The sequence below is a fragment of the Musca domestica genome, unplaced genomic scaffold (assembly GCF_030504385.1).
Source record: "Musca domestica strain aabys unplaced genomic scaffold, Musca_domestica.polishedcontigs.V.1.1 9, whole genome shotgun sequence".
In the NCBI taxonomy this organism is placed as follows: domain Eukaryota; kingdom Metazoa; phylum Arthropoda; class Insecta; order Diptera; family Muscidae; genus Musca; species Musca domestica.
Genome location: NW_026712435.1, coordinates 8,603,312 through 8,747,490, shown reverse-complemented (window position 1 = coordinate 8,747,490; position 144,179 = coordinate 8,603,312). Strand labels below are relative to the sequence as shown.

At 35.9% G+C, this 144,179-nt stretch overlaps 3 protein-coding genes across 8 annotated transcripts; 2 read left to right on the top strand and 1 right to left on the bottom strand.

The window, feature by feature from the left end:
• Positions 1-26,828: 26,828 nt before the first annotated feature.
• LOC101900373 (FMRFamide receptor) lies at positions 26,829-142,543 on the bottom strand. Of its 5 annotated transcripts, none has more exons than XM_005181720.4 (5): positions 140,901-142,543; positions 114,530-114,871; positions 92,129-92,159; positions 31,196-31,281; positions 26,829-31,107 (listed from the first exon to the last, which is right to left on the bottom strand). In XM_005181720.4, exon 5 carries the CDS (start codon positions 29,750-29,752, stop codon positions 28,088-28,090), a length of 1,665 nt encoding a protein of 554 aa, XP_005181777.1. In that variant the 5' UTR covers positions 29,753-31,107; positions 31,196-31,281; positions 92,129-92,159; positions 114,530-114,871; positions 140,901-142,543; the 3' UTR covers positions 26,829-28,087. The 5 variants fall into 5 exon arrangements, with proteins under 5 accessions (XP_005181777.1, XP_005181780.1, XP_058987559.1 ...); XM_005181723.4 differs by having other exon boundaries at positions 114,530-114,868; XM_059131576.1 differs by having other exon boundaries at positions 114,530-114,865.
• On the top strand, positions 76,851-77,596 carry LOC101900199 (pigment-dispersing hormone type 2). Its single transcript, XM_005181719.4, has 2 exons — positions 76,851-77,001; positions 77,077-77,596. The coding sequence occupies exons 1-2, from the start codon at positions 76,891-76,893 to the stop codon at positions 77,314-77,316; spliced, it is 351 nt and encodes a 116-aa protein (XP_005181776.3). The 5' UTR covers positions 76,851-76,890; the 3' UTR covers positions 77,317-77,596.
• pdf (peptide deformylase (mitochondrial)) lies at positions 85,476-86,074 on the top strand. 2 transcript variants are annotated; one of them, NM_001309071.1, is given in 3 exon segments: positions 85,486-85,667; positions 85,731-85,887; positions 85,890-86,074. In NM_001309071.1, coding segments are annotated over 3 exon segments (291 nt in total). In that variant the 5' UTR covers positions 85,486-85,556; the 3' UTR covers positions 85,913-86,074.
• Positions 142,544-144,179: the final 1,636 nt, after the last annotated feature.

The following is a 144,179-nucleotide window of genomic DNA, read 5'->3' as shown; positions in this document are numbered from 1 at the left end:
AAAAGAAAGTCTTATCGGGGAGGCACGTAATGGATGATTCACTTGAGTCAGAACTTAGTGGCCTATAACCTCGAAATCTCGCCATAAGCCTACACACACTTACACGATTTCTTATGGTCAGAGGTGGTGGGAGTGAATCCAATCTACTCCACTTAAGTTGGCCCGGACCAACCATCGGAATGTAAACGTTGTTGCCTCAATTAATGGTGAGTGGCTGCAAGGGGCACGTAAATAACTTCATTTGTAGGGCGCTTGAATTATATAAAAAAGTTATGAGAATTGTAGCTTACACACCATACACTCACTAATACATATGGTGTGGTAACATATGTACATATAAATGAACAGAGAACATGTTCATGATGATAAAATAACCATTTGCTACAATAGGGTGTTTGGAAAATAAGACTTCAAAGAGCACGAAATAAGTTGGTAGAACAGACTTAACAGATATTTGAAACTACGCCATAAACTTAAGTCTTCAATAAAAGATATAAAAGTGGGGGTGTGCAAAACAAAATTAAAGAGAGTTTGGTGTTTCATGAATTCAATTTTTTGCTAAATGATATCCATATATATTACAATAATACAAGATAGATAACAACATTCAATATAAAATTTATAAAGCAGCGTATTTACTTATTTATTCCTCACTTATTTATAGTAAATTCTGGAATTTCTTAAATACTCAATTAGACTCGAAAACGTCTGAAGGGATTGTTCTGAAAGATTCACAAAATATCGATTCAAAAAATTATATATACGATACTGTGGAACTTTCGAACTCTTTCGTAAATTTCATTTATGACGTGGATGGACCGAACATTCGCCCGTTTTTAGAACACATATAGTGAAGAAATCATTCTAGATATGGGCTTAAAACTTGGTAGGGAAGCCTTCAACAATAGTTTACTCAATATAAACATAGCTAGCGGGTGTAAAATCTGCCAACTCAAGTTTTTAAACCAAGTACAAAATTTGAAGCCGGGGATACATTCATATTAATTGGTATAGAAGTCTACGACAAAATATTGTCAAAGTATACCTAGTTCAGTTAGAACAATGAAGCAAAGGATGTAGTCTTGCGGGGTCGACCATGTGATATCCTACAGCACTATAATATGTCGGAAACCCCCTTATGTTTAAATCGTTTTGGGTAGATTTCGTTTTTGAAATAGCAAATGTTACTTTGGGGTTTGAGCGGGAACGTTTGCCTTATATTAACGCCAAATTCGTGAGAATTATCAAAGTTCGTCCAGCCGTTCATGAGTTATAAGTGGTCTAACTAATATCCCCTTCCTTGATGTATGAGATTGTAAATAGTTTGCTATATATCCGATATCTGGGATATCAGAATCGGTGTAACGGTCAGAAGTGACCTCTTCGGGTATTTGTGATTTCGTTGGAATTAAAAATATTCGCGATTAATTGAAATTTTCGTAATTCTTAAAAAATACTAACGGTCTATTTCACCCGCTTAATATTATTCCATGACCATTCCTGGGCAGGCTTCTGCCCAGCCCTAAACTCTAGTCTCATGCTAAATTCCGAGTCCATGCTAAATTCCGAGCAACTTGAACATCAGGACATTTTTTTTAGTTTTTGGCCCATTTCAACCCCTAAATATTTCGCGATCATCTGCAAAAAGAATAGGCTTCTATTCTGACTCTAACCCAACTTCCATGCTAAAAGCATCAGAAAAAATTGCAACAAATTAACCTGGGCAGATGGACGGACATACATAGGTAGATCGACTCAGCTTGGCGTTATAGGATGATCCATATATAGTTTCCTATGTCTTGTACCAATATTTCGAGGCGTTGCATAATTTTTGGCCCAATCAAATATATAATGCCTACAACGCATAGTGCTGTAAGGTAAAACAAGTAAAAAACCTTATGTTGGGTCGGGCCGAACTTTTAATACCCTACGCCATTGGGTAAAGAAAACGTTTTTATATAAAAGTACCTGGATTCAAACGAGTTCCACTCTAAACTACAAATATCAGTAAGATCGTTTGGAAAATGCAGTTCAACTTGTCATATCAAAACGGGACTTATATAGACGACTTAATACTATTTATACTACAAGAATTGTAATCAATTGCATGTCTTAAATGCCAACTTTGAAAAAACGTGAGTACATGTGACTAGGATTATCCAAATACCGAATATCGGTGGGTACCCTTATATGCGCGCTATAGGAAAACGTGGACCTAGATATTCAATGTTTTGTCACCGGAGCGAGCAAAAATTATAATTGATGTTCACCTACCATCGGTTTTAGATATTTTGAATAGCCTGATCCTATTTTTCAGCCACAGGCTTCTTTATGAGTGTTAAAACATATATGATATAGAACATCTATAATAGCCCCATGTGAAAACTCAGCTCACTTCTTGGTATTGTAAAGAGCTTAGCAACATTTTTGCATTCAAAGTAGCTGTAATTTGGAACTTCTATTTCCAACGTTTAGAATAACGTGCTGCGTGGTATTTAGTTTTGCCACCATATAATTAGGGGCAGAATGATTTCAGAATAGTCGAAGATAATTACTCGTTTATACCCATTACCGTAAAAATGGAATTAGTTTTTTTTATACCCTCCACCAAAAAAGGTATGGAGGGTATATTAACTTCGTCATTCCGTTTGTAACTCATCGAAATAATCATTTAAGACCCAACAAAGTATATATATTCTTGATCAGCGTAAAATTCTAAGACGTCCGTCTGTCCGTCCGTCCGTCTGTCCGTCTGTTGTAATCACGCTACAGTCTAAACGAATTAAGATAGGAAGCTAAAATTTTGCACATATCTCTCTTTTGTCTGCAGGCAGGTCAAGTTCGAAGATGGGGTATATCGGTCCACGATATCGTATAGCCCCCATATAACGGAACCTCCGACATTTGGTATTTTGATGATTTTATCCACATTTTTCAACGGAATTATCTGAAAATCCACCCAAGTAATTCCTTCTGAGTACTTTACCCCTGAGAGAGAATTGTCTATACAGGTCCACGATATCGTATAGCCCTCATATAACGGTACCCCCGATATTTGATATTTTGATGATTTAAGCCACATTTTTCAATGGAATTGTCTAAAATTCCACAAAAGGAGTCCCTTGTGGGCATTTTACCCCCTCAAAAAGAATTGTCTATATAGGTCCACGATATCGTATATCCCCCATATAACTGTACCCCCCGATATTCGGTATTTTGATGATTTTACCCACATTTTTCAACGGAATTGTCTGAAAATCCACACACGGATATATACGATATCGTATAGCCCCCATATAACGGAACCTCCGACATTTTGTATTTTGATGATGTTAGCCACATTTTTCAATGGAATTGTCTTAAAATCCACACAAGTAGTTCCCTGAGAGAGAATTGGCCTGATTTTGCAGCCGTTATAAAGGTCACAAATAGAAACCAAAAGACACGAAATCTTGCATGAAGTTGGAATTTGAGACAGCGGGTAGAATGGACCACTATTTTTGAGTGAAACCCAGTAAGTTCGGCCGGGCCGAACTTTGAATACCCTCCACCATTTGGAACGAATTAGAAAATATTCAAAAAAATAAAATCCATTGAAAATTCTGTTAAAATCTTTAAAATACCTAATATCGGAAGGTGCCGATATATGGGGGGATATACGCTATTGTGGACCTATATAGACAAATCTATGTCTGGGGGTAAAGTACTCACCAGGAACTCCTTGTGTGGATTTTCAGATAATTCCATTGGGAAATTTGGCTAAAATCATCAAAACCCCGAATATCGGGGGTACCGTTATATGGGGGATATACGATATTGTGGACCTATATAGACAAATCCTTTCAGGGGTTAAAGTGCTCACAAAAAATTCTTGTGTGGATTTTCAGAGAATACCATTGGAATATATAGCTAAAATCATCAAAATACCTACGATATCGTATATCCCCCATATAACGGTACCCCCCGATATTCGGTATTTTTATGATTTTACCCACATTTTTTTATCGGAAATGTCTGAAAATCCACACAAGGAGTTCCTTGTGGGTACTTTACGCCTCGACAGAGAATTATCTATATAGGTACACAATATCGTATAGCCCTTATATAACGGTACCCCCGATATTCGGTATTTTTATGATGTTAGCCACACTTTTCAATGGAATGGTCACAAGGGATTCTTTGTACACAAGGGGTTCTTTGTGAGCACTTTACCCCCCGACAGAGAATTCTCTATATAGGTTAACGATTACGTATAGCCCCCATATATACCATGCGATATTCGGTATTTTGATGATTTTAGCCACATTTTCCAATCGTATTGTCTGAAAATCCACACAGGGAGTTCTTTGTGAGCACTTTACCCCTGAAACGGAATTGTCTATATAGGTCCACAATATCGTATATCCCCCATATAACAGTACTAACCTATTTTCGGTATTTTGATGATTTTACCCACATTTTTTAACGGAATTGTCTGATAATACACACAAGGAGTTCTTTGTGAGTACTTTACTCCCTGAAAGAGAGTTGTCTGTATAGGTCCACGATATCGTATATCCCCCATATAACGGTACCCTCTGATATTCGGTATTTTGATGATTTCAGCCACATTTTTCAACGGAATTGTCTGAAATTCCACACAAGGCGTTCTTTGTGAGCACTTTACCCCCTGACATAGAGTTCTCTATATAGGTTAACGATATCGTATAGCCCCCATATAACGGTACCCCCGTTATTCGGTATTTTGATGATTTTAGCTATATATTCCAATGGTATTCTCTGAAAATCCACACAAGGATTTTTTGTGAGCACTTTAACCCCTGAAAGGTATTTGTCTATATAGGTCCACAATATCGTATATCCCCCATATAACGGTACCCCCGATATTCGGGGTTTTGATGATTTTAGCCAAATTTCCCAATGGAATTATCTGAAAATCCACACAAGGAGTTCCTGGTGAGTACTTTACCCCCAGACATAGACTTATCTATATAGGTCCACAATAGCGTATATCCCCCCATATATCGGCACCTTCCGATATTAGGTATTTTAAAGATTTTAACAGAATTTTCAATGGATTTTATTTTTTTGAATATTTTCTAATTCGTTCCAAATGGTGGAGGGTATTCAAAGTTCGGCCCGGTCGAACTTACTGCTTTTTTACTTGTTTTCATTTAAATTGTGCGTTGGACATTCCATAAAGTCAATATTTATTCATCACGATATAATTCAATGATGACCAAACAAATCATCTGTCCAGTGCTACTTTCTAAGATACGTAATTGTTTTCATGTTTCTGCCACAATTTCCGACTGAATGAGTCCCTGTTTGACATCCCAAATCTAAGTTTCCAACCAATATTCTCTTGGGGGTTACAAATTCAACAGAATACAAAATCTTCGTTTCTGACCACACATTGGTTGGGAAGTAGATTTGGGGATAAACTAATGTCGGGAGTATACCTTAATAAATTTCTATTTTGTCAATTTTCTGTAAAATGGTTGGAAGATGGTTTCTACCCCCTTAGAAACAAAGATGCCAACTAAGGGCAAAAAAATGAAAACAATTTGTCTGTAAATAAAGTGATCATTTTTTGTAAGGATGGGTTCTTCCCAAATTAACAAGATTTGCCGAAATTAGTATGAAAAATATGGTTGAAATGTAAAATATACTTGAATAAGGGCACAACCCGATTTCCCGACACGGGGTTATGACCCATATTATGATCTGCAAAAACAATTTAAGGTATCTTGAAAGATTATGAAGAATTTGTGGAAGGATAGAACTCCTTTTCTTATTCAATGTCCAATTCGCTCTACTATTTTAGCACCCTTTACATTCGGTATTTTACAGCTTGCAGTACCAATAAATTTAGCATTTTGAGTTCTCCTTGAACGGATTATTGTCTTATGAAAGAAGCAGGTCCAAGTTTTGAACGCCATAACGCTTTGTCAGTCATTTTTGTTTGTTAAAATGAGTTTGCATCGTCCAGCTGAAGCACGATGTTGGTCCTAGAGTAGAAAGCTAGATGCCAATGTTAGACATGAAAGATCGCCATTTAACATCGTATAATAATATTATTCATTCAGAATTCAATATAGTATGTCAAATTGATTTGATTTTTGCCAAGCTACCATTCCGAAATTGAATGAAATGTTTAAATTCGTCAAGCCGTTCTTGAGGTATACGCGTAGTAAGTAACATGACTTTCTTTCATATGGTGAAAATAATTCTTTATTTTGCGTCGTCTACTGAAATGATATTACTCCTATAATTCCACTTACCAATAAATGCATAAAATCTATAAATAACAGTTCTCTCCGTTGTCGATTTGTACTTTCCCAAAAAGACTACAAATCATATTAAAAAAAAAACAAGTAAGCAAAGGCTACAGTCGAGCGGGGCCGACCGTTGAATACCCTACAACACTATAATAAACCATACAGTTTATATAGGCGAGATACTCGAAATAATTCCACAAGATATTGTGACAAATAATAAAAGAAAACCATCAGGTTCCGTTCTCTAATTTTCAAATAATAGCAACTTAAACTAATTTGCTCATATCCAATTTATTGGTAGATGGTCTTCCAAGATCTGGAACCATTATTTCCCAAAGACCTATAATCTCTCAGAAGTGACAAAAGATTAACATTTATTATTGGTTTTTGACTGAAACGCATCTATATGAGATACAGACATTTGACTATATTCTTCAACGAAATCAGCGTTAACGAAATAGTCAGAAGTGCGTCTTTCCTGTATTTGTGAATTCTCCAAAAACTGGAATGGACATTTTCGTATTTTGTCTACAAAAGTTGGCAAACTATTTCGCACATTGAATATTTTTGGATGGCCATCCAAAACTGCTTGGCTTTTGCAATGACCGGTAACCCCCATTCAAATGTGCGTGAGGATCGGGCGATAATTATGACCTGCTGACAATTTTGCAGTTTTGTTGGTCCATTTCAACCGCTAAATATATGGCGATCATCTCCAAAAAGAGTAGGCTTCTCTTCTGACCCTCATTTTATGCCCATGCAAAATTTCGTAAGGATCGGGCCATAAATGCGATCTGATCCTGATATCCTCACTACTTAGTTTTGTTAGCTGTAGAAATATTACCAAATGTTTAATTCAAAATGAAAATATGCCAAAAATATGACAAAAATTGAAAAAATATGAGAAAATTTTACAAAATCAATATTTTCATCTTTAGAGAGATATTTTTATGCGATTTTTTTTAGACGTGTTTTCTTTCCTGCCAAGAGGCCATTCTGAATTAATGAGAACTGTCGAAATCAGTTCAGCCGTTCTCGACATATTAGAGGTTTTTCAAGCATATCTTCTTTGATAAACATATATATCGCACATATTTTGCTATATATCTGATTTCTTGAATGTTAACATCAATGTAAAGATCAGAAGTAACCTTGTCATGGCTTTGTGATTTCGCCGGGATTTAAAATATTCGCGGTTTAATGAAAAATTTTGAATTTTTTCAACACAAAAGATATGGTCTATTTTACCCGCTAAATATTATACGATGACCACCTAAATTGGTAGGCTTCTTCCCTGCCCTAAACTCTAGCTACATGCGGAATTCCGCGTCGATTGGTCTATAATTGCGACCTGTATAGCCACTGCAAAATCCGACATTTTTTCAGTATTTGGTCCATTTCAACCCCTAAACATTTGGCGATCATCTCCAAAAGAAATAGGGTTCTATTCTGACCTTAACCCCACCTTCATGCAAAATTTCGTAAGGATCGGGCCATAATTGCGACCTGTAGCGTGATTACAAATTAACATGGACAGACGGACGGACGGACATACATAGCTAGATCGACTCAGCTCGGCGAGCTAGGAAGATCCATATATACTTTCCTATGTTGGAAATCAATATTTCGAGGTGTTACATAATTTTTGGCTCAATCAAACTTATAATACCCTCAACACATAGTGTTCAAAGACCTAAAATGGTAAAGACTAGACAAAATGCATTTTGAGCAAATGGTTTGCGTCTACAATACATAGAGTAACAGCTCATGGCAGAGACATGTTAATATAAAAACCACTATTACAGAAACGGGTATCAAATAAAAAATTGAAAAATCCAAAATTTTGGTTTCAAAATTCTATTCCATGGACCTTTCCGAAAATTTGCACATTGCTTTGGCGGTTTAAATCAGTTAACATTTGTAATTATGTTGTTATGATATCGTAACAACAGAGGTATTTTCACAGGGTTACCATATCTTGACTCTGTCTTGTCCTATCTTTACACTTCTATGTCTTTGTAGTGTTGTAGGGTATAAAAACTACAAATGTACATTCGAAAATAGTATGTCGAAATGGAAAAAAAACATGCAAAAAAAACATTTCGATTGTACATTTCAAAAGTCAAAATAAAACATTTCAAATTTAACATTTTTACGCGATTTTTTTGGATTTTATCTTTTTCTGCCAAAAGACATACTGAATTTGTCTGAATCTTTAAAATCAGACCAGCGGTTCTTGAGTTATAAGCGTAGTAAGTAACACAACTTTCTTTTATATATATAAAGATGAGGATATATTCAACATATTTGCTAGAGAGTTGGCAACTTAAATCCACTGAGTTTACTAAATCCGGCAAACTGTAAACGTACTCATGATGCATATAAAAGTATTTACGTTCTACATAATCTTTCAGATATATACATAAAAGTTTCTCGATTGTTTAAAATTAACATAGCTTTTCTTGTTATGAATTGTCCAGATGTTAACCAAAAATATTTTTGCTATTATTAACAATTGTGCACATTAGTTTTCATCAAACGGCACTCTTCAGCTAAGAATGTTGTTCTTCATAGTTGAACCTACCCTAATAAATGCACACCACAATGTATGTCAATATTATAGATGGATGTGGAGAGAAGAAAAAAAAAACACATGCATATTCATGTAAAAATATATAATTCAGTACTCTGTATCAGAGATTACAGCTTCCCTCTATTTTTCGAAGAGCAAGTGAAAGCCGGATTGTGTATTTCCTCATTTTTTTCTGTTTGCCTGAGGAATTTTGAAAGATTCGGAATAATAGCACTGTACACTGTTGGAAAAAAGTGTTGATAAAATAAAAATTCTAAACCGGCAGCTACTGGGCATTTCACATCCATGTGTAGCCTATATGACTGAGCGGTATTGGCTAACTGTCCTTTAGTTTTTTAGAGTATTTTAAAACGTTACAATTGTATCGTTTCAGACTTCAATTTAATAATCGACAAAGTGTTTTTCTATGGTGAGTGGTGGAATTCGTTTCCACCATAGTATGGAGGGTATATTAAGATTGTCACTCCGTTTGTAACACCTCGAAATATACATATTAGATACCACAAAGTATATATATTCTTGATCAGCATAATATTTTATGTCGATTAAGCGATATCCGTCCGTCTGTCTGTCCTTTCATACCTTCGTCTGTGCAAATTTCTCTAGCTCCAAATGCATTGAACAAGGTTAATACAATTTTACTTAAATGAGTGTTTGGTCTGCAGGACTTTTGGTATTGAAAATGGGATATATAGGTCCACGTGTAGATATAGCCCCTATATAACTGCAATTCCCTATATTCGGTATTTTGTTGATTTCAGCGACATTATTCACCGAGATTGTTTCAAACTTGGTATTGTAAGTTCGTAATGGGTACTACAGCCTGTTACAGAAAATTGTCTATCTACGTCCTCGTATAGCCCCCATATAGCTGTATCTCCCTATATTCCCTATATTTGATGATTTTATCAACATTATTCATCCGAATTGTTTCAAATTTCATATTAACACTTCGTTACTACAGACTTTGGCAGAAATTTTCCTATACAGGTCCGTGTATTCGTATAGCCCTCATATAACGGTACCTACCTATTTTTTACCTATCTTCTCTATTTTGAAGTTTTTGCGACATTATTCACCGGAATTTTTTCATATTTAAAAATTGTAATGGCTTTTGATAAAAATTACCTATGTAAGTCCACGTCTTCATATAGACCCCAATATAACGGTTAATCCATATATTCGGTATTTTTATGATTTTAAAAGATTTTTTTTTTTAATTTCCAATTCGTTCAATATGGTGGAAGGTATTAAAAGTTCACCCCGGCCAAACCCACTACTTTTTTACTTGTTTGTTATTTCAAAGGGACAATTTGAAAAAAAAGTAGAAAATTCTTGCCTCCAATAATCAAAATTATGATTGCAAATAAAACAATCTCCACAGAGCACAAGTTTAAGTGCCGACTTTGTGCGCTAGTTTATGATCGCTGAACAAAACCATTAAAAATATGGAAACCGTAAGAATTTTGATTAAATATTTACTCTCAACTGTTGGAGGCTGCCTAAGGACCTGCATTAAAATATGATATGTATGACTTATGGTTGTGTGTGCGTGTTCTTTCCCCTGGCTGGAATTCATTCACTTGTAAATCTGTGAACGAAGAGCAGCCGTGTCAAAAAGGCATTTACAGGAATCTTAAATTTAATTCAGCAGAAAGGCAATTTAATGCGGAATAAATCTAAGGCTTTGTCTCACATTGTAATGGATTTGTTCGATATTAAATCGGATTAGACAAGAAAATGGAAGTAACAATTTACGATACTTTTTTATTAATATTCAAATTCTCACATACATAGATATGATAATGAAATACTAACTTGCCATTTCTTAGCGTTAGGTCTGGCTGGCGAGTGGCACGATAACTCTCGAATGAGGTATAACATTTCCATCAAACGTGAAACTATATTAAAAAGGGTTACTCCTGACTATTCATTATACCCTACACCACAAGGTGGTCAGGGTATTATGTCTTTGTGCATTTGTTTGTAACAGGCAAAAGGAAACGAGATAGACCCATAGTTCCTTTTGGTGATCTGCATAGAATCACTTTCTGAGTTGATTTATGCATGTCAGTCCGTCTGTCCGTCCGTCCGTCTGTCCATGTATTCTTGTGAACAAAATGCAAGTCGCATTTATTATCCGATTGAGATGAAATTTTGCAAACAACATTTGTTTGGCCCATGGACGAACCCTATTGAAATTTTAGATAATCGGTAAAAATTTAGATAAAGCTCCCATATATATCTTCGTCCGATTTGCCTTTTATTGTGCACCAAACGTGTAATATCAGCCCGAATAGTATGGAATTTTGCACATACAACCAAATTAGGCCTGAAAATAAGTATGCCAAATTTTATCGAAATCGGTTCAGATATAGCCATAGCTCCCATATATATTGTTCATCCGATTTGTTATTTTTGTCCTCCGCAGCCGTAATATGCACTCTGTAACAACAATATTTGGGGAAACATATCAAATGCAGCTCAGAAATACCCTTGCTAAATTTTATCGAGATCGGTTCAGATTTGGATATAGCTCCCATATATAACTTCGCCCGATTTACCATTTATTGTGCACCAAACGTCTAATATATATATGTCCAAATGGGATGGAATTTGGCACATACGACTGAATTTAGTCTAGAAGGTAGTATGCCAAATTTGGTGATGATCGGTTCAGATATAGCTTTAGCTCCCATATATATTGTTCAACCGATTTATTGTATTTGTTACCCACAGCCGTAATATGCACTCCGTAACAACGATATTCAGGGAAATATATCAAATACAGCTCAGAAATATCTTTGCCAAATTTTATCGAGATCGGTTCAGATTTGGATATAGTTCCCATATATATTTTTATCCGATTTCAAATTAATTTCGCACCAAATGGGCAATACAAGTCCGAATTTAAAAGATACAAATGCTTCGGCATATTTAGTCCTTTGAATTTTAAATTATAATTAAAATCATAGCGTGTATGATTGAATTCTCCCATAAAAACTTTTAATTATTAAGTGGAGCTCAACTTAATTAGCGAAGTGGTGTAGGGTATCATAAAATCGGCCCCGCCCGACTTTAGGACTTTCTTTACTGGTTTTTGGAATATTAAATTATCGCTGTGTAAGGCAAGAAAACATTTTTAATTCCGTTTGTAACTTCGCGAAATAATCTTTTTAGACCCCATAAAGAGTGCATATATTCGAACGGAATAAAATAGTCAAATGTATTTTAGGTTCGTAGAAGTGTTGACATAAAAAATATGCCATACATTTCGACGTTTTTTTGTAGCTCACACATAACGGTACTCCCTGAATAAGAGTTAAGTTTATAATCCAATGCGACTCCAAGATCGAAAAAGGTATCAACTTATAGTCACCGAGTGTGTAAGAAGTATCCAACATATATATATTTTTTTTATTTTGTTTGTGAATCCAATAAGTTTGCATTTTGAATAATTAGTTTCCATAAGATTAATATTGCACCAGTTAGCAAACGATTTCAGATCATTTATAGATATCTCCAAAAATCTAATAAATATATTCACATCGTCGGCATACATCAAAGTATTTGAAGATTTAATAGATGAAGGTAGATCGTTTATAAATAAAGAAAATGTGAGTGCTCTTAGGAGACTTCCTTGTGGGACTCCAGAAGAAACTATAACACTCTTCGATGTGTTATTTTAAAAAACGTAATTTTTGTGTTCTATTTTGTGAGAAAATCCAGTTTGAACTTCCGTTTGGAAATCCAGTGTTCTACAGTTTGAATCGTAATAGTTTACGAATAAATTTATCGAATGCTTTGGTGAAGTCTGAAGTCTGTGTAGATTGCATCGATTGACTTCTGTAGTGAATTGAAGGAGGTTTATTGTAGCTGAATACTTTTTCTGGAATCCGTTTGATATGGAGGTATAACTGATACTGATTTTGGGTATTTTGTGATTTTAACAACATTTTCGATGGAATTGTCTAGAATTCGATATTTGAAATCGGGAATATATAGTAAACCCACAGTCAGAACATATCAGCTAAAAACCAGGCTACTATTTTCTTAAGGCTACACTGTCGGGCGGGGCCGATTATTTTATACCCTACAACTCTGTGTACGGTAACATTTTTGTAAAAGCGATGTACATTGACTAAAATGAACGAATTCCTTAAAATATTGGGATATATTATTGAATCACATAAAAATTCCAACGAAATACTCGCCAACAGCTTCAAACCACACGCGAGTAAATTAAACACAACTTCTTGTCTATCCTAAATGGTAGGCTTCTGCCACTTCCATAACTCCACGCAAAAAGGTTGTGACATTTCGAAATAAGGAAAAATTTAATTTTTGGCCCATTTCAACTTTTACTATTTTGCGACCATCTCCCCAAAACAAAAGGCTTAACTTCCGGAAATATTTCGAGGTGTTACAAACTTTTTGACACACGTATAGTGTTGTGAGGTATTAAAAGCAGTTTGCTATTTAAAGAGTACCACATTTAAAAATATATGTTTATAAATGCCTCGATCTAGTATTCGACCGGTACATATTTTCATGTCGATAGATGCTGTTAAAATTATTAAAATAAAAAAATAAAAGTCCATGCGGATTTATGTAGACAGTTAGCTGTCATAAAAATCATCACAATCACGAATATCAGAAGGTACCGTTATATGGTGTTTATACGAAGGCGTGGACATATCCTGGCCCCGGACCTGTGTAGGAAATTTTCTATCAAAGAAGATGGTGCCTAACGTCAACACCAAAAACCTAAATTGTGTCTAAAATCATCAAAATACCGAATATATGGAGGTATCGATATATGGGGGCCACACGAAGACGGATATTCTCACAGATTATTTTATATATGAGTATTAAATTCTATGAAATAAATAAATCCGAAGGACAAACCCTTCGTGTATGCATGTCATGTTAATGCTTTTCCTTTTTTTTTAATTTTTAAATTTGTGTTTTTTTAACCAACATATATTCGTAAATAAATTAGGAATGCATATAAAATCAAAAGGAGTAGCGAAGCGCACCGGGTTCAGCTAGTATACTATAAGGGTCTAGCTTTTAATCACATATCAACAATGTTAAACCTTTTAATACTTTGTTTACTCTCGAAGTACGGATTTCCATAAAAGCCCCTTTTTTATTTGGCAAGAAAAAAATTAAACAATTGTTCCACTTCTAAGAAGTACCATTCAAGAGTATCAAAAGGAAAACATGCCCTTCAAGGAATATTTTATTATTTAAGAATAAAGAAAATACTGAACTGTAAATTATCTCAAAACCAGTAAAGAAAGACTTAAAGTCGGGCGGGGTCGACTTTATGATACCCTACACCACTTTGCTAATTTAGTAGAGCTCCACGTAACAATTAAACGTTTTTATGGGAGAATTCAATCATTCACGCTACGATTATAATTATAATTTAAATTCAGACTTGTATTGCCCATTTGGTGCACAATTAATTTGAAATCAGATATATATGGGAGCTATATCCAAATCTGAACCGATCTCGATAAAATTTGGCAAAAATATTTCTGAGCTCTATTTGATATATTTCCCTGAATATCGTTGTTACGGAGTGCATATTACGGCTGTGGTTAACAAATATAACAAATCGGACGAACAGTATATATATGGGAGTTATAGCTATATCTCAACCGATCTTCCTTAATTCGGTCCAAATTCCATCTCATTTCGGCAAATATTAGACGTTTGGTACACAATAAAAGGTAAATCGGACGAAGTTATATATGGGAGCTATATCCAAATCTGAACCCATCTCGATAAAATTTAGCAAATGTATTTCTGAGCTGCATTTGATATATTTCCTCGAATATTGTTGTTACAGAGTGTATATTACGGCTGCGGAGGACTAAAATAACAAATCGGATGAACAATATACATTGGAGCTATAGCTATATCTGAACCGATTTCGATCAAATTTGGCATACTTATTTTCGGGCCTAATTTTGTTGTATGTACAAAATTCCATACTATTCGTGTTGATATTACACGTTTGGTGCACAATAAAAGGCAAATCGGACGAAGATATATATGGAAGCTATATCTAAATTTTTACCGATTATCTCCAATTTCAATAGGGCTCGTCCTTGGACCAAACAAATGATATGTGCAAAATTTCATTTGGATCGGGTAAAAAATGCGAACTGTACTTTGTTTACAAAAATACATGGACAGACGGACGGACATGCAGAATGTGATTCTATGCAGATCATCAAAAGGAACTATGGGTCTATCTCGTTTCCTTTTGCCTGTTACAAACAAATGTGGTATAGAGTATAAAAAGGGCACTGAATTTCTGTTCAATTTCTATAAAAGTTGCAGAGTAGAAGTGCCAGTTTCAGCAGTCCCGGTAGCCAGGGCATGTGTACTTTGGAATATAAAAATAACATAAGAGAAGGCCATTGCAAGGGTGATATAACAGAAACAATACTTCTATTAAATATTTTTGAGAGATTGTTTTCCAGCCATTGTGAACCCATATAAGAACTTTTAGTGTACTTGGTTAGAATAGAATACAAGGATTTTTAACAACCAAATTTGAACGGTGCCAGTCTGTTAAGGTAGCAAAAACTAATTAATCAATCTTAAAACAAATACAATCGACCGTGCACCTATGAAAGGCGTATGCTAAATTATGTATAGGTAGGGTACTATGTCAAAAAGTTTGCCAACTTTGAAACAAATTTGTGAGAATCCTAAATGCCAAACTTGGCCAGTTCAGTTAAATAAAATGACAATAATCAATAATCTCACAATACGGAGAATAAAAAAATCGTTTTAAGGGACTGCAACAAATTGTGGACCTAATTTGACTTATATTCTGCATGGAGGGCTTATATCCTAATATTATCATTTATTTGCTACAGATTGCACTTCTTAATATGCATATTTTTGGCTTCCACTCGCCTTTTGTAGTATTTATTTCAACGAGAAGCTGGATTATAAAATCTAATTTATATGGTATCAACGTTTCATTATTATTTAAATATTGATCGACATCTCATGAATTTTTTGGATATTCGTATAAATCGCCATTTTGCATATGCGTTTTACACATGTACTATGTATTTTGTAAGAGAAACATGTTTATACTTCATTTTAATAAGAATTTAAATATATGCTTTATATCCTAATTTTACTTTAATTGTGTCAAAATAAGGGCTAAAATAAAATGTCACGGCGTTGTGATTAGCTGAGGGTTTTCGACATTCATTCCTTTGTGTTTAATATTTTCACGAGTGCCACTTTGGTATTGGTCGAACTAATAAATAGTTGTTTGTAAAATAGCATACTTTTAGGCGAGGAACAAACTAATACAAATTTTGCACGGGACTACTTTTCCGGTAAAATAAATATAAAAAAACATACCCGAATAAAGAGCTACAAATATTAAAAATTTTGAAGGAAATAGATAATATGTGAGTAAATCAGTCCGATATTCCCCAACCCCCGCATATCAATTATATCAAATATTAATATTGATAAAATGGGCCTCCCACAAAATATTAAAAACAAATAAAAAAGTAAGTTTGTCCGAGACGAGAGTTATTACCATCCACCATGAATAATGGAAGCATTTATGAATAGAAGTATCTTGATTCAATATTCGAACGTGTTCCACATTAAAATGCAAATACCAGTGACATCGGTGGGAGAATTCTGTTAAAGTTTACCAAGTACCATGGGACAATTATACGGGCGCTATACCAAAACGTGAGCCTATAAAGACAATCTTCAGTTACGAGAGTTCTTATCAATTGCGAGTCATAAACACCACATTTTATACAATTGTATAGAAATATGCGTCTTCAATCATCAAAATACCGAATATCGGGCGGCATTTTTATATAGAAACAGTGGACCAATATGAACATTGATCCGATATCATTAACAGAAACCATTCACAGATTAAATACGTAATATCCGTTAGAAAATGTTGTTCGCAAATAATGTGGGCTGTATCTTGATTTTAACAGACAGACGGACATCGCTAAATGGGCATTAAGTTTTGTGCAGATCATGAATATTTAGACTTAATAGAGTCTCCGTCGAATAATTCGAGATATTAAAAAAGGGAATAACAAACTTAATATTTAACATTGAAGGTAGCAAACGGATCAGTCGTACGCAGATGTCCCAAAACGGATTTCGTCGTTTTTTTCAGTCAGTTATTGTTTGGTCGTATCAAATGACATATACCCTCTATATCTATAATCCTGATGGTATAAAAAAGACACAGTTTTTATAAAGTTCCATAGATTCGATGATCGATGGCTGAAGATTTATTCTTCGATCCGTCCAACGAAACAGCGTTGCAAATTATTTACAAATTATTTATTTCTTTTTTAATTAAATTTCTTGTGTAACATTAATTTAGCCCACAATATTCTACATTGTTAACAAAAAGGTGACTAGAGAAATTAAGGAATAATATGGATCTTGGGTTTCTTTAACGATTTTTAGTGTGTTACAGCAATCCACTCTTTACAATATCTAAGATAAAACTTCTCTACTTACCATTAACGTTTGTCTATGTATGGGTGAAAAAAAAACTTTTGGCTGCCCTGAAACCGAATGTTTATTATTTTGAAAATGTTGTAATTTTTCTGCATCAGCTAACAGGAATTGCCAGTTTGCATACTATTCGTACAAATGAAATGCAGAAATTACTTTCAAAGAATATATGTACAATAGAAATGCGTGTTGTAACAAAAGCAACTCTTTTAACAATATTTCGCACATAATACATGCCTGAAGTTTTGCAAAATGCAACAAATTCCTGAAACTGTAGAAAATGTTGCATTTCCATTTCACTGCTCATTGAATGAAGTACAAAGAATGTTTCACTCTCATTCTCCACCATTAAAAAGTTGATACTCACACACACAGACACAAACGGCACAATTAACAAAACAAATATGAAAACTTTTCATCTTTTGTAATTGTCTTGTCATTTATTCATATTCGTTTCATAATCTCATCATTGGGTGCTTAAATACATACTTACATAAATAACAATTAGATTTAATCTCTCCAATTATACACAAACACATTTAGTAACTCCACTTAAGTACTTAAATTATTATCACCTACAGAATCTGAACTATTTACACTAATTAATCAACATAGGCGTAGCAGGGCGAATGTCGAAAGCTCAAATGTTAGTTTTTTTGCAATGTAAAGGTAGCCTGTGTTTTAAGAGCTACAGGGTGAGATGAAAAAACTGTAACCAACTTCAGACTGCTGTCATTTCTAAGCCACTCGTCCGACAGCAGTTAAAATTACTCCAGTGACAGCTCATTATATTGTTTACAAGCGTACAAAAGCATTTTGGGGAGCTTTTTTTCCAGAAAAAAGAAAAAAGTTGTTCGTGAGTTAGAGCACTCCAGCATTTAAATGTGAATAAATCTTTTGTGTCTCGTACCATCGCTCGTTACCGTGATACTTGTAGCGTAGCCCGACGTTAAGGAAGTGGACGGAAGAAAACCGCAACATCAGCAGAAATGGTTCGAAAAGTAAATAAGCGACTTGATCGAAACCCGCGTCGCAGTGGACGAAAAATGGCTCGTGGGCTGAACATATCGCAATATTCCATTCGGCAAAAGTATTGAAAAATGAGTGCAAGAACTTACACCGCAACAGAAAGAAAATAGACTCAAAAGAGCTAAAGAGTTGCTTCGCTTGGCCGAAAGTGGTGAACTGCCGAATATTCTGGAGGATGTATTAAAGCCTTGGACACACAAACATTTAGGCGGCAGACCTTGGACATTCCAACAGGACTCGCACTCAGCACCCACCCAAGAATGGATACAAAATGAGGTTCTTCTCCGGATATCAATCCGTCGGACTATTGTGTCTACAGTATTTTAGAAAGCAAGGTTGGCACTAAAAAGTTTCAAAGTGTCGATCACCTCAAGCAAGCGCATCGCCGGGAATGGGCCAAAATACCGCAGAGCAACATTCTGGCAGCGTGTGACGGTTTCATTGGCCGTTTGAAGGTCATAATTCGTGCCAAAGGTGACCAATTCGAACAAATCTAAACTTATTCTAAAATTTGATGCTATTTCCGATATTTTTTGCTTTTATTCGACAAACATTAAAAAAAAATGTGAAATTATAGCGTTTGACTTTCTTGCAGTTTTTTTATCTCACCCTGTATAGTGGAACAATATAGGAACAATATCAAAGTCTGAACCGATTTCAATATAATTTGGCAAACAATTTTCTTAGACAAATTCCATCACACATTCCAAATTTCATTGAAATGTAACGTACACTGCGTGTTTAATGCATCAAATACATGAAATTGGCAGAAAATATATATATGAGCTATATTCGATGTTGTAGTATACTTGAAAATTTTCAAGAAAATCTGTTCAGCGGTTTTCGAGTCCATAAATTACAAACAAACATACACACATTTTTCTCTTTTATAGATATAGAAGATATTTCTTTTATCAGGGTTTAGGCACGTTTTACATTCGCATCAAAAATACATTTTTCTGATTTTGCCTCATAACTTTCGGCCTTGTGGTCGGACGTAAACACCCTGTGCCGCCGTTACTTAATACTTGGTAATGAGAATAATAAGCGTTTTTATTTCATATTTTTTTAAATTAATAACCAATTATTTTCAACATATTGGAAATGCCGAATGAAGTTTGCTCATATTACCTATTACCCAACCTATTAAAATGGCTATTCGTACAGGTTATGCGCGATTCATAAAAAACGTGTGAATTAAGTCAATCAAGCTAGTTCACTAACTTTTCGAATCTAGTTCAGCATTTTAATCGCTTACAACGCAACGCCCTTCTCTGCGTTAGGCGATACTCCAGGAATTATAATCTGTTTTGTTATTGTTCTTATGATAAGAAAAATCACTTTACTTTTTCTTCTACTTTTATTCTTTTGTACTTTATGTTGTTGTGTACCTTTTAATGTGTATATGTATGTGTAAACTCAGTAAATGATACTGATCCGAACAATTGAACTTGATAGTGAACTAAGAACAAGTGTCAGTGAAAAGGGGTGATTGAGGGCTCAATGAAATAAACTTACAATTCTACTCTTCGCGATTGACAAACAAACAAATAAATTTAGAAAAGCAAATATGTCTTTTTTTATTTAAAACAAATACGTTTTTTTAAAGAATAATATGTTTTTCATGACATTTGTTATTAAACAGTCACTCCTCCCTACTACGCCTATGCTTTTCACATAATAAATACATTGAGACTTCTAGAGATTACAACATAACAAATAACTTAAAAAGAACATTAGCAGCACAGTGGAGAATACATGTCTGTGGAATTTTTAAAAATTACTAAAATTTATAATTTTATGTAACAATTTTATTTTCTCTGTTGTAAATGTATTTATTTTTGTGTTAAATAAAATAACTCTAAATTTATGTATGTACATCATAGATGTTGAAATATATATGTAAATAACAACATTTTCAATATTTTTTTATCGGAATACATAAATATTTATATGGACGCACATTTGTTTAAATGTCCACTGTGTTCAACTATTGGGACGATAGTGGCTATGTGACTAAAGAGATATTTAATCTGCAAAGTTATTTATTTATGGTATTCTGTTGAAACAATTCAGCTCAATCGATATAAAAATTGAATATCGAAAGAAACATAACATTCAATAAAAATATAATATTAATCGCAAAATCGACCAGCGTTGCCGGAGCAGGGTCTGTGTTGAGAATGACTTAAATTTTGGGAAATGTTGTACTCTACCTAGGGAAAACTGGCATCAACTATTGACATATTGAACATATTTACGCGATAGACTTTTACTATTATTTATTTATTTATTTATTTATTTATTTATTTATATTTCAATTTTTTATTTATTAATTTATTGTTTTTATTTTTGTTATTTTATAATAACAAATTTATTTGTTAGTGGGGAAAATGACAATGTTTACCAAGAGCTAAGGCAGATAATGCTAAAGTTTCGGAAAGAGCCACCAATCTTGCGAAGCTTCCTGAGTTAATTATCCTTAGTTTTTATTTAACGAGCACCTCCCAATCTTCTATACACAAGTGACGATATCGTAAGGTCAATAACAGAAATCCCAAAGAAAACAAGTAAAAAAGCTGTTTGAATACCCTCCACCATTTGGTACAAATTTAACAATTTCAAAAAAAATAAAATCCGTTAAGAATTTTGTTAAAATCTCAAAAATACCGAATATAGCCGTATATTAGGGTCTATACGACGACGTAGACCTATATAGGCAACTTTTATCACAAGCTATTACAATAATGTAGCTAAAATCATTAAAAAACCCAATATAGGGAGGTACCATGGGGGTTATAAAACGTGGACCTGCACACACAATTTTCTGTCATAGGCTGTAGTATTCATTACGAACTTCAAATACAAAATTTGAAATAATTCCGGTAAGTAATGTCGCTAAAATCATCAAAATAACGAATATCGGGGGTTTCGTTATATGGGGGCTATACGAAGACGTGGACCTGCACAGAAAAATTTCTGTCATAGGCTGTAATATTTATTATGAAATTCAAATACCAAATTTAAAATAGTTCCGGTAAATAATGTCTCTAAAATCATGAGAATATCCAATATCGGGAGGTACAGTTATATGGGGGCTATACTAAGACGTGGACATACATGGCTCATTTTCTGTCTTAAGCCGAAGTATCTATTACGAACTTCAAATACCAAATTTGAAGCAATTCCGGTAAGTAATGTCGCTAAAATCATCAAAATACCGAATATCGGGAGGTACCGTTATATGGGGGCTATACGAAGTCGTGGACCTACATGGCCCATTTCCAATACCAAAAGTCCTGCAGATATAATAGACATTTGAGTAAATTTTTATCAACCCACTTCATTTCATTGGGAAGCTAGAATGATTTCCACAGACAAACAGACGGATAGACGGACAGACGGGCATTGCTAAATCGACATAGAATTTTATGCTTATCAAGAATATATATACTTTGTTGGGTCTAAAATGTATATTTCGAGGTGTTACAAACGGAATGACAAACTTATGACATACTATGGTGGAGGGTATAACAAGTAATAAAGCAGTAAGTTCGACCGGGCTGAACTTTCAATACCCTCCACCATTTAGAACGAATTTTGAAATTTTCGAAAAAGATAACATTCGGCAAAATTGCTGTTAACATCTTAAAAATACCGAATATATAGGCATTGTTTGTCACAAGCCATTACCATATTCAAATTCGAAACTTGAAATAAACGGTGAATAATGTGGCTAAAATCGTCAAAATACCGTACATAGGGAGGTACCGTTATATCGGAGCTATACGAAGACCTGGACCTGGGCCATTTTCTGTCACAGGCTGTAGCTTTCATACCAACTTCAAATACGACATTTCAAACAGTTCCTAAACGTATTAGTGATTTCATAAATGTCATATCACTCATACGATCGCAGTCAACGGGACTAGATAAGAAACTAGTTTGTTCGATCGAACTTAGATTGGCACAACTTCACAACTAAAATAATCAAAATACAGAATATCCGAAGGTTCCATTCTATGGGTGCTATAGTAATACGAGGACCTATACAGACCAGGGTTTCAAATGCTAATTTAGCAATAGTACCAAAAATTAATTTTTAATCACACTACACTCCGCAGTTATGGTCCAATCCTCACGAAATTTAGCATGAAAGTGGGGTTAGGGCAGGAAAAGAAGCCTATTCTTTTTGGAGATGATCGAAAACTATTTAGGGGTTGAAACGGATCAAGAACAGAAAAAATCTTGATTTTGCATGGAGCTTGAAATTTAGCATGGGGCTTGTATGACAATTCTTACCAATTCGGAATTGCATCTTACCAGGAAAGGATAAAATCTAAGAAAATCGCATAAAAATATGCCAATAAAAATTGAATATTTGTTGTTTTATTTTGATACATTTCTTTATTTTTTTTTTTTTTTCATATTTTTTATCGCATGAGATTTTTTCATATTTGGCTCACAATGTTGAAATTATATTTTGTAATATTTACACAATGTGTTGGAGGTTCTATATTCAGGTCGAAATTATCGTCCGATCCTCATGAAATGTTGAATGGGGGTAGGATTAGGGTCAGAAATGAAGCCTAATATTTTTAAAGATTTATATTTAGGGGTTCAAATCGACCAAAAATTAAAATTTCTCAGATAATTTGGCGTCACCCCCAAGGGTTACAATTAAAAACCAATCGACACGGAATTTAGCATGAGTTTATAGTTTGGGATAGGGCTGAATGCTAGCATTTTGAACGACCATTGGGTTATATTTAGCGGGTTAAATTGACCACAACTTTTGTGTGGAATTGTGTAGAATACCTTTTACGAAGACCCAGGGAAAATGCCCCCTTTCAAAAACCAAAGGTAACAGTTGTGCAGGACTGTATGGCATTATTTAAAAAAATCAACATAAATGGGTCTGAATCTAACGAGGTTTTCCAATGTACTATACTGTTGTTTGACATTACATGTTCGACACCGCATTATTATTGTCTTTGCTTCCACGTTTAATTGACAACACACAACCATGAACAATAGTGAGTTAAGTAGCTAATCTTTGATCTAATTAGCTGAGCTTTAATATTTGCTAGCAGTTGCACTGAAATGCTAAGACTAATTTCATTTACTGATGGTTTTTAGACCCTGATACAAACTATTTTCTGCCACCAGGGATAGAACCCATTACAAACCCTTAATACCTAATTTGGGATAATTCCGTAAAAAATCTAATATCAAAATTCCAAATATTGAGAGGTGCTGTTATATGGGGACTATACGAATGGGCACAATAGAAACTATTTCTCTTAATTTCAAAGCTCTATGTCAAATAATGTTAGCTGTATCGTGATTTCAACAGACAAACCGACGGACATCGTTTAAACGACTAAGAGTTACATGCATATCAAGAATATTTGTACTTTGTGGGGTGGGGTCCACCTTTCAAAGGCGGAGGGTATAATCAGTACGGAAATCAGTTGGGCTGGGTCGACTTTTTGATACCCTACCCCACTTTGCGTATATATTACTAGAGCTACATACAATAAGTAAACGCTTTGATAGGGAATTTATGAGAATTAAAACACACCAAATATGGTCATTTTTGAATGCCCATTATTCGTCAAAATCCATCCTATTTGAGCTGATTTTACATTTTTGGAGCACAAATTGTGTGAAGATATGTATGGGAACTACATCCAAATCTGAACCGATCTCTATAAAATTTAGCAAAAGTATTTCTGAATTTGATTATGTGCCAAATTCCATCTTGTTTGTACTAGTATTACATATTTGGTGGACAATAAAAAGCAAATCGCAAAATCAAATATATAGGAATTACATCTGTTTTTTACCGATAATCTCCAACTTCAATAGGGTTCCTTGGACCAAATTGTATTTGATCGGGCAATAAGTGCAACCTGAACTTTGTTGACAAAAATAAGTGGATATACGGACAGAAGGACATGCATAAATCGACTCAGAATGTGATTCTATGCAGATCATCCAAAGGAACTATGGGTCTAACTCGCTTCCTTTTCTGAGTGACAAACAAATGCACAAAGAAATAATACCCTGACCACATGAGTCCACAGGACTTTCGTTGCAGTACCTGCTTGGGTGTTATCGTAGGAATCATCCTAACCACCATATGGTGGACAGAACTCCCCCACCCAGGCGTGTCAGGGAGGACCTGCATGATCTAGAGGGAGAGAGGTCCAGCGATATAAGAGAGAGCCCCTAGATCATGAAGCCTATAAAGCGGGTCTGAATAGCATTCATACTAATACAGTCGCAGAGGTAGTTAATAATTACAGTATGAATGCCATCCTCGGAGTCCACCCCCTCCATTGCAGCTGAATAACGTCGGCTGCCTAGGCAAACCAGGGTAGTTTTGGCTCAACTACGTTCAGGATGGTGCAGCCGTCTCAATAAAAACAAGTAAAAAAGCAGTAAGTTCGGCCGGGCTGAACTTTGAATACCCTCCACCATTTGGAACGAATTAGAAAATTTTCAAAAAAATAAAATCCAATAAAAATTCTTTTAAAATCTTTAAAATATCTATCCGATATATGGGGGGATATACGATATTGTGGACCTATAAAGACAAATCTATGTCTGCGTGTAAAGTACTCACAGATAATTCCATTGGAAAATGTGGCTAAAATCATCAAAATACCGAATATAGGGGAGTACCGTTATATGGGGGATATACGATATTGTGGACCTATATAGACAATTCCGTTTCAGGGGTAAAGAACTCCGTGTGTGGATTTTCAGACAATACGATTGGAAAATGTGGCTAAAATCATCAAAATACCGAACATCGCGGGGTACCGTTATATGGGAGCTATACGTTATCGTTAACCTATTTAGAGAATTCTCTGTCAGGGGGTAAAGTGCTCACAAAGAACCCCTTGTGTACAAAGAACTTCTTGTGTACAAAGAACCCCTTGTGACCATTCCGTTGAAAAATATGGCTAAAAACATCAAAATACCGAATATCGGGGGTACCGTTGTATGAGGGCTATACGATATCGTGGATCTATATAGATAATTCTCTGCCGAGGTATAAAGAACCCACAAGGAACTCCTTGTGTGGATTTTCAGACAATTCCGATGAAAAATGTGGGTCAAATCATAAAATATCGAATATCGGGAGGTACCGTTATATGGGGGATACACGATATCGTGGACCTGTATAGACAATTCTCTCAATATTGGGAGGTACCGTTACATGGGGGCTATACGATATCGTGGACCTGTATGGACATTTCTCTGCCGAGGTATAAAGTACCCACAAGGAACTCCTTGTGTGGATTTTCAGACAATTCCGTTGAAAAATGTGGGTAAAATCATCAAAATACCGAATATCGGTTGTACCGTTATATGGAGGCTATATGATATTGTGGACCTGTATAGATAATTCTCTTCCGAGGTATAAAGTACCCACAAGGAACTCCTTGTGTGGATTTTCAGACAATTCCGGTGAAAAATGTGGGTTAAATCATCAAAATACCGAATATCGGGGGTACCGTTATATGGGGGCTATACGATATTCTGGACCTATGTAGATAATTCTCCACCGAGGTATAAAGTACCCACTTGGAACTCCTTGTGTGGATTTTCAGACAATTCCATTGAAAAATGTGGCAAAAATCATCAAAATACCGAATACCGTGGGGGTACCGTTACATGGGGGCTATACGATATCGTGGACCTGTATGGACATTTCTCTGCCGAGGTATAAAGTACCCACAAGGAACTGCTTGTGTTGATTTTCAGACAATTCCATTGAAAAATGTTGGTAAAATCATCAAAATACCGAATATCGGGGTTACCGTTATATGGGGGCTATACGATATTGTGGACCTATATAGATAGTTCTCTGCCGAGGTATAAAGTACCCACAAGGAACTCCTTGTGTGGATTTTCAGACAATTCCGTTGAAAAATGTGGGTAAAATCATCAAAATACCGAATATCGGGGGTACCGTTATATGGGGGCTATACGATATTGTGGACCTATATAGATAGTTCTCTACCGAGGTATAAAGTACCCACAAGGAACTCCTTGTGTGGATTTTCAGACAATTCCGATGAAAAATGTGGGTAAAATCATCAAAATACCGAATATTGGGGGGTACCGTTATATGGGGGATGTACGATATTGTGGACCTATATAAATAATTCTCTACCGAGATATAAACGGTACCACAAGGAAGTCCTTGTGTGGATTTTCAGACAATTCCGTTGAAAAATTTGGGTAAAATCATCAAAATACCGAATATCGGGGGGTACCGTTATATGGGGGATGTACGATATTGTGGACCTATATAGATAATTCTCTGTCGAGGTATATAGTACCCACAAGGAACTACTTGTATGGATTTTCAGACAATTCCATTGAAAAATGTGGCTAACATAATCAAAATACCGAATATCGGGGGTACCGTTATATGGGGGCTATACGATATCGTGGGCCGATATAGCCCATCTTCGAACTTGACCTGCCTGCAGACAAAAGAGAGATCTGTGCAAAATTTTAGCTTCCTATCTTAATTCGTTTAGACTGTATCGTGATTACAACAGACGGACAGACGGACGGGCAGGGCTAAATCGTCTTAGAATTTTACGCTGATCAAGAATATATATACTTTGTTGGGTCTAAAATGATTATTTCGATGAGTTACAAACGGAATGACGAACTTATTATACCCTCCATACCTTTTTTGGTGGAGGGTATAAACAAACAGAAAATTCGTAACAAAAGTCAGGGAATCCCCAGGCGTAACATCAGATACGACATCCAAGTACCTTAGCGGAAATGAAATTCTATCAGATTCCCAAATAAATAGAAGAGCGAACGGGAAAAAAGTTTTACTTTAAATTATGACAATGTTTCTATCGCTGAAATTTCATTTCGATTCATTATAAAAAAAAATAAATATTGAAAAAAATAGAATAAAAGCCCAAAGTTTCTTCAGCAATCAATTTATTCACTATATAACATCTTATACCCACTTTGGTTGATTTTCAAAAGTTTATTTTACAAACCCTTAGTTTTCAAATTAAATATCTCTTAATTGGCATCTGGTAAGCTACTCGTTTTTTTTTAGCAAACTAAGCAAAAGACAGAGGTATTCAGTCTAGTTTATCTTTCTTTGAATTATTCATTATTCTACAAAATTGAATTATAATTATCTTAACAATAAAATTAAATTATACTTTACTGAACAATTCAAAACACAACATTTCAAAATACTTTACATTATTTACAGCAGAGACAATCAATTATTTCTGTTCAATTTTTTTGCGATTTTTCAACTCCGTAGATCTAAGAAAATTCTTTTGAGTTTGGAACTATATATTTATGTTTTTTGGACTATATCTATGATATTCATTAAAGCTATTCTGTAAATATTCATAACTTTAGACAAAATAAACATGTCGATATCTGCTAGAGCACACATCAAAAGTGTGTGCGTGTGTGTATTTTGTAGCTACTTGTAGGTAGGTAGGTAGGTAGGAAGTGTCGTCTGGCTCCCCGTTCAGATGTAGTGTTTACAGTTCATGTCGTGTAAATCTAGGCACTCGTAGTTGTAAATATCTGCGAGACTGAACATCGTGCATGGAGAAACTCAGAATCCTGACGTCATCTGGGCATTTTTGGTTTCCATCCAATCACAACCTAAGGGCGAATTGTTGTTCGACATAATTATCGGCGAGGTTCGCTGCACTTCGCGGGCCGGATAGTAGACCACGGGTCCGGGTGATGGTGCCCGACCCCGCTTGATTTTCACAACGCCCGGTGAACTGGCACTTTTCATGATGCGACCATTGTTGAGTGTACTGTTGCCCGATGTCGTTACCAGATAGGTGGTGGTGGTACTGCGCTGAGTACCGTGACGAGAGAAGCGCCCCGAAGACCGATGGTTGTAAGTGCCATCACCATTGTTCGATATTGAACTTTCGTAGTGTATAAGATCGGGCTGGTCGCGGCTGAGGCGGCGCTTGAAAAAAATCAGCAGGAAAATCCGCTTGAACTTCTCGCCAAAAATCACGTAGATCAGGAAGTTGCAGCTGCTGTTGATGGTCACAAGCAGATTGCTCGTCTTGGTCAGTGAGTTGTCGATGAAGTTGTAGAAGGCCTCCGATATGTTCACCACCAGGGCAAGGAAATTGAAGGCGAAGAACACTACCACCACACACAGCAACATGGTCGCCAAACCGATCTCCCGTTTCTCGGAGCGTGACAGTCGTTGGCGTTCTCGATTCGCCCGTTTCACCTGCCGATAAATGAGGCAATTCAGGATGGCCAGCGTCAGGAAGGGTATTATGTAATTTACAATCAGGTAACACCAGTTTATATACAGATTGATGTACATCTGGTTGGCTCGCAGGGGCGAGGGCCGAACACAGTACAAAACGTCGGGAATATCATCGTATTTGGTGCTCGCCGTAACCACTTCCCAGAAGCGCGGCAAGTTGTAGAGCGTCGCAAAGAGCACACAGACAATGAAGTAAATCTTCGCTCTGCCATAGGTACACAAGGCGCGCGCCTTCAGCGGGTGGCACACGGCCACGTACCGCTCCAGCGTTACCGTAAACGTCATGTATATGCTGGCCGTCTGCGAAATCATGCCTATGGGAAACACCACCGGCGATATGTACGGGAAGATGTAGTTGTAGTACAGGAAGAAGTTGCCCGTGTAGGGATATATGGACGGTATGCCGAAGAGCAGCATCGACGTTATAATCAAGACGGTATCACAGCAGGCCAGGCCAATGAGCAGATAGTTGATGCTAGAACGCATTTGAGGACGGGACAATATAATCATGGAGATCACGTTGCCGATTATGCCCAGAATACCGACAATATTCAGACAGACTCCACAAACCCAGAACTCCACGAGAGTTTCATGGTCCTCGGGGTTGTAGAGCTTCTGACAGGGATATTGCTGGTGATCTGAGTTGGTATAATTGATGCCGCCATACAGGCTGTGTTGAGTGAAGTTCTCGGCGGCCGTTGCAAATATACTGCTGTTGCCACCGTAGCCCGTATCCGACACGGTGGTGTAGTGATTGAAGTGGTCGCTGCCATGGTTGACGTCACTAACGCTCTCGATAAAGTCATTCGGATCAATGGGCGCCGAATCGAACTCGCCAATGTAATCTGTTTCGGGTTTGGGCGGCGGTAACACTTGTTGCCGTTGCAGCAAAGGTAGCGGCGTTTGCGATAAGTAGGTGTCCGGTGTATGCGCCTGGAACGGATAAACGCTATCCGTTATATTGGGGTCAAACATGGGTTTAAATTTTCAACGTAACAGCCAGGAGATGGAATAGCACAAGATTCTCGTCTGCAATAGAATGCGTGACGTCTCTGGAACATGGGGTGTTTGACAGGGGGCAGGGGACAGGAACTCTTTGCGGATCTCGTTACTTAAATTAGTGTCTTTTTTCCTATCTTAAGTTAGTTGTAGTTGTAAATAATTTCGTTTGCAGTAGAGCTAACTTAAGCTATTCGCTTCCCTCCATAAGTTTCTGTATCACAATATTGTTGCCGTTGTTATTTTTCGTTCATCAGCTTATCTGCGGGTGTCGCGTTATTAATATAAGTTTGCGAGTTTTATTTACAAGCGTTTCTCTTTGGCTCCCTTTCAATGTTGTTTCAAGCTCAGCATGCAAATGTTGTTCATGTCCATGCGATTTAAGTGCAAAACTTCTGATATTAAGCACACTTTCAGTTGCTAAGACCTGGGTTAAAGTTCAACATTTACACGTGTCCAACGAGCTGCAAAATTCCAATTGGATATTTCCTCCGATGGTGGTGTTGGTGCCTCCACAATTACTGTCAGAAGAATTGAAATGGATAAATTTTCCTTATTCCTCTTAAGTCCTTAGCCCGTTATGTGCTGAGTTCTGATGCTTTTGTCTGGATCCCGACAATTGGAGTTTGCTCGACTAGTCTTCAGCTAATGGAAAGAGATAATTCAAATGGTTTACTAGGACGCTTACTGAGCTGTTTATGGCTTAAATATCACAGTCTTGTTGTCTTTCTCCCCTTCCCGACTGCAATGCAATTCAGATAATTTAAAAACTCTATTGTTTGGTTCTAATGAAATTGAGCCGCATGAATATGCAAAGGAGTTGTTGGCATCTCTTGATATCCTCAAATTGGAGACAAGTTGAACTTTAACATCTATTGCAAAAGTTGTGTGCTAAAATGCCAACATATTTTATCCCAATCTGTCATCTGCTCTATAGAGTGTCCTGCTACTAGGATTAACACTGCGTTAGCGATGTATGAGGGTGTGTGCGTGGGTGTTTGGGCAACTGCCAGTGAATTAGAATTTGTCAAAGAGCAAATTCATGTAGGTCTCGGTCGTTATATTTATCTGCAATTGTATTTGTCTCCGTTGCCTTAGTCATTGCCTTGGCACAGTCGTCTCAGTTTTCCGGCAATGTGCAGTCCTTTCTTCGTATCCTTGCAACAAATGCCAACCAACACCAACGCATACAAAACAAAATGCAAACACACGCACAAACACATGTATATTCAGAGTCAGACGTTATGCTTATTTAGAAGTCCTCTTTGCATTCCTTCGTTCAATTGTGTGGCTTGTCTGTTTATTTGCTCTCTGCCGTTCGCATAAAAATCCTGAAAGACATTAAAACAAGTCTCGTTCAGTATGGCCGACCTTCACAGCAATAATTGTAGAGATGATGGTGTCATTCAGGATACCTACTTTGGGGAGAGTGTTAATACAAAAGGGGTGGCGGCAAATTTTCTGGGCGAATTACAATTTCCAATTGTGAACTTTTCTGTTCGAACCTGAAAAGTATAAAAAGAAGAAGAGGAACACAGATTAGAATTTATGCCATACAGTGCTTAAAAACTTAAACAAAGAATTATGGTATCTGCTGTAACACCTACACGTTTTTATTTGTTATGTTAGATAAGTAAACAAAAGGTCATACCTAGGCTGAATAGAAACGAAAATGGTCGTATCAATATTTATGTCTCTGTTGTCCTTTTAACTTTTAAAACCGTATTTTGTTGGAATTTTTCATTGTATAATATACGTTTTTACAGTAGACACATTAGGTTCTATCTTCCACAAGTAGCTTGAACTCTATTCTGATTGTTTCACTTGGAGTCAAAAGACCCATATGTTTGTTTATAATGCTCGGATAAATAGACGGCGCACCATGTCGCGAGTTCATATAAAAGGTGACCAAAATATAAGGAGAGTTGTTGGCTAATTATGTCGAGGACCAAATGCCAGGTTTCCGTATAACGCTCACATAACGGTACCTCCCAACATTTGGTATTTGGACGATTTAAGCCACATTTTCTAACAGATTTTTTTTCATATTTGGTATTTAGAAATGGTAATACATTCTACAGAACATTTTCCACAGCGAACGAAAACAAACGAAACGATTAACGTACCCCTCTCACGAAGACACAAACTTTTAAAAATTTTTCAATCGTTTTGTACTCCAAACAAAACCACAAATATTTCAATGCCAGAAGTACAAAGACAATACGATTGCCTTAATGTACTTCGGCTATAAGTTGCCAAGCTGTATCGTTAGCGAACGAATCGCCGGGAAACGTTTGCTGTGCGAAATGATGACTGGTACATTATGAGTTGTTATTCTTAATATTATTTTTACACTTTTTATACTATCCACCTTGAAAAGGAGGGTATATTAACTTTGTCATTCCGTTTGTAACATCCCTAAATATTCGTCATAGACCCCATATATATTCATGATAAGCATAAAATTCTAAGTCGATTTAACGATGTCCGTCTGTCTGTCCGTCTGTCTGTTGAAATCACGATTCAACCAACATTATTTGACATAGAGCTTCAAAATTTGGCATTACGATTTGTATCGTGTCTAGGATGGTTGGTATTGAAAATGAGATATATCGGTCCGCGTTTTCGTATAGCGCCCATATAACGGTTCCTTCCGACATTCGGTATTTTCATAATTTTTGGCATATATTTGTACGAATATTTCTTAAAATTGTATATTTGTAAAACATAATAGGTTCTAACTTGTGTGGCGGAACAATGTATGTATGTATGTAGCCCCCATATAACGGTACCTCCCGATATTCGGTATTTTGATGATTTTTGCCACATTTTTCAACGGATTTGTGTGAAAATTCGTATTTGTTGGTCATAATGGATCCTAGCTCCGGTGGCAGTACATTGTATGTATATGTCCACGTTTTCGTATAGCCCCCACATAACGTAACCTCCCGATATTGGATATTTTGATGATTTTTGCCACATTTTCCACGGATCAGTCTAAAAATTGGTATTTGTTGGTCATAATGGATTCTAGCTCCAGTGGCGAAACATTGCATATATAGGTCCACGATATGGTATAGCCCCCATATAACGATATTCGGCATTTTGATGGATTTTGCCACATTTCTTCGCGGATTTTTCTAAAAATTGGTATTTGTGGGTCCTAACGGGTTCTAGCTCCTTTGGTGTTCTAGCTCCTTTGTACAGGTCCACGTTTTTGTGTAGCCCCACATAGCTGTATTTTTCGATATTCGGTGTTTTGATGATCTTTGGCACATTTTCCCATGAATATGTCTAAAAATTGGTGTTTGTGGGTTATAATGGGCTCTAATGTTTCATTTTCCCTAAGGTGGAGGGTATTAAAAGTTTGGCCCGGCCGAACTTAATGTTTTTTTTACTTGTTTACATTGATGGTCAAATAAATGAATAAAAAGGAATAATTTTAACTTTAAATTAGTTTGTACATTATTTGTGTTGAGTTAATATACAGGGAAACGTTTGCAATGAGTATTGCACTGTTTTCTTTCAAATGTTGCGTCATTCAGCAGGGTACATCTCAGCTCTGTTTTTGTTTCCACTCATCTACACGAACAGTACAAAATAAGAAACTAGTCCCGTTATCTTAATGTCGGTTTTGTTTCGTTTCGTTCTTGGAGAAAGTACAAAACAAAACGATTGCAAACGTTTCCAATAGTAGATCCACGTTTTGCTATAGTCGTAATATGACGGTACTTCCAGGTATACATTTTCCAACGGCAGTGCTTTAAATTTGATAGTTGTTTGATACAAATCACAGCAGCAAACAATTGACTACATAGGTTCACGCTTTCTTATAGCCCCCGTATAGCGGTACCACACGATTTTCGGTATTCTTATGATTTTTATTTTAACAACTTTTTCTAACGGATTTGTTCAAATTCTTTATTTATATTCTGTGGTGGGATTTAATTATGGTGACAAAATATTGTCTATATAGGTCCACACTTTTCTATATCCCCCATATAACGGTACTTCCCGATTTTGGGGATTTTCACTATTTTTGCCAAATTTTCAATATAAGTGTTTCACATTTGTTACTTGAAACTCACAGTACATACCAGTCCCTATAGCAGGAAATAGTCTCTATGTAGGTTCAAGGTTTTGCCCCCATTAAAATATGTGAAGTTTTTAAAAATTTTTGGGAATTCGCTGGATTTTGATTTTTCGGCAAAGCGTAACTTAACGTATTTTTACTTTTTACATTATCGACCAAATAAAAACAAAATGTTGTTATGACTCACGCGAAAGTCAATGAAACATGCTCACCCATTCATCGGAGTTTGGTTTTGGCTGAAATTTTCATATTGGACACATTGGACGTCCGACAGCTTTTATAATTATTTCAATGACAGCGTACAAAAGCATTTTAGTGAGAATTTTCCAGAAAAAAGTAATTCGTGATGGAATTCAAGCGTGATAGTGTGATTTCTTTCTATTTGGCTGGAAAACCACAAGTGGCTATCGTTAGAGCACTCCAGCATTTAAATGTGAATAAATCTTTTGTGTCTCGTACCATCGCTCGTTACCGTGATACTGGTAGCGCAGCCCGACGTCAAGAAGGTGGACGATAGAAAACAGCAACATCAGCAGAAATGGTTCGAAAAGTAAAGAAGCGACTTGATCGAAACCCGCGTCGCAGTGGCCAAAAAATGGATCGTGAGCTGAACATATCGCAATATTCCATTCGGCTAATATTGAAAAATGAGCTCGGGGTAAAGCCATTGAAATTCCAAATAGTGTTATTAGAATTTTGGGATAAAAAAACTTATTGTGAAAATTTCGTGATTTTGTCCTTAATGAATATACATTTGGGCCTGACATGCGTCGATGCATCTCGAGTTTCGTCGCCCTTTATAAGCTACACCACATAGTGCTAGAGGTATTATGTATTTGTGTATTTGTTTGTAACATGAAGAAGGAAGTGATATAGACACATCTTCTTCATAGAAAAACTTTCTGATTTGATTTTTGCATGTCCATCGCATTTATTAACCGACTGAGCAAGGACGTTATTTAAAATAAAGCTCAATCTATTTACTCCGACCTTAAGAAAGATAATTCTTCTGCCTTCTCGAAAATGTTTTTTTTTTTTTTTGTTTTGTTTTAATTTGATTTGTATGAAAAAGATGACTCAAGTTGAGTCGCTTTTTCCGCCCATTAACGACCCAAGTCGGAGCACTAGTATATTATGAGAAATGTGTAAACTAAAAATAATCTAGCCTCAGCGAATCATGGGTAAAACTGCAAAACATACATACTGATGTAGAGTATCATATAGTCGACATTGCTCAATGTAACGTGAAAGGTATCACGTACATATCATTGATAAGTGCCAGATACATACCGTAATAGGCACAGTCCTATTTTTCATTTCACTAATTTACTTATTGTGGTCAACTAATAAAATTCTCATTCACCTCGTGTCATCTGAGCCTTTAATACTTTGGTATTTGCTACAGGGTCAGGCTATTGAGAGGAGCCTGTAACCATATTTTGGTTGTCGTTTACATCGGGTGTTATTAACGACTCTTGTAAAGGCTTCCCATAGTGGAAGCCATATCAACATATAGCACAGAGACTTCGGATTCCTGTACCACACGGAGTCCTCGGCTTTCCGTTGCACTCAGAGGCCCATAGAAATAGTATTAGTAACCTCATCACGTCGTCATTCCCGATCATCAACCGAATTCCTGAACATCATCGCCTCGTCGTTCCCGATCATCAACCGAATTCCCGAACATCATCGCATCATCGTTCCCGAACATCACCGGATCGTCGACTTTCGACCTTCAACCGAACATCACCGTATTGTTGTTTCCCAATAATCATCCGAATTCTCGAAACTCATCGTATCATTCATTCCCTGAACGCAGAACCCGAACATCGCAGAACCCGTCATTACCGCCTTTCGCCCCCGGTCGATAACCCTTTGCATTTCATTTTAAGTACAATTTACTTATATTTATGTCAATAAACACTCATTTTTGGCCACAGAGGGAAAAAATAATTGTTTTATTCCGTAAAGTTTAGTGGGTCTTTATGGCGACCCTGGACACGACTGAGCGCATCCAAGCTGACGACAAAAACACGTTACGACGACTTTTGTCCATTCTTAATTGTTTGTACATACCCAAAGCTAAATATCTTTCATTCTCAACCGCTATCTCAATAACAATCTCTCTTACCACATGACGCCGCAAGCAAACCTAATTTGATTGGATTTTAATGTAGATGTGATAGTTGAATGAAAATTGCCATCCTGAATGAAAATCGTAAATATCTAGAATTCAGATTACTAATAACCCTGAAACACAATTTTGAATTTTACAAACAAAGAAAAACAAGTTTTGCTCAAATGACGTGTTATATCTCAAAAAAGCTATGATATTTATACGAAACATCAATTCATCATGCTATTCTCATGATGTGAAAAACAAAAGCGACATTTTTCATATCAACAGAATTAAATATACCTCGACGTAACACATGGCGGCGACATTCCTATGAATACTCCTCTCGTAATCAATGACATTACAATGTACAGTAATCTATCATCTTATTCGATTTACCTTGCCGCACAAGACATCATCAATACATGGCAATTTTCTTCAATGCCAAATGTCGACAACCAGCCGGGCTTTACTTCCGACATTCTTCTGGTGACGCATAAAGGGGTAACATCCTTTCGGCACCCATCCCCCATGGCCCCATGGCGGCTAACTCAAGAATCAATAGAGACAAGACAAACACTATGCCTGGCCTGTTAGGTTACAATAATGCCAGCTAGATTGACACATAAGCAAGGCAAGATAATGCCATGGCAATGGTCTTGGGTATCCCAGCATGGATGTGCACGTTTTTCTGTCCGTAGGACGAAACGTGGCACTGCACCGACACAGCTCTGTGGCACCAGGTTGACGACGCATTGTTCCAAATGCCATAATGTGGGTGAGATATGAATGCCATTTACTATTGGCACACTTTTCCATTTCTCATCCGAACGCCCAAACACTCGCACACACACACACACACACTCATAAACATGCTCCCATAACGGGGACAAATGGAATGGAAGAGTAATACGAAATGGAAAGAATTGTACAAAATGGGTTTGTAATTGCACAGTTTGAACTGAATTTTGCAAGGGCTGTGCTGTTATTGTTGTTTGTGTTTGTTGTTTCCTTTGTTTCTCGATGTTCATGTACAGCAGTAGCGTCACACTCCTCGCCTCGCCAGGAAAATAATGAGTATTTTCTGTTGCCACATTAAATCATAGATTGAAATGAACATTCCATTGTTTTCTCTTGTCTATCGCAAATGGCGCCAACATTTTTTTAAGCCGAGTGAAATAACAAAACAAAACAAAAAACGAAAACACTGAATCAACAAAAAGAGAAAAAATAATGTTATATAACGATAAGCCGATTGTGCAATATCAATGATATTATTTTATCTACAATGCGAATTTGTATAAACAACGCTTTTGTGTAAACAATAAAATTGTTATTGGAGTCGCTAACTGGATCCATTGCTACGCGGCGGACAGAATTGGCCATCCAATTAAGAGAATGAAAGCTGTATTTTTGTTGTTCGTGAAAATATATAATCATTAAGCCTGAGTAATTGGTATAGAAACGGAGTTCGATTGGGACCCAAATAATCAGAAAAAAAAAAATAATATTAGAAACGAAAACGGAATAAACAAATTAATATTAGAAACGAATTCACAATTGAAATATGCCTTCTGACAAAGCCGTAGGTCAGAACTAGGTGGGAAGGACAAGAATGATTCTTCCCAACCCATAAGTGAGCAAATATTTAAGAGCAGTATAGAGTATTTATAAAGCAAACTGATAAAGTTTTTAAATTCCCATTAGCACGATTGAGGGCGTAAATATAGGACAAATGCAATAAAATTTTGCCACAAGACGCTCCGGTCAAATTCCAAAATTCGAAAGATATCACATCTATAGGAACTTTGCGGTAAATTATAGAGTTGACATGGTCGGTTTTCTTAGCCTGTAGCCTTTGCTTACTTTTTTGAACTCGGTTCAGAGTTGAATATAGCTCCTATTTATATTACCTTACAATTAAAAATTGAGTTCAAGTGACAAGTTTGCTACATTTGATTAGAAACTAGCTGTATTTACCACATTTACGTTATTCTATATTCGCTTCGTACACTTGTTCATTTTAATAAAATCCATAATCGTAAAGAAAGCATAAGCCATTTATATTAAATTCTGCGTGTCTTTCTGTCTGTCCGCCTGTACGAATTGAGATTGAACGCTAAAATTTTTCACACATGTGTATTGTGCCAATAGGCAGGGACGTACCGTTATATGGGGGCTATCCGAGACGTGGACCGACATGGCCCATTTACGAACTCAATTCGTTATTTTGATGATTTTAGCGACATTATTCGCCAGAATTGTTTCAAATTTCGTACTTAAAGCTCTTAATGGGCACTACAGCCTATGACAAAAAATTACTTATTACTTATGCTGGTCCACGTCTTTGTATAGCCCACATATAAAGTCATCATTTACATGGTATTTTTCGGAATTAGTTGAAAATTTTCATTTCAATTGTTTTTTTCCAAACAGTGAAGGGTATTAAAAGTTCTGTCCGGCCGAACTCAGCTGCTTTCTTTTCCTTTTTTATTTTCGTTGTACATTACGTACATTTAATCGCCTTTTCAAGGCACATTATTCCACTGTCCAAGGTTCAAATTTTGACATCACCATATATATGATGCATGTTTGTAATCAATTCCGCTGTTTTCCTTTTTTTCTAATTACACAGGACATGGCTAAAGACAATTGGCACAGAACACTGGCATCATTTGTGAGTTGGCTTTCATTTGCCAAGCTGGTGGCTGGTGGCTGGTGGCTGGCGGTGGCATCATGTCAAACATTGACATTTTTATGGTGAGGCACCAAAACAACAGACATCAATTGGATCGAATGGAAGCGTTTCCGTTCAAATGGCTAGAATACAACCGATAATTCACCATCATCATTATTGTAATTAAGAACACACGCACCCGCCAGTTTTCACGGACGAGCGACTCTTTTGCCTCCATTCGCATTGACTATGGCAACAACAACAACCACAACATCAACATCGAATATTTAATTATCATAATTGAATTCATCGTTTGTGAGATAGATTTGATGTTGTGGTCTCGATTGCCAGAAAACATGTGAACGCCGCATTTCTGGAGGACAACGCCTACCTACTATCGCTGTTCAATGCATGTAATCGGTGGAAAAATCAACAGTTACGCAGATGTTGTAGTGCTTCGATAAATTTCATTAATTGCCCAATCAATTAATTGGGATAAGTAATAACTATGTTGTGGAAGAAACAAACTCTAATCGCCGGCAATACATTTTGGGTCAATTGTTTTTAGTTTGTAACTCATCGAACAATGATGGAAGATAGAGTGGCTCAGTATATATAACTGTAGAACAATATTTCTTTTTCTACAAGTGCGTTTCGCATATACATGTATTTTATATGTTTGTTCTTTTTTATACCCTCCACCTTGGAAAGAAGGGTATATTAACTTTGTCATTCCGTTTGTAACATGTCTAAATATTCGTCGTGGACCCCATAATGTATATATATTCATAATCAGCATAGATTCTAAGTCGATTTAACCATCTAAGTCGATGTCCGTCTGTCTGTCTTTTGAAATCACGATACAGGCCACATTACTTGACGTAGAGCGCCAAAATTTAGCAGAGCTATTTGTATTTTGTCTAGGATGGCTGGTATTGAAAATGACATATATTGGTCCACGTTTTGGTATAGTCCCCATATAACGGTACCTCCCGATATTCGGTATTTTGATGATTTTTGCAACATTTTCCCGCGAATATGTCTAAAAATTGGTATTTGTGGGTCATAATTGGTTCTAATGTTTCCATTACCCTAAGGTGGAGGGTATTAAAAGTTCGGCCCGGTCGAGCTTAATATTTTTTTTACTTGGTTTTTTTAATATAATGAAAAGAAACCTGTTTAGATTTAGCAACATCTTTCATGCAAATATTTTGGACAACTTGAATTTAAAACTATTTGTCCTATATTTGCAAGTCGTAATGTCGTTTGTCAAACATGTATATGTAAAGAAAGTCTTAAAGTCGGGTGGGGCCGACTTTATGATACCCTACATCAATTTGAAAATTTAGTAGAGCTCCGCATAACAATTAACAGTTTTTATAGGAGAATTCAATCATACACGCTATGATTATAATTGTAATTTAAAGTTCAAAGGACTAAATATGCCGAAGCATTTGTATCTTTTAAATTCGGACTTGTATTGCCCATTTGGTGCAAAATTAATTTGAAATCATATAAAGATATATATGGGAGCTATATCCAAATCGGAACCGATCTCGATAAAATTTGGCAAAGATATTTCTGAGCTGTATTTGATATATTTCCCTGAATATCGTTGTTACGGAGTGCATATTACGGCTGTGGGTAACAAATACAACAATTCGGATGCCTATTTGCAGGCCTAATTTGGTAGTATGTGCAAAGTTCCATATTATTTGGGGTGATTTTGGTGCACAATAAAAAGCAAATCGGACGAAGATGTATATGGGAGCTATATCTAAACTTTGACCGATTATCTCCAATTTCAATAGGGTTCGTCCTTGGGCCAAACAAATGATTTGTGCAAAATTTCATCTGGATAGGGCAATGATTGCGAACTGTACTTTGTTTACAAAAATACACGGACAGACGGACGGACGGACATGCATAAATCGACTCAGAATGTGATTCTATGCAGATCATCAAAAGGAACTATGGGTCTATCTCGTTTCCTTTTGCCTGTTACCAACAAATGCACAAAGACATAATACCCTGACCACCTTGTGGTGTAGGGTATAAAAAATGTAGCAACGCACTTTTCAGCCAGAGAAATCATCCACATCATGAATGCACTTTTTTATTCATTTAATTTTTACAATGCTAATGCATAATATCTGTCAGGACCACTAGTTCAACCATCCTCCGCACTCGTCAAGTTTATGACAATATCAAAACTGAGACCATATGAAGTAGTGGATATGTGATCTGTCCTTTATAAACCATAGACATAACGTATTATGTTATTGTATTCTACGTTAAACTTGTGTCGACTTCTTGAGTTACAGTATGCAAAAAGTTCACATCCGTATAGTTAACCATGGACTAAGTATGTCCAGCGTATATGTAGTGGTGTAAGGGATTGTCTTAACCATAGTACCCGTAGTTTAGCGAAGGTTTGCCCAGCGACTATTTCAATATGGTTTGACCAACTAAGTGAATTGTTAAATACAACGCCAAGGTTTTCCACATTGGTAGTTATATATACGAGTGATTATTTTGCAGGCTAAACATTCATTTTTATACCCTCCACCTCGAAAAGGAGGGTATATTAACTTTGTCATTCAGTTTGTAACATCCCTAAATATACGTCTTAGACCCAATAATGTATATATATTCATAATCACCGTTAAATTCTAAGTCGATTCAACGACGTCGGTCTATTGAAATCACGATACAGCCCACATTATTACACGTAGAGCTTCAGAATTTGGCAAAACAAATTGTATTGTGTCTAGAATGGTTGGTATTGAAAATGAGATATATAGGTCCACGATTTTGTATAGCCCCCATATAACGGAACCTCTCAATACTCTGTATTTTGATGATTTTTTGAACAACCCCCATATAACGGTGCCTCCCGATATTTTTCCACGGATTTGTCTACAAATTCTTATTTGTATGTCATAGTGGGCTCTGGCTCCGGTAGCGCATCATTGGATGTATAGGTCCACATTTTTGTATAGCCCCCATATAAGAGTACTTTCCGATATTCGCTATTTTGATGATTTTTGCCACATTTTTCTATGGATTTGTCTTAAAATTGGTATTTGTAGTTCGCAATGGTCTCTAGCTCTTTATCCAAAAGAGGAGGGTATTAAAAGTTTGGCCCGGCTGAATTTAATGTTTATACCCTACAACACTATGTGTTGGGGGTATTATAAGTTTGATTGGCCCAAAAATTATGTAACACCTCGAAATATTGGTTTCCCACATAGAAAAGTATATATGGATCATCCGTCCGTCTGTCCGTCTGTCCATGTTAATTTTTAATCACTCTACAGGTCGCAATTATGGCCCGATCTTCACGAAATTTGGAATGGAGGTCGGGGTCGGGCCGGAATAGAACCCTATTTCTTTTTGAGATGATCGCCAAATGTTTAGTGGTTGAAATAGACCAAATACTAAAATAATTTCGGATTTTACAGTAGCTATACAGGTCGCAATTTCGGTCGGAATTTCGCATGTAGCTAGAGTTTAGGGCGGGGAAGAAGCCTACCAATTTGGGTGGTCATCGGATAATATTTAGCGGGTAAAATAGACCATATCTTTTTTGTTGAAAAAATTCAAAATTTTTCATTAAACCGCGAAAATTTTAAATCCCGGCGAAATCACAAAGCCATGACAAGGTTACTTCTGACCTTTACATTGATGTTAACATCCATCAAATCGGATATATAGCAAAATATGTGCGATATATATGTCTATAAAAGAGGATATGCTTGAAAAATCACTTATATGTCGAGATCGGCTGAACTGATTTCGACAGTTCTCATTAATTCAGAATGGCCTCTTGGCAGGAAGGAAAAAACGTCTAAAAAATCGCATAAAAATATCTCTCTAAAGATAAAAATATTGATTTTGTAAAATTTTCTCATATTTTTTCAATTTTGTCATATTTTTGGCATATTTTCATTTTGCATTAAACATTTGGTAATTTTTCTACAGCTAACAAAACTAAGTAGTTAGGATATCAGGATATCATATACAGATCGCATTTATGGCCCGATCCTTACGAAATTTTGCATGGGGATAAGATGAGGGTCAGAATAGAAGCCTACTCTTTTTGGAGATGATCGCCATATATTTAGGGGTTGAAATGGACCAAAAAAAACTGCAAAATTGTCGGCAGGTCGTAATTATCGATCTATCGATATCAATCAAAAACCAATAATAAATGTTAATATTTTGCCACTTCTGAGAGATTATAGGTCCTTGGGAAATATTGGTTCCAGATCTAGGAAGACCATTTACGTGCAACATCTACCAATAAATTGGAAATGAGCAAATTAGTTTAAGTTGCTACTATTCGAAAATTAGAGAACGAAACCTGATGGTTTTCTTTTATAATTTGTCACAATATCTTGTGGAATTCTTTCGGGTATCTCGCCTATATAAACTGTATCGTTTATTAAAGTGTTGTAGGGTATTCAACGGTCGGCCCCGCTCGACTGTAGCCTTTGCTTACTTGTTTTTACTTGTTATGTATTATCAATCATTTTGATTTGAGGTGATTGGGGCACAAACCGTTAACATTGGCGCATTTACTTACACAAGATTATTTTTTCAGGTTCAATTTAACTATTCCTCAACTATTTCTTCCTACCATTGACTACCACTGCTTTAAGTTAATATTTAACAAACTTAAACATCTGAGTTGCTTGCAAATGTTCCTCATTGATTTTCTAGACCGAAAAGGCAAGTCAATTATACAACCTATTATAAAATGAGAAATTCTGCGATCCCTAACTATGGAATTGCGTGCCAGTGGATCGATTATATAAATCACTGGAAACTTCCATTACCAACATTATACGTCACACCTTTAATCAAGCGAAGAAATTTACCAAGTTAATGATTCCGCATTCGAAATAAAACCATGGGAATCGTCAGCTATGTATGATACTCCTTCTCTTCTTAAAGTGACCCAAAACACGCGACTAGTGCTTATACCTTGAGAGTGTATGTAAAATACAACACACATAACAGCCAGTCATGTGCATATATTCAACCCTGGACATAATCTCTATATTCATTTTTATGACAATTTAAGAAAGAAATTCCCAATCACAGTTCGATAATTCCTAAAGAATTAATGCCCCAAGGACACAATGGACATTCTTGAGTCCAGATAACGTGAACATTGTTAGCGCTATAAACGAACAGCTTCAGATGGGATTTTCCATTTTCCATACAATGGGAAAATCTAAATGTAACGAGCAAACACACAACTGGAAACATGATTCAGTTGTTCGATTGTATCCCGCTCCCTCCCCCCCTTCACTCCTCTCACCCATTTCAGACACGTGAATGTAGTTTAATGGATGTTGTTTTTGTTCTCGTTCTTATTTTCCATTCAATTTGAGTTTGCATTTAAATCGTCCAATTACACCGACTGAAAGCAATACAGAATTGTTGTTAGGAATAATTTTACACATTTACATAAAGGCAATACACAATAGCGACTAATCGTAATTGTTGGTATTCCTTTCCCCTGCCGCAGATAGGGATTCTGTTAGCCACCCGGAATGACTAACGTGTTCGAATAAATGCATCTGATAAAGCACCTGGAAGAACTACGTATCTCAAACGATCTGTTTTTGTTGAGAGTATTTTCCGGGAAATGAAACAGTTCTTATTTCTAGCGGAGAAAAGGAAAACATGTAACGATGCCAACAGACTTATGGGGGAAAATAATCCATGGAAAATATTTACGTATGTAAAGATGCACGTTTTTTGCGCATAAATCTTCTTCACTTTTCGCAGTACAAGGCCATCTTAAAAGTGTTTATGTGTTTGTGTTAGAGAGAATTTACATAGTTCCCCCTAGTCGTCCTGAAGGTACTGTTAGAATGCGATGCGACAAAATGGAAGAACGTAAAGTACTTTGTTTTTGTAAGCAGCAAAATCAATAAAAATAAAAATAAGCTCAATGCAACACGGTATGGAATACACACACACACACAAGCCTGTATGGTACCCAATATCAGTCTGAGTAATTTTAAACAAATGGCATGTATTAAGAGCTTGGGCGGGAAAACTTACCGATGTAGTCAGGTGGACAATGTGTAAGCCCGGACCCCTCCCAAAGTGACCAATTTTAAGACATTTTCTGGCATATTTAAGATAAAAAGGTAACTAATTGTGTCCGAAAATATTTCTCGCTACGTCGCACAATTTGGCTTCAGTGGACAAAAATCCAAATGATATAAATCGTATACCCTCCATATTGTAACTCAAAACTCCTCGAAGTATTCACATTAAACCCTATAAACTATACATATTCTTGCACAGAGGTCTTTTTGGAGGTCCAATTTTCGACCACATTTTGAAGCATTTGAGGGCATACAAGGTGACATGAAAAAACTGCAACCAATTTCAGACGTCTGTCAATTCTAAGCCACTCGTCCGACAGCTGTTAAAATTATTCCTGTGACAGCTCATTATATTGTTTACAAACGTACAAAAGCATTTTGGTGAGAACAGCGTGATAATGTGATTTCTTTATATTTGGCTGGAAAATCACAAGTGGCTATCGTTAGGGCACTCTAGCATTTAAATGTGAATAAATCCTTTGTGTATCGCACCATCGCTCGTTAGCGTGATAATGGTATCGTAGCCCGACGTCAAGGAAGTGGACGGAAGAAACAGCAACATCAGCAAAAATGGTTCGAAAAGTAAAGAAGCGACTTGATCGAAACCCGCGTCGCAGTGTCTGAAAAATGGCTCGTAAGCTGAACATATTGCATTATTCCATTCGCAAATATTGAAAAATGAGCTCGGGGCAAAGCCATTGAAAGTCCAAAAAGTTCAAGAACTTACACTGCAACAGAAAGGAAATAGACTCAAAAGAGCTAAAGAGTTGCTTCGCTTAGCCGAAAGTGGTGAACTGCCAAATTTGTTTTCTCCGATGAGAAAACATTCCTTGTCCAGCAGTTTGTAAACAAAAAAGTGATCGTGTTTACTTGCCAAAGAGGTCAGTTGAAAAATTTGCACCTTCGGTTGGCCACCAGAACTCAAGCGCCGGCCATGGTGATGGTGTGGGCCGCCATATCAGCCAATGGTCGCTATCCGCTTGTATTAATCGACCGTGGCATCAGAATAAATGCCGAATATTATCGCGAAATTATTCTGGATGGTGAATTAAAGCCTTGGGCACTCAAACATTTTGGCCTCAGACCTTGGACATTGCAACAGGACTCAGCACCATCGCACTCAGCACGCGCCATCCAAGAATGTTTACAAAATAATGTTCCTCGCTTCATTTCCAGCGCAAAATGGCCATCAAAATCTTCGGATACCAATCCGTTGGACTATTGTGTCTGGAGAATATTGGAAAGCAAGGTTTGCACTAAAAAGTACCAAAGTGTCGATCACCTCAAGCAAGCGCTTCGCCGGGAGTGGGCCAAAATACCGCAGAGCAACATTCGGGCAGCGAATGACTGTCCCAAGGCAGCGTGTGACGGTCTCATTCGTGCCAAAGGGGATCAATTCGAACAAATCTCAACTTATTCTGAAATTTGATGTTATTTCCGACATTTTGGTTTTCATCCAATAAAAAATGTAAAAATTATGGCGTTTGACTTTGTTGCATTTTTTTATCACATCCTGTATATTCTTCATTCTCAAGCACATTAAATATATCTAAGAAATACTTTTGCTAAATTTGATCGAGTTCGGTTCAGAATTGGATATAGCCCCCATTTATATCTCTCAAATGCTTAATATAAGTCCGAGTTGAATGGATTTTGGCACATACGAACGAATTTAGCCTGGAAGTGTATCAAAGTTAGTGAAAATCGGTTAATATATAGCTATAGGTCCCATATACATGTTTCATAAGGTTTTGTATTTTACACCCGTAAAACACTCTTCACAACAACCATATTTGGAATCAACTATCAGATACATCATAGAAATACCTCTGCTAAATTTTATAGAGATCGGTTCAGATTTGGCTAGCATATATATGTCTTATCCTAATTTCACGTCTATTGCGCATTCCAAAACGATCATAAGTGGAATGTTTTAATTCTCAAAAATTTCCCATAAAATCGATTGTTTATTATATGAAGCTTTACTATATATGCAAGAGGTGGGTATCATAAAGTCGGCCCTGCCTTACCTTCACCTTTCTTTATTGGTTAACATTACCAATCTAATTTTGAACTTATATATTACTCGAACCTATACTCTGGAATGCATACAAATTATAGGATTTTGGGCCATTGAGTCGCTGTATATGTATTATGTAGTACCACGACAAAATTACCCTCTTCTCTATTATCAAAATATTTGCTCGGTATCAGCACAATATGAATACTTTGTTTTAATTGTAATTGCGATGTTCAGAAATGTTAACTGTATTTGAGTTCATTCTGGCAAAGAACTTTAATCGCAGTCATCTACAGCTCTTGTAGAATTCTCGTGGTTGTTATGCATTGCAAAAAATTTCGATTCAAAAGAATTAGTTTTTATGTCTAACTCTTTTCAAGCATTTCAATGCCAACAGACATTCCTTCGATGTTTCGCCAAACTTGGTGTGGCATTTATTCACTTGGCGCCCAACAGTCGCCATTTTCATTTTTTTGTGTTGCTTGCTCCAAATCTTAGATTTCGTTGGCGTTTTATTGCCACTCTTTTGCTCTTCTTTTCGCGTTCTATTTGGATTTCGCTGTTGCGCTGTATTTTCATTTATAAATAATTAATATTCCCTTCCCTTTATGTAAATCTCGTTGCGAATACATGAATATTTTCTCAATTCCATTTTCATGGTGATTTACGACTCATCCACGCACACATACACTCACACACACATACATACATACATATGTATGCAAGTGTCACGAACATGAAGCCATTTAATGTTACACTCTTATCCTTTTGTATTAATTTTGATGCCTGATAATAATCTGTGTTTCTGATTGGGTACTTAACTGTGTAATCAAGATTTATGTGCGACTTAATAATTCTACTCCGGAATCCGACATTGTCATTTTAACTTCTTTCAAAATAGTACGTATTCATCTATGAATTACCCAGTCACTCTTAATACGTTTTGCGTGTGACAGTCAAACCACACAGCCATACAAAAACAATTAATGCCCAGAACCGAGCACAAGGCGTGAAGGAGCGGCAATGATGAAACGTTGGTATTCTTTAAATTTCCTCGTTTGGTTTTTAAATTCTTCGTTTACACCATCCTTTTGTGTTGTCTTCGTCTTTTGTTCTTATCATGAAATGGCATTTCTCATTTTATACTCTTTAGCTTTCGCTTTAATAACTGACTTTGTCGCCGTCATTGTTCCCCTAGAAGTGGACTATTAAGCTGATAACTCCGCTGGAGGATGCTAATGGCGATTACTAAGTTCGCAACTGAAGACTGTTGTGCTATTATCGCATAGACCGTAGGGAGCACACAACGTTAACTGTCGCCAAGGGGCAGCGTTGCAACAGCCAATTGTTGGTAGCTGCCAACCCACCACCGAGGATTAGAAGAAATTAATTTGGATACAAATGTACGAGGATCAGATACGAGATACCAACAAACCGAGTTGAGATTTCATTGCTGGTGGCATTAAACTCTTTACGGTAGTTGTCCCTACCTACCACCTCGCCTCACCCCGAATTGTATTAACCATGAAGTAATGTTTGTTCTATCTGAGTAGGTATGTATGTGTGGGTGTGTTCATTTTTTCTGGTAAAATGAATTTTGCTCTTGGCTAGCCTTGTGGCAATAAAAATAAGCACTTTAAGGAAAAGACGTCAACAATTACACCAACACAAATGCAATTGATGATGGGGGATAACACAAACAAACTTTGAAAACAGAAAATGCCTCTTTCGACAGGGATTTCCAAAGAAATAGGGGAGTTGTAGTGGAAGAGACGACGAAGACTATAACAAAATAAATAATGCTTTAGAAGAATTTAAATGTTAAATAAATTGCAGATAACTATCCTCTGATTTCTTTAGCAGTATTTCTCTCTCTCTCTCTCTTGTTTGGCAAAACATGTCGCATGCCTTAGTATTAACAATAATAAAAATATGAATCACGTCGTTGCCAACACCATGTCAGGTGTGCTAAATGACGTGCGGAGCCGGCCCATAAATTAACGCGAGACGGCGAGACAGTATTTTAATCAAAATTTGGTTAGCTTAGACGACAAACTAACAGCTCCAACTCATGCTTATGTATGTAGATTTTGTGACAACTAAATTAAATTTCCCTTAGCAGTGGAGAGAAATAACTCCAACTATAGGACAAGTTGCTTCTAGAGAAGTCCAAACAATTGCAAGCACATAAGCTTACGCAGCTAGCAGCAGAAATATAAACCACTATTAGATTGACGTTAGCCCTATTCCTAAGATTTGTCTCTGCTGGCTATCACTGGATTGTTGATTTAAAAATGTGATGTGAATGAGTTATTATTATTTCGAAAAAATTCGGAAAATTGGGTTTTTTTTTAAATACCACCGCTATTCTAATGTTATGAAACCCTATTCTAATGTTATGAAACCCTACGTAAATTGAGTTTGCTTTGTTCTTATTCTAACAATCTTCTCTGTGATCAAATCCATCAACTTAATCGGCAGAATATCTGCTAAAAATGTTTTCACGCTGCATTTTGTTTTCGACATACAATTTATATTTAACTAAATGGATTGATAAACGGAGATTGGCCCAACGAGACCTAGGGTCAAAACACGTTATTTCGATGAGATACATTTTGGCCGTATCAAATGATATATGATGTACAGCCTGTATGGCTCAGGGTATACAAATCACGGCGAATTCTGACTATCATGCTACACTCTCTATACTTGTACGATTTTTTGGAAATCAGGAACATTTCATCGTTTTTTTTTTTACCCGAAAATATAATTGGACATAACATCATGCGGTTTCGAAACTCAGCAAATCTTATATAACACCACACTTTACGTCCAAGAACGTCATAATGAAGCCGTCAACATTCCTTAATGAAAATTGACTGCAAACGAGTTGTTGCAACACAAGACGCACGCCATCATTCAGCCACTATGACTTGAAGAATATATTTCATTATTGAAAGTAGACATTAAATGAATAAAATACCAGGAAAGAAACTCTAAAAGTCAAGCGGGCCGACTTTATTATACCCTACACCACTTTGCATATTTAGTACAGTTTCACATAACAATTAAAAGTTTTTATGGGAGAATTAAATCATACAAGCTACGATTATATTTATATTTTCAAGTTAAAAGAACTAAATATGCCAAAGCATTTGTATCTTTTCAATTCGGGCTTGTATTGCCCATTTGGTGCACAATAAACTTGAAATCGGGTAATCTTATTAAAATCTGAATCGATCTCGATAAAATTTGGCAAATATATTTCGGAGATGTATTTGATATAATACCCCAAATATCGTTGTTACAGAGTAAATATTTCGGCTACGGAGGACAAAAATAACAAATCGAATGAAGAATATATATGGGAGCTATAGCTATATCTGAACCGATCTTCACCAAATTTTACATACTATCTTCTAGACTCAATTGTGTCGTATTACGTTTGGTGCCCAAAAAAAGGCATATGAGACGAATTTATATATGGGAGCTATATACAAATCTGACCCGATCTCGATCGAAAAAATTTAGCAAAGATATTTTTGAACTGTATTTGATATATTTAACCAAATATTGTTGTAACAGAGTGCATATTACGGCTGCGGAGGACAAAAATAACAAATCGAATGAACAATATGTATGGGAGCTATAGCTATATCTGAACCGATTTCGATCAAATTAAGCATACTTATTTTCAAGCCTACTTTGGTCGTATGTGCAAATTCCATAATGTTTGGGCTGATATTGCACTTCTGGTGCACAAAAAAGGTAATCGGTATATATGTGGGAGCTATATCTAAATTTTGGCCATCCTTATACCCTGACCACCATGTGGTGTAAGGTATAATGATATATAGTTCCTCTATATAGAATTGGCTTATTTAGAACTATCGTTTCCGCTGTAATGCAGGAGTTCTTTATTATTTTTATACCCTCCACCATACTATGGAGGGTATATTAGGTTTGTCATTCCGTTTGTTGCAACTCGAAATATATATTTTAGACCGTCTATCCGTCTGTGAAAATCACTCTAGCTTCCGAACGAAATGAAGTAGATTGGTAAAATTTTACTCAAATGCATATTATGTCTCCAGGACTTTCGGTATTGAAAATGGACCATGCAGGTCCACGTTTTGGCATAGTCCCCATATAATGGTACCTCCAGCTATTCGATATTTTGATGATTTTAGCAACATTATTCATCGGAATTGTTTCAAATTTGGTATTTGAAGTTCGTAATGAATACTACAGCCTAAGACAGAAACTTGTCTGTGCAGGTCCATGTCTTAGCTACATTATTGACTGATTTTCGCTTTGAATATTGTAATGCCTTATGACAAAAGTTACCCATGCAGGTCCATGTCGTCGCATAGACCCTAGTATAACAGCTACATTCAGTATCTTTAAGATTTTAACGAAATTTTTAACTGATTTATTGTTTTTGAGAATTGCCAGATACGTTTCAACTGGGGGAGGGTACTCAAAGTTCGTCTGTAGAAATCACTCTAGCTTCGGAGAGAAATGAAGTAAGTTCATTAAATTTTACTCACATGTGTGTTTGTTTTGCAGGACTTTTGGAATTGAAAATGGGATATATAAGTCCACGGTTTGGTATAGCCTTCATACAACTGTACCGACAGATTTAAAGCTTTTTGGCTTCTTTAGTCATAGTTTTAACCCAAATTTGCTGTAAATTGGCAGCATATGTTCCCATTATGTAAGAAATGTCCTTGTATAAACCTGTCAATGTAGGACTAAGTTTTGATACATTCCTCATATAACAGTACCTTCAAATATTTGGTATTTTGATGATTTGTGTCACACTTTCACTGGAAATATTTCAAACTTTCAATTTGAAATTTCTGATGGGAACTACATCCTGTGACAGATGCGCATATAGTTCCTCGTTCTGTTATAGCCCCCAAATAATGGTACTTTCCTATATTCTGTATTTTGATGATTTTAGTGGCTTTATTCACCGGAATTCTTTCAAATTTCGTAATTGAAGTTCCTAATGGGTACTATGAGAGAAAATTGCATAGACCCATATAACGGTACCTCCCTAAATTTTGTATTATGATAACTTTAGCATCATTTTTCACCGGAATTGCTTCAAGTTTCGTATTTGAATACCGTAATGGCCTATGTCGAAAATTACATTTACAGGTCCTCGTCTTTGTAAAGGCCTAATATAACGGCACCTCCCTATATTCGGTATATTTTAGGTTTTTTTTTTAAATTAAAAAAAAATCCAACAGGTGAAGGGTATTCAAAGTTCGACTCTGTCGAACTTACGCCTTTTTTACTTTTTTTCTTTAAATTTCTAGTGTCTTGGGAGTCATAAAATTGGGTTGAAATCGCAGTCGTGGTTTAATAACGTGTGCTTCGGTTTTTTTAAAAGTTTAACAGCATTATCCAAACGATCTTACTGGTATTTGTTGTTTAAAGTGGAACGCATTTGAATTCAGATACTTTTATAAAAAATTGTTTTCTTCACCCAATGGTGGAGGGTATTAAAAGTTCGACCGGTCGAACTTAATGTTTTCTTCCTACTTTTTATTATTGTGGCATGACTTTCACTTTGCGGTAAAATACTTTAACAATGTAAATGGTTGCGAAACTTCTGTATTTCAGATTTGAAATCTGCCTTCAAGTTGAAATAACGAACATCAAAATTTTGTAAAATTAATTAAATTTTTTTTTTTATTAAATTATGTGAGATTATGTTTGAATTATATTTTAACCAAGTTGTGACACTTGTATTACATATACACGTAAGACTGAAAAGTTCTTTGAGCTACAAAATAATATTTCGAAATTTAAAAACATTTTTTAATTGTTTTTATTTATTTTCAATTACTCCTTAAAATATAGCTTTCCATATAGTGTGGATTACAAGAGAATACTATTTCGTTTATGCCGTTTTTCATGGTAAATTCAATTTTTCGTTTCATTTCCTTAAAGACCAAATACTTATCAAGCATTATATGGGATTATGTACCACTCTTGCTCCCATTGCCTGCAAAACCGCCAAAGTACTTTTTGTTCTTTTCGTTTTTCGTTAATGCATCTACTTATTTGGCAAAATATTTTTACATTTTTCTTTCTTTCTTTCTTTGAGTCATTTTCACTGTTACACAACACAGAATGAGTTTGTGGCGCTGTTCATGCCAGGAATTCAAATGAGGCAACCAATATTAAAAGCTTCATGGAAACTGGCTAAAGAAAGCACTCGTAAAATGTTTTTGTATTATGTGGAGGGTCTCTCTTTTTTGAGACTTGTGCAAAAATATGCATTACACAAAAGTGGTATTTTAAGTGCTAAAACAGGATGCAACAAATAATACTTTATAGAATTCAAAGAGGACAACTAAAAAAAGTATCCCTTATTCCACTTTTTGTTACCAATTTTCGAAAGAATATTTAAGTATTTTAAAACTACATCAAAATGCAATGGCCATAAGTACATGTATATTTTGAAAATAGTACACATTAAGTTATTGAGTCAAATATATTGTAAGACGGTGAAAACGCAAGCGGTTGTTAACATATTATGAAACCACTTTTCTTCTTTCTCCTCTCCCCTCTCTCTCTCTCTCTCTCTCTCTCTCTCTCTATGGGTTAATAATTTTGATAATTTAATGGTCAAATAACTAAAAACAATTAAAAAAGGTAAGTTCGGCCGAGACGAACTTTTATTACCCTCCGCCATTTTGAAGGAACTTCGAATATTTCCAAAAAAATCCATAGAAAAATACAGTTTGAAAGAAAACCGTTATATGGGGGCTATACGAAGACGTGGATCTGCATACGCAGATCACAGACTGTCATTACGAACTTTAAATACGAAATTTGAAACAACTCCGGAAAAAAGTGTCTCTAAAATCATAAAACTGGAAACAATTCCAATGAATAATACTACTAATATCATCAAAATACCAAATAAAGGGAGGTGCTGTTACAAGTGGGCTATATGGAAACCTTAACCTACATAATATAACATACGAAGATATGAACCTGTATACTCAATTTGTTGGCATAGACTGTAGTACCCATTAGGAACTTTAAATACTAAATTCGAAACAATTCCGGCAAAAATCATCAAAATAGCAAAAACCGCGAGGGGGCTATACCGTTGTATGGGGGCTATACGATATCGTATAGTACTATATAGACTATTTTATTCCAGAGGGTAAAGTACTCGGAACGAACTTTTTATTACTACTTATTATTTCATACAATTCCATTGAAAAATGTGTGGGGAGTACCGTTATATGGGGACATCTTCGAACTGTACCTGTCTGCAGACGAAAGACCAATCTGTGCAAATGAAAACCACACATTATTCCCCTCCAAATAAAAACTACATTTACGTTTGTTTTATTTTTTTAATTTTTCCATAACGTTGCTTTGAGAGTAACATTTTTGTTTTTTATTGCAATTTAGAATTTTTGATAATGGAATAGGCGGCGTATGATATATATTTAAATACGCTATCTTAGGAGTTTATTAACCATACGCACCCTGGTTCCAAATTAAACAAGACCCATTCTAGAAGTAGCCGCATCGATACAACTGCTGAGACAATGAAGTGTCAAACCAATTTTGGGATTGAAATATGTTGAATGAACAAGTGAAAAGAGATTAAGTTCGCCGAAAAGAGATCGACTTAGAATTCTATGCTGATCATGAGGTGTTACAAACGGAATGACAAATTTAATATGATTAATATATCCAATAAATAAATTTAATTAATATTTCCATGGTGGAGAGTATGAAAATAATTGAAATTCCTAAAAATTGTTCAAAATGTATATCAGAACAAACTACGATTGTCGTCGTAAAAGAAAACATATAAAAATCTACGTATTAAAAAAAAAAAAAACATTTAAACAATTTTGACATAGCAATGTGCCCAAGCATTGATGAATCTACCTATGACCAGGGGTATATAGAATTTGTTATGCTACGGGAGTAAAATCCTTTACGAAATCCAAATACGTAATTTTAAATAATTCGGTTAGAATATGAGGAAATTATCTGCCGCAGAAAGTAGAACCCATTATAAACTCTAAATACCAAATTCTAAACTATTCCTTTAGAAAGTGTGGCTAAAATTGTTAAAATACTTAATATAGGAAGTAAAATTATATAAACGTTGACCGATATAGCTTGCAAACAAATGACAACTCTATACAAAATCTTAGTTTTCTATCACAGGAATGGTCTGACATATACCATTTTTACACGCGATAGAAATGTTGGGATCTTCCGATTGCGGAAAAATCGGTTGCTCATTTCACGTTTTATAAGCGTCATGATCATTTAGAAGTGTATCGATATCTACCATTTTATTTCGCATTTTATGAGAGCTGCAATTATTCAAAATGTTGACCCTTCGTCGTTGGAGGTACATGGTGGAGTGGACCGGTATTTTTTCAAAAACATAAAATCCATTAAAAATTTTGGTTAAATCTTAAAACTACCGAATGTAGCCGTTATATTAGAGACTTTACGACGACGTGGATCTGCATAGGAATAAAACAAGTTAAAAAGTATCGGTCGGTATTGCCGACAGATATATACCCTCAGCCTGTGTTTAATTATTTAAATATAGTTTGACTAGTGTTACAATTATTCAAACGTTTGACCCCCTATGGAGCAGGTTCCGAAGGAATGGGACAATATTGTCCATTTCGTATCGGAACCCAAAATATGATATAAATATTCCGACGTTCCTGGTATGGATTATATCGACTCACTCTACAAGATAGAATCTACCGAAATATTCCACTTTTATTCTTCATCTGATACAAATAAAAAATATTGAGCGAAATACTGGGCAAAATTACAAGAAAGGATATTTATGTCCAATTTTATGGGAAATTATAAATACCGATAAATTTCATATTTATATCAGGCTTCTTTTTGAGAGAAAGTAGTAAAGTATTGCTAAATTGTTTCGAAAGTTATAACAGATATAATTATTGAAAATTATGACCCGAGAAGGGGTTGGCAGATATATATCAACTTCACAACAGATATTGTGTTAGCAAAAATATTTGTGTGTGTGAAATTTGAAGAAAGTTTGATATTTATTTCGCTTTATTTGAGTGTTTTGTTTTTCAAAATTTTGAACCCTATGTATGGGGGAGAAGAAATGGTTCAATCTATACCACCTTTATAACAGATCTTGTGTTGATAGAAATATTGAGATGTACCAAGTCTAAACGGAATCGGATATTAATTTGGCATTTTATGAGCTTCATGGGTATTCAAAACTTCGACACTTTGTGGGGGAAGTACAAAGAAGTGGGCCGATACATCCCATATAAACACCAGATCTTGGGTTTATAAAAATATTGAAATGTGTGAAATTTGAAGACGTTCGGATCCTTACATCACATTATTTAATAGTTATAATTATTCAACATGTTGACCCTTTGTGGGGGAGGTACTTGATGAAGTGGAGCAATATTGTCCATTTTCGAACATGACCTAGCACAGATGAAAATATGAGGAATTACAAATTTCGAGCAAAATCGGATTATCGTTTATCTTTTTGTGCTGTGGTGGACACTTCCACATAGATCATTCCTTATTCATTCATAACACTTAACATTAACCATAATTTGTGTACAAAGCAAAATAATTTTGTCATTGAAACTTATGACTTAGTTCCTTTTGGTTTTACAACGGCACATTTTATTTCTATGTATGTCGGTTTTGATATTTTTTCGGAATCTTTGCAAAATCCTCCATAGGGCAAATTCCACCGATAATTAGAACACTGTATCAACTAATGCCGCAGACCATCTTCAGGAAAATATTAAACTCTTTCACATAATATTCTAAAAAATCCGACTTTTTTCGTTTCTTATGTTATGCATATTTTACACTTTTTCTCTTTAGGCTGTAAAAAAACTGTGAATTGTGGAACTTTTTATTTGTTTTGTTTTGATTGATAGGCCACATCACATACTGCTCTCATTAAGTTCCAACAGAGTTGTTTTATAAATATCGTATGGGCCAGGGTTTGTACTGTACAAACATAATGACACTATCAGAATATAACAAGTACCCTTCGACCAAAGAATACAATATATTTTATGAAAAAAATACTTTCCTTTGTAAATATTTCTAAAATAATATAATGGAATTTTTTAATTTGTTTCGTGAAAACCCAAAATCCATTCGGAAGATTTTTCGATCATTTTTCTTGTGGCACCTATATGTTGGCAACTCGCTTAATTTTTACATTCCCTTTTTTTCCTTCTTCACAATGGCAAACAAAGGTCTAATCTTCCGCAGCCAAATTAATAAGCTTTCTTTTTTACTGAAACTTCAAGAAGTAAAGATCAGAAAACAGTTCCCGATATCCAAATAAATTTGAAACCATCCAAGTGATTAAAATTTAATTTTACATCCAATCCAATTTCTACCATCTTGCATCACATAAAAGTTATCATATTTCAGAAGGGTAAGGTTAATCAAATGAGAAAAGTGCAAATATTTACAGACATTTTTTTAGAGACTTCGGTACACCCACTCCTACGTCATTAATCCGGAAAAAGTGATACCGAACCCTTATTTGGCTTAAAAAACTAAAGGCAATTTCCAAAGGCTTGCAAATACTAGCATTTGTTGTAGCCCAAAGGAAACAAACACCATTCCGGAAGAATCTGAAATTCACCCTACATAAAATCTGCATAGGTACTAAAACACGCTTAGATCGTAGTCTACCCACCGGGTAGACAAGGAACTCCAGATTTTGCCATAAGTTCACCGGTTTGATCACTAACTTCACAACATAACCTACAACATTAAACCTTCAATAGGAGAATCGAAGCCACGTGAAATCTTCGGATCCTAGTTTTGCCATACCTCAAAAATTCACAATTTCAAGTACAAACTTCGCATATTGGCTGTGATACTATTTGGAAATGCGGGCTTAAATACCACCCAAAACCAATACGATTGCTAATGTTGCACAATTACCTGGCGATTACTGGCATTCCATGTATATTTAATCATAAACCCAGTACAGCCTCCATAGCCTGTAAAAATAGTATCCCAGCATGGAAAATAGGATATCAACATGGGAAACTAGCAACTCATTCTAAATATACATCAGGATCCCAACACGAGTCCATTTCAAACAAAACCCCGATCTATAATCCAGCCTTGACATCAGGAATCCATCACCTAAGATAGTAAAATTATATTTAAGTACACAAATTTATATAACAAATTATTTTGCTTTATTATCTAAACATATTCAATGATATATACCTTCGTTGAGTAAATATTTTCTTGAATGGATGTTTGTATTGACGCCTATACGACCTAATGTAAAAAAATGTTTAGATAATATTGCAAAATAATTCTTATAATAATCCATACCCATTTTTGCCTCTTACTGTATGATCGATATTAGAAATAGTTCATATTGAGAAGCAAAAAGAATCTTATTAAAACAGGTTTACATGAATGCAACAACAACATACGCATGGATTGGAGGCCTTCATGACAAGCAGAGTATGTTGGTAAGTTTTTAATAATTTGTTTTTATTGTATTTCTTATGTCGATCAGCTTTCTGTAAGAGAGATAATATGTTCTGTATTCCCATCATTGACCTATTACCCCTCAATTGTGTATCCCCCCCTCTTTTCTATAAGCATATAATCTCTCTATGAATGCGATAGTAAAGATAAAAAAATAATTTTGTACCTTAATTACTTTGTATTTGAAAATGGATTGAACTCTACATATTTTAAACGTAGAAATTGAATTCTATATATATGTTTATATATTATCATGAATAAATCTAGATAAATTTTGAAATGAATCCTTAAATATAATCAACAGACGTTTCTTACAATATGGTATAGGGTCTTAATTTTGGATTGATTCATTTTTTAGGGGTCCTAAAAATATATGCCGTTAGGACATAGGATGGTGTGGGTTTAGAGGCACGACTCTGCTAACATCAAGAGTCCTCATTTTTTTTACCAGATGAAAATCATTCTATATGTCCGGTGATTTGTTTGTATTATTTTATTTCAAATAACAACCATAAATTTCAAACTTAATATTTAAGGGGTAAATTGTAATTTTTTTTGATCCATTATTTTGTAAAGTAAATAAAAAGGGAGTCTACAATATTTTTGTAATGATAAACATGGCTTGTGAAGAGCAGGACACGAACCCCGCAACCGACTGAAGCTAGGCTTTAATGGCTCCCGAAGTCCTAACTCTACACCAGTTCAACGATGCCTAAGTATCATATTTCGAAATAGCATCTACCACAATTATAATGATGGTGTACATTACAGAATTGGCGCCCAACGTGGGGCCAGAAGGACAACGACTATACCCTTTTGGCTCTATCTGATAGTATTTTTGTTTTATGTAAATTCCATTTTTTATGAAATTTTCTATATAGATATTGTTTTATGGATTCTTGGCGGCAATCAATCGTAAGAGGCCTTTAGGATACTCGGCAAGTTGAGGTTTACTTCGATATTCTGACCATTGGCCTACTGCATTTGGTTTGTCTCGAAGGATGTATAGATGAAAGATATATGTTAAATTTCAGAACATATTCATATTTTTTTGAACTAACGTTTTAAAGACTTAGATATTAGCCCTGTTTCAGGTCTGGAATTCAATAACTTCTGCATAAGCGTATTATTGACCGTTTTGAAAAAAGGAAAAGCTTACAAGCAGTAAAAGCTTCGCTGGTTTGTCTTAAGAACATTATTCTCTAAAATATTGATATGCCATAGCCCATTTTATTTTATCCTTTGTTATTTGAAAATCCAAGTTTCAAACCATTTTAAGTATCCATAACCATGTAAGAAACGTCGAATATTAGATTTTAATTGCATATTAAAAATAAACAACATAAATTTAAGTTTGAGTAAGTAAACAAATAAGACATATTTTTAGTTTACAATGGCTTCAGAGGAACCATTACCCTCGGAGTTACCACCACCTTCAACAACTGCATCAAATAATTCGATACATATATGTGATATATGTCGACAACCTTTGACAGATGGTCAGGATTGTCTTATAATTAATGAATGTTCGCATCCTTTCCACAGGACCTGCATCGAAGTTCATCTTGCTACTTCAACAGAGTGTCCAGTGTGCAAGAGAGTGTGCGATCTAAGCGAGCTCAGAACATATTCTTTGGCTTCAAAGCCTCCTCCAGCCCCAAAAGCTGCTAACTTTAGAGGTAAAGGTAGAGGTGCTATGAGCAAGCACTATAACACACGAAGTGTTTCCAAAAATCTGTTTCAGGATAATACAAATCCTCCATGCCCTCAAACCGAGACTCTTCAAACTCCGCGACGAAATCAGGATGTATCACTTACATTTTCTACTACTTCCCCTAATAATAATAATAATAGAAATAATATTCCAATTGCAGGAAATGTAGACTACAATGAACTTAATAAAATTATTGAAAACCAATTAAATAAGTTTTTTCAAAACTTAAATTTTCCACAACCGTCAACAGCCCCTACGTTACCACCAGCTCAACACATCCCAGCACACATTGCTAACCCACTTCAACATACTGTAAATCCAAACAGAACTCCAAAAAATAATGTATGTCCTTCTAATTATGCTTTTATGAATGCCCAGAATTTTAATAACAATTTACCAGAAAATTGTTATCCTCAGAATCCGCCAATAAATCGATATTCGCCAGCTGCGAATACAAGTCCAAATGTAGCAGGCAATTTCAATGTCATCGACCGAAACGCAGATAAAATAACTTCCATAATTAACAACTGGAACTTGAAATTTGATGGGTCTTCAACGGGATTAAGTATAGAAGAATTCCTATACAGAGTAAATACTCTTACAAAGGAAACATTTAATAATGATTTCTCTATTATATGTAGAAATTTAAATACTTTACTCACTGGAAAGGCTAGGGAATGGTATTGGCGTTACCATAAAACGGTACCAGTCATCAGGTGGGAAGATTTCTGTTCCGAAATCCGTAGCCAATATAAAGTTATGAAGTCCTCATTCGACCTTAAAGAGGAAATGAGGAATAGGAAACAAAAGTCTGGTGAGTCATATGACTCATTTTTCGATTCTCTGCAAACGATTGCAGATAGATTGTCCATTCCTATGAACGAGGCCGAGTTTATTGAAATTATTGTACGGAATTTACGACCTGATATTCGCCAGGATTTATTGTACGTCCCAATTCGTTCACTCTCGCATCTTCGGAAACTTGTTCAGATGCGAGAAAATTTTCTTAATGACGAATATGTCCGAAGAACTCTGGTACCTCGAAACCAAGTAATGGGCTTTCATCAACGAAAACAGGTGGCTGAAGTAGAAGAAGAGATTGATGAACCTGGACTAGATCCTATGGTCAATGCTGTCCATAAATCTGAGTCCACATTTAAATGTTGGAATTGCGACAATAATGGTCACTCTTGGCAGGACTGTCTTGAAGACAGGACCATCTTCTGCTACGGATGTGGCACCAAGAATGTCTATAAACCGCAATGTCCGAAATGTTTGTCCCGAACTTCAACTTTATCAAAAAACTACCGACAAATGGGCCCTCAAAAGGACCAAGCCTAAATGTTGACCCATCTTCTAAGCCTGAAACTTCAGACAATGGTTTACCCTCCATAAACCAAACGATACCAACAAACAATTTGAAAACAATAACAATATTAAAAAGACCTACCACACTGACTACTGACTCTTCTGAGGAACTTTCTCGCATGATTTATCCCAAATTACCCCTTCATAAGCGTTGGGAAATTTATGTACAAAAACGCAATGAGATTTTTAAGGTTTCAGATATTTCTAGCATTAAATCACCTAAGCGTTCCACAATCCGCCTACGGAGATATTTTCGACTTCGAAAAATCTGTGGAAAAATACAAATATCTACTATCATCTCAAATCCGAAAGATTCGAGATATTATGCTCGGGTTTCTTTTTTAAATTTTCAAGAATTCGGCTTATTGGACACCGGAGCTAATGTTAGCTGTATCGGTGGTGACCTAGCTCAGCAAGACTTTTCAAAGTATCCCAACTTTTCACACTGTAAGTCATATGTTAAAACCGCAGACGGGAAAAGTCAAAGCGTTTTGGGTTGGATCAAAGTCAACATTACCTTTAAAGACAAAACTCACGTGATTAGACTGTTTATTATACCTACAATTTCACAAAGATTGATACTTGGTATTGATTTTTGGCAAAGTTTTAATCTTCTGAATAATCTCCTAGTTCCGAACGGCATTGTTTCCTTCAACAATAATAACATTTGTGTTCCAAATGTCCAAGAACTCAACCTCCCAACTAAGACAAATGGTGAAGATGCCCATCTTAATTTGACTCCCAATGAAGCAAAACAACTGGAAGCTGTAATTGCACTATTTCCGTGTTTCGAGAAAAAGGGACTTGGCAGAACCTCATTAATTAAACACTCAATTGATGTAGGTGATGCCAAGCCCATTAAACAAAGATTTTACCCAGTCTCCCCTGCAGTAGAAAAACTCATGTTTGGGGAAATTGATCGAATGCTGGAGCTAGGTGTTATTGAGCCATCGACTTCCGCAAGGAGTTCTCCTATGAGGCTCGTGGTAAAGCCGAATAAGGTTAGATTGTGTTTGGATGCGCGGAAGCTGAATTCTGTGACTAAGAAGGATGCTTACCCGCTCCCAAACATTGAAGGTATATTCTCGAGACTCCCAAAGGCCAACTTTATATCAAAATTAGACCTTAAAGATGCCTTTTGGCAAATCGGTCTTGATGAGCCATCTAAACAGCTGACTGCATTCACAGTCCCGGGTAGGCCACTCTACCAATTTGTGGTTATGCCATTCGGGCTGTGCAATGCGCCACAAACCATGTGTCGGCTAATGGATGAGCTCATCCCCCCAGATTTGAGACATACTGTGTTTGGCTACCTCGATGATATGGTAATTGTGTCGGAAGATTTTGACAACCACATCCAAATTCTTATGAGGATTGCAACACAGTTTCAAAAAGCCAATCTTACGCTTAATGTTGCCAAAAGTAAATTTTTTGTATCTAAAACCAACTACCTTGGATACGTTATAGGCAACGGCGGTATTACGACGGACCCAGATAAAATATCGGCCATTATCAACTGGCCAGAGCCCAAAAATATAAAACAAGTGCGTGGCTTTCTTGGAATCTGTGGTTGGTATCGTCGATTTATAAAAAACTTTTCAACCGAAACTTTCCCCATCACCGAAGTTGTATCGACAAAGCGAAAATTCAAATGGACACCCGAAGCTCAACAAGCGTTTGAACGAATAAAGTCTCTTCTAACATCAGCACCTGTGCTAAATAACCCAGATTTTTCGAAGAAATTTTATTTGCACTGTGATGCTAGTGACTTCGGCATCGGCGCAGTGCTCGTGCAGCTCGATGGTGAGGGGAATGAAAAACCAATAGCTTTCATGAGTAAAAAGCTAAACACCTCGCAAAGAAATTACAGTGTGACTGAGCGTGAATGTTTAGCTGCTTTGGAAGCTATAAAGAAATTTCGTTGTTACTTGGAGCTTCAGGAATTCGAGGTGGTAACAGACCACTCAAGTCTAATGTGGCTTATGCGGCAGCCCGACTTAAGCGGGAGACTTGCGAGGTGGGTTTTTAAATTACAGCCCTACCGCTTTAGTATCAGCCATAGAAAAGGGAAAGACCACATCGTTCCTGATGCGCTCTCCAGAATACCAAACGACGAAATTTCAGCATTGGAAATATGTGAGCCAGGAGTAAATTTAGATTCACCATATTTTGACGACGAAGATTATTGCCGTCTAAAGAAACAAATCAGAGCCGACCAAAATAAATACCCTGATATCAAAATCATTGATAGATTTATATATTATCGCACTGAAAATTATTCAGGCGATGAAATTCAGGAGCAAAATAGTTGGAAACTTTGGATTCCTAGTAAGCTTCGTAAAGATATAATTTCAAACGCTCACGATGTGCCTGTTGCGGCGCATGGTGGAATGGCTAACACATTAGAGCTTTTACGACGTACATTTTTCTGGCCAGGAATGGTCCGGGATGTGCGCGAATATATCCGAAATTGCGAAGTCTGCAAGATGACAAAAGCTTCCAATATTATTTTAAAACCTCCTATGGGACAGCTAATGGAATCTGTACGTCCTTTTCAGCGACTATACGTTGATCTTCTCGGTCCGTATCCGCGGAGTAAAAGTGGTCATATTGGTCTCCTTATAGTTCTTGACCACCTCTCAAAATTCCATTGGCTTTGCCCTTTGAGGAAATTCACTGCCACTCCAATAAAAGATTTTCTATTGCAACACATATTTCACGTTTATGGGGTCCCCGAGTGCATTGTCAGCGACAACGGCAGCCAATTCAGGTCGAACGAATTGAATGCATTTCTTACGGAACTGGGAATAAATCATATATACACAGCTTTGTACAGCCCACAGTCGAATGCGTCTGAACGGGTTAACCGCTCCTTGATTGCCGGCATTAGGGCTTATTTGAAAAATGACCACAAACAGTGGGACCAAAACTTATCATCCATTAGCTGTGCCCTTCGAAATGCTTACCATCAGACTATTAATTGTTCACCCTACCATGCCCTTTATGGTTTCGACATGATAACCCACGGCAGCTCATATGAATTGCTGAGAAAACTACAGCTTTTAGAGGAACCCTCAGTGAAAATAAATAAAGATGATAGCCTTCAGCTTATTAGGAAAGACTTACGCCAACACATCAAAGACGCTTATGAGAAGAACCAACACAATTATAACCTCAGAACAAGAATCCAAAACTTTGCAGTGGGACAAGTAGTCTACCGTAGGAATTTCGCACAAAGCTCTGCTGAAAAATCGTTCAACTCCAAGCTATCACCGGTTTTTGTAAAATCACGAATTAAAGAAAAACTGGGCAACCACTACTACTTATTAGAAGACGTAGAAGGAAAAACCATTGGTACTTACCACGGAAAGGATATTCGCATGTAGCGTCCTATTTCCGGCTAATTCGACTTCGTATAACTCGTAGAATTATCAGATTTGTGGTGGACACTTCCACATAGATCATTCCTTATTCATTCATAACACTTAACATTAACCATAATTTGTGTACAAAGCAAAATAATTTTGTCATTGAAACTTATGACTTAGTTCCTTTTGGTTTTACAACGGCACATTTTATTTCTATGTATGTCGGTTTTGATATTTTTTCGGAATCTTTGCAAAATCCTCCATAGGGCAAATTCCACCGATAATTAGAACACTGTATCAACTAATGCCGCAGACCATCTTCAGGAAAATATTAAACTCTTTCACATAATATTCTAAAAAATCCGACTTTTTTCGTTTCTTATGTTATGCATATTTTACACTTTTTCTCTTTAGGCTGTAAAAAAACTGTGAATTGTGGAACTTTTTATTTGTTTTGTTTTGATTGATAGGCCACATCACATACTGCTCTCATTAAGTTCCAACAGAGTTGTTTTATAAATATCGTATGGGCCAGGGTTTGTACTGTACAAACATAATGACACTATCAGAATATAACAAGTACCCTTCGACCAAAGAATACAATATATTTTATGAAAAAAATACTTTCCTTTGTAAATATTTCTAAAATAATATAATGGAATTTTTTAATTTGTTTCGTGAAAACCCAAAATCCATTCGGAAGATTTTTCGATCATTTTTCTTGTGGCACCTATATGTTGGCAACTCGCTTAATTTTTACATTCCCTTTTTTTCCTTCTTCACAATGGCAAACAAAGGTCTAATCTTCCGCAGCCAAATTAATAAGCTTTCTTTTTTACTGAAACTTCAAGAAGTAAAGATCAGAAAACAGTTCCCGATATCCAAATAAATTTGAAACCATCCAAGTGATTAAAATTTAATTTTACATCCAATCCAATTTCTACCATCTTGCATCACATAAAAGTTATCATATTTCAGAAGGGTAAGGTTAATCAAATGAGAAAAGTGCAAATATTTACAGACATTTTTTTAGAGACTTCGGTACACCCAGTCCTACGTCATTAATCCGGAAAAAGTGATACCGAACCCTTATTTGGCTTAAAAAACTAAAGGCAATTTCCAAAGGCTTGCAAATACTAGCATTTGTTGTAGCCCAAAGGAAACAAACACCATTCCGGAAGAATCTGAAATTCACCCTACATAAAATCTGCATAGGTACTAAAACACGCTTAGATCGTAGTCTACCCACCGGGTAGACAAGGAACTCCAGATTTTGCCATAAGTTCACCGGTTTGATCACTAACTTCACAACATAACCTACAACATTAAACCTTCAATAGGAGAATCGAAGCCACGTGAAATCTTCGGATCCTAGTTTTGCCATACCTCAAAAATTCACAATTTCAAGTACAAACTTCGCATATTGGCTGTGATACTATTTGGAAATGCGGGCTTAAATACCACCCAAAACCAATACGATTGCTAATGTTGCACAATTACCTGGCGATTACTGGCATTCCATGTATATTTAATCATAAACCCAGTACAGCCTCCATAGCCTGTAAAAATAGTATCCCAGCATGGAAAATAGGATATCAACATGGGAAACTAGCAACTCATTCTAAATATACATCAGGATCCCAACACGAGTCCATTTCAAACAAAACCCCGATCTATAATCCAGCCTTGACATCAGGAATCCATCACCTAAGATAGTAAAATTATATTTAAGTACACAAATTTATATAACAAATTATTTTGCTTTATTATCTAAACATATTCAATGATATATACCTTCGTTGAGTAAATATTTTCTTGAATGGATGTTTGTATTGACGCCTATACGACCTAATGTAAAAAAATGTTTAGATAATATTGCAAAATAATTCTTATAATAATCCATACCCATTTTTGCCTCTTACTGTATGATCGATATTAGAAATAGTTCATATTGAGAAGCAAAAAGAATCTTATTAAAACAGGTTTACATGAATGCAACAACAACATACGCATGGATTGGAGGCCTTCATGACAAGCAGAGTATGTTGGTAAGTTTTTAATAATTTGTTTTTATTGTATTTCTTATGTCGATCAGCTTTCTGTAAGAGAGATAATATGTTCTGTATTCCCATCATTGACCTATTACCCCTCAATTGTGTATCCCCCCCTCTTTTCTATAAGCATATAATCTCTCTATGAATGCGATAGTAAAGATAAAAAAATAATTTTGTACCTTAATTACTTTGTATTTGAAAATGGATTGAACTCTACATATTTTAAACGTAGAAATTGAATTCTATATATATGTTTATATATTATCATGAATAAATCTAGATAAATTTTGAAATGAATCCTTAAATATAATCAACAGACGTTTCTTACAATATGGTATAGGGTCTTAATTTTGGATTGATTCATTTTTTAGGGGTCCTAAAAATATATGCCGTTAGGACATAGGATGGTGTGGGTTTAGAGGCACGACTCTGCTAACATCAAGAGTCCTCATTTTTTTTACCAGATGAAAAGCATTCTATATGTCCGGTGATTTGTTTGTATTATTTTATTTCAAATAACAACCATAAATTTCAAACTTAATATTTAAGGGGTAAATTGTAATTTTTTTTGATCCATTATTTTGTAAAGTAAATAAAAAGGGAGTCTACAATATTTTTGTAATGATAAACATGGCTTGTGAAGAGCAGGACACGAACCCCGCAACCGACTGAAGCTAGGCTTTAATGGCTCCCGAAGTCCTAACTCTACACCAGTTCAACGATGCCTAAGTATCATATTTCGAAATAGCATCTACCACAATTATAATGATGGTGTACATTACAGTGCAAAAAATATTTTTTGAAAATTTCGGCCTTTTGTGGGGGAGGTACCAGAAGTAGTGGACCGATAAATTCCGTTTTTTCACCAGACCTTGGGCTAATAAAATTATTGGGATGTGTGGAATTGGAAGACTATCGGACTTTTACATCAAATTTTATAAGAGACACTTTGTGGGGGAGGTCTCTAATTTAGTGGACCAATATTGTCCATTTTCGCACATGACCTAGCACTGATGAAAATATGAGGATTCGCAAAGTTTGAGCAAAATCGGATTATCCTTTCTCTTTCTGTGCAATAAATTATTTTCTTTGAAAATTTTGACATTTTGTGAGGGAGGTACCAGAAGGAGTGGGCCGATATAGCTCATCTCCGATCTCAATCAATCAAACAAAAATATTACGATGTACCAAGTTTGAATCAAATCGGATACTCCCTTCGAGAGTTATCGTGCGCACCAGCCAGCCAGACAGACAGACGGAAGGACGGACGGACATCGGTAGATCGACTCCAAATGTTCTGAAACAGATTTGGTCTAAAGAGACCTAGGGTCTAGCCATATGGCTGAGGGTATAAAAATCTGTGAATAATGTAGTTAAAATCATCAAAGTACCAAATATCGGGAGGTAACTTAAAATACTAAATTTGAAACATTTCTGGTGAATAATTTCGCATAAATCTCCAGAATACCGAAAAAATGGAGGTACCTTTATATGAGGGCTATACCGAAACGTGGAACTACATCACCCATTTTCAATACCAAAAGTCCTGCAGACATAATACACATTTGAGTAAAATTCTATCAACCTATTTCATTTCGTTCGAAGGCTAAAGTGATTACCACAGACGGATAGACAGACGGAAATCGCTAATTTTATGCTGATCAAGAACATATAAACTTTGTGGGATCAAAAATGTATATTTCGAGATGTTACAAAGGAGTGACAAACTTAATATAACCTCCATACTATGGGGGAGTGTATAAAAATACCTCTGTAGCCATATGGCTGAGGGTATAACAACTGCTTATTCTGTTAAATTCATGTTAAGCAGGGTAGAACCCGAAGATTTTTTCCTAAATTTTAGCCACTGCAAATTGGGCCTTTCCTTTGCTAACCTCCTTTCCCCCGGTGTACTATGTAAAAGCGTTATTAACATAGGGAAATATCGAAGCCAATCGATAATATTTCATCTTAACATAATAGGTGAGTTTTCCAATTCCAAAACCATTTCATTATATACAATTAAATTTAAATATTTTTAGACTTTATTTGAAATGTTCATATGAAATTTCTACCAGTTACGTTTCTCAAATGCCTTTAATCGCATATGATAGGAAATCAACCATTGTAGCCTTCTTCGTCTTTGGTATATTGACAAATTTAGTAACATTAATAAGGATATGTGTAAATATATTAAACGTAATATTGGTTGTTCAACAACATTCATATATATCAACGTAATATATCACGGGTGTACGTACTTTGTTTGTTCATAACTTATTCAATAAATATTCATTAATGAAATTAATATTTTATGGAATTAATGCATTCCAAAATATATATATGGCCATTTAATTAATGGATAACTCGCTTTAATAAATCATCCAACATGCTGGAAGATTGGGTATGCCTCGTAGCCAACATCTTATAATACGCTGACAAGGAATAAAACTGATGCTAGAAAAATGTTTGCTCAGAGAAATTGTTAATACACACAGAATACATTTTGGTAATTGTATTCACTCTACATAAAAACGATTTTGAATCATAACATCGATATGTGAGTGAAGTGGAGATATTTTTTAAGAAATGTTGAAGTTTATGTTTGATTTTGTAAATATTCGTCAATAGCATTACATTTAGTCCACAAATATTCCAAACTGGTCCAGAACGTTATGGAGGTAATATACCAATTTATGTTAGAAAATTAATTAAGGGCCTATTTTTGTAAGACGAATAATCAAAAATGAATAGACAACAATGTTCTCGAAAATCGAATGCACCTCTCCTTCTCACTTCGCCCAGTTTGCGATTAACGCTTTATAAAGTTGAATATTTTTCAATAGAGAGTACTTTCCATATCCATTACTATTGCCAATTACAACACTCGATGACAACACTATGTCCTAGACCAATTACTAGTGGAGTGGAGTAGAGTAGGATATTCATCATCTTAAATCTAAACCAAGTAAGCAAAGGCTAAAGTCGTGCGGGGCCGACCATGTGATACCCTACAACACTACAATATGTGAGAAGCCCCCGCATGTCCAAATCCATTTTGGAGGATTTCGCTTTTGAAATTATGTCACAGAGCACAAACCAGATATTACCCTTAGCATTTTGACCAGGGACATTTTCCCGATATTTATGCACTCCGTCGTGCTGTTAGTTTTTGTGGTCCATTTTACGGCTAAATGTAATCCAATGGTCATCCAAAATGCTAGAATTCCCACTGTGCACGCGTGTCGATTGACTTCAATTGAGTGATCAGGTTTTTTTCTGTTTTTTGAACCCCTAAATATTTTGCGATCATCTCCAAAAGCAATTTGGCTATATTCGTCAACGAAATCAGCATAAAAAAGCTAAAAGTTCGCCTATTGTGTATTTCGGATATTGGTTACTATTTCTGACCTTTATAGCGGCTGCAAAATCAGGAACATTTTGAGTTGCGAGTCCATTTCAACCCCTAAATATATTGCGGACATCTTTGAAGCCCTTCTGAGCCTAACCCTACCTTTGCCAAAAATTTCATGAGGATCGAACGATAATTGCAATCTGTATATAATAACCCCAACCTGTGTTGTAAAGTGCAAAAATATTACAAAATATACACTTCAATATTATAAGTCAACTTGAAAAAATCGCATGCGATAAAAAATATGAAAAAAATAAAAAAATTTCACAAAATACTACAAAATTTGGCATCTTTTTAAGCGATTTTTTAAGATTTTATACTTTAATGCCACAAGGGCATTCTAAATTTATCAAAATCGCTCCAGCCATTCTGGAGATATAAGCATTCTAGCTAACATAGCCTTCCTTTGTATATATACATTGTATATATTTCGCTATATATATCCGATATTTTTACTACCTACTACCTGTTCGTCTATTTGTGATTTCGCCGGCATTAAAAATATTCGCGGTTTAATGGAAAATATGACTTTCATTTAACACAAATGCTATGGTCTATTTCAAGCACTAAATGTTACCCGATGACCATCAAAATTGGAAGGCTTCTGCCCAGCCCAAAGCTCTAGCCCCATGCTAACCTTCGCTTCTATAATTGTGACCTGTAGAGCAACTGCAAAATCAGGAAATTTTTCAGTTTTTGGTCCATTTCAACCCCTAAATATTATGCGACCATCTCCAAAAGAAATAGGGTTCTATTCTGACATTAACCCCACCTACATTTTAAATTTCGTGAAGATCGGGCCATAATTGCGACCTGTAGAGTGATTACAAATTAACATGGACAGACGGGCAGACGGGCAGACGGGCAGACGGGCAGACGGACGGACATACATAGCTAGATCGACTCAGCTCGGCGAGATAGGAAGATTCATATATACTTTCCTATGTCATCTTTGTTGCAGTTATAAGGTCAATCTTCATAATTTAAAATTTATCTCTTCTTATTTTATATTTTTTTTTGTGGGTTTCATCGAATCTTATATTGTATTATTTTAGGGAACTTCCAAAGTTTTTGTTTATATTTCTGGTCTTCCATGGATAAAATATAAATTTTATGCACATTATGGCGCTTATGCATAGATAAGAAATATCATTCCCATAGAATGCATGTTACGACTTAAGCCGTTACACGCTGTCCGAATGTTGCTCTGCGGTATTTTGGCCATTTCCCGGGGAAGCGCTTGCTTGACGTGATCGACACTTTGGTATTTTTTAGTGCCAATCTTGCTTTCCAAAATTCACCAGATACAATAGTCCAACGGATTAGTATCCGGAGATTTTGGTGGCCATTGTGCGCTGGAAATGGCGCGTGCTGAGTGCGATGGCGCTGACTCCCGTCTAAGGTCTGCGGCCAAAATGTTTGCGTGCCCAAGGCTTTAATACTCACTTCAGAATATTTTAGCGATAATCTTCGGCATTTACTCTGATGCAACAGTCGATTAATACGAGCGGAGAGCGACTATCGGCTGTTATGGCGGCTCACACCATCACCATGGCCGGCGCTTGAGTCCTGGTGGCCAACCAAAGGTGTACATTTTCAGCTGACCTCTTTGGCAAGTAAACACAATCATTTTGTTTGTTTACAACGAATGTTTTCTCATCGGAAAGAAGCAAATTCGGCAGTTGACCACGTTCGGCCAAGCGAAGCAACTCTTTAGCTCTTTTGAGTCTAGTTTCTTTTCTGTTGCGGTGTATGTTCTTGCACTTTTTGGAATTTCAATAGCTTTACCCCGAGCTCATTTTTCAATATTTGCCGAATGGAATAATGCGATATGTTCAGCTCACGAGCCATTTGTCAGCCACTGCGACGTGGGTTTCGACCACGTCGCTTCTTTACTTTTTGAACCATTTCTGCTGATTTTGCTGTTTACTTCCGTCCACTTCCTTGACGTCGGCCTACGCTACCGTATTACGGTGGAGAGCGATGAGAGGAAACACAAAAGATTTATTCACATTTAAATGCTAGAGTGCTCTAATGATAGCCACTTGTGGTTTTCCAGCCAAATATAAAGAAATCACACTATCACGCTTGAATTCCATCACGAATAATTTTTTTTCTGGAAAACTCTCACCAAAATGCTTTTGTACGCTTGTAAACAATATGATGAGCTGTCACGGGAATAATTTTAACAGCTGTCGGACGAGTAGCTTAGAAATGACAGCAGTCTGAAATTGGTTGCAGTTTTTATCTCACCCTTTATGTACATCGGTGCCTTTACTAAACCAATTTGGTTCAAGCGTTGCAGATTTTAGTCTTTGTAGTCGAAACTTAATCGTATAATCAACCTAATTGGATAAATGTTGTGTTCTATGTTTGGGCTTTATCGAAATCCGAACCGGCCAAAATTTAGCAAAGGGATTTTTAACCGTTTTTTTATGTCTAGTACCGAATATCAATGTTATAGAGTGCGTATTTAGCGTTTTTGAGAATTAAACGCCAAATCGGATGAAACAAATATGTATTTGGGAGCTGTAGTATTATTAAACCGATTTTCACAAAATTTGGCATACTGGATTCTAGGGTGAATTCGGTGGAATGTGTGAAAATCAATTTATACACAACCCCTATACCATGCGTGTTTTAGTTTTTATAGCCTCCACTACAGTACGGAGGGTATATTAAGCTTGTCGTTTCGTCTATAAAACCTCGAAACATTAATTTTAGACCCCAGAAAGTATATATAATCTTGATCAGCATTAAATTCTATGTTGATTTAGCGATGTTCGTCCGTCTGTTACAACCTCTCTAGCTTCCATAGGAAATGATCAAATTTTACTCAGATGTATTATATTGGTATTTAAAATTGGCCAAATAGGTCCACGTTTTAGTACATATAAATAACTGTACCGCCAGGTTTATGGTGTTTCGGTTGTTTAATAGCAATGAATTGGCTTTAAATTGGCAGTTTGTGTTCCAAGCATATACACAAAGTCCTTGCATAGAAATGTTTACATAGCTCCACGTTGTAGTATCATATCAATAGGGGTCCGCTATAATTGAACCTCCAGATATTCGGTATTACGAGGCCGGTTCGGAAACTTCTTAGCCTATCAATGAAAGAGAATAGTTAGTTTTTCAAAAAATATTTTTATACCCTCCACCAAAAAAAGTATGGAGGGTATATTAAGTTCGTCATTCCGTTTCTAACTCATCGAAATAATCATTTTAGACCCAACAAAGTATATATATTCTTGATCAGCGTAAAATTCTAAGACGATTTAGCCCTGTCCGTCCGTCTGTCCGTTTGTCCGTCTGTTGTAATCACGCTACTGTCTAAACGAATTAAGATAGGAAGCTAAAATTTTGCACAGATCTCTCTTTTGTCTGCAGGCAGATCAAGTTCGAAGATGGGCTATATCGGTCCACGATATCGTATAGCCCCCATATAACGGTACCCCCGATATTCGGTATTTTGATGATTTTAGCCACATTTTTCAGTGCAATTGTCTGAAAATCCACACAAGCAGTTCCTTGTGGGTACTTTATACCTCGGCAGAGAATTATCTATATAGGTCCACAATACCATATAGCCCCCATATAACGGTACCCCCACGGTATTCGGTATTTTGATGATTTTAGTCACATTTTTCAATGGAATTGTCTGAAATTCCACAAAAGGAGTCCCTTGTGGACATTTTACCCCCTCAAAAAGAATTGTCTATATAGGTCCACGATATCGTATATCCCCCATATAACTGTACCCCCCGATATTCGGTATTTTAATGATGTTAGCCACATTTTTCAATGGAATTGTCTTAAAATCCACACAAGTAGTTCCTTGTGAGTACTTTACCCCCTGAGAGAGAATTGTCTATACAGGTCCATGATATCGTATATCCTCCATATAACGGTACCCCCCGATATTCGGCAATTTGATGATTTTACCCACATTATTCATCGGAATTGTCTGAAAATCCACACGAGGAGTTCCTTGTGGGTACTTTATACCTCGGCAGAGAATTATCTATATAGGTCCACCATATCGTATAGCGCCCATATAACGGTACCCCCGATATTTGGTATTTTGATGATTTTATCCACATTTTTCAATGGAATTGTCTGAAATTCCACAAAAGGAGTCCCTTGTGGGCATTTTACCCCCTCAAAAGGAATTGTCTATATATGTCTACGACATACTATATCACCCATATAACGGTACTTCTTGATCAGCTTAAAATTCTAAGTCGATTTAGCGATGTCCGTCTGTCCGCCTGTCTGTCTGTTGTAATCACGCTATCTTTCGAACGAATTGAGATACAGGGCTAACATTTTGCACACATGTTTATTTTTACAGTAGGTTAAGTTCGTAAATGGGCCATGTAGGTCCACGTTTTGATATATCCCCCATATAACGGTACCTCGCTATATTCGGTATTTTGATGATTTTAGCGACATTATTGACCGGAATTGTTTCAAATTTGGTATTTGAAGTTCGAAATGGATACTACAGCCTAAGACAGAAAATTACCTGTGCAGGTCCACGTCTTCGTATGGCCCCCATATAACGGTACCTCCCTATATTCGGTATTTTGGTGATTTTAGCGTCTTTATTCACCAACATTTTTTCAAATTACGCATTTAGAGTTCGTAATGGAAACTTCAGTCTGTGACAGAAAATAGTCTATGCAGGTCCAGGTCTTCGTATAGGCTCCATATACCAGTACCACCCTATATTCGTTATTTTGATGAGTTTAGGTACAATACTCACCGAAATTGTTTGAAATGTCTTATTTGAAGTTCGTAATGGATGCTACAGCCTATGACAAAAAATTGTCTACGCAGGTTCATGTCTTCGCACAGCTCCGATATAACTGTACCTTCCTATATTCTATAATTTGATGATTTTAGCTACATTATTCACCGTTTATTTCAATTTCCGAATTTGAATTTGGTAATGACTTATGACAAATAATGCCTGTGTGGGTCCACGTCGTATAGGCACCAATATAACGGCAAAATTCGGTATTTTTAACAAAGTTTTTTTCAGGATTTTTTTTCCAAATTCGTTCCAAATGGTGGAGGGTATTCAAAGTTCGGCCCGGCCGAACTTACTGCTTTTTAACTTGTTACTATTGCATATGAAGAAGCACTTTCACATAACTTATTCACCATTTTATTATAAATTTCTTGTCCCGATAAACCTTTTTTATGTAAATATTTAATGGCAGCACGCATTTCTAATTCTTCCATTGTAAAAAAATTGCAGATGCGTCTTTGTTGGATCAGGTGTTCTATATGAAGGAGTTGCCACATCGAAACAAAATTTAATATATGTAAGCAGCTGCTGGGACAATGAACTTTAAAGCCGATTTTAGAATTGGAACAATTATTGCAATTTTTAAAAATTGTTGAAAAATACATATCATAGCGACCTATAATGTGCGTCGTATAAGAAAACATACAAAAATCTACTTATTTTTGACAAAATATTTGAAAAATTGTGGCATATGAATGTTCCCAAGCATTGATGGATTTACTATTTTTCTACCATGGATGGATATTTCCAAAACACTTAACTTTTTCTGATTATATCGCGCTTTTTGTGCTAGTCTAAGAAGTTTCCGAACTGCCCTCGTATTATGATTTGTGTTATACTTTTCACGGGAATTGTTTCAAATTTGATATTTGGAGTTCGTGATGAATACTAAATCCTATGACAGAAAATAGCCCATAAAAATTCACGTTTTCGAAGAGGACTCATATATATGTGCCTCCCAATATTCCCTACATTGATGATTTAAGCTGCGTTTTTCGACAGAATTATCTAATTATTTTTGGAGTTGGCAATAGGCTTCACCTTCCCTGGCAGATAATAGACTGTAGAGGTCCACGTTTTCACAGAGCCCCATATAAGCCCCATGTCGATATTTAAAATTATTAAAGCGGAGTTTTTAACGGATGTTCTTCACATTTTGCAAATTCCTTCCAAATGGTAGAGGGTATTAAAAGTTCGGTCCGGCTGAACTTAACCGCTGTTTACATGATATTCTTCGATTCACCCTCTGCAATAAACTCTTGTTGTAAATATTGAAACTATAGATATATCTCGATTGCTTTTTCATGTTACAAACAAATAGCCAAAGAAGTAATACCCTTTACCACACTGTAGTGTTGAGTATAAAAACATTGTTTTCAAGTATTGAGTATACCAAATATTTAGCATGAATCTCTTCTTGTTAATTCAGGGACTACATATCTCACATACTGTTCCCACCCCTTTAAATGATGACGTCTACGCGTGTTTATCTAACGCGCCATAAACTTCTTTGGTATTGACATTTTCCCCGTTTGGGCCAAGTCAATAACATAAAACTGTGTGATGGGATTTCTTGTTATCAAATATTGACTCGAAGTTTATAGCCTGCAAAGACAGATGTGCTGCAATTGACACAATTCTGTGGAGGTAGTGGCATCCCGCAGCCTCAGGATGCTGAAAACGGGATGATATAAAATGCAATGATTTCCTGAGGCAAGATATCAGTCATCCGATTAATATCGAACAGTTAAAACGAAAAAAATACTCTACGTTGAATATGGCTAATATAAATGGTTTAATTTGTTGTCTGATGTGCCTTGAATTGTTTCTATGCATTTTCGCAGCTGCTTTGCCTGCCCAAGAGGATGAGCGTTATTTTGAAAAACAGGTGATAATCTGTTAATACACAAATTTGAAAATTTTCCTTTATTGATGACTAACTTTTTCTTGCCTCCGTACACAGCTAAATCGAGAATTGCTCAACAATTGGTTGTCATCGGCACGAGGCGTTCAAGCCATCAATAATCCCTGCCGTTATTATCCGGACAACACTTGGTCTGCGGCCATGCCTAAAAGGAATTCTGAATTAATAAATTCACTTCTAAGTTTACCCAAGAGTATGAACGATGCTGGAAAGTCGATAATATTTGAAATAAAAAATATTCCCCATCCCCCAAATCGAGCACACAAGCATTTCCTCTAAACAACTGAGTTGCAAATTTCATAGAAAAAAAAAATAAAAATTAACATAAATTGAAAGTAAAACAATTTTCCATGCCGATAATTGCTGCAAAACGAAACGCTAACAAGTTGTAATTATTAATCGGAATTTATGTGTAATTGTAAATGTAAATTGATTTAATTTCGCCCTTTAATTGAGGCCTAAATTGTTGGCTGTAGGTCCTAATTGTTGTGTAAAGAATGAATAAAATGATATAAAATAAAACGAAACGAAACAACAACAAATAAATGTAAACGGAAAACATTAGTTAGTCCTTGCGAACTTCAGTTACCCGTGTTCAATAGATTCCATTGATACACTGACAAAATGAACTAGTCTTTCGTTTCTTCTAAGGATCTTTGTTATTTAAGATAATATTTATTCCGAAGTGAATAAATGAATTAGGATGACATGAAACTACGTTTATATTGGAAATTTGGTGCGAATGCCTTAAATTTGAAATTGTATTGAACTAATATAGAAAAAGGAAGGCATTTTTATGAGGAATATGACCTCTGACACTAAATATCATTGATATGGAGTACATATTATGACAATAGGATGGCTCAAGTAAGAAATCCTATAAGTCCAGCTCATCAATCAGCTATGGCTTGTTCTGGTCAGCTATGCCTTGTTTATTCGAAACTTGGTCGCATATATGGAAAAATGAAGCACTATTGGTGTATCATTTAATCAAATCAAAACCAGTAAAGAAAGTCTTAAAAGTCGGGCGACGATGATACCCTACACCACTTTGCATATTTAGTAGAGCTTCGTATAAAAATAAACGTTTTTTATGGGGAATTTGTGAGCATTAAATCATACCAACTATAATTATAGTTATAATTTAAATTCCAAATTAACTAATATATGAGAGGACTATCCTCCTCTGAATCGATTTCTACTAAATTCACCGAGGCATCTGTGACTTTTCAATTCGGGCTCATATTACCTATTTGGCACACAATTAACTTAAAATCGGATAATGATATAAATGGGAGCTATATCCAAATCTGAACCGATCTCGATAAAATTTTTACAAAGATATTTCTGAGCTGTATTTGATATATATCCCCGAATATCTTTGTTTCGAAGTGCATATTACAGTTGTGAAGAACAAATATAACAAATCGGATAAACAATATTCAGGGTGAGATAAAAAAAAATACATTAAAGTCAAACGCCATAAGTTTTACATTTTTTGTATTTTTTTTAATGAAAGCAAAAAATTTTTTAAATGAAAGCCAAAAATGTCGAAAATAGCATTAAATTTTAGAATTAGTTTAGATTTGTTTCAATTGGTCACCTTTGGCACAAATTATGGCCTTCAAACAGCCAATGAAATCGTCACACGCTGCCCGAATGTTGTTCTGCGGTAATTTGGCCCATTCCTGGCAAAGCGCTTTCTTGAGGTGGTCGACACTTTGGTATTTTTTAGTGCCAACCTTGCTTTCCAAAGTACTCCTGACACAATAGTCCAACGGATTGGTATCCGGAGATTTTGGTGGCCATTGTGCGCTGGAAATGCGAGAAACCTTGTTTTGTACCCATTATTGGGTGGCGCGTGCTGAGTGCGATGGTGCTAAATCCTATAAAATTTGACCTTGGGCCAAAATGATTGTGTGCCCAAGACTTTAATACACCCTCCAGAATATTTTCGCGATAATATTCGACATTTATTCTGATGCCATCGGTTGTTACGGCGGCCCACACCATCACCATGGCCGGTGGTGGTGGCTAAACGAGTTCTGGTGGCCAAACGAAGGTGCACATTATCAGCTGCCCTCTTTGGCAAGTAAACACGATCATTTTGTTTGTTTACAAACTGCTTGTGACCTGTAGAGCGACTGCAAAATCAGAAAAATATTGTTTTTTTTTGGTCCATTTCAACACCTAAATGTTCATCTTCAAAACAATGAGATTTAATTCTGGGCCTACCTCCATGCAACATTTCGTAAGGATCGGAGATCCTCAATTAGACCAGAACTTATAGATTTGGATATAGCTCTAGCATATATAGCTTTACCCGAATTCTCGTTTATTGCGAATGTCTATACATCTACATCTTTTTAAGTCCCCATTAGCAATCCTTATTTCAAAATTTTGAACTGTAGCCCAATACACTGGATTACCTTTTAGTCGAATTGTAGTTCGAATTTTCAATAACACAGCCTTTTCTCACCCCTTTGCACCATTTCCCATAAATTACATATTTACATATATCAGATTTCTGGTTAAGGGAAATATTTGGATACAGCAAGTTGTAAAGAATCGCGGACTTATTTTGAAAATTATTACATATATAAGTATTGGAAATTGTGACCCTTTGTGGGCGAGTTACCAGAAGGGGTTGGCTGATGTATATCATCTTCACAACAAATCTTGCGTTAGCAAAAAGGTTTGCATGTGTTATTTTCGATTTTCATGAGCTTCGTGCTTTTTGAACCTTCATCTTCACACCAGACATTGGTATAATAAAAATATTGTGATGTGTGTATTTTGATGAGAATCAGATGATTTTTTCGGATTTTATGATCGTTTTGATTATTCCAAACTTCGACCCTTTGCGGGATATGTACCAGAAGAAATGGTCCGGTCTCTACCATCTTTATAACAGAACTTGTGTTGTTGTGTGTGTGATTTGAAGACAATCGGACACTTACATCACATTTTATAAGAGTCATAATTATTCAAAATGTTGACCCATTTTAGGGTGAGAGAGTAAAACGATATTGTACATTTTCGCACCTGACCTAGCGCTGATATAAAATTGGATTATTCTTTCTCTTTCTGTTCAGTAAAATATTTTTTTGAAAATTTCAACCTTTTGTAGGAAGGATCAGAAGGAATGGATATCTCTGAACTCGATCTAAGCTTGGCAATAATATTACTATGAATAAAGTTTTGATCAAATCGGATACTCCCTTCGAAAGTTATAGTGCGCACTAGCCTAACTGAAAGACATCGCTAGATCGACTCCAAATGTCCGGAAACGCATTTAGTCCCAAGAGACCTAGGGCCTAAAACCGTTATTTCGATGAGGCACTTTTTGGCCGTATTAAATTATAAATACCCTCTGTAGCCATATGGCTATGGGTATAAAAAACTAAATTAAAACGAATGCATTTAAACACGATTAAAGGCTGTAAAGGTGTGTTTATTACTAGTCCCCTTAAAGAACATATATTTTTCCATGTTTATATTAAATAAATTGAAACTTTTTCAAACATTCTGCCCCGAATGGATGTGCGAATAACCAATACCAACACTGTATATACGATTTAGAAAAAAAGTTCCGAAAGAATGAATTGCATTTTATTTTTTTTTTTTAAACCAGCACTTATTTTAATCGTATAATGTCCACCCTCCGAATACTTTCGAATTCACGTTTTCACAGTGTATCAGCAAAAACAAAAGTACTCAGCAAACGGTTGTGTAGTAACTGTTCGCTAATAGCTGTTCTTTTCATTTCACAAAAAACTTTAGTTTGTTACAAAAACAAAAAAAAAAAACAAAAAAAAACTAATGGATGTTGCATGAATTTAGAAATTCAGCTTTTAATTTTTGGAAACAATCATCATAAGCTGCATCATAATCATCGAAATCTACAAACAAGTCTAAATAAGTGGCGAAATGAAATGGGAAAACACAAAAAAAAGAAAATAGTCGTTGTTGGTATGGCATCTGTTTTCTCAATCCACTTCTAAGCAGTTGGACTGAATTACAGCTCATTTTCAATTTTTCATCTATGCAGGCAAGCGGGGAAGGAAGGAAGGTCATCTGGTCTTTCCATTAACAACGAATGAATGGCTTTCTCTGGAGCCATGGCTAAAATAACTGAAAATTTGTGCAACTGTGAACATGACTCATGTAGCTACAGCGCCCGACAAAAACTTATCGTCCAAAGAGAAATTTAATTAAGTCAACGTAAGTGTTAACTGAGTTTTCATTTAATTATCAACTAAATCCGTAGCTCTGTTTGTTGAAATCAACATAGATGCCTCATTTTAATGTATAAAGCTTTGAAATGTAGCTGAGAAGTTTGTGTTGCGTCTGGGATGATTGATATTGAAAAAAAACTATAACAGTCCACAGTCCACCTGGAAGTTCGTTTTTCTGGTAGTAATTTTTGATATTATTTTTTTTATACCCTCCACCATACTATGGAGGGTATATTAACTTTGTCATTCCGTTTGTAACTCCTCGAAATACTCATGTCAGACCCAACAAAGTATATATATTCTTGATCAGCGTAAAATTCTAAGTCGATTTAGCGATGTCCGTCTGTCTGTTGTAATCACGCTATCTTTCGAATGAATTGAGATAGATGGCTAAAATTTTGCACACATGTTTATTTTTCCAGTAGGCAGGTTAAGTTCGTAAATGGGCCATGTAGGTCCACGTTTTCATATAGCCCCCATATAACGGTACCTCCCTATATTCGGTATTTTGATGATTTTAACGACATTATTCACGGGAATTGTTTCAAATTTGGTATTTGAAATTCGTTATAAGAACTACAGTCTGTGACAGAAAATTGTCTGTACGGGTCTAGGTCTTCGTATAGGCCCCGTATATCAGTACCTCCCTATAATCGGTATTTTGATGATTTTAGCGACATAATTCACCGGAATTGTTTCAAAATTGGTATTTGAAGTTCGTAATGAATACTACAGTCTGTGACAGAAAATTGTCTGTGCGGGTCCAGGTCTTCGTATAGGCCCCATATATCAGTACCTCCCCATATTCGGTATTTTGACGATTTTAGGTACAATACCCACCGAAATTGTTTGAAATGTGGTATTTGAAGTTCGTAATGGATGCTACAGCCTGTGACAGAAAACTGTCTATGCTGGTCCAGGTCTTTGCACAGCTCCAATTTAACGGCACCTCCTTATATACGATATTTTGATGATTTTAGCTACATTATTTACCGTTTATTTCAAGTTTCCAATTTGAATATGGTAATGGCTTATGACAAACAATGCCTATGTATGTCCACGTCGTATACACCCCAATATGACGGCTATATTCGGTATTTTTAAAATTTTAACAGAATTTTTTAAGGATTTTATTTTTTAAAAATTTCCAAATTCGTTGCAAATGGTGGAGGGTATTAAAAGTTCGGCCCGGCCGAACTTAGTGACTTGTTCATATTTAATCTTGTCGGCTATAATTTGATATTTCCAATTTAGCACACAAGTTCTCCAAAAAGTCTTGTAAATCTATTAAACTCGCCCTTAGCTGTACGTCCGGACTTTTTGCATTTTAAAAGTTCTATTACAGGTCTCTATGGATAACATAAATTCAATTTAATTTAAAAATAGACTAAAGTTTTGACATAGTTATCATTTAAGTTTGAAGGCCAATTATTGTGTTTTGAAAAGCCTAATCGTATTTTCAATTCAATAAAATACTCAATATTAGTCCCTTTTAAGAGCAGCTTATATTGTAGGGTTTTTGGCCCTAATTTTCCAACAGATTTCTATTAAAATTAAGTTTTTCCATGGTGATCTATCTGTTGGTAAATGGTGATATATATATGTTTGAACACCAACTTTGTATTATCGTGCTGAACAACTCATTTCAAGGTATCTAATCCTACTAGCTCTTAAGTTACCAGTAAGGTAAAAAAAAAAAAACAGAAAATAGGTTATTTTACTGAGTAAACAAGTACCGAGAAACTGTGGCACACACACCAAGTAGAACATCCTTAAGGTTAGGGTTCGAATTGGCATCGTCATATTGTAAAGAAACATTGATGGTAACAAATCCATACCCTATAAGACTTATTTTCATACCCTATATATTTACTTTATCATTCCGTTTTTAATTCCTCAAAATACTAGTGTTAGAACCCTTATAGATCATTAAATATAGGGTGAAATAAAAAACTGCAACAAAGTTAAATCCTATAATTTTTACATTTTTTTTTTTTTATGACAGCAAAAAATGTTGGAAATAGCATCAAATTTTAGAATAAATTTAGATTTGTTCGAATTGGTCACCTTTGGCACGAATTATGGCATTTAAATGGCCAATAAAGCCGTCACACGCTGCCCGAATGTTTCTCTCTATTTTGGCCCATTCCCGGCGAAGCGTTTGCTAGAGGTGATCGACACTTTGGTATTTTTTAGTGCCAACATTGCTTTCCAAAATACTCCAGACACAACAGTCCAACGGATTGGTATCCGGAGATTTTGGTGACCATTGTGCGCTGGAAATGAAGCGAGGAACCTTGTTTTGTAACCATTCTTGGGAAGGGCGTGCTGAGTACGATCGTGCTGAGTCCTGTTGGAATGTCCAAGGTCTGCGGCAAAAATGTTTGTGTGCCCAAGGCTTTAATACGCCCTCCAGAATATTGTAACGATAATAGTCAGCATTTATTCTGATGCTACGGTCGATTAATACGAGCGGATAGCGATCATCGGCCCACACCATGGCCGGCGCTTGGCAAGTAAACACGATCATTTTGTTTGTTTATAATCTGCTGGACAACGAATGTTTTCCCATCGGAGAAAACCAAATTCGGCAGTTCACCACTTTCGGCAAAGCGAATTACTCTTTAGCTCTTTTGAGTCTATTTTCTTTCTGTTGCGGTGTAAGTTCTTGCACTTTTTGCAATTTTGATGGCTTCACCCCGAGCTCATTTTTTCAATATTTGCCGAATGGAATATTGCGATATGTTCAGCTCGCGAGCCATTTTTCGGCCACTGCGAAGCGGGTTTCGATCAATTCGCTTCTTTACTTTTCGAACCATTTCGGCTGATGTTGCTGTTTTCTTCCATCCACTTCCTTGACGTCGGGCTATGCTACCAGTATCTCGGTAACGAGCGCTGTTACGAGAAACAAAAGATTTATTCACATTTAAATGCTGGAGTGCTCTAACGATAGCCACTTTTGGTGTTCCAGCCAAATATAAAGAAATCACACTATCACGCTTGAATTCTATCACAAATAACTTTTTTCTGGAAAATTTTCACCAAAATGCTTTTGTTCGCTTTTAAACAATATAATAAGCTGTCACTGGAATAATTTTCTTGCTGTGACAAAAGTCGTGAAAATGCCGAATTCCGGGAAGTATAGTTACATGATGGCTATTCATAGATGTCAAAGTGCTTTTGCAATTTTCTGCCATAGAAGGTAATACCCACCACGAACACCAAATATCAAATTTGAAATAAATCCGGTAAAAAGTGTGACACTAATCACAAAAATGCCTAAGGTACAGTTATATGGAGACTATGCCAAAACTTGGACCTACACAGACAGTTCTCTGCAAAATTGTGACTAAAACCCCCAAAAGACTATAACAAAACGTAGACCAATAATGCCCTTGTTCAATACCAAAAATCCAGAGGACTTAAAATCCATGTGAATAAAAATGTATCAATGCCTTTAATTTCCTTAGCAAGATAGCGTTCGTTCCACAGACTGAGGATCGTGGCTAAGTCGACATCGAATTGCATGTTGATCAAGAATATATGTACTTTTAAGGGTCGAAATTGGATATTCGAGTACGTTCCACGCTATGGTGGAGGGTATAAAGAGGAACGGCATGCACTGAAAACTATGGCAGATCGTACTTTAAATGTTATTCTGCATTCCCATTAAAGTTTTTCAAGGTTTCATGTCTACCTTCCGAGGTCTCTAATCAGCGGTTAACCATAAACATGCTGATAGAGAAAATAACTATATATGCATCAATGCATAGGTATATTTACCCCTATATTCTCTTATATATACAAATATGTGAATGTATATGTGCGTGGATTGCGTCTGTGATTCGTTGTCAAATATGTACGTAAGATAGTGTGCAAACATTTTTATTTGTTTTTTTTTTTTTTTTTTTGCTCCCGCGTTCCCCCTCCATTACACAACACAAACTTCATTCAATATATTTACACAACTCGTTGGAAAGGCAACCACACCCCACCGTTCAGCCTGCGTTGTGAATGCGTAACAAATGTCATGTCAATATCGCCGGAGCCCCAAAGTTATATGCGTTGGATGTTGACACAGATTTTATTGCCTGAAAATGACGAATTTCACTTGCCATTGACACCATCCTGCGGAGCTTCTGCGATACACCGCCGAGAGGCACTATCGAAAGAGAACGATATAAATTGGATAGATTTCAAATCACAACACAACAGTTACCTGATTTATTTCGATCAGCGAGCACATATTCCATTCACCCGGAAATCTCTGCAATTATCATCATGACTAATATTGGTTATTTTTCATTGGCCCTATTTTGGATGTCTCTGCTGCTGTGTCATGTGGCCACAGCGTTGCCAGCCCCGGACGAAGAGCAGTACTTTGATAAACAGGTAAGTGTGACATTAACACAAACGCCAGCACCCAAACTAATGAAGGCGCATCAATTCCATTAGCTGAACCGAGAATTGATAAATCGATGGCTTTCATCCATCCATAATGCCCAGATATTAAATAATAATCCATGCCGCTTCTATGGAGGGGACGGTACTTGGACCGCCCCATTGCCCAAACGAAACTCGGAACTAATCAATTCGTTGTTGAGTCTGCCCAAAGTATGAACGATGCCGGCAAATAGATTTCCTGCAGCATTAGAAAATGCCTATGGATAAGAAGAAGATAAAAGACTAAAAAATACCCCCCCACCCCCTCCTTAACAAAAATATATGTATGTATATTGAATATTGTTGTTGATGTATTAGTTCAATGAAGTGAAAATAAATAGTAGATATTCTGTTCCCTTTTATGTGTTTTCACGCAGAATAATAAATTATAAGGTAGAAAAATAATTCGTAGCGGCCCTCCCACCGTTTTTATTGGATATGTTCAATGCGAATAAAAAGGGCTGCTGCATTTGCTTTTCACTGGCAAAGGGTGTTGGGGGTTCCGCAGGAGAACACAAATTGTTATGCCTTAACAGAACAACATTTCTAAAAGTTCAATAAACACTTCTACAACTTCCTGGAATATATGAAGGAAATAAATAAATTTGGCATCACAAATATATTCCAGAATAACTAGTAAGTTCCCAATTGTAGGACTGGGAAATGTTTCTCTCAATGTTCAACTGAGACATAACTTAGTTGCATTCACGTTGCAATAAATTACATGGCATGCCATTGAGTTTACCTGAATAAAATTCTTTCTTATGTCACCCGTGTACTGAGAAGACATATACACTGTTTTATATACGTATGTATTGTTTTAAATAATATAAACATTATGGATTTAAAAAATGATACATTTGGAAGAATTTGATAATTTTTTTAATAATGTTTATTGTTTTTTTTTTCATGAAGATATAAATTTTGCAAATTTGGATAATATGGCCATACAGAACATATATCCATTGTTAGGAAAATGACTATTATTTACTTCAAACACAAAGAAATGCACTCGCATACTATTATCGCAAAATTAGATTTCCAATAAAAAAAATCAAGTGATTTATAAAGAGGAATTAAAATTAAAATTTCTGGTTATTTTATAAAATATTTTAGAGTGAATATTGCTAAAAATCTACAGGATGTGATGAAACAACTGCAACCAAATTCAGACTGCTGTCATTTCCACGCCACTCGTCCGACAACTGTTAAAATTAGTCCAGTGACAGCTCATTATATTTTTTCCAAACGTACAAAAGCATTTTGGTAAGAATTTTCCAGAAAAAAATAATTCGTGATGGAATTCAAGCGTAATAGTGTGATTTCTTTATATCTGGTTGGAAAACCACAACTGGCTATCGTTAGAGCACTCCAGCATTTAAATGTGAATAAATCTTTTGTGTCTCGTAACATCGTTCGTTACCGAGATAACGAGGACGGTAGAAAACAGTAACATCAGCAGAAATGGTTCGAAAAGTAAAGAAGCGACTTGATCGAAACCCGCGTCGCAGTGACCGAAAAATGGCTCGTGAGCTGAACATATCGCAATATTCCATTCGGCAAATATTGAAAAATGAGCTCGGGGTAAAACCATTGAAATTCACCGCAACAGAAAGAAAATAGACTCAAAAGAGCTGAAGAGTTGCTTCGCTCGCCCGAAAGTGGTGAACTGCCGAATTTGGGTTTTTTTCCGATTAGAAAACATTTGTTGTCCAGCAGTTTGTAAACAAACAAAATGACAGTGCGTACTTGCCTAAGAGGTCAACTGAAAATTAACTCAACTCAGGCAATGGTCGCTCTCCGCTCGTATTAATCGACCGTAGCAACAGAATAAATGCCGAATATTATCGCGAAAATATTCTGGAGGGTGCAAATATTTTGGAAGCAGACCTTGGACATTTCAACAGGATTCAGCACCATCGCACTCAGAACGCGCCACCCAAGAATGGTTACAAAATGAGGTTCCTCGCTTCATTTCCAGCACACAATGGCCACCAAAATCTCCGGATACCAAGGAATATTTTGGAATTCTCTAATATTTTGGAAAGCAAGGTTGGCATTAAGAAATACCAAAGTGTCGATAACCTCAAGCAAGCGCTTTGCCGGGAATTGGCCAAAATAACGAAGAGCAACATTCGGGCAGCGTGTGACGGTTTAATTGGCCGTTTGAAGGCCATAATTCGTGCCAAAGGCGACCAATTCGAACAAATCTAAACTTATTCTAAAATGTGATGATATTTCCGATATTTTTTGCTTTCATTCAATATAATTAAAAAAAATATATAACAATTATGGCGTTTGACTTTGTTGCAGTTTTATTATCTCACCCGGTATATCTATAAAAGAGGAAAATGTTTGTAACTTAGGGACCGTTGCACAGATTTTCCTTTAAACTTCCAAGTATACTACAACATCGTCTAAAAGTAACATAGGCTATATACATTCTTGAAATTCCACTTGGAACTTTATATCGGAAGTAACTCCCAAGATATAGATTTTTATATGCACTTATCTCTTGATTGATTACAGATACACTCTCCAAATATGGAAAGCGTAAAGGAATTTGATCAGAAAATATATTTGCCAAATTATATTGAAATCGGTTCTGATTGGATATAGCTCTCATATATATATTCGACCGATTTCGTTTATTTCACGCACCAAACACGATAAGTGTTTTCGATTCCAATGAAATTTGGAATGTGTGACGGTATTTCATCAGAAAATAAATTTGTCAAATTGAAATCGGTTCAGAGTTCGTTCTGAAGCTAAAGCGATTTTTACAGATGGGCGGACATCGCTAAATCGACAAATGCTGCTCAAGAATATATACTTTGTGGGGTCTAAACGGAATAACAAACTTAATATACCTTCCATACTATCGCGGAAGATATAAAAAGTATCAACATTTCAAAATCATTTCCATTTTTGAACAACAAAAATTGTCCTGAAATGTCGCTTTTTCTTTGAATCATGTATTATTGATATGATATGACAGTTGAAAAGCTAGAAAGAAATCCTGGCCACTGGTGTGTAAATGTATTCACTCTAAACTGGCTTAAAGGCATTGCGTTGTTTTTATTAAAATTTTATAGATCACACAACGACCAGCAGAAGCTATTCTATTGACTCTTTGAGAATCTTGAAGTGTTGCAAGGTATTCAATAAGGCTATTATCGCCCACTTAATCAGCAGATAATAAAATTTGTTAATTAAAAATTCGTATTGTGAGGTGTTTGTTCTTTGAACTTTACAAATACATACACTCACACACATACACATATTCGGTTGTATCTCACGCCCACAGTACTCACTTCTTCTTGGGTTTCATTGAAATAAAAAAAACCCTAAAGCACTCTGCCATTCGAATACAGAAATAAAGTATTAAAAATGACATTGTGAATCTACGGAGTGGATACGAATATTGATCCGCTCTTGTAAAGTTCTTATTTTCACTACCCCCACTTGGCATCACCGTTTGCGGATTGCTTCAGCGCAAACACACACACACACTCATACACCACAAAATGTGCAATTACCAATCAATGGAACTTCATGCAAGTTTTAACCAGATTCTGTGGTCGCCCCCGAGCCAATTAGTCACACGACTTGCTTCGTGATGACACTCAACTAACTTTGTTAATTAAATTAATTTTCCCTGTTGCCAATCTGGCATTCGAAGTCAAAGCGACAGGATAAAATTGCGACGGTAATCAAAGTCAACGTGTGTTCACCGAAGATGTCAGCAACGATCGGAATGCGGTGATTATGCAAATCATTATCTTGGAGGCGTTGTGCATTTTCATTGCAGAGCGACCTAAGTAAAAGTGAAAATCAAATGAACTAGAAAATATGTCGAAGTTAAATCTTGAAAATAGTAAGAAAACGCTGCAGGGCAAAATAAAGCAAACTTTTGATAACACTGCTCAACAATGTTGGGGTTATAGTTTTGGGGGTGGTGGGAAATTCTAAGGCCAATAAAGCAAAACTGTAACTGGAAATCTTTAATTTCTGTTCGGCTTAAGAGTGTTATTTGGATGTTACATTTTTACTTGCGTTTATTTGAAGTTCAAGTAAAAGTACCAACCGAGGTTATGTTAAAACAAGTAAGCAAAGGCTATAGTCGTGAGGGACCGACCATGTGATACCCTACAACACTACAACATGTTAAAAGCCCTCTTATGTCCAAATACATTTTAAAAGATTTCGCTTTCGAAATTATGTCACGGTGCACTGCCCAGATACTACCCTTTGCATTTTGACCAGGGACATTTTCCCAATATTTATCGTGCTGTTAGTTGTTGTGGTCCATTTTACAGCTAAATATAATCCAGTGGTCATCCAAAATACTAGAATTCTTCCCTGTCCTTAACGCTCTTCTCAGGCGTGTCGAATGGCTTCATTTGTGTGATCAGGAATTTTTTTCTGTTTTTGGTTTATTTAAACCCATAATATTTTGCGATCATATCCAAAAGCAAGAGGCCTCTCTGTATCTCCAAATTTAGACTCATCTATATGATTTCCTTGTCTACGATAAAAAATAGGCCTAGCCCTTCTGAGCCTAACCCTACCCTTTTCGTGAGGATCGGACGATAATTGCAATCTGCATATAATATCCCCAACCTGTGTTGTAAGTTGAAAAAATATTACAAAATATACAATTCAATATTATAAGTCAAATTAAAAAAAATCGCATGCGATAAAAAAATAAAAATATGTCACAAAATACTAAAAAATCAATATTTACATCATAGGTGTATTTTTATGCGATTATTTATTTATTATTATTTATTTTTTTTTTTTTTTTTTTGGATTTTATACTTTTATGCCAAGAGGGCATTCTGAATGGACAACATTTGTCAAAATCGGCCCAGCCATTCTTGAGATATAATTGTATATATTTCACTATATATATCCGATATATTTATTATTGGCAACTACGTAACGGTCAGAATTGACCATTTCGTCTATTTTTGATTTTGACGGGATTAAAAATATTCGCGACTTTTATTAAACACAAATATTATGGTCAATTTCTCCCACTAAATATTACCCAATGACAGTCAAAATTGGAAGGCTTCTGCCCAGCCCCAAGCCCTAGCGCCATGCTAACTCCTGCTTCGATTGGTCTATAACTGCGACCTGTAGAGCAACTGCAAAATCAGGAAATTTTTCAGTTGTTGGTCCATTTCAACCCCTAATTATTATGCGATCATCTCCAAAAACAATAGGGTTCTATTCTGACCCTACCCCCACCTCCATTTTCAATTTCGTGAGGATTGGGCCATAATTGCGACCTGTAGAGTGATTACAAATTAACATGTCTGTCCATGGACAGACGGACGGACATACATAGCTACGAGTCGACGTAGAGATAGGAAGACTATATATATACTTTCCTATGTGGGAAACCAATATTTCGAGGTGTTACATAATTTTTGGCCCAATCAAACTTATAAAACCCCCAACACATATAAGGTTCGTCTTTCCGTATGTAACACCTCAAAATATACATTTCAGTCCCCACAAAGTACATATGTTCTTGATCAGCATAAAATGCTATGTCGATTTAGCGATGTACATCAGTCTGTGGAAATCACTCTAGCTTCCGAACGAAATGAAGTATATTGATAAAAATTTATTGGAATGTATATTATGTCGGCAGGACTTTTGGTATTGGAAATGGACCATGTAGGTCCACGTTTTGGTATACCCCATATAATGGTACCTCCCTCTTTTGGTAATTTAAGCGACATTATTAACGGAAATGTTTCAAATTTGGTATTTGAAGTTGGTAATTCAAGTCCACGCCTTCGTATAACCACCACACAGCGGTACCTGAAGATATTTGATATTTGGATAATTTTAGCCATTATTCACCGATTTGTTTAAAGTTTCGCATTTGAATATTGAAATGGCTTATGACAAAAGCTTCTTTATTTGCTTTTTTTCTACAAAACGAAGATAGTGTTTTTATTCGTTTGATTCACTTAACGATGTGCCCAATGATCTACCCTTTCATTCCTTGAAAGTAAAAACCAGAAAACAGATAAAAATATTAACGCTGACTGAAACAAAATATTATTGCAACACCAATTGAAGTATTGCCCGGCGTCAGATTTTAATTCCCGTTTTGCAACATTTTTCCTTAGGCGATCAATTTAACTTAAGCAAATGCAATAAATTTATTATGTAAAATAAAAAAAGTATATGCTTTATTGAAAATTGAAATTTATGAAATTAACTATGGCATTCGAAATAATTTTTTGTTCAAGGGTGTCATACCCTATTTTCGGGAAGATAATATTCAAGTTGAATCCAATCAATGAAATTCTTTGTAAATTACAATTTTTATATTTATATTTCCTTCTTAATTATAATAAAACTACTACGATTTGTTATTTACATACATATGAGTCAATGTGCGGTCCAATCATTCACCTGAAAAGATACAAAAAATTATATAGTTTTTGGAATGCTCAAGATTATTATTCGCATATACAAATAGAGATATTTTTAATATTTGATGCATATTATTTCATATATGTTAGGATTATTTAAGGTATGTAAATAAAACTGTGGGATGGAAGGCAAAGAATGACATATATGCCGTTAGTCGAACCTCTAAGATATACAGGGTGAGATTAAAAAAACTGCAAAAAAGTCAAACGCCATAATTTTTACTTTTTTAAATTTGGTATTTATTAGTGCCAAACTTGCTCTTCAATGTACTCCAGACACAATAGTCCAACCATCGGTTGTTATGGCGGCCTACACCATCACCATGGCCGGTGCTTGAGTTCTGGTGGCCACATTCTCAGCTGACCTCTTTGGGAAGTAAACACGATCATTTTGTTTGTTTGTAAACTGCTCGACAACGAATGTTTTCTCATCGGAGAAAACCAAATTCGGCAGTTCACCATTTCGGCCAAGTGAAGCAACTCTTTAGCTCTTTTGAGTATATTTTCTTTCTGTTGCGGTGTTCTTGCACTTTTTATGCCCTACACCACAAGGTGGTCAAGGTATTATGTCTTTGTGCATTTGTTCGTAACAGGCAAAAGGAAACGAGATAGACCCATAGTTCCTTTTGATGATCTGCATAGAATCACATTCTGAGTCGATTTATGCATGTCCGTCCGTCCGTCTGTCCGTCCGTCCGTCTGTCCATGTATTTTTGTAAACAAAGTACAGGTCGCATTTATTGCCCGATCCAGATGAAATTTTGCACAGATCCTTTGTTTGGCCCAAGGACGAACCCTATTGAAATTGGAAATAATCGGTCAAAATTTAGATATAGCTCCCATATATATCTTCGTCCGATTTGCGTTTTATTGTGCACCAAACGTGTAATATCAGCCCGAATTGTATGGAATTTTGCATATACACCCAAATTAGGTCTGAAAATATGTATGCCAAATTTGATTGAAACCGGTTCAGATATAGCCATAGCTCCCATATATATTGTTCATCCGATTTGTTATTTTTGTCCACAGCCGCCGTAATATGCACTCTGCAACAACAATATTTGGGGAAATATATCAAATGCAGCTCAGAAATACATTTGCTAAATTTTATCGGGATCGGTTCAGATTTGGATATAGCTCCCATATATAACTTCGTCCGATTTACCTTTTATTGTGCACCAAACGTCTAATATTTGTCCAAATGGGATGGAATTTGGCACTTACGACCGAATCGGGTCTAGAAGGTAGTATGTCAAATTTGGTGAAGATCGGTTCAGATGTAGCTATAGCTCCCATATATATTGTTCATCCGATTTGTCATATTTGTTACCCACAGCCGTAGTATGCACTCCGTAACAACAATATTCAGGGAAATATATCAAATACAGCTCAGAAATATCTTTGCCAAATTTTATCGAGATCGGTTCAGATTTGGATATAGCTCCCATATATATCTTTATCCGATTTCAAATTAATTGTGCACCAAATGGGCAATACAAGTCCGAATTTAAAAAATACAAATGCTTCGGCATATTTAGTCCTTTGAACTTTAAATTATAATTATAATCATAGCGTGTATGTTTGAATTCTCCCATAAAAACTTTTATTTGTTATGTGGAGCTCTACTAAATTAGCAAAGTGGTGTAGGGTATCATAAAGTCGGCCCCGCCCGACTTTAAGGCTTTCTTTACTGGTTTAATATTTGTATTTGCCATTACAATATTTAAATTCGAAACTTGAAATAAAACAAGTAAAAAAGCAATTAAGTTCGGCTGGGCCGAACTTTTAATACCCTCCAACATTTCGAAGGAACTTGAAAATTTTCAAAAAAAATCCGAAAACTACCACTTAAATGAAGAAGACTTGGACCTGCATACAAAAATTGTTGTCATAGGCTGTAGTACCCATTACGAACTTCAAATACGAAATTTGAAATAATTCCAGTAAATAATGTCGCTAAAATCATGAAAATACCGAATATCGGGAGGTAGCGTTATATTTGGGGCTATACGATAACGTGGACCGACATAACCCACTTAAGTTAACCTGCCTACTGGTAAACTATGCCAGTATGCTATATAATTTTAGCCTTCTATCTCAATTCGTTCGAAAGACGGACTGTTGATTACAACCGACGGACATCGCTAGATCGTCTTATAATTTTACGCTGCTTCAGAATATATATACTTTGTAGGGTCTATTATGAATATTTCGAGGAGTTACAAACGGAATGACAAAGTTTATATATCCTCCATAGAATGGTGGAGGGTATAAAAAAATCGGTGAATAATGTAGCTAAAATCATCAATATAGAGAGTTACTATTATATGGGGGCTGTACCAAAATGTGGACCGCCACAGAAATTTTTCTGCCATAGGCTGTCTGTACTTTGTGGGGCTAAAATGTATATTTCGAGGTGTTACAAACGGATTGACAAACTTAATATACCCTCCATACTATGGAAGAGGGTATAAAAATAAACAAAACACATAAATAGTTGAAGATTGTGGTAGAAACCTTCCAAAAAAAACCAAAATCGGGAGTTACCGTTATATAGTGTCTACACACATATCCACATATCCATTTTTAGTTACCTGCCTGCACATAATATAAACCTTTGTGCCAAATTCCAAAGCTTTGGGTTATATAATGTGGACTCTATATTGATTTCAACAGACAGGACGGAAATCGCTAAATCTACTTAAAATTGTATGCTGATGAAAGATGTATATATTTTTGGGGTCTCCGACAAATATTTCGAGGTGTTCCAAACAGAATGACAAATTTAGCATACCCTCCATTGTATGGTGGAGGGTATAAAAATGTTGAACCTTTATCGAGAGGCCCCCCTTATGGAGTGGAAGTTTTTGAAAAACAATAGAGTATTTAAAAATATCACTTTACAAAAACATGCACGTAGAACCCTCAACCTATATTATTTGCAGCATTGTGTGCCCCATTGCTTATTGAACATGTAGTATTGCATTAATTGACCTCCGATTTGTCATTGGAGGTCTTAAATCGAACTGATTAGAGGAAGCAAACATGTTACGAACGAACTAAAAGAGGTTCGTCGCAACGTTGCATCTCTTTTAAATCTATCGTAAGTAAGCCGAAATGAGGTGGGATTTGATTGGCAAGTCTCGAATATCAAAGTATAACGCAGCAACTTTTGTCGATTGAAAATTTGTTTCAATGTATTTTCTTATTGTAACAGAAACAACACAAACAAATGTAATTTTTAAAAGGTGAACAATGTGTACACATTTTTAAAATGATACTAAATAGGGTCTCCGGTTACAATACAACGACAATCGCATAACCATGATCAGCCGAAGTTGACAAAGCTTGCCAAAACTATTCGCAGTCTACAACTTCCATTCAAATGTCACTGCGAATGGCCAACACCAAAGCAAGGTCAACTTAAAGTTTTGGCTGGTCCGTTCAAAAGCTGATAAAACATTTTTTCATCAGATTAAGGATTGGAAGTGACGATCCCTTTTATGCAAAAAAAATCTCTAATCCCATTTTTCTTGGATTCAATTATCGATTCTGGCATGTTTTAAAAACCCCGTATCTTGTCTGAACTAATAACTTGACTAAAAACGATACCTAAAGTTAGGAAATGGCCTCAGTGAAAAAAGTCTACTCATATAAGTACATGCAGAAAACATATCTTTATAACAAAAAGTTAGACACCGAAGGACCCTATGCCGCTCCTATGGTTTTTTGATTCCCGATTTCTTCACATTGTTTTGTATATTAAAAATTTCATCGTTCTCTTCTTTCACTTGTCGTTTTACCCAATTACAGATAAAAGTTTGCAATTTCAGTCCGCTACTCGAAAACATTCCAACATTTCATATGCATAAAAATGTAAAAAATATGTCGACAGAAATGTCAACAAAGTAAATTTTATTCAATTCGAAATGCCATCGAGTCAATGGGCTATGCATGAATGGATTGCGGTGAACTCGGTGGCAAAATATTTATTATATGTCCTCTCAACTGGCTGTGGGTGTGTTGTGGTTGTATATGTATGTACACTTGTGTCATCCGATCGCCGCACATACACATATTCTGAACAACTTGGAAACCAAAATATTTTCGTTAACATTTCAAAGAGAAACAAAGTTTTTATTGAAACAAATTGGCCGGAAAACAAAGGACAAAAGCGTAAAATTGATGCTAGCTATAAATGTTGGAATTGACAATGGCAACGACATACAAACATTCATTTGCTATGAGTGTGTATTATTAAATATATGGTCAAAGTTGCCATATGAGTATGTGTTGTGGTTTTTACACGTTAAGCAGACGTTATGTTTTATACAAGGGGCACCGATGCATACTTTCGGATATAAAATATCGCACGTCAAAATTAAATTTGAAGTTACTCAAAATTGCCACAAAACCGAATTGAGTTTACATTTACAAACATACCTCGTGTGTAAAAAACCTTATACGGAATCAAGGATCAACATTTCATACCCTCCACCATACATAGTATGGAGGGTATATTAAGTTCATCAGTCCATTTGTAACTAATCGAAATAATAATTTTAGACCCAACAACGTATATATATATTCTTGATCGGCGTAAAATTCTAAGACGATTTAGCCCTATCCGTCCGTCCGTCTGTCCGTCTGTTTTAATCCCGCTACAGTCAAAACGAATTGAGATAGGAAGCTACAATTTAGCACAGATCTGTCTATTGTCTGCAGGCAGGTCAAGTTCAACAATGGGCTATATAAGTTGCAGAAATATGCCAATTAAAAAATTTCCTTTTACCTACAGAAATTCTTCATTTTACTGTTATAAAAATAGTTTTGGTTTGGTTTGATTGCCATGAAAACATTTACAACAATTAACCGCAAACTGTGAGAATTGTTGATGTTTCCATGGTTTTATTTCTCTCCAGAGAAGTGAGCTGCCGGTATGAAAACAAGGGCGTAATTGTAAACATGAAGAAAACAAGTTTGAAAATTCAGACGATGTTCCGATTTTGTCCTTTTTGGGGAGGTGAATGAGTGCACCAATATTGGTCATTTTCACACCTGACTTTATATAAATATTATTATTATTATTTTTTTTTTTTTTTTTCATTTGAGCGGTATTTTCCGACGGAACTTTTTGAAATTTATCCAGTTTCTTCCAAATGGTGGAGGGTATAAAAAGTTCAGCCCGGGCGAACTAAGCTGCTTTTTTACAAACATAATGGAGGGTACATTAATATTGTCATTTCGTTTGTAACACTTCGAAATATATATTTTAGACCACACAAACTATATATATTCTTGATCAGCATAAAATTCTATGTCGATTTAGCGATGTCCGTCCATTCGTCTGTCCGTCTGTGGAAATCACTCTAGCTTTCGAACGAAAGGAAGTAGGTTGATAAAATTTAACTTAAATGTATATAATGTCGGCAGGACTTTTGATATGTAGGTCCACGTTTTGGTATAGCCCCCATATAGGGGTACCTATCTAATGGATAGTACAGCCTATGACAGAACATTGTCCGTGCTTGCCCACGCCTTCGTATATCGCCCATATAACGCACCTCCCTATATTCGATACTTTGATGATTTTAGCGCCACTATTCACCGGAATTGTTTCAAATTTCGTAATGGAAACTACAGCCTTTGACAGAAAATTGTCTGTGCAAGTCCACGTTTGTAAAAAAACTTTATCTGAAACTCTCAAAATACCTAAAATTAGGAAATACCGTTATATATAGCCTATATAATGAAGGGAGAAATTCTGTCAGCTCAGAACCTAAAATGTCAAGTTACTCATAATGGGGTGTGAAATTGTGGTCGAAACTTTCAAAGTACCGAAAACTAGGAGGTACAGTAATATGGGACCTATACCATTGCTGGAGCAAACTTCTATGTTATAAGCATGAAGAGGTTATATATACTCAGAACTCTTAATCGCATGACTAGGTTTAAAATTTTTGTCAAAACATTCAAAATACCGAAAATTAAAAATTAACGCTGCATGGGATCCATTCCCAAACGTGGACCGATAAGTCCAATTTTTAATACAAAACATACTAGGGGTAATATAAATGTCTGAGCAAAATTTCCATTGAATGCTTCCCTGAATTAATATCTTTTTTTTTTGAGGATCTTACCACTGCGCAACGTATAAAGAAGTAGAGTGAGAACGTGAGAAGTCTTATAAACTTTGCTTTATAGAGAAAAATCTACAAGTTCAATCAAATGGGGTTTTTTATGTTTCATCTAAGTTGGACGATAGGACCCAATTAGTGGGACTATCACATTTCACAAAGTTCTGGTAAAGTACGATTATTCATAGAAATTCCTACAAAAAAAGACATTTTCTCCGCACACTCATGTCTTGAGTTTCAAATCCCACTTTTTTTTGATATTCGAATAAATTTGCCATATATACACTAGACCTAGTAATGTAAAAGACCAGTAATCAGTCGACAGAAATATTCGAGATTCTATTGTAATGTAGTGAAAAATCGACCATCACAGTCATTCTCTTCTCACTTGATCTACGTTGTTTGCGAACTCCAACAAAACTCCGAACTTCTAGAAAACGTTACGTTAACATTTCTTTATGTATTTCGGTTTCATTATTATTTAGTAAGATATACGATGTTATGTGTGGGAAAAGTACGTGATATACGTCACAATTTCTGGCCACCAGAGCCATCTCCGATTATAAAACTTGTTAAAAATTTAAGAAAATCCACCCAACATAAGAAAATAACACCACAGCGGTTTGATTTTTTGCAATCCCATAACTGACATTCTAAAGCAGATACAATTGTCGATTTGAACTGAACTGATAAGATTGGGAAACAAAAATGTGAGCCCTTGGTCAAACAAATGCCAACATTTTCTTTCTATTTTTTTTAATAATTCAACAATCATTTAAATCTAGAGGTTTATTTTAGATGCGTCATATGATGTTATTACGCATTTACTGTTGTTTTGCACAAATTCGCTAATGTACTTTTATTATTTGCTGTCGCATCAAAATGTGTTTTAATATTTATTAAATATTTTCTTTGAAATAGTAATACTCGTTTGAAAAGCGTGACATTCAGCTCGTATTTGGCTGCAAACACTCATACCACATATATCCTTTTGTTAAAATGAAATACTGTTTAAACGGTCGAGCTTTTAATAACCTCCACCACGTGGTAAAGAAAATATTAATAGAACAGCGTTGGCTTTTTTGTTCGGGATACCATAGTATTTTGTTGTTTTAAAATGGTCAGGCTTAATCCCTTTATTGTTGTTTTTATAATATGTTTACCAGGGGGTAAGGCAGGGAATACCTGGGCTTCGGAAAGAGCCACCAATCCTCATCAGTTCCCTAGTTTTTTGTCTGGTATATTTTCCCCAGTAGTTATTTTAAAAATAATAAGTATGACAAAAACTTTTTTTACCCAAGCTTGAAAGCTCAATAGAAGAAGAACCAAAGAATTACATAAAACCAAAATTCTTTTAGAAAATCTTCTAAATCTTACAACCGCACTAATAAACATTTTCATTTTTCTCCACTTGTTATGCTTTCGTTTTACATGAACGAAATAGCATAACCATGTAAGTTTGTTTTGTCCCTTCGTCGGCCGTGCCTTGTCTACTAAAGCTACTAAAGATTTGAAACAGTTCCTTTGAAAATTTACCGAATGTCGAGCAGTACCGTTATATGAGTAACCTCATGTTTATACCATCCAGCATAGTATGGAGGGTATATTAAGTTTATCATTCCGTTTGTAAGACCTCGAAATATACATTTTAGACCCCACAGATTCTCTGTCGATTTAGCGATGTCCATCCGTCTGTTTGTCTGTCTCTCTGTCGTCTGTGGAAATCACTCTAGCTTTCGAACAATTTGAAGTAGGTTGACAAAATTTTACTCAAATGTGTGTTTGTTCTGCAGGGCAGTAACTAATCAATCAGAACATCGCGAATCTATTGCAGTAGCACACAAAACGTTTTGATTTTTATACCCACAGACATATGGCTAGAGGGGGGGTAAAGGTTCCACATAGAAATAATGGTTTTAGACCCTAGGTCTCTTTGGACTAAATCCGTTTCAGGACATTTGGAGCCCGTCTGTCTGTCTGGCTGGTGCGCACGATAACTCTAGAAGGGAGTATCGGATTTGATCCAAACTTGGTACATCGCAATATTATTATCAAACTAAGATAGAGTTCGGAGATAGGCAATATGGGTCCATTCCTTCTGATACCCCCCACAAAAGTTGGAAATTTTTAAATAAAATATTTTACTGCACTGAGAAAGAAAGGACAATCCAGCTCCAACTTTGCAAATCCTAATATTTGCATCAGTTCTAGATCAGGTGCGAAAATGGACAATATCTGTTAACTCCATCAAGTACCTCCCCCACAAAGGGTCAAAATTTTGAATAATTATAACTCTTATAAAAGAGTCTGATTCCCTTCAAATTACGCACAAAACTATATTTGTATTAACCCAAGGTGTGGGGATGGGATATATCGGTCCACCCCTTCGGGTACCTCCCACACAAAGGATCAAAATGTTGAGTAATCGTGAAGCTTATAAAACGCGAAATTAAAATCCGATTCCATTTAGACTTTCGCACATATCAATATTTCCATGGACACAAGATCTGTTATTAAGATGGTATAGATTGGACTATTCTTCTGATACCTACCCCCCCACAAGGATTAAAGTTTTGAACAACCAAAACGATTATAACACCCTAAATAAATATCCAGTTTTCTTCAAAATTCACAAACCCCATTATTTCAACTTACACAAGATGGGATATATCGCTCCACTCCTTCTAATACCTTCCCCACAAAGGGTCAAAATTTGAATATCCGTGAAGTTCATAAAACATCCGAAAAGCATCTAATTTCATTCAGATTTGGCACATCTCAATATTTCCATCAGTACAAGATCTGTTATAAACATAGAAGAGTTCAGACCATTTCTTCTGGCGCCTCCCCCACACAGGGTTCAAGATTTTGAAAAACTAAGCGCTTAAAGAAAGCTAAATAAGCTTCGAACTCTCTTCAAATTTCACACATACAAACATTTTTGTTAACACAAGATCTTTAGGAAGTTACCGTAATATTGGGGTCTGTACGAAGACGTGGACCTGTACAGGCTAGTTTTGTCATGGGCTATTACAATATTGAAATAGAAAACTTGAAAAAATCAGGTGAAAATGTGGCAGAAACATCCGAAATATAGGGGCTATGCGAAGGTCTGGTCCTGCATAAACAATTTTCAGTCATAGGATGTAGTAGTAGTAGTACAAATTGCCACCACGATAAATGAAACAATTTTAGTGAATAATGTTATGTAAAATCAACAAAATACCGAATATCATTAGATACCGTTATGTGGGGACTATAACAAAACGTGGACATTTATAGCTCATTTCCAATACCAAAAGTCCTGCAAATTTAATCAAACTACTACAATACGTTCACGTGCTAGAGTGGTTTTCCCAGAGGGACAGACAAATGGACGGACATCGCTAAGTCGACATAGAAATTTATGCTGATCAAGAATGTATACACGTTGTAGGGTCTAAAATGTATATGACAAACGGAATGACAAAGTTAATATATCCTCCTTACTATTTTGGAGGGTATAAAAACGGAATACTTCGGTCGACTATATCTGGTACCTCACAGACATTTCAACATTATTATTATTAAAAATTATCACATCTTCTATCTATATCTATAAAAGAGGAAAATGTTTGTATATTTGTTTGTTTGTAATTTATGGACTCGAAAACCGCTGCACACATTTTCCTAAAAATTTCCAAGTATACTTCAACATCGCCTGAAAGTAACATAGGCTATAAAAATTTTTTAAATTCCACTTGGGACTGGAAATATAAAATCAGAATCGGAGGTACTTCCTAAAAATTTAGATATTATATGCACATTTCTATTGATCGTTTATAGATACAGTCTCCAAATTTGGAATGCCTAACGGAATTTGAAACAAAAATAAATTTGCCAAATTATATAGAAATCGGTTCCGATTTACATATAGCCCCCAAATATATTTTCGACCGATTTCGTTTATTAATTGCAACAAATACGATATGATTGTTCGATTCAAATGGAATTTGGAATGTGTGCCGGAATTTTGGCCAGAAAATAAATTAGTCAAATTATATTAAAATCGGTTCAGATTTGGCCATGGCTCCCATATATGCTTTCGACGGATTTCATGTATTTGATGCATTAAACACGCTGTGTGCGTCACATTTGAATGAAATTTGGAATGTCTGACGGAATTTGTCTAACAAATTTGTTTGCCTAATTATATTGAAATCGGTTCAGATTTAGATATAGCTCCCATATACATTTTCGACCGATTTTCTTTATTTGACGCACCATATACGATGTGTATGTTCGATTCCAATGTGATTTAGAATGAGTGGCGGAATTTGATCAAAAAATAAAATAAGTCAAATTATGGGAGGTATATACAAATCTGAACCGATTTTAATCAGAGCTATTCTAATTCCGTCACATATTGAGCATTGACCCACATCGCCTTTGCTATGGTATTAGGCTAACAGTAACAATTAAAAAAGCAGTAAGTTCGGCCGGGCCGAACTTTGAATACCCTCCACCATTTGGAACGAATTAAAAATTTTTCAAAAAAAAATAAAATCCATTAAAAATTATTTTAAAATCTTTAAAATATCTAATATAGGAAGATGCCGATATATGGGGGATATACGATATTATGGACCTATAAAGACAAATCTATGTCTGCGTGTAAAGTACTTTTCAGATAATTCCATTGGAAAAAGTGGTTAAAATCGTCAAAATACCGAATATAGGGGAGTACCGTTATATGGGGGATATACGATATTGTGGACCTATATAGACAATTCCGTTTCAGGGGTAAAGTGCTCACAAGGAACTACTTGTGTGGATTTTAAGACAATTCCATTGAAAAGTGTGGCTAACATCATCAAAATAGCGAATATCGGGGGGTACAGTTATATGGGGGATATACGATATCGTGGACCTATATAGACAATTCTTTTTGAGGGGGTAAAATGCCCATAAGGGACTCCTTTTGTGGAATTTCAGACAATTCCATTGAAAAATGTGGATAAAATAATCAAAATACCAAATATCGGGGGTACCGTTATGTTGGGGCTATACGATATCGTGGACCTATATAGATGATTCTCTGCCGAGGTATAAAGTACCCACAAGGAACTCCTTGTGTGGATTTTCAGACAATTCCGTTGAAAAATGTGAGTAAAATCATCAAAATACCGAATATCGGGGGTACCGTTATATGAGGCTATACGATATCGTGGACCGATATGGCCCATCTTCGAACTTGACCTGCCTGCAGACAAAAGAGAGATCTGTGCAAAATTTTAGCTTTCTATCTTAATTAGTTTAGACTGTAGCGTGATTACAACAGACGGACAGACGGACGGACAGGGCTAAATCGTCTTAGAATTTTACGCTGATCAAGAATATATATACTTTGTTGGGTCTAAAATGATTATTTCGATGAGTTACAAACGGAATGACGAACTTAATATACCCTCCATACTTTTTTTGGTGGAGGGTATAAAAAACTACACAACAATTTAATTGAGGATACGACGGGAGGTATGTTGCTACCTCAAATTAATTAATTGCAACAGAAATGCCAATCAATTCAAAAGATTGAAGTTGCCTGCACGCTTAACATTTGCTATGAAATTAAAAAATCCGAAGGACAAACCCTTCGTGTATACGGACTAAATTTGGCATGGTCCTGTTTTTTTTTTTTTTTTCTCATGGTCAGCTGTACTTGGCACGATCACGCGTTGGGAGACCGTGGTATTTGTTTTGTTTTTGAATTTGTTTAATTTTTTTTAAACCAACAAATATTCGCATAGGAAATTTTGAATGCATATAAAATCAAAAGCGGTAGCAAAGCGCACCGAGTTCAGCTAGTCATACAAAGTGAAGGAAGTAACCAATATAGTCCAAACCTGGCACGTCGCAATATTTATATCACATTTATTTAGGTCCGATACGAAATGGACAATAATGACCCATTCCTTCGGAATCTACCGCATAAAGGATCGTTGTGCCAATCTAGTTCGATTGAATGAACTGCTTTCTTATCTAGTTCCGGGTACCCCGGCCATTTTATGAAAAATCTGCGTATGAATGATATGAAATATATAAAATAGCTCATACGTTTAGGAACTGGTGTACTGAACTATGAACTAGAATGACCCAAATCTAATGGTAGCAGCAGGGTTTTCATACAAACGACCGGAGTCCCGGAACTAGTTCGTTCGGTCGAACTAAATTGGCTCACCTCTAGCACAACTCACATGAGCGTAATGGCACTCTTCCGTATCTTGGCGCATCCAATAAATATTAATCTAAATCTTTCTTCTGCTATCAATTGCAGTAGAACTAGAATGTTCGTGATCTGATCTGAAATAGCTAATAATAAAATAAAATATGAGCATATCCCGTTTCCGATCCAATTCCATTGTTTTTTTCTTCTCAAATTTGATTTCCCAAAATTTAGATTTCTTTCAAATACTACAATAAAAATAAAAATATTTAATATTAAAATAAAAAAAAACCTTCGGCGTCTTGCCCTTTACGTTTATACAGCAACATAAAAATGTTAACCTTCACTCCATTACTCATTGATTCGTTCATACTTTCTTCAGACCCATGGATCAAAATACCAACGAACGCTGAAATCGCGAACGCCATAGCAACTCTTTGTTGCCAACAACGTCTTTCGATTATTTTCTCAAAGAATTTATAGTGAAATTGCCGAGATTTGAAGTGAACTGTATTATTTCATGTTCGAGTTAAAATGTACCGAGTATTTGGCATTTACATACAAGAACGCACACACATACATACATACGTATTCTACTTTAAATAAATTTCCAATTTCAATGACGTAAAATGCCATCGAGGCACCAGCGTGATGGTTCTGCTGAGTCTTTCGCGAGTGTGTCAAAGGGAAACTTTCCTAGTTCTTCAACTCTTAAAAAGCAGGAGTGTAAAAAGTAAGGCAAGAATGCAAGCGATGGAATAAATAGTCCCCGAGTGAGTGGTGGTGGGTCTATCAAAGCCAGGAAAGAAAACTAATAAAACCTTCTACGTGTCTACGTCAGCTATGCGGAACAACAACATTGTTCAGCTCACATGTACTGTGTGTGCTACAAAAAAACAACAACAACAAATACAACAACATAAACAAAAGTATTTTTATTAAATTCTGGCCACCTCCAAAGGCAACCAAGTCATCAAACCGAAGAGCGCCCAACAAAAAAAAATAAAAAATAAACACCACCAACAACAAAGGCGAACAAAATATTTACGATTTTTTTATTAGCTTTTTCCATCCAGTTGACAATATGACAAAGTATTGACCTTGTATTTCCCTTGCTAATTAAAAAACATAATAAAGCAACGAACTTAATGGGCGACATACGAACACACATTCACGTTGACCGAGCATACGAATGAATTAACGAAGAGCATTCCAATTTGCGAGGGCTATTATTAGCTCTCTGAACCGAATGAAGGAAATTTATAGGCGTATTATTAATCGCTTACGAGAGACACGGTGTCCCGCGAATGTAGCTAAAACCGCGACACCCATAAATCTTAAGTCGTTTATTTTGTATAGCCTATTTTTTAAGGCGTATGTTGGGAATTATTAAAAAAAATAAAAATCTTAACAAACATTAACTTTAAAAGAAATCATTTAAAACAAGTAAAATAGTATCAGTCGGGTTTGCCGACAGATGTATATCCCTAGCCTTTATATTCAATTTTATGCGAAATCATAGTCCGAAAATTACATATTCATATCAGATTTCTTGTTAAAAGAAAAATGTTTGTACAGGGTGAGATGAAAAAACTGCAACTAACTTCAGACTGCTATCATTTCTAAGCCACTCGTCCGACAGCTCTTATTATTCCAGAGATATCTCATTACATTGTTTATAAGCGTACAAAAGCATTTTGGTGAGAATTTTCCAGAAAAAAAGTTTTTCGTGATGGAATTCAAAAGTAATAGTGGGATTTCTTTATATTTGGCTGTGAAATAAATCTTTTGTGTCTCGTACCATTGCTCGTTACCGTGATACTGGTAGCGTAGCCCGACGTCAAGGAAATGGACGGAAGAAAACAGCAACATCAGCAGAAATGGTTCGAAAAGTATAGAAGCGACTTGATCGAAACTGTTGTGTCCGAAGTATTTTGGAAAAAAATACCAAAGTGTCGATCACCTCAAGCAAGCGCTTCGCCGGGAATGGGCAAAAATACCGCAGAGCAACATTCGGGCAGCGTGTGACGGTTTCATTGGCCGTTTGAAGGCCATAATTCGTACCAAAGGAGACCAATTCGAACAAATCTAAACTTTCCGATATTCTTTGCCTTCATCCAATAAAATTAAAAAAAAAATGTAAAAATTATGGCGTTTGACTTTGTTGCAATTTTTTATCTCACCCTGTATATACAGTAAACATTTCCAAAAACACTGCATTGTCAACATCCGACACATTCACAGTGACTCGTACGCATTTCTAAATTCGGCGGCGAACAATCTTAATGTAACGGAAAGATTTATCCTTATATTCAGATCACAGAGTTGCTCCTTTTCACTCGGTGGAAAATTTGCTGAAGAGAGGGATTGCTCAAAGAGGCGGAGTTTTACACGGAGCTTGAGCTTAATTCTTTGGTTCATGAGTCACTTTCGTAAAAGCAAATCGTTTTGTTTTCTCGATGCTGTAAACTGTAGGAGAGAGGAATTATCGTGTACAAAATCAAAGAGAAGCAAGGGACCGATGGATTTTTTGTACAAAAACAACAACCCTATCATATGCTTTCTTAGTACATATAATAGGGGTTATGTTTTTGTAAACAAAGTCTTTGCTTTTAAATATTTTTGGTTTTGTTTCATTTGCTACTGAGGTTTGCGAAAATACACATCTATATATAATAGAAAGTTGTGTTAGTTACTACGCTTATAACTCAAGAACTGCTGGTCTGATTTTAACGATTTTTAACGAAATTCGGAATTGTCACTTGGTAGAAAAAATAAAATCCAAAAAAATAGCGTAAAAATTTACAGTCTGCAATTATCGTCGATCCACTCGAAAATTTTCAGAAGGGTAGGGTTAGGCTCAGATGGGCTAGTCCTATTATATTCAAAGATGTTCGCAATATATTTAGGGGTAGAAATGGACCAAAAACAGAAACAAGTTCCTGATCACACAATTGAAGCCAATGATATGAGTCATAACCCCCGTATAAGGATACATCCCGATTTCAAATAATATCGGCAAATGTTGGCAATTTGAGAAGAAACCATCTTTGGAAAAAATGATCACTTATTGTTATAACCATCATATAATTTAAGCTATTTTCGGGGTCTAGGCCAATTTTTTCATTTTTTTCGACACATATTTGACATCTTTGTTTCTAAAGGAGTAGAAAATTTTCGCATAAAATTTTCAATTTTCGGAGTTGGGTCCATCTTGGTCTTTACCGCATTCATCAATTGATTTGGCTAAAAAATTGCATTTAATAAATACTCTGGGGTAGAGGACCATCTTACACATAATTTTCCACATAGGAATTGTTCAGGCATAGTCCCCAACCAATGTGTTGTCCGAAAAGAAAATTTAGTATTATATTGAATTTGTAATCCCCAAGAGAAAATTTATTAGGTACGTACATCTATACGAAATAAACTGGGACTCATTCAGTCGGAAATTGTGGCAGAAACATGGAACCGAACATTTGCTTAATCGTCATTCAATTATACAATGACAAAAATATGGGCTCTATGGGGTCTCCAACTCACAATTTTAATTACAAAAAAGTTAATTCCAATCTTACGGTAATGGACCGGGCCAGCTAGTAGTATATACAAATACAACATCGTACAACATGTCATACATATACTAAAAGAGTGCTCGACAAGATTAGAACCTGCTCATATTCAAATGAATTATGATCCGACTCTAAAACGAGCAAAGCCTACTCGCCTATCCAAAAATTGAATTAGCTTGTTAATTTTCGACTTCCAGGAGTGCTCCCATTCAAATTCGAATTCGAGAAAATTTTTCGGAGATCTAATTATATTAAAGTTTTTTTTAGACAAGTTAAACTCTTTGTGCAGATTTTTTTTATACCCTCCACCAAAAAAGTATGGAGGGTATATTAAGTTCGTCATTCCGTTTGTAACTCATCGAAATAATCATTTTAGACCCAACAAAGTATATATATTCTTGATCAGCTTAAAATTCTAAGACGATTTAGCCCTGTCTGTCCGTCCGTCTGTTGTAATCACGCTACAGTCTAAACGAATTAAGATAGAAAGCTAAAATTTTGCACAGATCTCTCTTTTGTCTGCAGGCAGGTCAAGTTCGAAGATGGGCTATTTCGGTCCACGATATCGTATAGCCCCCATATAACGGTACCCCCGATATCCGGTATTTTGATGATTATAGCCACATTTTTCAATGGAATTGTCTGAAAGTCCACACAAGGAGTTCCTTGTGGGTACTTTATACCTCGGAAGAGAATTATCTATATAGGTGCACGATATCGTATAGCCCCCATATAACGGTACCCCCACGCTATTCGGTATTTTGATGATTTTAGCCACATTTTTCAATGGAATTGTTTGAAAATCCACACAAGGAGTTCCTTGTGAGTACTTTATACCTCGGCAGAGAATTATCTATATAGGTCCACGATATCGCATAGCCCCCATATAACGGTACCCCCACGGTATTCGGTATTTTGATGATTTTAGCCACATTTTTCAATGGAATTGTCTGAAATTCCACAACAGGAGTCCCTTGTGAGCATTTTACCCCCTCAAAAAGAATTGTCTATATAGGTCCACGATATCGTATATCCCCCATATAACTAAACCCCCCGATATTCGATATTTTGATAATGTTTGCCACATTTTTCAATGGAATTGTCTTAAAATCCACACAAGTAGTTCCTTGTGAGTACTTTACCCCCTGAAAGAGAATTGTCTATACAGATCCACGATATCGTATATCCCCCATATAACGGTACCCCCCGATATTTGGTATTTTGATGATTTTACCCACATTTTTCAATGGAATTGTCTGAAAATCCACACAAGGAGTTCCTTGTGGGTACTTTATACTTCGGCAGAGAAATATCTATATAGGTCCACGATATCGTATATCCCCCATATAACGGTACTCCCCTATATTCGGTATTTTGATGATTTTGGCCACTTTTTCCAATGGAATTATCTGAAAATCCACACAAGGAGTTCCTTGTGAGTACTTTACACGCAGACATAGATTTGTCTTTATAGGCCCACAATATCGTATATCCTCCCATATATCGGCACCTTCCGATATTAGGTATTTTAAAGATTTTAACAGAATTTTTAATGGATTTTATTTTTTTGAAAATTTTCTAATTTGTTCCAAATGGTGGAGGGTATTCAAAGTTCGGCCCGGACGAACTTACTGCTTTTTTACTTGTTTTTTTTTTTTTTTTGATATATATGCAATGGAATTGGCAATTTAAATGCACTGCGTCTACAAAAAAACCCGTAACGTATGCATTGGTTTGATTCGTTCTTTTTTCCCACAATAACCATATTTTTATAGACTGTCAATCAAAGTAATTTAAAAACCACAATCATAAGTTAAATTTACATATTTTTGGTAAGAAAGAAATCAATTGTGTGCTGGGGTATTCTGTTTTTAAAACCGAACTTTCTAGAAATAATAGCAATTACTATATGAATTTCATATCATGTGTAAATTATTAACCTTAATGTGTCTCACGCTTTAAAAAATTATTATACTTTTCAAGAAGAATATATGTGCATGTATGTTGTTAATAAAAAAACCCTGTCTCTAAAATTAACCTTCTATAACTATAATTTTGCAAGAGAAAACCTTTTTCAGTTAACAAAGGAACCATAAAACACCCACGTTCACACACAAGTCGAGAAAGACTATAAAGCCTCGCCGAGAAGCACCTTTGTGAGAGATAAATGTTTGCGAAGAAGAAAATGTAATGGCATATCAGGACAATGGCATAACTAATGTTGCAGTGATAATGGCTTTGCTTACGACTCTCATTCCTTTGCCATAAACATACGTTAGGGGGGTAATAGCTGAATGAAGATTTATAGATTTTTATTTCTACTTTGTTTAATAAAATTCTGCGTTAAGTTTTAATGGCCATGAAAAATTGAGTTCGGTTCGTCTGTTCACTTTTTCAAGAAAAAAAGCGATTATGTAAAGCCTACAATCGGGAGATGCCGACAATGTGATATCCTACAGCAATGTTTGAGTTAATCTTTCTCTAAATCTTAGCCTCTTTTGTCTAGCATGAAGGTATCTTTGAAGATATCGAAATAATCGATGTCGTGGAGAATATTTTATGGGTGTAAGGGAGTAAAATACAAAATCACATGAAATCTTAACCGATTTTTGATACGCTTCCTTCCTTTGAAAATTCATTCTATGTGCCAAAATCCATTCAATTCGGGCTTATATCAATCATTTTGAGCACAATAAACTTTAAATCGAGTAAATATATATGGGAGTTATATCCAAATCTGATGCGATCTCTATAAAATTTGGCAAAAGTATTTCTGAGCTGCATTTCATATATTTCTCCGAATATCGTTGTTACGGAGTGCATATTATGGATATACAGGACAAATTTCTATAACTAAGCCGATTTTCCCCAACTTTGGCGCACCTATTTTCTGGATCACTTTGGTTATATGTCCCGAATTCCATCCTATTTGGGCTAATATTGCACATTTGGTGCACAAAAATACATGAACATACAGGCGTACGGACATGCATAAATCGACTCAGAATGTAATTTGTTTCCTTCTCTATGTTACAAACAAATACAGAAGGACATAATACCCTGACCCCTATGTGGTCTAGGGTATAAAACCTATATGCCTTTGGAAAATTTTATGAAAACCATTGAAGTCTTAAATGTAACCGCACTCATATCGATTTTTATACCCTAAACCACAAGGTGGTCAGGGTATTATTTTCTATACCCTACACCACAAGGTGGTCAGGGTATTATGTCTTTGTGCATTTGTTTGTAACAGGCAAAAGGAAACGAGATAGACCCATAGTTCCTTTTGATGATCTGCATAGAATCACATTCTGAGTCGATTTATGCATGTCCGTCCGTCCGTCCGTCTGTCCATGTATTTTTGTAAACAAAGTACAGGCCGCATTTATTGCCCGATCCAGATGAAATTTTGCACAGATCATTTGTTTGGCCCAAGTACGAACCCTATTAAAATTGGAGATAACCGGTCAAAATTTAGATATAGCTCCCATATATATCTTCGTCCGATTTACCTTTTATTGTCCACCAAACGTGTAATATCATCCCGAATTGTATGAAATTATGCATATGTAAGCCTGAAAATAAATATGCCAAATTTGATCAAAATCGGTTCAGATATAGCTATAGCTCCCATATATATTGCTCATGCGATTTGTTATTTTTGTCTTCCGCAGTCGTAATATGCACTCTGTTACAACAATATTTGGGGAAATATATCAAATACAGCTCAGAAATACATTTGCTAAATTTTATCGAGATCGGTTCAGATTTGGATATATCTCCCATATATAACTTCGTCCGATTTACCTTTTATTGTGCACCAAACGTCTAATATTTGTCTAAATGAGATGCAATTTGGCACTTACGACCGAATTGAGTCTAGAAGCTAGTATGCCAAATTTTGTGCAGATCGGTTCAGATATAGCTATAGCTTCCATATATATTGTTCATCCGTTTATTATATTTGTTTCCCACAACAGTAATATGCACTCTGTAACAACGATATTCAGGATATAACTCCCATATTTGGATATAACTCCCATATATATCTTTATCTGATTCCAAATTAAGTTTGCACCAAATGGGCAATACAAGTCCGAATTTAAAAGATACAAATGCTTCGGCATATTTGAACTTTAAATTATAATTATAATCATAGCGTGTATGATTGAATTCTCCCATAAAAACTTTTAATTGTTATGTGGAGCTCTACCAAATTAGCAAAGTGGTGTAGGGTATCATAAAGTCGGCCCCGCCCGACTTTAAGACGTTCTTTGCTGGTTTTTTTTTTTTTTTTTTTTTTTTGACAAAGGGATTAAACTTGAATGGACAAAGAAATAATCGCTCAATCATAGAAAATAATCGCTCATACGGTTTATAGGGGTTTGAGTGAAAAGGCTTAAATTGCTGATATCTAGAATGATGAAACTATTTAAATTTTTATACGCCTCTACCATACATGCAATGGAGGATATATGAAGTTTGTCAATCATCGAAACAATCATTTTAGACCCAACAAAGCACATATATTCTTGATCAGCGTACAATTCTTAGTTGATTTTCATTGTCCGTTTCAGGACATTTGGAATGAAATTAAGGGTTTCCGTCCGTCTATCTGTCTATCTGGCTGGTGCACACAATAACTCTCGAGAAGAGTATCCGATTTGATCCAAACTTACAGCATCGTAATATTATTATCAAACATAGATCGAGTTCGGAGATGGGCTATATCGGTTCACTCTTTCTGGAATCTCCCCCACAAAAGGTCGAAATTTTCAAGGAAATATTTATATTTGCATCAGTGCTAGGTCAGGTGTGAAAATGGACAATGTCAGTCCGCTCCATCAAGTACCACCCCATCCCAAAAAGGGTCACAATTTTGAATAATTATAACTCTTATAAAATGTGATTTAAGAGTCCGATTGTCTTCAAATTACACACATCAAAATATTTTTATGACCCCAAGATCTGGTACCTCCCCCACATAGGGTTCAATATATGGAAAAGCAAAACGCTCAAATAAAGCGAAATAAGCAATAAACTCTCTTCAAAATTCAAATAACCAAATATTTTTGCTAACGCAACATCTGTCGTGAAGATGATACATATCTGCGAACCCCTTCTGGTACCTCACGCACAAAGGGTTACAATTTTCAATGCTTTTATCTGTCATAACTTGCGAAAGAAATCAGCGATTCTTTACAACTTGCTATATCTAAATATTTAACTTAAAGAGAAATCTGAGATGAATATGGAATTTATGACTTCGCATAAATTTGGATATAAATGTTCGATTATTTTTTTATTCTGTCCATACCAATATTTTTATGTGTATTAGATAAAGTATGAAAATGGAGTACTTCCGTCGACTATATCCCGTTCCTCACGTACATTTTAACATTTTCTAAAAATGATCACATATCTCATATAAAGTGAAGGAAGTAACAAATAGAGTCCAAACATGGTACTTCGCAATATTTATATCATATTTATTCAGGTCCGTTACGATATGGGCAATGTTGTCCCATTCCTTCAGTACCTACTCCACAGAGGTTCAACAATTTGAATAATCATAACATATTTAAAGTGTACCCTAAATTGGACCGTACTGTTATGTAAATTTTTTTATCAAAACGTGAACCTATATAGCTCATCTTCCTCTAATCTCTAACTGAGAATGTCGATACCTCACTTCAATCTCTCTTACTGATCTTTATCATAAGCAAATAACATCCCATAACGTTTAAATAATTTCTAAAAATGTTTAGATAATCGAAACCACCTGTGCTCGAGCAAGCCTATCGATCACACATCTTCAACTCCTTCCAACAGATCACTACTACGAATGGATGTTCTACAAATGTTATAAATTGTATGATAATATATATCACCTTGTTTGCAACATTTGCGTGTTATCACTGGAACACACAATCGCGCACATGCCCTCATAAAAAGTAAACACATAAATACCACTGTCAATATCGAATGCCATGCCAGATGGCAGTATTGCCTGCCGCAGCGTATACGTAACGTAGCAATCAAAATAACGGAGACGCCACTACAGCCCACAAACGGAAAATATCCAAAGAGATACAAATCTCAACGCCTACAAATCAAATGGGAGTGAAATGAACTGAGCAAGGCGGATGGACGGACGGACGGCCGGGGACATGATGCCGGATGGTTGATTGTCCTACAACGACACAAAGACAACATGACACACAAGTGTACGCACACACACCCATTCAGTAGCCTGGACTCATCTGATGACGAGGTGTAAATATGTACATAGCGTTGATAAGATTTTTTAAGTGCCCATAAACACATCAGAAATTTGCAACAAAGGTCATTGCAAAAGGTCCTTCGGAATGTGCCATAAAATAAAACAACAACAGCAACAAACAAATTTACAAAGGAATGTCATCGTACCCACCTTCGGTCTTTGTTCCGTTTTGTCAAATCTTTGCAGAAATACTCATAGATATTCATGTGGCCTGTGCTCTAGTACCCCTCCAGATGTTCTCATGCCTGTCATCCGTGGCACTTGAACCGCCCGTCAAGCCTTTAGATTTTCCTTTTCCTCAGCGTGGCTTGTCAAGAATTTCCAAACAAATTTCATTAGTTTTGAAAATGTAGTGATGTTGTTGTTGTTGTTCACGTTGTTGCCATCAATGACGGTATGCTATTCAATAGCCAATGTTGCTGATGTTGTTGTTTCGTTCTCGAAGCTGTTGACGTTGTAGTTCTTCGTTTATTGTTGTTGCTCCTGCTGCTGCTATTGGAAAAGAAAAGAGACAAAAACAAAAACAATTTCAAAGGGAAATAAAATTAAATTGTATTCAATTTTATGGTTTTGGAAAATGCAAAAACAGCAACAACAATGATTGAAGTGCAAATTCTCTCACAGTTCTCAAATGATATTTAAGTATGTTTGGTATTTACAGAAGCCGCAAAAACCAACGAAGAAATAAAGAAAAGCAATTACATGAAACTGAAGCATGTACCCCGCCATACTCATCCAATGCCGCGGCGGATAGAACGGCGAAATTGATGGGGAAAGAGATGCACGACATTACAAATGATTTCAAATAATTAAGAGTTTCGATGACAAAGAGCGCACAGTGGGGGAGTTTTCAAATGAATAGAGAGAGCACAGCTTGTTTTTGTGCGGTCTTTACATATTATATTATATGTTCTTATGCGTTTTTTATACCCTCCACCATACATAGTATGGAGGGTATATTGAGTTCGCTATTTCGTTTGTAACTCAGCAAAATAATAACTTTAGACCAAACAAAGTATATATACAGGGTGAGATAAAAACACTGCAACAAAGTCAAACTCCATAATTTTATTGAATGAAAACAAAAAATGTCGGAAATAGCATCAAATTTTAGAATAAGTTTAGATTTGTTCGGCGCTTGTGTTCTGGTGGCCAGCCGAAGGTGCACATTTTCAGCTGACCTCCATGGCAAGTAAACACGATCATTTTGTTTCGGAGAAACCCAAATTCGGCAGTTCACCACTTTCGGCCAAGCGAAACAACTCTTTAGCTCTTTAAAGTCTATTTTCGTTCTGTTACGGTGTAAGTTCTGGCACTTTTTGGAATTTCAATGGCTTTAACCCGAGCTCATTTTATAATATTTGCCGAATGGAAATTGCGATATGTTCAGCTCACGAGCCATTTTTTGCCTACTGCGACGCGGGTTTCGATCAAGTCGCTTATTTACTTTTCGAACCATTTCTGCTGATGTTGCGGATTTCTTCCGTCCACTTCCTTAACGTCGGGCTACGCTACCAGTATCACGGTAACAAGCGACGGTACGAGACACAAAAGATTTATTCACATTTAAATGCTGGAGCTCTAACGATAGCCACTTGTGGTTTTCCAGCCAAATATAAAGGAATCACACTATCACTCTTGAATTCCATCACGAATAACTTTTTTTCCGGAAAATTCTCACCAAAATGCTTTAGTACGCTTGTAAAAAATATAATGAGCTATCATTGGAACAACACCTGTCCGACGAGTGGCTTATAAATAACAGGAGTCTGAAGTTGGTTGCAGTTTTTTCGTCTCACCCTGTATATGATATGTTGGTCCACTCTTTCTGGTAACTCTTCTACTAAAGTTCAGCATTTACACACATATCTCATATATGGCTACAGAGGGTATATATCATTTGATACGGTCAAAACGTGCCTAGTCGAAATAACGATTTTAGACCCTAGGTCGCTATGGACCAAATCCATTTCAGAACATTTGGAGTCGATCTAGCGATGTCCGTCCGTCCGTCCGCCTGTCTGTCTGGGTGGTGCGCACGATAACTCTCGAATGGAGTATCCGATTTGGTCCAAACGTGGTACATCGTAATATTTTTGTCAAAACTAGATCGAGTTCGGAGATGGGCAATATCGGTCCACTCCTTCTGGTACCTCCCCCACAAAAGGTCGAAATTTTCAAAAAATTTATTTTTTGCACAGAAATAGAAACTATAATCCTATATTGCTCCAACTTTGCAAATCCTAATATTTTCGTCAGTGCTAGGTCAAGTGTAAAAATGAATAATATCGGTCTGCTCTAACAAGTCTTATAAAATGTGATATAAGAGTCCGATTGTCTTTAAATTTCACATGCCAATATTTATATTAACCCAAGGTCTGGTGTAAAGATGGAATATTTTCTGCACAGAATCGATAATCCGATTTTGTTCCAACTTTGCAAATCCTAATATTTAGGTCAGTTCTAGGTCAGGTGCAAAAATGGATAATATCGGTCCACTCCATCAAGTACCTCCCCCACAAAAGTTCGAAATTTTGAATATCCATTAAGCTCTTAAAACACTAAATTAACATCCGATTCTAATCAGACTTGGATGATTTAAAAGACCGATTGTCTTCAAATTTCACATATCTCCTTTCAACCCAAGGTCCGGTGCCAAGATGGAATACATCGGTCCACTCCTTCTGGTACCTCCCCCACAAAGGGTCAAAATTTTGAGTAACCATGAAGCTCGTAAAACATAAAATTAACATCCGATTCCATTCCAGACATGGTACATTTCAATATATTCATCAACACAAGATCTGTTATAAAGATAGTAGAGATCGGACCATTTTTTCTGGTACCTCCCCACATAGGGTTCAAGATTTTTAAAAACAAAACGCTCAAGGAATTCGAAAAAAGCATCCAAATTCATCCATCCATCTCCCCAAATTTCCCACATACAGACATTATTTCTAACACAAGATCTGTTGTGAAGATGATATACATCTGCCAACTTATAACTGTCATAACTTGCGAAACAAGTCGGTGATTCTTTACAACTTGCTATATCTAAATATTTCTCTTAACCAGTATTCTGATATGAATATGTAATTGATCGGAATTTATGATTTCGCATAAAATTGGATACGAATGTTCGATTTCCTTCAAATTTTGCGCATACCTATATATTTTATCTGTATTAGATGAAGTATGAAAATGGAATACTTCGATCCGCTATATCTGTTACCTGACGCATATTTCCATTTTTCGAAAATGTGCACATTATCATATAAAGTACAAGAAGTAGTCGATATAGTCCAAATCTGTCACGTTCATAACTCAAGGCTGGGGGTATACATCTTTCGGCAAAACCGACTGATGATATTTTACTTGTTTCAATTAAATTGAATCTTGGATCATACGGTCAAGTTTCGACTAGAATAAACCTTAAGATTCATGTCAAATTGTTTCGAGTTTAATTATTTTTCATCACCTTCATTATAATTATAATTTTCATCACCCACTGTGCATTGCAGGACAGATGCGCAAACAGATGTCATCACGAAAACCACAGACGACCGACGGAGCGACCGCCCCCCCAACCAAGTGTTGATCATTCAAATTCAATATAAATCGCGTGTCTCAAATGCATCGGAAATGTTTCTCATTTTGCAATTAAAACAACTGGTGTCAAGGGAAATGTGCAACGGAATCCGGTTCCATTTAATTCAAATGGCGAACAATTCAAATGGAAGCATTTTAAATTCTGCCTTTTGCATTAACATTTCATTTATTATTTCGAGCTATAAATTTATTATCCGAAGGGAGTTTCCTTTAAAAAATAAATAAAATCAATTTAGGAATGACCTTTGCTTAGGCCGCACGAAGAAATCAGAATACATATTAAAACACCTTTGTATTTAAATAAAAATGATGTTAGTTTCAACGCTTATAACGCAAGAACGGCTGGACTGATTAGAAATTTCACACCGGAAAAAAATATCGCACAAAATGCGCCAATAAGATTTTAAATAAAACCAGTAAAGAAAGTCCTAAAGTCGGGCGGGGCCGATTTTATAATACCCTAAACCACTTTGCTAATTTAGTTGAGCTCCAGTTAATAATTAAAAGTTTTTATGGGAGAATTCAATCATACATGCTATGATTATAATTATAATTTAAAATTCAAAGGACTAAATATGCCAAAGCATTTCTATCTTTTAAATTCGGACTTGTATTGCCCATTTGGTGCAGAATTAATTTGAAATCAGATAAAGATATATATGGGAACTATATCCAAATCTGAACCGATCTCCATAAAATTTGGCAAAGATATTTTTGAGCTGTATTTGATATGTTTCCCTGAATATCGTTGTTACGGAGTGCATATTACGGCTGTAGGTAACAAATACAACAAATCGAATGAACAATATATATGGGAGCTATAGCTATATCTGAACCGATCTTCACCAAATTTGGCATACTACCTTCTATACCAAATTCGGTCGTATGTGCCAAATTCCATCCCATTTGGGCAAATATTAGATGTTTGGTGCACAATAAAAGGTAAATCGGACGAAGTTATATATGGGAGCTATATCCAAATCTGAACCGATCTCGATAAAATTTAGCAAAGGTATTTCTGAGCTGCATTTGATATATTTCCCCAAATCGGATGAAAAATATATATGGGAGCTATAGCTATATCTGAACCGATTTAGATCAAATTTGGCATACTTATTTTCAGGCCCAATTTGGTTGTATTCGGGCTGATATTACACGTTTGGTGCACAATAAAAGGCAAATCGGACGAAGATATATATGGGAGCTATATCTAATTTTTTACCGATTATCTCCAATTTCAATAGGGTTCGTCCTTGGGCCAAACAAATGTTGTTTGCAAATCTCAATCGGATAATAAATGCGACCTGCATTTTGTTCACAAGAATACATGGAAAGACGGACGGACGGACAGACGGACTGACATGCCTGTTACAAACAAATGCACAAAGACATAATACCCTGACCACCTTGTGGTGTAGGAATATTGGTTTCTCACATAAGAAAGTATATATGGATTTTCCTATCTCGCTGAGCTGAGTCGATCTAGCTATGTATGTCCGTCCGTCCGTCTGTCCATGTTAATTTGTAATCACTCTACAGGTCGCAATTATGGTCCGATCTTCACGAAATTTAGAATGGAGGTGGGGCTGGAGCCAGACAGAAAAATTTCCTGATTTTGCAGTTGCTCAACAGGTCGCAATTATAGACCAACCGACGCCAAATCGAACATGGGGCTAGAGCTGGGCTGGGCAGTAGCATTCAAATTTGAATGGTCATCGGGTAATATTTAGTGAGTGAAATAGACCATTACCTTTGTGTTAAATAAAAGTGAAATTTTCCATTAAACAGCGAATATTTTTAATCCCGACGACTGCTGCCATTTCTAAGCCACTCGTCCGACAGCTGTTGAAATTATTCCAGTGACAGCTTATTATATTGTTTACAAGCGTACAAAAGCATTTTGGTGAGAATTTTCCAGAAAACAAGTTATTCGTGATGGAATTCGAGCGTGATATAGTGACTTCTTTATATTTGCCTGGAAACCCACAAGTGACTATCGTTAGAGCACTCCAGCTCTTTATCGTGATAATGGTAGCGTAGCCCGACGTCAAGGAAGTGGACGGAAGAAAACAGCAACATCAGCAGAAATGGTTCGAAAAGTAAAGAACCGACTTGATCGAAACCCGCGTCGCAGTGGTCGAAAAATGGCTCGTGAGCTGAACATATCGCAACATTTCATTCTGCAAATATTGAAAAATGAGCTCGAGGTAAAGCCATTGAAATTCCAAAAAGTGCAAGAACTTACACCGCAACAGAAAGAAAATAGACTTAAAAGAGCTAAAAAGTTGCTTCGCTTGGCCGAAAGTGGTGAACTGTCGAATTTGGGTTTCTCCGATGAGAAAACATTCGTTGTCCTGCAGTTTGTAAACAGACGAACTGATAGTGTTTACTTGCCAAAGAGGTCCACCCAACAATGGTTACAAAATGAGGTTCCTCGCTTCATTTCCAGCGCACAATGGCCACCAAAATCTCCGGAAATCAATCCGTTGGACTATTATGTCTGAAGTATCTTGGAAAGCAAGTTTGGCACTAAAAGATCGATCACCTCAAGCAAGCGCTTCGCCGGGAATAGACCAAAATCCTGCAGAGCAAAATTCGGGCAGCGTATTCGTGCCAATGGTGACCAATTCGAACAAATCTAAACTTATTCTAAAATTTGATGCTTTTTTCGACATTTTTTGTTTTCATTCAAAAAAAAAAAAAAATCTTAAAAATTATGGCGTTTGACTTTGTTGAAGATTTTATACCCAACACCACAAAGTGGTCTGGGTATTATGCCTTTGTGCATTTGTTTGTAACAGGCAAAAGGAAACAAGATAGACCCATAGGTCCTGTATGATGATCTGTATAGAATCACATTCTGAGTCGATTTATGCATGCCCGTCCGTCCGTCTGTCCATGTATTTTTGTAAACAAAGTACAGTTCGCATTTATTACCCGATCCAGATGAAATTTTGCACAAATCATTTGTTTGGTCCAAGAACGAACCCTATTGAAATTGGAGATAATCGGTAAAAAATTAGATATAGCTTCCATGTATATCTTCGTCCGATTTGCCTTTTATTGTGCACCAAACGTGTAATATCAGCCCGAATAGTATGAAATTTTCCACATACAACCAAATTAGGCCTGAAAATAAGATCGAAATCGGTTCAGATATAGCTATAGCTCCCATATATATTTTTCATCCGATTTGTTATTTTTGTCCTCCGCTGCCGTAATATGCACTCTGTAACAACAATATTTGGGGAAATATATCAAATGCAGCTCAGAAATACCTTTGCTAAATTTTATCGAGATCGGTTCAGATTTGGATATAGCTCCCATATATAACTTCGTCCGATTTACCTTTTATTGTGCACCAAACGTCTAATATTTGCCCAAATGGGATGGAATTTGGCACATACGACCGAATTTGGTCTAGAAGGTAGTATGCCAAATTTGGTGAAGATCGGTTCAGATATAGCAATAGCTCCCATATATATTGTTCATCCGATTTGTTATATTTGTTACCCACAGACGTAATATGCACACCGTAACAACGATATTTAGTGATAGATATATCTTTGCCAAATTTTATCAAGATCAGTTCAGATTTGGATATAGCTCCCATATATATCAAATGGGCAATACAAGTCCGAATTTAAAAGATACAAATGCTTCGGCATATTTAGTCTTTTGAACTTTAAATTACAATTATAATCATAGCGTGTATGATTGAATTCGTCCCGTGGTGTAAGGTATCATAAAGTCGGCCCTGGCTTTATCTCACCTTGTTACAAATTATTTTTATCTCACCCTGTTACAAATGTTAAGCTCTGCTTTACTTCAAGAAGTAACACAAAGTTCCCTCCCATTTGTTTTGTAAAAAAAGTTCTGTCAATTTTTGGCTGTCCCTTCTCATTTATGTATAAGTATACGGTCCATTTAAAAATAAAAAGCGAACAGAGTATTTAAATAAGACGATAACTCATACGTTAAAATATTTGGATCGGAATTGGGTCCTTTTGGTTAAAAACATTAAATTACCATAATGCCTTGATACTCTTCCAACTTCAAAAATGACAATATGTTACTAACATTTGATACAGAGTGAGTTCTTTGAAACCTTCCCGACAAAGGGCATACATTACATAGATATTTTCTATTTTATTATATTTTAAATGTTCGTTTATAAGATGACTAACTGATTTTTGTGAAATGCAACTCAATTTTTCCCTCTTCTAATATCAATACGACAAGAAAGAAGATTGATTATAAAGACCTTAAATACAGATGTTACTGTCAAGGTCAACAATAACAACAACAGCAACATTGGACTGGATTTATTTTATGTTGAAAGAGGTGGCATGGTGTACCAAAAGAAAAAAACAAACAGTCGGCATTTGACAATTAAAAAGACATTCGCCTACTCATTCATGTTCAGTGGCCACCACAAAACCAGCACCAAAACATGAAAGAACATGATGTAGCACAAGGCACTTTCACTTTCACAACAGACAACTTGTTGGATGGATTCATTCGATCAAAAGCCAAAAACATTGTCTAACTCTTACAACTGGGAACAACGTGTTTCGGTTCCGGCATACCAAAAATAGCAATGCTTGAAATTCCACTTCAGAAACATGTCGTTAGTTATGGATTCGGAGAAACGTCGTAGAATGCATTCGTCCGTTAACACAGCAATTATTTGGAATTGTTCATGGGTTCCATGGTTCCATGGCAGCGAGCTAAACGACTGCACACTTACAAATATTGCCAATTGAAATTACAATTGTGTTTTCTTGGAATTCTCAGTAAATATATACTCGAATGTCGAGCTGAAGACTAGAGTTATGTCGAACATGACAGTTAAACCTCTGCCGCCACAACTTTCATAGAAACTCGTACGAAGGATGCTAGCTGATAGTTATACTTGGAAGAAGCTGCAAAAAACCGACCGAGAGCTGTTCGTGCAACTGTTTCAACAAAGTTATGTCACGAGGTAATGTAATTTTGTCTAAATTGTGCGGGGGTTCCATTCATCAATTGAATTGAATTTTCAATTTTTTTTTTCTTTTCACAGAAAAATTGAATAAATAAAAACATTTTTTTTTTCAAAAGAGAAAGAAATAGGATACGCTTCAACGAAGAAGTTGCAATATAATTTGAACAGCCAAATTTGTTTTTATTACTTGAGAAAAGAAATGTGCAGCGATTGGTGTTTTCAAGGAGAGAAAACGGAATAGCAGCCATACACTTGTTTTCGCCATTGCGTCCAGTCGTCCGTTGAAATCACGAACGAGTTTGTAATATTTAAACAAGTGCTTTAAAGCACTGTAAATAAGATTCAATCTAAATATATTTGTTCGGCAAGGCTAAATTCTTGTAGAATATCCTTTGAAAAGGAGTTGAATGAACAAATATTTATTAAAAATCTACTCACCAAAATATTATACTGTAATATTCAACGATCTGATAATGAATGAAATTAACACAGAACTAAGACGATTGGTACTAAATATGAGATATATGTATCTGTCCACTTTTTCTACATAGACATAGCCTGTACTGTTTATACCCTCAGCCATATGGCTAGAGAGGAGATACATCATCTGATACAACCTAAACGTGCGTCATCGAAATAACGGCTTGAGACCTTAGGTCTCTTTGCACCAAATCCGGCTTAGGACATTTGGTGTATGTCCGTCTGCCTGGCTGGTGAACAAGATAACTCCCAAAGAGAGCATGGTACAATAAAATCAAGGTAGGGCTATGATACCATATAATTTTAATTATTTTTATTTTCTTAGCTTAATATGTCAACTTTGTTCGTTTATGTGGGTGTATAATAGTTGTCATATTCTTTATCGCATGCTATTTTTTCAATTTGACTTACAGTTTTGAATTTTACATTTGCTAAATATTTTTGTTTTCACCCTGCAACACTATGAATAGAGGATATTATATACAGATCGCAATTATCGTGCCATACTCATGAAATTTTGCATGGGGTTAGGGTTAGGGTCAGAATTAAATTTTGCAGTCCCCCACAATTAAAAATCTATCGACACGGAATTTTGAATGAGAAGAGAGTTAAGTACTGAGAAGTCTAGCATTTTGGATGACCATGGGACACAACACAACGGAGTGCGTAAATATTCTGAAAGTGCCCACGGTCAAGGAGCTAAGGGTAGGGCTCTATGACACCTTATCAAAAATGAAATCTTCCGAAGTGGATTTGGACACAAGGGGCCTTTCAACATGTTATAGTTTTGTAGGGTATCACATTGTCGACCATAGCCTTTGCTTACCTGTTTTTTTTATTTATATAAAATATTTTATGTGTTTGGGACATCATAGCTTTTAAATTGCTAGGTTCACTCTTTTTGGGGCAAATAAGTTAAGTTTAACAACTATCAGAAGGAACTCCATGTGTGGATTTTCAGAAAATTCCATTGAAAAATGTGACTAAAATCATCAAAATACGAATATTGGGGGTACCGTTATATAGGGACTACGATATCGCAGACCGATATGGCCCATCTTCGAACTTGACCCACCTGTAGACAAAAGACAGATCTGTGCAAAATTTTGACTTCCTTTCATAATTCGTTTTGACTCTAGCGTGATTACAGCAGACGGACAGACAGGATTAATCGATTTTTTCAGATTTGGCATCATCATTGATGGCTTGCAATAGCGCTCGCCAATGTATAAATTACCCTCCATATCACCATGGTACTGTGTTTAGCATGTCTGTCTCATATTTTATACCACTGGAAAATACAAACATTTGAAAACGTTGTGTTCAGTTTATTTTCGTACTCAGGTCACAAACGCTTTTTTCGAAATAATTAATAGAACACCCTTCCAAGTTCTTTATTGAAAGTGGCGATCTTGCGATGATGTGTCAATCGACTAATTGAAATATTGAACGGAAATCCACTTTTTGAGGTTTTCGGCAGAAATATTAAATTTCACTTAAACATTGACAGATACATCCGACCTATTATTTAAAATACACAAGGGTCTGTCTATTAATGACATATTGCCTCATCACTACCCAGAATAAACGGCTTAGGTCTTAGTCTTAGGAAATTTAGAGATTTGGCACATAGGTAGCTGTTGGTAGGCGATAAAGCGGCATGTTTGGAAATTCCTAATAAACGATACTTCAAAAACTAAAAACTCTATGTTTGTGTGTAACTGTGTTTCCAAAAATGCAAATAGTCGCATACGAATGGTTGTTTTTCTGATATTCTGTACAAATTTGGCATTAGGACTCCTTATAGCGGGGAAAATGACCCGTAAATAAAACTAAAATATGGATACACCTATTGATATTGCTTTCACATTGAAGCCGTCCTAATTCCAATGTCCCCTTATTAAACACTTCACAGGTTCCTATCAATGTAGTTGTATATTGGCGTTTCACGTCCTCAGAGATATAGTCACCATATAGTGATATATGGTATGCGGTATTTTCCAGATGTAATTTCGCACGAAAAGCTATCAGGTTTTGGAAAAGCTCCCATACCCAACTATTTAGGTCCTAGCCACATTTGCCACCTGAGCGCACTACAATCTGGTATACGATATATCTAAAATTTTTACAGATTTTTAAATGATTTAATCGAAGCCTATTTTTTCCTGTATTGATACAATTTTTATACCCTCCACCATTCTATGAAGGGTATATTAAATTTGTCATTCCGTTTGTGACTCCTCGAAATATTCACAATAGACCCTACAAAGTATATATATTCTGGATCAAAGTAAAATTCTAAGACGATCTAGCGATGTCCGTCTGTCTGTTGTAATCACTCTATCTTTCGAACGAATTGAGTTAGAAAGCTAAAATTATATAGCATACATGCATAGTTTACCAGTAGACAGGTTATGTTCGTTAATGGGTCATGTCCGTCCACGTTTTCGTATAGCCCCCATAAAACGGTACCTCCCGATATTCGGTATTTTCATGATTTTAGCAACATTATTTACCAGAATTATTTATAATTTTGTATTTGAAGTTCGTAATGGGTACTACAGCCTATGACAAAAAAATTTTTGTATGCTGGTCCAAGTCTTCGTATAGCCCCCATATAAAGGTACCTCCCCATGTTCGGGATTTTGATGATTTCAGCAACATTATTCACCGGCATAGTTTCAAGTTTTGTACTGGAAGATACCAATGGGTACTACAGCCAATGGGAAAAAATTGCATGTGCAGGTCCACGTCTTCGTATGTCCCTATACAATGGTACCTCCCGATATTCGATATTTTCATGATTTTAGCGACAATATTTACTAGAATTATTTCAAATTTCGTATTTGAAGTTCGTAATAGGTGCTACAGCATATGACAAAAATGTTCGTATGCAGATCCACGTCTTCGTATAGTCCCCATGTAGCGGTTTTCAATTAAGTGGTAGTTTTCGGATTTTTTTTTTTAAATTTTCAAGTTCCTTTCAAATTGTGGAGGGTTTTAAAAGTTCGGCCGGCCAAACTTAGCTGCTTTTTTACTTGTGTACTTATCTAATTTTCGTTTTTCAGTAATCGTGAAATTTCGTGACAACATATTGTTGAAATTCATTGAATCCATATTTTGGTAATTTGTCTTGGCCGCACGTTTCCGTTGGTATTATTCACAAAAAATATACTCAACCGACTGTTTTGCCATTTTTCCGATTTACCACTCACTCGCTCACTCACAGCAAACAATCAAACAAACAAAGAATCAAAACCAAAACTATTCCCAAATTGTCCATTGTTGGTTACGTTTGTGTGCCATTCAATTTAAGATATCCCCGAAATTCACATTTCACACACACACACACACACACACACACACACACACACAGACACACACTCTCAACCAAAACCATCAGACCATTGAACACACTCTCCGCCCGGAAATATCGGCCGATGCAATCATGGCCGAATTCTGTCTGTGGGCGAGAGTTTCACTACACTTCTGCCCTGTTTTTTATTTGCGGATCAAATCACAAGTCTTTCCCATTTCCCCCATTTTAGCAGAAACACATTTGATGTGGTCAAATCGAATTCCGTTGCTATTTTGGAATGAATGGCCAACTCGTGCCGTCCGTCGGCATCCCTCCCCCACAGTTGAAAACAAAGTTTGGATTTTCAATTAACGGACTACCATCAAGTTATATTGCAGTTTCCTGTATCGAATATAATTGCAGATAATTCCTAGGATAATCCACTTTTATGATTCTTCCTCAATGTTAGCTTTCGCCATTTCATGGAATTATAGAATAAGTATTGAATTGCTTCGGTCATAGTAAAAAGCAATTACGTCAATAGAAAGCAATTGGCATTGCCGAAAAATCTGATTTAAATCCAAATTTGATTTCGATGATGCGGTGATTTCCCTTTTCACAGGAATAGTCTTTTTTAGAAAAAAAAAAAAACAGTAAGGAAAGTTCAAAAGTCGGGCATCCAGGCTGGTTTGGGTCGGGTATGTAAAAAATATTCTATTGGGACGAATGTAACACATTCGTCGCACAATATATGGAAACTATTTCCCAATCTGAAACGATCTCGATAAAGTTTGGCAGAGGTATCTCTGACAACTATAATGTAAATGATACCAAATGTCTTTGTTGAGGAGAGCATCTTACGAATTTGAGGGATTTAGAGACCAAACCAGATGATACATATACAGGGTGAGATAAAAATCTGCAACAAAGTGACATTTTAATTTTTACATTAAAAAATATCGGAAAGAGCATCAAATTTAACAATAAGTTAAGATTTAGTTTAGTTTAGCACGAATTATGGCCTTCAAACTGCCAATGAAACCGTCACACGCTGCCCAAATGTTGCTCTGCGGTATCTTGGCCCATTCCCGGCGAAGCGCTTGCTTGAGGTGATCGACACTTTGGTATTTTTTAGTGCCAACCTTACTTTCCAAAATACTCCAGACACAATAGTCCAACGGATTGGTATCCGGAGATTTTGTGGCCATTTTGCGCTGGAAATTAAGCGAGGAACCTCATTTTGTTGGAATGTCCAAGGTCTGCTGTCAAAAGTATGCGTGCCCGCGGCTTTAATACACCCTCCAGAATATTTTCGCGCTAATATTCGGCATTTATTATGATGCCACGGTCGATTGATACGAGCGGAGAGCGACCAACGGCTGTCATAACGGCCGACACCTTCACCATGGCCGGCGCTTGAGTTCTGGTGACCAACCGAAGGTGCACATTTTCAGCTGACCTCTTTGGCAAGTAAACACGATTATTTTGTTTGTTTACAAACTGCTGGACAACGAATGTTTTCTCATCAGAGACGGAGAAAACCAAATTCGGCAGTTCACCACTTTCGGCAAAGCGAAGCAACTCTTTGCCTCTTTTGAATCTATTTTCTTTCTGTTGCGGTGTAAGTTCATGCACTTTTTGGAAATTCATTGGCTTTAACTCGAGCTCATTTTTCAATATTTGCCGAATGGAATATTGCGATATGGTCAGCTCACCAGCCATTTTTCGGCCACTGCGACGCGGGTTTCGATCTTTATTTTTCGAACCATTTCTGCTGATGTTGCTGTTTTCTTCCGTCCACTTCCTTGACATCGAGCTATTGTACCAAATTTAAAGAAATCACACTATCATGCTTGAATTCCATCAAGAATAACTTTTTTCTGGAAAATTCTCACCAAAATGCTTTTTTACGCTTGTAAACAATATAATGAGATGCCACTGGAATAATTTTAACAGCTTTCGCACGAGTGGCTTAGAAATGACAGCAGTCTGAAGTTGGTTGCAGTTTTTATACCCTCCACCATACTATGGAGGGTATATTAATTTTGTCATTCCGTTTGTAACTTATCGAAATAATGATCTTAGACCCAACAAAGTATATATATTCTTGATCATCCTAAAATTCTAAGACGATTTAGCCATGTGCGTCTGTCTGTGTGTCTGTCTGTCTGTCTGTCCGTCTGTCTGTATGTTTGTTGTAATCACGCTATCTTTCGAACGAATTGAGATAGAAGGCTAAAATTTTGCACACATGTTTATTTTGCCAGTAGGTAGGTTAAGTTTGTAAATTGGCCATGTAGGTCCACTTCAAATTTGGTATTTGAAGTTCGAAATGGATACTGCAGCCTAAGGCAGAAAATTGTCTATGCAGGTCCACGTCTTCGTATAGCCCCGATATAATGGTACCTCCAAATATTCGGTATTTTGATGATTTTAGCGTCATTTTTCACCGTAGTAGTTTCAAATTACGTATTAGAGTTCGTAATTGGAACTACAGTCTGTGACAGAAAATTGCCTATCCAGGTCTTCGTATAGGCCCCATATATCAGTACCTTCTTATATTCCGTATTTTGACGGTTTTAGGTACAATACTCACCGAAATTGTTTGATATGTCGTATTTGAAGTTCGTAATGGAAGTTACAGCCTGCGACAGAAAATTTTCTATACAGGTCCAGGTCTTCGTATAGCTCCTATACAACGGTACCTCCCTATGTACGGTATTTTGATGATTTTGGCTACATTATTCACCGTTTATTTCATGTTTCGAATTTAAATATGGTAATGGCTTGTGACATTCAATGCCTATGTAGGTGCGCGTCGTACAGGCCCTGATTTAACGGCAATATTCGGTATTTTTAAAATGTTAACAGAATTTTTGGCGAATTTTATATTTTTCGAACATTTTCAAATTCGTTCTAAATGGTGGAGGGTATTCAAAGTTTGGTCCGGCCGAACTTACTGCCTTTTTGCTTGTTTCATCTCACCCTGTATGGAGGTACCTCCAAATATTCGGTATTTATATGATATTAGAGGCTGTATAGAATTGTTTCAAATGGCGTAGTTGAAGTTTATAATGGCTAATTTGACATGTGAAAGAAAATCGTCTATACAAGTCCGCGTCTTCGTATAGCCCCCATATAACGATATCTCCCGATATTCGGTATTTTGATGATATTAGCGACATTATTCACCGGAAACGGTACAACAACTATGACAAAAAATCATATGCCGGTCCACGTCTTCGTATAGCACCCATATAGCGGTTTTCATTAAAACGGCATTTTTCGGTGATTTTTTTTAATTCGTCCTTGCCGAACGTAGCTGCTTCTTTACTTGTTTTTATTTTTGTAGAACTTATCATGTCTAATTCATCCGTGTTTGTGGGTGTATTCTTTTCAATTATATGAAAGCAATATATGTAAATGTAGTTGTAACCAAACCGGAGAAAAATTTCTAACTTTGTAATGAAGACCGTACAATAACAGTTTGACATGATAATGCATTGAAAAATATTACCTGAATGCTTGTAAAATATAGGAGATATACCAAAAAATGGACCGAAATATTTCAAGATCAAAATCTCTATGAAATTTCAAAGCTCTATCCTAAATTTTAGCAATGTATTGAGCAAAATATTAGAGAGGCTATGTGTATAATTATATAAAGAGCCCTTAAACATAATGAGCTGAAAACCCAAAACCCTATGCACAGTGTTATCAATCCTGATAATTTTTCTAAAAACGTGTAAATGGTAATTTTTGAGATCTTAAACTCTAAAAACAAGAACAACCAAATTCAGGTCACCACATGATGATGATTTTTTAGAGAAATTTCGACTGACCTTGATGTGTTTTGTTTTTTGAAAATAAAAACAAGTAAAAAAGTATCGGTCGGCTTTGCCGACAGATGTATACCCTCAGCCCTCTTCACCCTCTATGGAGTGGGTTTTTAAAGAATGGGTCAATATTGTCAATTTCGTATCGGACCTACATAAATATGATATAAATATTATTATAGCAGATGGATATAGCAATTGTAAAGAATCACTGAGTTGTTTCGCAATTTATGACAGATAAAAATATTGAAAAATGTGTCTCTTTGTGGGTGAGGTACCAGAAGGTGTTCGCAGATATATAGGATCATCTTCAAAACAGATCTGGTGTTAGCAAAAATAATTTGTATGTGTGAAATTTGAAAAGAGTTGAATCCTTATTTCGCTTTCTTTGAGCGTTATGTTTTTCAAAATTAGATTATTGCTTCCTTTCTGTGCAGAAAATATATATCTCAAATTTTCGACCATTTGTGGGGGAGGTACCATAAGATGTGGACCGATATACTTCATCTTAACACCAGAGCTTGGGTTAATATAAATATTGGGATGTGCGCCATTCGAAGACAATCGGACTCATACATCACATTGAGAGTTGTAATTATTCAAAATTTTGACCATTTGTGGGGGAGGTACTTGAAGGAGTGAACCGATATTTTCCATTTTTACACCTAACGTAGAACTGATGCAAATATTAGGATTTGCAAAGTGAGAGCAAAATCGGATTATCCTTTCTCTTTTTGTGCAAAAAATATATTATTTGCAAATTTCGACCTTCTGTGGGGGAGGTACCAGAAGGAGTGGACCGATATATTCTATCTTAACATCAGCTCTTGGGTTAATATAAATATTGGGATGTGTGAAATTTCAAGACAATCAGACTCTTTCATCAGATTTTATGAGAGTTGTGATTATTTAAAGTTTTGACCCTTTGTGGGGGAGGTACCAGAAGGAGTGGACCGATATTCTCCATTTTCGCACCAGACCTAGCAATGATGCAAATATTAGAATTTGCAAAGTAGCAGAATAATCGAATTATTCTTTCTCTTTCTGTGCAAAAAAAAAATATTTTTTTTTTTTGAAAATTTCGACCTTTTGTGGGGGAGGTACCAGAAGGAGTGGACCGATATATTCCATCTTAAAACCAGACCTTGGGTTAATATAAATATTGGGATGTGTAAAATTTTAAGACAATCGGACACTTACATCACATTTTATGAGAGTTGTAATTATTCAAAATTTTTACCATTTGTGGGGGAGGTACTTGATGGAGTGGGCCGATATTTTCCATTTTCACACCCGACCTCACACTGACGCAAATATTAAGATTTGCAAAATTGGAGCAAAATCGGACTATAATTTCTCTTTCTGTGCAAAAATTAAATTTTTTGAAAATTTCGAACTTTTGTGGGGGAGGTACCAGAAGGAGTGGACCGATATTGCCCATCTCCGAACTCGATCTAAGTTTGACAAAAATATTACGATGTACCAAGTTTGGACCAAATTGGATACTCCCTTCGAGAGTTATCGTGCGCACCAGCCAGCCAGACAGACAGACAGACAGACGGACGGACGGACGGACATCGCTAGATCGACTCCAAATGTTCTGAAACGGATTTGATCCAAAGAGACCTAGGGTCTAAAACCGTTATTTCGACTAGGCACGTTTTGGCCGTATCAAATGATATATACCCTCTGTAGCCATATGGCTGAGGGTATAAAAATTGCTTTTTTTGTAAGTTTCCGCATTCAGTCGAATGCCATATAGCAAAAATATCAACCGTTCAGATAAGTAGGATTATAAAACATCCTAACGACCGTCATAAAATTCCGAACAATACAGACATTGATGAAAAAGATTATTTGTTCATTACCGAACAACAAATCAAAAGAAGTATGTACTTATGCGGCTAACGAGTACACACTATGACTCATACATACATACATACGTGTTTTGGACGGGAAAGAGAATCCAGACATCTGATTGAAAATTGCTAAAAAAAAAAACATTTATGTTTATAGAGTTGTTTGCATTCCGATTCCGTTTTCAAAAAAAAAAAATATTCTTTGTACCAAAAGTAATTTACTCGAACACAAATAAATAAACAAACAAACTAGAAACAATAAATAAACAAAAGTCATTAAAATCAGATGGGCATTTTTAACAAATCAATGGAGAGAACGGAAATGAATGTTCTTTTGCTTTAATTGGAAACCCAAAGTGGCTTTTTTGATCTAAGGTAAAACTATAAAATCATACACACAAACAAATAGGTATCTGTTCGCAATCACTGCCTTTGGTCGTAAATTATGAACTATTTTTATCGAACGCCTAAGACAACTTTACTCTCGGAACTAAATATTTTCTAAAACATAATATTGTTGAACCGACAGTTCAAGGTAAATCTGTTATTATAAAGTTGATTCAACTCATGACGAGGGGCTTCGTAAACGTACCAAGTTAAATTTAAATTCATATTTTAATAACAAATGCCCATCGTTCCCAATGCACAGTGGTCGCTGCCATTGGCCAAAATTTAAAAAATGAAAATCAGATATTTATTGTCAAATGTGTACACATGAACTCTTAAGAGGTTAAGCTTTTTAGAAAACATAATAATCTTGGCTTCATTCTAACGGGGCACTTCGAAAACAGCATCAAAAAAGAGAAAATGTAGTTAGTTGCTTTTTTTTAGTGGGATCAGTTAAAAAAAGAGTAAAAATAGATCTGTATTACAAAATTTAATACATTTTAAAATGACAATTCTTGGCATAATTATTGAAAAGCAAGGTATTGACTTATTTTAGTGCAGTAATTTGTGTGTTTAGTAGTTGTGTATAATATAGACGAAGTGAGTGTTCTGAGTTGCCTTTAAGATTAATTTTGAAAATAAAATTGGATTTCAGTTAAGGTTTTAATTGTTTTCCCCCCTGAATCCTCCAATGTGATTTTTTTCGCGCCGTTAGTAATAGTCCTAAGATTCTAGAAGTGCTAATTTAACTTTCAGATTTTGTCAGATTTGTATGTTATGCCCAATATAGTGAAGTGATTTCGCTCCAATTTTGTCAGTTCTATGCTGCTAGTGACATAGAATATGTTTTTGTGGTTTGGGATTGATAAGGATATAATTGAGGGGTGTTCAATAATGTTGCCTGTATTGTCTTCTGGGTATAATATTAATGTCGAAAAATTTAAGGCCTTTGCACTGGAAACGGCTAAAAAGTTAACAAATAGATATCCATGGTACTATATTCCACCCGCAGCTAATAAAATTTTAATACATGCACCCGACATTATAAATTTGTCATTGTATCGATTGGAGAATTATAGGAGGTGGCCGTGTAGTCTAGAAACAAAGATATAAAAAAGTTTCGACTAAATCATACCCGAAAAATTCTCGTGTTTCAACAAACACAGATCTTATTAACCGTCTTCTTCTGAGCTCTGACCCTTTTATAACGGGACAGCGAACGTTACCAAAAAATAAAAAATCTATATTATTAAAATCTGCATTCGATTTACTTGAATAACATTGAAATTTATAAATATCCATTAGTAACTTTGATTTAATTTTATATTGAACTAGCTGGCCCGGTCCGCGTTGCCGGCCCGTAGTTTTTGTCTATTATGCATATATTCCCAAGCAAATTTATTCACAGATATGACTGATATAAGTGTTCACGTACAGGTCGATTTAAAGTGTTTTAAAATACCTGTATCCATTTCAACTGTGTGGATGTGCTATACAAATCTATTAAAAAGTATATATCAATCTTATCGCCATATAAGGGATCAAATTAATTTTTAATATGGTAAAAATCGTAGCAAAATCTTCCAGTCAAATGAGCAGTAATTTGGAATTTGCTGTATTTTGTATACTACATAATTGAGGGCTGAATGATTTAAGAATAGCCAAAGTTAATTACTTTTTTAAACCCATTAGCAACTTAGATTGTGCATTAGAGTCCTCATAAGTCCCCCTAACCATGTCAGTCTGTTTGTCCGCCAAAAGGTGGACTTGAGAGGGTATTATAACATGGATAAAAATTCTAAAATTTGTAGATATGTTGAAATTTTAGTGTAAGATTTTAACCCCCCTAATACGCATTATTAGCCAAATTCTTTGAAATGTGGTTAAATTAGGAGGTACCTTCTTTATATGGGCACTACTCCGAAACATCGACCTACATTGAAAACTTTCTTCTACCCCTTATAATCCAAGATGACAAATAGAGGCCAAATCAAAAATATAGCAGAACAATATAGCATGTCATAGCATTTCGCGTGATTTAAATAATTAAAAATAGTTTTATCCACCTCATAATTGCGGGCAGAATGATAAGATGGGAATTAATTTTATTTGCCATTTAAATTGTAAGTTGGAGACCCATTAAAGTCCATATTTTCATCATAGGATAATTCAATGATGATTAAACAAATATTCGGTCCCGTGCTACTTTCTTATATTTGTAATTTGTTCATGTTTCCACAATTTATTTCATATGGATGCACATCCCAAATCTACGTTCCCAACCAATATTCTCTTGGGGGTTAAAAATTCAATAGAATACAAAATTTTCTTTTCTGACCACACATTAGATGTGAAAGTGGACTTGGGGATACTCCAATGTGGGGACTTTACTTAAATAAATTCCTATGTGGCAATTATCTGTATGATGGTTCCCTACCCCAGGGTGGCATAAATAAAATTTTTTAGCCAAATCAATTGATGAATGTGGTCAATACCAATATGGGCCCTACTCTGAAAATTTCAAATTTTATGCGAAGAGGTTATCTACCCCCTTAGAAACAAAAATGTCAAATAAGGGCCAAAAAATGAAAAAAGTGGCCGGCCAAGACCCCAAAAATAACTTAAATCATAGATGGTTATATAAATATGAAATCGGGTTGTTCCCTTATCCATGAGTTATGATCGATATAAAGACCTGCAAAAGTGATTTTAGGTATTTTGAATGTTTGGGAAGAATTTCTGGAAGGATATAAAACCTTTTCTTACTAAAAGTCCCATTCGCTCTACTATTTTGCACCTTTTATTTCAATATTGGTATATTACTTATTATTCTCCCAAAGAATTTTGCATTTTGAGCTCTCATTGGACGGATCATTGTCACGCTTTGAAATGAGCCCCATTAAGCTTTTTCGGTCATTTTTGTTTGTTTAAATGTGTTCGCATCTTTCAGCTAACCCACGATGTAGGCCCTGGAGTTGAAAGGTAGATGTCAGTTAACATCCTATTTCGCACTTATTTAATTTTTTTAGTGAAAAATTATTCTTTATTTTGTTCACAAAAAAAATTGACAAAAAAAAGAATAACAAATTGAAAAAGTCTTCAACTTTTTCGCTGATTTTTTACAGCAAATGTTTTAAGATCCTTCCTTACAAAGTTTGTCAATAGAATGTACTATTACTTTAAAATTCGATTCCATTGAAAATGTTTTTTTGATTTTTGCAATGAGATCTCTTTTTCATGATTTTTCAGCGATTTAGAAAAAGTAATTATCTTTTAACTTTGGTGTGACCGCGTTAAATTATTTCGATATCGTCTATTCCGTTACGCCACCACATAATTCGGTACTACACTTCCATGTAACCCGCCATCAATTTCAGTTCTCAAGAAATCAAGTCAATTAAATAAATTGGTATTAATATTCGAATTCGAAAATAAAATATAAAAAACACTACAAATGTACATTAGAAAAAAGTAAGTCAAAATGGAAAAAAATCATGCAAAATAAAACATTACTATTGTACATTTGAAAAGTCAAAATGAAAATGTTAATATATCACATTTTTACGCGATTTTTTTGGATATTATCCTTTTCGGAGAGTAGACAACTCCGAATTTGTGTGAATCGTTAAAATTAATCCAGCGGTTCTTAAGTTATAAGCGTAGTAACTAACACAACTTACATTTATATATATAGATTGTTTATTTTGTCTACAAAAAAATTGTCTATTTTGTTTGCAAAAAAATAATCAAATTTGGAATTGATTTGTATAAAAATACTTCTATTGTTGGAGGTACCTTTAGAGGGGGACTCTACCTGAAGGCGAGCCGTTCCAAATAATATTCAGTAAGACTATTTTTTAGCTCTTTAGAACGTAAAATGTCAAATAACAGAACAATCTAGTGTAGAAATGTGACGAAAATTGGGTAAATAACCCTTATTCGGGAGGTACGTTGTAAGGGGACCATGCCAAAACATGAATCGACCATATCCATTTTGTCACATTTTTTATTTTTATCCCATCAAGGTACCATAACCAAAGAATCATATTGATATCTACACTGAAAGTATTTTTGACCGCTGTTCCCATACGACCTCGACCACTGTGCAATGGAGCAATAACATTTAGGCTATATGGTAAGGAAAACAAGTAAAAACGCAGGCCGAACTTTAAATACCCTCCTTCATTTGTATGGGAGTGGAAAATCTATAAAATTTTCGTCGAAAAATACCGTTTGAATAAAAACCGTTATATTGGGGCTATACGAAGGCGAAGACCTGTGGTTCCTTATTAGGATTTTCAAATATGAAATTTCAAACAATTCCGTCGAATAATGTCGCTAAAATCATAAAAATACCGAAAAAAACAAGTCAGTCGGATTCGTCGACAGATGTATACCCGCAGCCAATACGGTTATTTAAGTATACAGGGTGAGACGAAAAAACTGAAAAACACATTTCTAAGCCACTCGTCCGACAGCAGTTAAAATTATTCCAGTGGCAGCTCATTATATTGTTTACAATCGTAGAAAAGCATTTTCGTGAGAATTTTCTAGAAAAAAAAGTTATTCGTGATGGAATTCAAGCGTGATAGTGTTATTCCTTTATATTTTGGAAAACAACAAGTGACTATCGTTAGAGCACTCCAGCATTTAAATGTGAATAAATCTCTAGTGTCTCGTACCTTCGCTCGTTACATTGAAAACAGCAGCATCAGCAGAAATGGTTCGAAAAGTGAAGAAGCCACTTGATCGAAACCCGCGTCGCAGTGGCCGAAAAATGGCTGGTGAGGGATAAAGCCATTAAAATTCCAAAAAGTACAGAAAGAAAATAGTCTCAAAAGAGCTAAAGAGTTGCTTCGCTTGGCCGAAAGTGGTGAACTGCCGAATTTGGTTTTCTCCGTTTCTGATGAGAAAACATTCGTTGCCCAGCAGTTTGTAAACAAACAAAATGATGGTGTTTACTTGCCAAAGAGGTCAGCTGAAAATGTGCACCTTCGGTTGGCCACCTGAACTCAAGCGCTGGTCATAGCGATGGTGTGGCACCCCATAACAGCCGATGGTCGCTCTCTCCTCGTATTAATCGACCGTTGCATCAGAATAAATGCCGAATATTATCGCGAAAATATTCTGGAGGGTGTATTAAAGCCTTGGACACGCAAGCATTTTGGCAGACTTTGGACATTCCATTCAGATCGCGCCAACTAAGAATGGTTACAAAATGAGATTCCCCGCTTCATTTCCAGCGCACGATGGCCACCAAAATCTCCGGATACCAATCCGTTGGACTATTGTGTCTGGAGTATTTTGGAAAGCAAGGTTGGCACTAAAAAATACCAAAGTGTCGATCACCTCAAGCCAACGCTTCGCCGGGAATGGGCCAATAGACCGCACAGCAACATTCGAACAGCGTGTGACGGTTTCATTGGCCGTTTGAAGGCCATAATTCTTGCCAAAGGTGACCAATTCGAACAAATCTAAACTTATCCTAAAATTTGATGCTATTTCCGACATTTTTTGCTTTTATTCAATAAAATTTGTTGAAGTTTTTTATCTCACCCTGTATAATAAACATTTTACAAATACATTCATTTATCGATAATATTATCAACTCTCTTATGTTTAAATTAGACGGAAAAAAATCCCTTGAAAAATACCGCTCAAATGAAAACCTTTATATGGGGGCTTTCATAATGTCGCTAATATCATCAAAATACCGAATAACGGGAGGTACCGCTGTATGGGGGATATACTAAGACGTAGATCTGCATAGACAATTTTTCGTCATACGTAAAAATATGCAAATAAAAAGTAAATATTTTTTTACATTTTTTTTTTATTTTTTGTCATATTTTCTATCGCATGAGATTTTTTCATATTTGACTTACTGTATTGATACCGTGTAATACCAAGTATCTCAATATCTGTGCACCGTTTTAAAGATGTATAGGCATACAGGCAGGCTGATTGCCACAGCTTATGCGGTAAATAATTTCTGGGATCCTCCTTTTAAATATGCCTCATCGAAATAAAGATTTTAGACCCTAGGTCTCTTCGTACAAAATCCGTTCTAGGTCCGTCTGTTTGTCTGGCTATTGCTCACGATAACTCTCTGATTTCGTCCAAGCTTGATACATCGTAATATTATTATCTAACTTAGATCGATTTCGAAGATGGGTTATATCGATTCACTTCTGCTGGTACCTCCCCCACACAAGCTCAACATAATCCAAGAAAATAACATAATTTTGTTCAAACTTTGTAAATCCTAGCATTTGCATCAGTACTAGGTTATATGAGGTCAATATCGGTCCACACCTTCTAGTACCTCCCACACAACGGGTTAAAATTTCGAATGACTATAACCCACATAGAATGAACAAGTAAAAAGCTGTAAGTTCGGCCGGGCCGGACTTTGAATACTCTCCACCATTTGGAACGAATTTGGCAATTCTCAAAAACAATAAAATCCGTTAAAAATTCTGTTAAAATCTTAAAAATTGTATTGCATGTATTCTTGTGAACAAAATGCAGGTCGCATTTAATATCCGAATGAGATGAAATTCTCCAAACAATATTTGTTCGACCCAAAACGAACCCTTTTGAAATTGGTGATAATCGGATCAGATTTAGACATAGCTCCAATATATCTTCAACCGATTATGGGTTAATTGTACACCAAATGGTCAATATAAATCCAAATGACCTAAATTTTGGTACATCCCACCGAATTTAGTCTAATAGCAAGTGGTGAACTGCCGAATTTGGTTTTCTCCGATGAGAAAACATTCGTTGTCCAGCAGTTTGTAAGCAAACAAAATAATCGTGTTTGTTATGTTTGTGACTACTAGATAGGCTGAGTGAAACGCACGCTTTAAAGGTTGTAACGAAACTGAAGTTTATTGCAAAAGTTCTTAAGTATAATATTTTCAGAGTTGTGTTTTAGGGTAGTGAATAAGAGTTCTAAAGATAAGGTAATGTTAGACGTAGCAATGAATGAATTAGGATTAATATTTTATTAAAATATACTACAGTGTTTACTTGCCAAAGAGGTCAGCTGAAAATGTGCACCTTCGGTTGGCCACCAGAACTCAAGCGCCGGCCATGGTGATGGTGTGGGCCGCCATAGCAGCTCGTATTAATCGACCGTGGCATCATAATAAATGCCGAATATTATCGGAAAAATATTCTGGAGGGTTATTAAAGCCTTGGGCACGCGTCACCCAAGAATGGTTACAAAATGAGGCTCCTCGCTTCATTTCCAGCGCACAATGCCACCAAAATCTCTTGATACCAATCCGTTGGACTATTGTGTCAGGAGTATTTTGAAAGCAAGATTGTCACTAAATACCAAAGTGTCGATCACCTCAAGCAAGCGCTTCGCTGGGAATGGGCTAAAATACCGCAGAGCAATATTCGGGCAGCGTGTGACAGTTTCATTAGCCGTTTGAAGGTCATAATTCGTGCCAAATGTGGCCAATTCGAACAAATCTAAACTTATTCTAAAATTTGATGCTATTTCCGACATTTTTTGCTTTCACTCAATAAAATTAAAAAATAAATAAATTAATGGCGTTTGACTTTGTTGCAATTTTTTTTATCTCGCCCTGCATATAGTCGGGCCGGCCTGATTTTTTACTTTTCCTTACTGGTATTTTATTAAATTTTTGATTTTTTTGAAATTAATTATTGAAAAATTCATTAGAAATGGTTGTATTCTTTCTTATCAACGTAAAGCCACAGGCGCTGGGTGAATTCTTGAAATATTTTTTCGTATTCACTTAAAATTTTATTAAAATAGCAGAAGTGATGTCCATATTCATTTCCATAATGAATTGCTTTAACACTTCCTAAAGAAGAAAAGAGTTTTGTAATCTGTTAAAATATCCATGAACCTTTAAAAAAGAAGTTATCTCTTTAAAAAGTAAAAAAAAAATAGGCTCTAATATGAGTTTTTGAATCGTATGTGTTTTTTTTTTCTTTGTGCCCGGTACAGAATATCCTAACTGATTCACTTAAATCATAGATTGTTGTTGTTTAATTTACGAACCAAAACAGAATAACTTACGGTATATACAGAGATTCCTAGATGCGTATATAGGGATGTGAGACTATTATTTATTCTTCAAACAAACAAACAAAATACACTTTGCAGGGGTTTCTGTTATGTTCACCTTTAGTTGAAGGTTTGTAGGGAATGAATCAAACACAAGTACACATGTATTTACATACATATGTTATTCACACGCGACACGTTGTGCCGTGCCACTCTTCATCAAGAGAGAAGAAGACTTCCCGCCTTCCACGGCACTATCACAGGCCTATCATCAGCATAAAAATCGATTCTTCTTCTTTTCTATTTAATTTGTATTTATTATTAAATGTGTCGGCATGTGAATAGAGAACGGCAGGCACACTCACACACCTATGCACTCACTCATTCACTCACTCTTACACATGGACTTATGTGAAAGTGTCACATTTGTTGTTGATAAATATTTCTTTCTTCTGAGATTGGTTTGTTTGTTTCTTTCACAATATTATTTATTTTTTTATTCTTTTTTGTTGTGTTTTGTATTCTTTTTTCGTTTTTTTTTTTTTATTTAAAAATAGAATTTAGCATCTTTTCGGCTGTTGTTGTTGCTGTTTTTTTATTTGCTTTCGTATGTTTGGTTTTTTTTCGATGTCGCTTTTTCTGACGAGATTTCAAAATATTCTTTCTTTTTTGTGGTACAACACAAGAATTATAATAATTTATATATTTTTAATATTTTTTCAAAATGAATATTTTGCTCTTCTTCAAATTCTTCATAGCAATATTCACATTCGGATGAATTCAATTCAATTATATCACCACAATTTCCAATAAATTGAATTCTCATTTAAAACACGACTTTGTGGTGTGTGTGTGTTTGTTTTTTTTCAATATTAATACATTCGATTATGAATTTGATGGCAAGCAGCAGCTCGACAGCAAATCGAAACGGAAACGGAAATCACAACAGATGCGTAACCAAAGTTTTCCATACGCCGATAAATTGCAATCAATTTTTTTTTTCACTTTCACTTCAACACTTTCTTAATTGCCCGGATCTGAACTGATGCATCGCGTTTACAAAACACCGCCAATCATTGTTGGAACACTCAACCAGACAGGCTGGTCCAAACGTTTGTCATTCATCCGCACCGTTGAACTGCAAGTCGGTGACAGTGCGAAGATGCCAACGTAAGCGAGAAACTGAATGACGGAATAAACACACTCTTGACTCTTGAGAAAATTGAAAGCAGAACAAACAATTATTCGCGCGCGAGCCTTCAAGTGCTTGCGACAGGCAACTGAGCCGTTTGACTGAGAGCAGCGTGTGTGTGTGTGAGGCTATTTTGCATTGGTTCTATGAACATTCCGCGGGAGGTGTGGGACATGTATGCTGCTTGCAACAATAAATATCTTCTATTTATTTATAACCGACCAACATCAACAATTGCCACGGTACACCATCCAATGTTGCCCACTTTGCGGTGAGCATTCATTTACCACTTGTTTTTGTTTTCTACCCCACAAACGTTCCAGCAGTCAGCTGGAGTACCGATTCTTTTAATTGTCGTCGTTTCGTAGTTTAACTTGGGGCAATGTTATTTTGTCCGTTCACTCGTTTACATTCGTCCGCTACACGTTGGGTATGTTGGGTCGGCAGAAGCGCACGAAAAGAATGTTGGCAATCGACTAAAAAACCAAAGTGTTTCCTGGCATGTGCGGAGTGTTTCTTGGCCGAAACCATTTTTGCAGAGGCAGAATCGTGGCTGAAAGCAACGCCAACGTTCGGGAAATTTTCTTTGGCAACATTTTGCCCACACAACAGCAAAAATGTGGCCAACGAAGAAAATTATGAATGAACATTGAACGGCAACATTGTTGACCAAAATTTTCCGATACATTTCCCAGGAACATGTTTCCAACTTTCCCATATTTGTTTAGCAACAATTCCATAACAGTATCCTTTGGTTCCAGTTACAGTGGTGTGTAGTACTTCTATTATCACCACAAGCGAAAGCTTGGGTAAGAGAACTCCTGCCTGTGTTGTGCCACTTTATCAGCTTCAATTGATTACTCGCCTTTTTATTCATTATTATGTATTTTATGTATATGTATATTAACTTTGTCATTCCGTTTGTAACATTCCTAAATATTCATCGTAGACCCCATAAAGTATATATATGATTATGAATATATAAAGTATATTCATAATCAGCATAAAATTCTAAGACAATTTAACACTTTATTTTTGGCGTAGAGCGTCAATATTTAGCAGAATAATTTGTATTGTGCCTAGGATGGTTGGTATTTTGATGATTTTTTGCCACATTTTTCCACGGATTTGTCTAACAATTGGTATTTATAGTGTATAATGAGTTCTAGCTCGTGTGGCAAAAATTGTATGTGTAGGTCCATGTTTTGGCATAGCCCCCATATAAGAATGCCTCCCGATATTCGGTATTTTGACGATTTTTTGCAACATTTTCCCAGGAATTTGTCCAAAAATTGGTATTTGTGGGTGATAATGGGTTCTAGCTCGTATGGCGATACATTGTATGTATAGGTCGGTATAGCCCCCATATAACGGTACCTGCCGATATTCGATATTTTGATAAAAAAAATTTTAGTTTTTAGTATTTTTAGTTCATAATGGGTTCTAGCCGAGTGGCAGAACGTTGAATATTTATGTCCCCGTTTACCTATACCGCACATATAACGATATCCACCGATATTCGATATTTTTATAAACCTAGTCACATTTATCACACAATTTTGTATCAAATTTGGTATTTTAGAAGATTTGATAGATAACAATCCTTGAAGTATAAAATTGTCTATAGAGGTTCCCGTTTTGGTATGGCCCCATATAACGGCCTCACCCATTTTACGGTTTTTTGATAAGTTTAACGGCATTAAGCAAAAGGTCTTACTGGTATATGAAGTTTAAAGTGAAACACGCTTGAATTCAGATACATTTATATAAAATTGTTTCCTTTACCCTAAGGTGGAGGATATTAAAAGCTCGGAATGAATGGTTTCTTCTTTCTAAAATCCCAAATTACCAAAGCATGCCGAAATTTGTTTGAAAAATATAAAAATACTTGAAATCGGGGTATCCTCTTTATGGAGGCTTTGCCAAATCCTAGACACTATGATAATTCTACAAGTAACCCATAGGATCAAATTTAAAACTATATCGTAATTTTTACGAAGTTTAGAGCAAAATATTTGAGACTATGTACGTAATGAGCCCTTATCTGGGAACCTTACTTTTATTTTTGTGATTTTGATCTACTAACCGAATACTCTGAC

Excerpts from the sequence above, each read along its gene's own strand:
- LOC101900199 (XM_005181719.4), top strand. The coding sequence starts at position 76,891 with ATGGCTAATATAAATGGTTTAATTTGTTGTCTGATGTGCCTTGAATTG. Across the intron at positions 77,002-77,076 it reads AGCGTTATTTTGAAAAACAG|CTAAATCGAGAATTGCTCAA; the intron begins GTGATAATCTGT and ends CTCCGTACACAG.
- pdf (XM_059131487.1), top strand. The coding sequence starts at position 85,557 with ATGACTAATATTGGTTATTTTTCATTGGCCCTATTTTGGATGTCTCTG. Across the intron at positions 85,668-85,730 it reads AGCAGTACTTTGATAAACAG|CTGAACCGAGAATTGATAAA; the intron begins GTAAGTGTGACA and ends CAATTCCATTAG.
- LOC101900373 (XM_005181720.4), bottom strand. The coding sequence starts at position 29,752 with ATGTTTGACCCCAATATAACGGATAGCGTTTATCCGTTCCAGGCGCAT.